At 36.0% G+C, this 144,179-nt stretch overlaps 2 protein-coding genes across 3 annotated transcripts; both read left to right on the top strand.

Moving 5' to 3' along the window:
• The first annotated feature begins 55,718 nt into the window (after positions 1 to 55,718).
• On the top strand, positions 55,719 to 122,453 carry LOC142345328 (uncharacterized). 2 transcript variants are annotated; one of them, XM_075397328.1, is made up of 9 exons: positions 55,719 to 55,849; positions 63,826 to 64,073; positions 79,364 to 79,594; positions 101,239 to 101,590; positions 104,870 to 105,159; positions 108,438 to 108,600; positions 115,056 to 115,224; positions 115,781 to 115,956; positions 122,250 to 122,453. In XM_075397328.1, exons 1-9 carry the CDS (start codon positions 55,836 to 55,838, stop codon positions 122,335 to 122,337), a joined length of 1,731 nt encoding a protein of 576 aa, XP_075253443.1. In that variant the 5' UTR covers positions 55,719 to 55,835; the 3' UTR covers positions 122,338 to 122,453. The 2 variants fall into 2 exon arrangements, with proteins under 2 accessions (XP_075253443.1, XP_075253444.1); XM_075397329.1 differs by having other exon boundaries at positions 55,748 to 55,854.
• Positions 122,454 to 134,691: 12,238 nt separating this feature from the next.
• LOC142345327 (glycoprotein-N-acetylgalactosamine 3-beta-galactosyltransferase 1-like) lies at positions 134,692 to 135,757 on the top strand. The gene has a single exon (XM_075397327.1). It carries the CDS (start codon positions 134,750 to 134,752, stop codon positions 135,674 to 135,676), a length of 927 nt encoding a protein of 308 aa, XP_075253442.1. The 5' UTR covers positions 134,692 to 134,749; the 3' UTR covers positions 135,677 to 135,757.
• Positions 135,758 to 144,179: the final 8,422 nt, after the last annotated feature.

Here is a 144,179-nt window from a genome sequence, read left to right as displayed (position 1 = left end):
TTTTTTCGCTTTGATAGGATAGGTTGTAAAACAGAAGGATGGAAATATAGATTACTACGGCAAGACATCAAACTGTCCTGTCCATTCGCGAATATTATAGCCTGTCCCCGTAACCTATCATAAACCAGCGGTTTATAACAAAAGGCGTTAAACTGTGTTACTAAAGCGGGCTCAAAATTGCCCGATCTAGTTGCTAATCAGGCGTGTAAGGAAAGTGTGTGAAATAAAAGGTAAAATAAAATAGTGAGATAGGAGATATAATCTTTAGCAGAATGAGGCGTGACTTAGTGAATTAATGCACAATAAGCGACAAATTGTTCAGATTTTCTTCAGACAAGATTGCTCTTTTCCCTGTGGAATCAAACCACAGTTTCAAGAGGAAACAACTAGAAATGTAAACTGAAAGCCCCTCACTGCCCCCCCCCCCCCACGCCCCCATATGCCCACAACACATCTACAACCTCGCCCGCGCCAACCTATATCACTTGAAGACGGAAATCCATTTCTCTTTTTAAACAAAATTCCACTTCACATTTCGAAGTAGTGGTGCTTAATTTGCGAGACAATTGAAAAGTTGCCCAGGACATCAAGGTTCCTTTTTATGCCCTTACTTATTGGCTCAGCATTGTTTGGGTAAAATACCCGAAAAACAAAAAAACTAGCTGTTTGTGAATTTTTCCCCTATAACCCCCTCCCCGCCCCCTCCGGCACAATCGCCCCACTAGCTTAGTGAACATAGAGAATATATCTCCCTCCCCCCATTACCGTACATATACCAATGGGGACACGCTAGTAAGTTTTTGGGGATACTAGAAAATGCCCCCAAAGCATTACCCATTTCTTGTTTTTTTTTGGTCGCCTTAACATAAATTCTCAAAAATGAACATTAAAAAACGAGATAATAGTTCAGTAGTATTTATCGATAGCTAAAATGGGCTGGCCGTACACAAACCATGAATGAACGCACACTAAATACATACGTGTAATTTTTCGAAGGAAGGAAGTATAAATTGAAATATCCGTTTGTGATTTCAAGTGTTCTGAATGGCTGAAAAGCGTTCTTTTAAAAACCCACAACGTCTTGATTTCTACCACTTACAGTTTGAAACACAGAGAACAGAATTCCGATTTAAGTTAAGAGCTCAAAGGCAGAACGGTGTAAAATGTGAAATCATTATTTTAGGAAGCAAATTGGGGTCCTTTCCATTAAAGACCAACCCCCCCCCCCCCCCCCATATCACATAAAGACAACCCCCTCCTCCAATTACCGTAAATATGCCATAATGGGGAGGGGGCTATAATTTTGTGGGGGAGGGGTGCGTGCATAATAGGAAAGACCCGAAAATTGTTTCTTCAATCAAATCAAATGAGTGCGACTTTTAACACATTTGTCAACTAATAAAAGCTAGTTCCGGTCCGTCTATAAAAGTTAATGTGTCGTAAAAATTTCTTGGCCTCGTAGATTTACGATTTCCGTCATGATTTCAACCTTTTTGATGAAATGCTGCCCAAGTTGACACATAGAGCATATAAAAATAGATAATATGTAAATGTCTGTTTTGTTTGGAAGCTATTTTACGCCAGGTCAAATTGAACTTTTTGTTGAAGTGTTTTGACATATGTGTTCAATCCTATTTAGTTGTTCAAAGTACATTACAAAATACTTGAAACAATTATTTTTTAATTCAAACTTAAAATGGCAAAAACATTGCTAAAAAGATACACAAACTTTCCAATTTTTAGGAAAATGGAAGAAATCTGCTATTTGCTGCAATAGCTGATATTACCCGCTCAAAAGGAAAAACAGAAAATCTTGCACTCTGTCCGCACTCATACTAGCATCAATTGTTGTCAATGTGCCACCATCCATCTCCAGCAGGTAAGTTCTCTTTAGAAAAACACCCACAAAAACCCAATTGACGGAGATAGTCCTTATGGCAAAATTTAAAACGATTTCTTTTGTTTTCAAATATAAAAGATCCTAAAGTTTAATATAATACCCCATACATAGATAAATGGAAAGCTTTTTGATACCAGTTTAGATAAACACTCTGTTGACTACTTTATACATAGAGAACTAATTTTGCATGTAAAAACTGTTTTGTGCACCGGGTAGGCTTGAAGCAAAATTGATTTTCCAATAGTTTTAGGTTGCCCATCAAAACAAACGAAAAAATTTACCTCTTAAGTCAATTTATTCGTGATGTCTAAGGAAAACGATTGAAAAGAAATGCTCTCATAAACTCAGATGTTTTCAAGAAAAAACAAGAAACTCCACGGAAAACTTTAAACACAGAATTGAATGAAAATCTTTTTTTGACAAAAAATCTCTATTTTATATATTTATATTAAAAATATGAAAATTTATTGACAAAATATTGGAAATGGTTTTTCAATTTGGCATTATAGGTCTACTCAACTCTTATCCTTTTGTGTTTTTCTGAGGAGGAAAAAAATTTGAAACACAATTTCTTCAAAAAATAAAATTAAACCACGTGATTTTTTGTAAAAAGTCTTAAACCGAATAGTTAAGGATTTAATCTCTTCAAAGGTGATCAACTTTTGATGTTCAAATTTTAAATTGTTTTACTTTTTTTCCTAGAGAACACCTCATAGAAAACAGTAAGTTAATTAGAGCGCCATAAGAACTACGTGCTTCTAATTTAGAGTACTATTAAATAATGATGGCCTAAAACATGGATAATCTTTTTTGCGATACAATAATTGGTATCGGCCCTAGTGAAAATGATTCCCTTGGAGGAAAAGCAGGATTTTCTTTAACGAGCATCCAGAGGGAAACAAACTGCAACACATGTGTTCTCCTGGCAAAATATAGATGTCTAATTTTTCCGAAAAAGTTAAGAATCTTGTGTTTTTGTTGATAAAAATTCAAACTTCGAATTTAGAATTTGTTAGGAAAATTTTGCTTAAATTCGTTTCTCATTAGGAAAGACCAGAAATTTGTCTAAGCAAATAGACTAATGTTTGGTTTGTGAAAAATAGACGACGACAGTGGCAGCATTAAATTCATTATTGCACTGTTCCAACATCAATAGAACTTGATTCAATTTCAACATCAATTTGTTTTAAAATGCAATGAAGATAGAAAATCTCAGCATGCGAGTCGTTTTCAGTCAAACGAAAAGACATGAAATGAAAAATAGAAGGCTTATTTTCAAACTTTTTTCAAAAGTTTTCTGAACGTCGTTTTTGCTTTGTATTCTGTACCTCCTGTGTATCGTAAAATTCGAAATGAATTTTATTATTCCGCAAAAAAATAGAGTTTTGTTTTTCTAGCTAGTTCGAATCTTAATATAAAGCAACAGTCTACAAATTTTACGTTAAAGAAACAGGGTTTCAATTGTTATGTTTTCTTTTTGCTTTTGTACACTTTTGTCCAGAAATTTATTCTAGATCTTACAGTCAGCAAACACGCACGATAAGTTGCAATGGAAACTGAATGAATATAAATTTTGAAATACCGCTTTCAAATCTGTCCCCTAAGTTCTCATAGAAATCAAAATTACCCCTTCTTCTGTTTTATCTTTTTCAATTTTTCTTTTAAAACATTTTGAAAAAATTAGAACGTTTTTGTTTACGGATCAATACTGGACACTAGCAGCAACAAAATGACGGTTTTTGGTCCTGTAAAGTGTATACAGAAAGTCAAAATTTAAGTAAAGTCTGTGAAGTCACTCAAGAAAAAGCCTGCCTCACATTCATACCCCCATTTGGCAGCAAAAAAATTTTCTCCCTATTAACAGAAATTCTTTACTACTCATAATATGACTCATATTCTTTTGTCACTTTTCAGAGACATGGAATGTCAAAATTATCTAATTAACTCCGATTAAAGTTTTAAAGTTTGTGTTAGGCTAAGTGGTCGTGTTTCTGGTCTATATAAAAGTGTTGCACACATTTAATTCAAATTAGTGCAACACTTTTATTCAAACCCGACTCACTAAAACGCGATACTACGAATTTCATATCTTTCCCAATAAACGCGTCCCTCAGTTGAGGGATTTTTTAAGCACACTAAAATAGTCAGTGGATTGTTTGTTTCTGCTTGAAGTGAAACTTCTGCTTTATATTCAAGCAAATTGCTCAGACGCTGCAATAACGGTTTTTTTACAAATCATAGCCAAGAACTCTCTAAACCCAATATAGCAATTTCCGTCCTGAACGTTGACAACAATTGGCCATCTCAGATGAGGATCAGATTCGAAATAGCGTTTTTTAAATAGAAAAATGCTCCTCGTCAGGTTTTTATAGTAAAATTTCAAGAACTACTGTAAAATTTTTTGTCAGTTACAATTTTTGTTTCAAATACAGATACAAAATCTCTCTCGAAATAATGACTCCTAATGAATTTTTGTAATACCTGCAATTATCGTGTTGGGTGTAGTGTGAATTTATATCAGACATTAATTTATTGCGTCTTAAAAGATAATTGACACAAAAATGTATATAGAGGCAACCGATCTTGATTTTTTTTTCAAAAAAAGTTTTGAACGAGTCACCTGATTAACGTACAAAAACTAGTTCCATTGATTCAAAAACCATAGAAAGTGAGATTTTTTTAGAAAAAAAACACTTCTTTTTTAATAATTGGTAAATTTTGGTTCACATTATGACTTTTCAATAGAAAAAAACTAATTTTCAATTAAGATCTTAATTGAAAATTAGTTTTTGCTTAGGGTATAATTGAAAATACAGAAAGTCTCTCTCTCGAAATAATGACTCCTAATGAATTTTTGTAATACCTGCAATTATCGTGTTGGGTGTAGTGTGAATTTATATCAGACATTAATTTATTGCGTCTTAAAAGATAATTGACACAAAAATGTATATAGAAGCAACCGATCTTGATTTTTTTTTCAAAAAAAGTTTTGAACGAGTCACCTGATTAACGTACAAAAACTAGTTCCATTGATTCAAAAACCATAGAAAGTGAGATTTTTTTAGAAAAAAAACACTTCTTTTTTAATAATTGGTAAATTTTGGTTCACATTATGACTTTTCAAAAGAAAAAAACTAATTTTCAATTAAGATCTTAATTGAAAATTAGTTTTTGCTTAGGGTATAATTGAAAATACAGAAAGTCTCTCTCTCGAAATAATGACTCCTAATGAATTTTTGTAATACCTGCAATTATCGTGTTGGGTGTAGTGTGAATTTATATCAGACATTAATTTATTGCGTCTTAAAAGATAATTGACACAAAAATGTATATAGAGGCAACCGATCTTGATTTTTTTTTCAAAAAAAGTTTTGAACGAGTCACCTGATTAACGTACAAAAACTAGTTCCATTGATTCAAAAACCATAGAAAGTGAGATTTTTTTAGAAAAAAAAACACTTCTTTTTTAATAATTGGTAAATTTTGGTTCACATTATGACTTTTCAAAAGAAAAAAACTAATTTTCAATTAAGATCTTAATTGAAAATTAGTTTTTGCTTAGGGTATAATTGAAAATGGCTTAGGGTATAATGTGATATTGGCTATTTTGGCAATGGGTATATTGTCATCTAACCTAGAACGAACTCGTATGCAGCTTAGCATTTCTTTTTGTATGCAGCTTAGCATGCCTAGCTTTCTAAATTCATGTTATTTTTAACTGCCTCATTACTAATAACAAAAATCACAAAATCTAAACTAAACCTAATTCAAGGTTTTGCTCGCTTGCGCATTCGTTCAATAAAAGATAAAACATTAGTGTCCATAATAGCATTGAATTGATTGCACCTTTAAAGTTTTTCATTGTTAGCCTGTTCGAAGATTATTACATGTTGAAATTGAAAATCTTCGTTACAAAGAATTTTTTTCAAATTAGAGCAGTACTTTTATTCAGATTTGAATCGCTCACATTTTCATGGCCATGAACTAGCCCACCCTCGCCGACGACTACATCTAATCAGCGACAAATCAGAAAGTTTAACTATCGTTAAATTCATTATCGCGTCGCAATTTTTTTTGAGTGAGAGCATCCTTTTGTCTAAATTCGTTTGTCAGAATTGAAAAGTCGAACTATCAAAAAATGATGTCTCGCTATACAGTTCATTTAATAAGTTAAAACTCGCAAAATCTAATGATGAATGTATGTTTCTTCCTGTTCTTAAAAAAATTAGAAGACAGAGATGAGAATATTTGTCATTTTTTATAGATAATGATGATTTTTACAAGTTCAAGGAGGCTTAGAGAACGTGCTTTTACCTTAAATTGTTTTTTTCTTCATTGACAGACCTGCTTTAAATTCATGTTTTGAAACTCCATAACCAGAACGGACTGATGATTGAAATAATCAAGACCTTTCATGAATTTTTGCAGGAAATTTATCCGAATTTAAACAAAAGCCACCAAACTGCTTCGGCTCATTTCACCAAAGAGTTCATTGCGTTTCATAACTAGAGGTTAAATATGAGATTTGATTGATAGTGAACTTTTGGATGATTGATTAGTAATGAAAACTCAATTTTGGGCAAATTTTATTGGAATTCACATTGGTGATTAAATATGATCCTCAATTCTCCCAAATGAAAAGTAGAGCAAGCCGATGCAGTGACTAAAAATATACAACAAACGATGCCGGAAAGAGTTAACTGATCTGCTGATGCAATCAATGACACCTGTTTATAAAATATATTTTGTTATGAATGAACAAAAATTGTGTTCACATAAAAATTACTTTGATTGCTTAAATTTTTGCTGTGATGAGTTATTTCTAACAGGTTGTATTAAATATTGGTCCCTAAATTACACTGAAAGGTTTGAAGGCGGACCTTTGTAATATTGGGAGGAGGGAGAGAGGGGGGGTTAAAAATATAGTTGGTAAATTAAGAAAAAATTTTTTGTGCCAAAAACATTTTACTATCAAACTTTTCATGTTCCGAGTCATCTTTCGTTTGGTTCTGATTGTGAAATTGCGGATATGGTTTACAGTATATAAAAGTTTGCTCGTCGCAGTTTATTTAATTATAATGAATATTTCAATTTCATCACAAGTTGTCTTTGGAGACAAGCTTGGCTAAAACTGCAGTTCTTACAAAACTTAACTGTCAGCGCACGTCTAAAGAGAACAAAATTGGAATATTTTGATGCACAGTTTTAATATATGCGTGCAACTGTAAGCTGTGAACAGCTACATTAATAATTTTTTTGTTTCGTTTTTTAAAGCATATTTTCAAAAATTTAACTCAGAAACCTGAAATCAGAAGCCTTTTTAATCTTTTCCACTGATTTTACATATACCATTTATATCTTTCATTAGTATTTTTTTGATCAGATACGAAATTGAGCAAAATTTTAAAAACTTAAGGCCTCCCCGTACCTAACTCAAAAGCAAATTCAGTACTGAATCAGAGTAAAATTCAGAAATTATCAGTACTGATTCAGACTCTGATTCAGGTCATATTTCGCTCTGAATTCCTCTGATTCAGAGTCTGATACAGACTCTGAATCAGACTCTGATTCAGACTCTGATTTTTGTCTGAATCAGACTCTGATTCAGACTCTGATTTTTCTCTGATTCAGACTATGATTCAGACTCTGATTTTTCTCTGATTCAGACTCTGATTCAGACTCTGAGCTTCTCTGAATTAGGGAAAATCCATAACTATGTTCATGAGCCAAGCTGGGTTTTACCATTGCTTTCGCTCTCAGGTCCTTAAAATATACAAATTCATACAATACCTGTAGAAATTGAAGAAATTTATAAAATAGGTTGTCGGAAATCTCCTCAAGTCAAGTTAAAGACTGACTTTTTGAGATTTTCCAGTATGTTCTGTGTGGTTTAAACCCTCCTCCTTTTTCATTCCGGGCTGGAGACCGGCAGTGGCGGAGTTACTCAAATAAACTCTAGGAAAACTGGTATAGCAAGGTAAAAAAAACCAAGCTTGAACAATTTTCCAAAACAAAATAAACAAAATAATGACAACGTTTTTTTCAAATAAACACATTCTGACCAAATCTTTTGCAGATTTACAGTTCGCATAGCCCATACAACTGGTTCTAAACCAAAAATACCGGAAAATAGCACTATATCACAATACCAACAAAACCTATTTTAAAAAATGAATATAGAGAAAATTGCAACTTGCGTACATAATGACAACTTTTTTTCAAATAAGCACATTCTGATCAAATCTTTTGCGGATTCACAGTTCAGATATCCCATACAACTGGTTCTAAACCAAAAATGCCTGAAAATAGCACTATATCACAATACCAATAAAACCTATTTTAAAACTGAATATAGAGAAAATTGCAACTTGCGTACATAATGACAACTTTTTTTCAAATAAGCACATTCTGATCAAATCTTTTGCAGATTCACAGTTCAGATATCCCATACAACTGGTTCTAAATCAAAAATACCGGAAAATAGCACTATATCACAATACCAATAAAACCTATTTTAAAACTGAATATAGAGAAAATTGTAACTTCTTTAAATAATGACAACTTTTTTTCAATTAAACGCATTCAGACCAAATCTTTTGCAGATTCACAGTTCAAATAGCCCACACAACTGGTTCTAAACCAAAAATACCGGAAAAAAGCAATATTTCACAATACCAATAAAACCTATTTTTAAAAATGATTATAGAGAAAATTGCAACTTCTTTAAACAATGACAACTTTTTTTCAAATAAACGTATTCTGTCCATTTCTTTTGCAGATTCACAGTTCAAATAGTCCATACAACTGATTGTAGATCAAAAATACCGGAAAATAGCACTATATCACAATACCAATAAAACCTATTTTAAAACTGATTATAGAGAAAATTGCATTTTCTTTAAATAATGACAACTTTTTTTCAAATAAACATATTCTGTCGTTTTCTTTTGCAGATTCGCAGTTCACATAGCCTATACAACTAGTTCTAAACCAAAAATGCCGGAAAAAGCTAAATTTCACAGTACCAATAAAACCTATTTTAAAACTGATTATAATTATGGAGAAAATTGCAACTTCTTTAAATAATGACAACTTTTTCTTCAAATAAGCGTATTCTGGCCATTTATTTTACAGATTCACAGTTCAAATAGCCCATACAAATAGTTCTAGATCAAAAATACCGGAAAATAGCACTATATCACAATACCAATAAAACCTATTTTAAAACTGATTATAGAGAAAATTGCAACTTCTTTAAATAATGACAGTTTTTTTTCAAATAAATATATTCTGTCGTTTTCTTTTGCAGATTCGCAGTTCACATAGCCTATACAACTAGTTCTAAACCAAAAATGCCGGAAAAAGCTAAATTTCACAGTACCAATAAAACCTATTTTAAAACTGATTATAATTATAGAGAAAATTGCAACTTCTTTAAATAATGACAACTTTTTTTCAAATAAACGTATTCTGGCCATTTCTTTTGCAGATTCACAGTTCAGATAGTCCATACAACTGGTTCTAGATCAAAATTACCGGAAAATAGAACTATATCACATTACCAATAAAACCTATTTTAAAACTGATAGAGAAAATTGCAACTTCTTTAAATAATGACAACTTTTTTTTCAAATAAACATATTCTGTCGTTTTCTTTTGCAGATTCGCAGTTCACATAGCCCATACAACTAGTTCTAAACCAAAAATGCCGCAAAAAGCTAAATTTCACAGCACCAATAAAACCTATTTTAAAACTGATTATAATTATAGAGAAAATTGCAACTTCTTTAAATAATGACAACTTTTTCTTCAAATAAGCGTATTCTGGCCATTTATTTTACAGATTCACAGTTCAAATAGCCCATACAAATAGTTCTAAATCAAAAATACCGGAAAATAGCACTATATCACAATACCAATAAAACCTATTTTAAAACTGATTATAGAGAAAATTGCAACTTCTATAAATAATGACAACTTTTTTTCAAATAAACATATTCTGTCGTTTTCTTTTGCAGATTCGCAGTTCACATAGCCTATACAACTAGTTCTAAACCAAAAATGCCGGAAAAAGCTAAATTTCACATTACCAATAAAACCTATTTTAAAACTGATTATAATTATAGAGAAAATTGCAACTTCTTTAAATAATGACAACTTTTTTTCAAATAAACGTATTCTGGCCATTTCTTTTGCAGATTCACAGTTCAGATAGTCCATACAACTGGTTCTAGATTAAAAATACCGGAAAATAGAACTATATCACAATACCAATAAAACCTATTTTAAAACTGATTATAGAGAAAATTGCAACTTCTTTAAATAATGACAACTTTTTTTCAAATAAACATATTCTGTCGTTTTCTTTTGCAGATTCGCAGTTCACATAGCCTGTACAACCAGTTCTATACCAAAAATCCCGAAAAATTGCATTATTTCACAATACCAATAAAACCTATTTTAAAACTGATTATAGAGAAAATTGCAACTTCTTTAAATAATGACAACTTTTTTCAAATTAACGTATTGTGCCATTTCTTTTGCAGATTCATAGTTCACATAGCCAATACAAATTGGTATCAGACAAAAAAATCCCAGAGAAAATTAATATTTCACTATACCACAACGACCTATTTTCAAAAAAGTTTATAGAGAAAAGTGCAACTCCTTCAAATAATGACAACTTTCTTCAAATGAACACATTTTGACCAATTTTTTTGCAGTATAATAGCTTAAATAGCCCATACTAGACCCGAAACCGGGTAATAGACCCGAAATCCCAGAAAAAATCAAGATTTCACTATACCACAACGACTAAAGGTGACGAAAAGTATTCACTCTTTCGAATGTTAATTCATCATAATATCGATAAGGCAACTGTATTCAACTACGCATTAAGGCCAACGGCCCATGTCAATGGCCCGGCAAATCTAGCTTGATCTTTTTTAGCAGGTATTTTGTCTGAGCTCAGATTGGTCACCAACACACTTTCGAAACATAAAAACGTTCAGCCTAAAAAGAGCGCAATCGATTTAGTATATTCGTAGGCTCAACGAAAATTATGTTAAACGAACTTTTTCCGAGCACTCTACGTATAAGAAGTTAAATGTTTAAGAAATTATGTAATCTTTTGTTCATTTCTCGCTTTATCCAAATAGCGCATTTCAATCATCGCTGCTCTTTTATTTACTCAGTACCATCGTCGCACGGTTTCAAATGAGATAAAGGTATTCAATCATTTGTCGCATGATTGCAGGTCAAACAAAAAGATATTGAACAATCGTCGTACGATTGCAATTCAAGAAAAGATATTTTCTCGCTGATAACGTTTATTTACTTAGTAACATCCTCCGGCCCAGAAGAAGATGTTGGGAGAATCGGTACCAGCTTAACGAGTGGGCGAACGAGCGATCCGGAAGACGTGCGTACGACGGCGGAGGGGGCGACGCTGTCGGATCCGTAACGGAGTTCTTCGATCCGAGCAGTTGGATAGTAACCCCTAGGGTTGCTTTCTTCAACGATCCACACTAAATCACCAGCCTTGAGGTGATGCTCCGCAGGCGTCTGCCACTTAGCTCTGCGGTTCAGTGCAGGTACATACTCCTTAAGCCAACGTGCCCAGATTGCATTGGCGTATGACTGTGCACGGGCGTACCGCTTACGATGATCGAACTCGTCGACTCCAACGATGGACGGAATTCTGGTTGCTTGGTTACCGGGTAGAAAATGATTAGGTGTTATTGCGCCTAGGTCGGACGGGTCGGCGCTTACGGGCGTTAAGGGACGTGAGTTTAGTGCGTATTCGACCAGACAAAAAGTAGTGTTCAACACCTCATCTGTGAGGCGACGCGTACCGAGGATAGTGTACAGTACTCTTTTAAAACTACGAACTAACCTCTCCCAGATGCCAACTTGGTGTGGCGCACTGGGTGGATTGAACCTCCACTTAATACCCTTATTGGCAAGTTTGGCAGCGATGTTAAGCGTATTCCATTTTTCCACACATTCACGGAGCTCTTTCTCCGCTCCAATGAAGTTCGTACCGTTATCCGACCAAATCATAGCAGGAGTACCCCGTCGGGAGACGAACCGCTCAACTCCCATTACACAGGAACTAGTGTCCATGGACGGGACAATTTCAACATGGACAGCACGAGTAGTGAGACAAGTGAAGAGAAATCCCCACCTCTTCTCGGTAGTCCGACGAACAGTGACGTAGAATGGGCCGAAGTAATCAACCCCGGTGTTGGTAAAGGGAGGAGACTTGTATGCGAGTCTCTCCTTTGGTAGGTCTGCCATGAGAGGTTGAATGGTTGCTGCACGGAATTTTCTACACAAGACGCAGTTTGATTTGATGGAACGCAGTGTGGAACGTAGTTTTAGGATGGCATAACGTTCTTGTACCTTTGACCTTAAGTAATCGATGCCCTGATGATGGTTCTTAAAATGAGCATGCCGCAGAAACAGTTGAACAAAAGTATGACGCGCATCCAGCACGATAGGATGCTTAGTGTCAAAGTCAATTCCCACTAGCCGTCGGAGTCGACCAGAGGAACGGATGAGACCATGAGGTCCAATAAACGGAGTAAACTGAGCCATGCGGCTGCTCTTCTTAACGGATTTGTTGTCAAGAAGATCCTTTCTTTCAGTATTAAAGGACTCTCCTTGAACCAAGTACTGGAGATGACGCTCGGCTTCGTCAAGCTCAACAGGGTCGGCTACGCTGCCGTCTACGGTACGGTAACTTTCATGAGATGGTAAAAGACGGAGCACATATGCGGTGACACGAAGTAATTTTTGATAAGAACTGAACTTATCAAACGGGATCAGATTAATGCTTTGTTCCTTTGGGGAATTGGTTACAGATGCGGCTAAAGATGAGATGGAGTCATCATCTTGTTCCTTGGTTACAACGCCGAGCTTGATGTTATCAACGACGTCACTATTTGGCACAAAAGGGAATTGCTTAGTTCTCAAGAAGTCAGGACCCCTCAGCCAGCTACTTGATTGCAAAGCTTCAGCGGACATACCACGCGTGCCAGCATCTGCCGGATTATCACAAGTGGCGACGTGGTTCCATTGGTCAACGCTGGTGTTCTCCAGGATTTCACTAACCCCATTTGCAATGATGATGGGGTGTTTGTTTGTTGAGTTTATCCACTGCAAGACGATTGTACTATCTGTCCACATAAAGACTTTGTCCACAGTAACCGTTAATGCTCGACAGATTTCCCTTTTTAAACGGGCAGCGAGGAGAGCGGCTTGTAATTCCAACTTAGGAACTGTCATTACCTTCATAGGTGCAACACGGGCCTTGCCCAAGACAAACGCCAGCTCTGTTATAATCTCCCCGGAAGTGCAAGTTACTTGAGCCCTAAGAAATCCTACTGCACTGAATACGTCTTGCGAGCTATCACCAAACATGTGGAGTTCAAGATTTTGGGATGGTCCTGAAAAGTAACTTCTCGGTATAGTGATCTCAGCTAACCGCGGCAGTTCAACACACCAGGCGAGGAATCTGTCAACTGTGTCTTTAGGTAACGCGTCATCCCAACTTTGTCCATTGACACGCCAAATGTCTTTCAAGATTAACCGAGCACCAACAGTGAACGGTGCGACAAGACCAATTGGGTCGTAGACCTTTGACACAAGACTTAGGACCAAGCGCTGTGTTAAACTTTTCGTGATGGTGCTGTTTGTACCCCTGCTCACAACCAGAGTATCGTTGTTGTGATCCCACTTAAGTCCAAGCACGTGCATTGATTCCTCCTTGGATGAAACGATGACCTTCGGTTCAGTGGATTGAGCAGACCCATCAATTCGGTCAGCCAGATCTGGTACATTGCTTACAAACTTAGTAAGCTTGAACCCACCTAGATGGAGAAGATGTACCAATTCCTTCGACCTAATGAGGGCCCTCTCGGGGGATTCCACTGAGTCTAAGTAATCGTCCATGTAGAAGTTCTCAAGGACGGCTTGAGCAGCATCTGGGTACTCCTTAGCATTATTACTTGCCGTGCGTTGAAGTGCGTAGTTGGCGCAGGTGGGCGAATCTTTTGCCCCAAAGGTGTGGCGCGTATACTGGTGTACCACAACATTTGATGTGGGGTCCTCCCGCCACAAAAAACGCAATGATGGTTGATCACATGGTAACACTCCAACTTGGAGGAACATTCCCTCGATGTCGGCGGATACGGCGAATGGATGTTGTCTGAACCGTAGGAGTACATAGATAAGGTTTTGCAGTAAGTCAGGTCCGGTGATTAATGACTTATTAAGAGATGCGACATGGAATTTAGCTGCTCCGTTTAGTACCCTACGAACCTTGCCCGGCTTGTTCGGGTTAACAACCGGATGGTGTGGTAGGTACCACTCTCGTTCCGAGCGACTTTCCACCTTGTGAGCATCTTTGACCCTTACTACGTAGCCTTTGTCTAAGTCATCTTTGATGTTATTCGAGTACTTTTCCCTTAAAGCATGGTCTTTCGTCAGCCGCTTTTCCAAAGATTTTAATTGAACAAGTGCTGAGAAATAATTGTTGGGGAGTTCGATGTTATCTTCAGCCCATAGCATTCCGACATTGTACCTTTTTCCATTATGCACGGTGGTGTTTTCAAGAATTTCATGCGCACGTGCATCCGAGGAGGATCGTGGGTCTACTTGCTTAAGTGCGCCGTACGACTCCATGTCGTACCAAGATTTTACCTGACTAGCGAGTTCAAAATCCTGCTCCATATTAGCTTTGAAACAAGTCGAGACTAAACCTGAAGATGACAGTAGAGGGCCGCTTAGAACCCAAACTATGGGCAAGCGAACAGCGAAGGGCGAGGACTTCTCGTCGGCAGCGAAGTACTCTAACGGGCGGATGGCATGATACACATCCTGTCCAAGTATCATCTCGATGTTTCCATAGCAATATGTAACTGGGTCTAGAACTGCTAGGTGCGGGTATGTTTCCTGAAGTGCTTTAATGTTAATGACATCGGCGCCTACATTCAAATTTTCCTTTACGTAAGGGCTGACTTTAAATGGTTCAAATGCTTGGTTGTCGCGTGGTGTTACAATTAGTTCAACTAACTTAGTGTCTACAACCTCCTCGGTATTTATACCCTTGACTGTTAATTTCAATGCTGTACCGTGCAAACCAAGTCTATTTGCAAGATCATTGGACACCCAAGAGTTACTGCAAGCGGTATCGCACAAAACTAAAGCCGTGGTATCTTTACCAGAAGCGCTCTTCAACTGTAATTCAGTCACCTGAAGGAGGCCTTTCACATTACTCACAGATGACAAAGTAGTGGTCTTACTCGATGATTGGACACTAGAAAGTTTACTTTGATTTGCGCCAGCATTAGAATTACTATTGTTGTTGTTTGAAGGGGATTTTGATGGATAAACCCTCTCAGCTCCATGAAGAAGTGTATTATGGGAGCTGTTGCAACCGTCCTTCCTGCATTTTCTAGGATTTGGGCATTGCCTGAACATATGCTTTTCTCTCAAACATGAGAAACACAGTTTTGCATCCGCCACTACCTTTGCTCGCTGAGTGGGAGACTTTTCTTTAAATACCCTACACTCCCAGATGTGATGATTGCCTTTACACACAATGCAGTGAGGGGTTGCAGGCGTTGCCGATGTTGAGGCTGGTCTTTGAGTGCCCTTAGTTTGTGTATTAGCAGCAAAAGTTCTTGAGGCAACTTTGGTCTTCACTACTGAGTTGGTGTTATCCTCAGTTCTTGCTTTCGATGAAGTTTGTTTCATTAAATCATGTGCCTCGGCCTTCTCCTTCAACCACTCGTTGAAGTCAAGGAGTGTTGGTTTAACCCAATGTTTCTTCACTGTGAAGAGTGACCAATACTCTTTTAGATTGGGCGGCAATTTTTGCACAGCCGTGTTAAGAAGTGAGGCGCTCTTAAGGTCTGCGTCATATGAAAGTGATTTAAAGACCCCAACAAGACTTGAAATTGTTGCAGAATAGTTTATGATGTTGTCACTATTGTGCATCTTAAGTGGAGGAAAAGAGCTGAGTTTGTCTAAGTGTGCACTGACTACTGCCTGTGGTTGGCCAAATTTACGTTCGAGTGTCTTAAGTGCGTCCTTATACATTAAACCACAGTATGCGAACTCAGCGATGGCGGTTTTAGCTTTTCCAGTTACAAGCGTTTTTAAATATGTTAACTTGACATCATCAGTCAAGGACTGTGCGTCTATGGCGCTTTTAAATTGTCCGAACCATTCGTGCCACTGCAAGGGATCACCATTGTACTGTGACAACTTCCACTCGGGCAGTGGATCGTTCTTCTTACAAGTAATTGCCTCCGCCAACTGCTTTATCAAATCCGCAGAGTCCAAAGAAGGAGCCGAAGGTGTGGGATGCGGCGGGCCACCCCAACACAACGGGTTCGGAACGGTAGCTCCATACGTTGGCGGAATGATCGGAGTGACAAAGGTGGGGGCGGTACCTGTGGAAGAACTAAATGGATTCGCTTGCATGAAGTCTGATGTTACGTAATTTTGAGCGCCTGCTGCTGCTTGTACATGAGAGGAGCGGTGCGATGTAGATATATGAGGGTTGATTGACGGGGCCGGTTGTACGGTGTATAAGTTTGCGGATGTTCGTACAAGTGGTACTGCATTAGATGGGACTGCTGCTGGAAAACGCCAGACATTTGGATCTGGAGGAGCAGGAGGTGCGTGGGTTATAGGGACAAAACTTTGGGGCTGAAAGTTGTTTTGTGGGGGTGGTGGATGAATTAATTGAGGTACAAAAACGTTTGCGGAGGAAACGAATGGTGCAGGCGGAGAATGGGGTAACAGATTGACATTATTAACCACGGGGTTAGTGGCTTGTAGTGGTAGTGCTTGTGGCGGCGAAGGAGGAAAGCGGAATGCTGGTGGGATTAACCGGAAATGCGGTGGTGCGAGGTTTAGAACGGGGGATGGTGGGGCTGGTACATTTATGTGTGCTTGTGGCGGATTAGGTGCTAGAGGAGCATTAACGATTGTATTAAAAGGTGGTGAATGCGGAGGGCTGACTAAATTCAACTGTCCCGGCATGCTCGATCTGCGAGGGAATTGATGATCTAACTGCAAACCATCGAAGTGCATTGTTGCTTGAGACAGTTGTCGGGCTGTGTTTGGGGCGTTTAGTTGAGTTGGCATACCAAAGTTTACTGGTGATGGAGACGTATATTCAGGCTGTTGCTGTTCTTGCATGATGTTGTTTGCATTATGTGCTTCATTGGTTACATTGGTTCAATTACTTGGATCATGGGCAGGGAGGTTGATGTTGGCCTCAACTTGACCATGTGTATTGAGATTGAAGTGTGAGTTTGGAAGGTGAGCTGAAGAAGGTCGTTGGACAATTGCTTGGTTGGATTGGGCGATGGAACCAGAAAAGTGCAAACTCGGTTCGCTGGCAACATCTGCCATGTTCCCGGCCGATGACGAATTAACCCAATCTTGAACAAGTTTCTTGCGCTTGACTGAACTTCTTTCCGTAAAGAGCCCACTCATTTTGCCTGTACCAGACCCGTCCGCTGATGATTTTGTCATCAGCTCAATTTCCTCAAGGGCTGCAGCAGCTACTTCCTTGCGATGATCCTCCTCAAGCTGCTCAATTTCTAATTCCCGCAATTTCGTTTGTTTTTCAATTTCAAGACGTTGTCTAGCAATGCGAAGCTTTGCCTCATGTTGTTTCTCAAGTTCCTCCCTTTTTAGTCTTGATAATTCTAAGTCTCGTTGACGCTGACTTGATCTTTTTGAGGAAGTCATATGCGAACCTGATCTTGAGTGGTGAGAGGTATACATCTCTGCTGTCTCTTTGTCTGGGACCGAATTGATATACCCTCGAGCAGCAGCAATGAACTCGTCAGTTTTCTTGGTTACACTCTCTAACCATTTCTCAAGATTCTTACAGGCAGCGTCTGGATCTTTAGTCTTTTGTGCCAGATCAAAGAGCTCTTCATTCTTATCAACTACTCTAGTAAAAGCATCTTTGCACTTCACAATCAGACGTTCGATCTTAACTTTCCTGTCTTGCTTATCAACAGCATTGTTAATTTCACCATAGATGTTATTTAGTTCAGCCTCTAATTTTGCCCTCGCACTATAAAGTTTGTTAAATTTGTCCTGCAAAGTTGTCATGATCTTAAGAAAAACAGGAACCACAAGTTTAATTTGGTACTAATATAGAGTACAGACACATGCAACAGCACAGCACAAATGGGTTATACCGAACCCTAGTGTGACGGTTTGACTTAGCAAACCGCCAAAGAGCAAAGATGTTCGTCGAGTACAATAGTACCCGGCGAAAGAAAGAAAGAACGGCGCGCAGGAAGCGCAAAAAGGGCAGAACGGCAGACGGGACGGATGGGAAGAAACGCCGAACGATTAACGCACGACGCAACGGGGAACCGGACTGACAAACGGGAGCGTCGGGCGAAAAGCGCGCGACGAAGCGGGAAAATGGCGCGGGCGTGCGGAAACGTCGGGCGGATGGCGCGCGACGAAACGGGAAAACGGCACGGGCGGGGCGGAAACGTCGGGCGGATGGCGCGCGACGAAACGGGAAAACGGCACGGGCGGGGCGGAAACGTCGGGTGGATGGCGCGCGACGAAACGGGAAAACGGCACGGGCGGGGCGGAAACGTCGGGCGGATGGCGCGCGACGAAACGAGAAACCGGGATAGCACGGGAGGGAGACGGTAAACCACAAGCGAGGAGGCGGGAGGCTCTACCAATTAAGCTAGCCGTAACTCCAGAATAAACTTAAGTCACACCCTAGAAAGCAGGAGAGGAGCTACTGCAAGGTAAACTAGCACAAAAATTATGGGGCTTTATCAACGGCATCAAAAACATCAAACATGAAACAATTTACGGCAACGATGTAGTATAACGAAAAGTCGAAAAGGTCAGGAAATTTAATAGCCGTAACTCCAGAACAAACTTAAGTCACACCCTAGCAAATCACCATACCCAGACAACAAACGTGCATACTACAAAAATTATTAAAGCTACAGCAAATTGCTAGCAAACAAGTGTGGCGAAAGTCACGAAACAAACCAGCCGTAACTCCAGAATGAACTTAAGTCACACCCTAGGAAGGAACGAGACTAAACAAAAAACCAGCATACTAGCAGAAAGAAATTTTACTACAGCAAAACTCAACATACTACATCATACAACAAATAAGTGGGGGGTGGAAAGAAACAAGGTGACACGGAAACAAAAAGGACGGAAACGGAAAAAGGAAACCAAATAACCAGCGGAAAACGGACGGTAGTGATAAACTCAATGAATGGGGAGAGCGAAACGTTTAGTAAGGCGCTATCGGAGAGAACCAACCACAAACTAACCCGTACCTCGTGAGTTAACTAAGTCACACCGCCAGTCAGCGGGTAGACTCCCACAACAGCGCAAGACTAAGTGACATTCAGGTTATCAAAGGCTTGTGTGAGTTCCGCCTCCTCGAACGCTTGACGGGTGCGAAGCGTTTTACGACGGCGCTTTGAAAGTTTCTTCGGTCGGGAGCGTGTTATCAAGGACCGGAGGCTGTTCTTGTGTGCTAACACTATAGTGAGTGTTTTCAGCTCAAGCGCAGGCTTTTGGTGTAATGCTCTGTACTCTTTAAGTAAACTAGGATCTTTCTGTTTACGTTTAGACACAATGTCTTTCACTATGTGGATGGTAACTAGAGTACTACGCTTGAGCTGATCGTAAATATCTGGAGTTCCCTCTCTGGGGCAAAACACTATAGCTTCTATGCGCTCCTGATACTTTTCAAGCACTTCAATAAGCTGCGAAGGTGTTAAAGGCTTATTGTTGTTACTGCGATGACGGGACAATGAATTGTTCACCACATCATGCCATATAACTAGCCTCTTTTTATCACGGAAGAAGTGACTCAATTGAAATTGCGCGGTTTTTCGGACTTTCAAAGCGTTAGGATTAAAACTCAGACCCCGTAATGCGTAAATTCCTTTTTTATAATGGTCTTGTAACGCTTGAGGCAAGGTTTTTATGGCGTGATGCAGTGAACTTGCAGCTAATATAAAAACCATATAATGTTTTTTACAACATAATTGATTTGAGCTTCGCTCAAACTCCGAACCTTGATGTTTAATGCACGATTTTCACGAGTTACCAAGAATAAGCGCTTATTTGCAAAAAATCAATTATCTGATTCTTTTTTTTTTTTAAATTTGAAAATCTTGACCAAACTCTTAATTCTAACCTTTTTTATACAAATGTTCGATCCGCCATCTATCAACGCTTTATATAAATTTTTTGCAACATTTAATCAAGTTTGGTCAATTTTTCTCAAACTTTTTTTTTGCTTCGCGAGATAAAAGGTGTATACAGCGTTTTTGCAATTCAGAGATACCAATACGTACTACTGCTTATTGTTCAAATATCGGCCATTTTTTTCAAATTTGATGTTTTATAAACTCAAAAAATATAAGGGATAGGATATTGGTGACCAGGGATAATGTCGAAAATACCAGATTATAGGAAATGAAACTGAGAAAAATATAAAGGGGGGGTTGCTAGATTTGCCGAATAAAAAACTCAATATACTGCAACAGATAATCAAAACATGACGATTTAGTTTTTCGGATAGTTCTTACAGTTTTTGTTGTTGTAATTGTTGGCTCTCACGCTTCCAGCTCATAAACGCGGCTACCATTAAGCCCTTACTTGTGAGTGCCTCCTTTGTGCTCGGTGTGTCCCATGTCATGTGTTGAAACTCTTCAAGTGAGAGGACTAGGTTGATACAACACGCACTCACTATGTTCTCCCGGTGATTTGGTTTGAAGAAGGCAGTGGCAGTTGTGTCCCTCTCAATTGCGTCTTTGACCAGCGGGTATTGGGTAGCTCTGTCGATTGAGGGTGGTCATTGGCTTCTGGGGTCGTCCTCACATTAACTAATCACATTCATATCTTGGGAAAATAAAGAAGCATGCCTTATTGATGCCGTAAGTTCAAGCGATGCTGGGTGGTAGTAAAGCAGCAGCTGTTCAAGCGAGTCCTGTTTAGAGAGTGTGTTTAGTCTTGTTTTAAATAATTTGATAAAAAGATTCCCATCAAAAAGGGTGATGCGAAAATCGGCTCCAAAGGGTCCCGGGTGGCGGCACCAAAATAAATGTGACGAAAAGTATTCACTCTTTCGAATGTTAATTCATCATAATATCGATAAGGCAACTGTATTCAACTACGCATTAAGGCCAACGGCCCATGTCAATGGCCCGGCAAATCTAGCTTGATCTTTTTTAGCAGGTATTTTGTCTGAGCTCAGATTGGTCACCAACACACTTTCGAAACATAAAAACGTTCAGCCTAAAAAGAGCGCAATCGATTTAGTATATTCGTAGGCTCAACGAAAATTATGTTAAACGAACTTTTTCCGAGCACTCTACGTATAAGAAGTTAAATGTTTAAGAAATTATGTAATCTTTTGTTCATTTCTCGCTTTATTCAAATAGCGCATTTCAATCATCGCTGCTCTTTTATTTACTCAGTACCATCGTCGCACGGTTTCAAATGAGATAAAGGTATTCAATCATTTGTCGCATGATTGCAAGTCAAACAAAAAGATATTGAACAATCGTCGTACGATTGCAATTCAAGAAAAGATATTTTCTCGCTGATAATGTTTATTTACTTAGTAACAACGACCAATTTTTAAACTGATTATCGAGAAAATAACAAACTTTTCTTCGTATAAACACATTAAGACCAAATCTTTTGCAGATTCACATTTTATTAAACTTAAAATCAGAGCAAGATCAGGCGAAAGTAAAGTTTAAATTTGAAGATTAAGATTGTAATCTACAACGGCTTTACATACTTATCAGCGAACACATTTTTTGTAAAATTTATGTCCTTTTTTGGTTTTTTCGTTTGTTTAATGTCCTCCAACGACGCCTCAAAAGCAGGCGCCACACAAGGTCCCAGCTCGCCCACAACAATTCCACACTGGGGGCGATGTTTCATTTCCTCAAAAGTATACTGGCAGTCCGCGGGAGTCAAAAAACTGACCCAACCTTCAAATTTTCCAAGTTTTTTGTTTTTGTTTTTTTTTGCATTTAAAAAACAAACGTTATGCACCCGAGGATATAACTTCTTTAACTCAAACTTGGCTGGTCCGAACGCTTTTTTTTCGTTTGGCTCAAAATTGCGGAACTTGAAAGAGATTGGATGGTGATATGGATTCTCTTTGCCACTCTTTTTTGTCCGTACAGGTTGACGATTTTTATGCTGAAAAAGATCCTATATTGACTAAACTCTCATTCAGATAAATCCTGTTTCTAAGATTCACAATTCACATAGCCCAAACAACTGATTCTACACCAAAAAAAGCGGAAAATAGCATTATTACACAATACCAATAAACCTATTTTAAAAATGACTATAGAGATAATTGCAACTTCCTTACATAATTACAACTTCTTTCAAATAAACGTATACACACCAAATTTTTTACTAACTCAGACTCCTCAAGGCCCATGCAGTTGCTACTTCACCAAAAATCTCAGAAAAAAGAAAAGCAATACTTCACAATAACAATAAAACCTGTTTTAAAACTGATTATAGAGAAAATTGCGACTTCTTTAAATAATGACAACTTTTTTTAAAATAAAAACATTCTGACCAAATCTTTTGCAGATTCACAGTTCAGATATCCCATACAACTGGTTCTAAATCAAAAATACCGGAAAATAGCACTATATCACAATACCAATAATACCTATTTTAAAACTGAATATAGAGAAAATTGCAACTTCTTTAAATAATGACAACTTTTTTTCAAATAAACGCATTCAGAACATTTCTTTTGCAGATTCGCAGTTCACATAGTCCATTCAGTTGCTTCTATGACAAAAATCCCGGAAAATTGCATTATTTCACAATACCAACAAAACCTATTTTAAAACTGATTATAGAGAAAATTGCAACTGATTCATATAATGACAACTTTTTTTCAAATAAGCGTAATCTGACCAAATCTTTTGCAGATTCACAGTTCAAATAGCCCACAAAACTGGTTCTAAACCAAAAATACCGGAAAAAAGTAATATTTCACAATACCAATAAAACCTATTTTTAAAAATGATTATAGAGAAAATGCAACTTCTTTAAATAATGACAACTTTTTTTCAAATTAACGTATTGTGCCATTTCTTGCAGATTCATAGTTCACATAGCCCATACAAATTGGTATCAGACAAAAAAAATCCCAGAGAAAATTAATGTTTCACTATACCACAACGACCAATTTTTAAAAAAGTTTATAGAGAAAAGTGCAACTCCTTCAAATAATGACAACTTTCTTCAAATGAACACATTTTGACCAATTTTTTTGCAGTATAATAGCTTAAATAGCCCATACTAGACCCGAAACCTGGTAATAGACCCGAAATCCCAGAAAAAATCAAGATTTCACTATACCACAACGACCAATTTTTAAACTGATTATCGAGAAAATAACAAACTTTTCTTCGTATAAACACATTAAGACCAAATCTTTTGCAGATTCACATTTTATTAAACTTAAAATCAGAGCAAAGATCAGGCGAATATAAAGTTTAAATTTGAAGATTAAGATTGTAATCTACAACGGCTTTACATACTTATCAGCGAACACATTTTTTGTAAAATTTATGTCCTTTTTTGGTTTTTTCGTTTGTTTAATGTCCTCCAACGACGTCTCAAAAGCAGGCGCCACACAAGGTCGCAGCTTGCCCACAACAATTCCACACTGGGGGCGATGTTTCATTTCCTCAAAAGTATACTGGCAGTCCGCGGGAGTCAAAAAATTGACCCAACCTTCAAATTTTCCAAGTTTTTTGTTTTTGTTTTTTGCATTTAAAAAACAAACGCTATGCACCCGAGGATATAACTTCTTTAACTCAAACTTGGCTGGTCCGAACGCTTTTTTTTCGTTTGGCTCAAAATTGCGGAACTTGAAAGAGATTGGATGGTGAAATGGATTCTCTTTGCCACTCTTTTTTGTCCGTACAGGTTGACAATTATTATGCTGAAACAGATCCTATATTGACTAAACTCTCATTCAGATAAATCCTGTTTCTAAGATTCACAATTCACATAGCCCAAACAACTGATTCTACACCAAAAAAAGCGGAAAATAGCATTATTACACAATACCAATAAACCTATTTTAAAAATGACTATAGAGATAATTGCAACTTCCTTACATAATTACAACTTCTTTCAAATAAACGTATACACACCAAATTTTTTTTTAACTCAGACTCCTCAAGGCCCATGCAGTTGCTACTTCACCAAAAATCTCAGAAAAAAGAAAAGCAATACTTCACAATAACAATAAAACCTGTTTTAAAACTGATTATAGAGAAAATTGCGACTTCTTTAAATAATGACAACTTTTTTTAAAATAAACACATTCTGACCAAATCTTTTGCAGATTCACAGTTCAGATATCCCATACAACTGGTTCTAAATCAAAAATACCGGAAAATAGCACTATATCACAATACCAATAATACCTATTTTAAAACTGAATATAGAGAAAATTGCAACTTCTTTAAATAATGACAACTTTTTTTCAAATAAACGCATTCAGAACATTTCTTTTGCAGATTCACAGTTCACATAGTCCATTCAGTTGCTTCTATGAAAAAAATCCCGGAAAATTGCATTATTTCACAATACCAACAAAACCTATTTTAAAACTGATTATAGAGAAAATTGCAACTGATTCATATAATGACAACTTTTTTTCAAATAAGCGTAATCTGACCAAATCTTTTGCAGATTCACAGTTCAAATAGCACACAAAACTGGTTCTAAACCAAAAATACCGGAAAAAAGTAATATTTCACAATACCAATAAAACCTATTTTTAAAAATGATTATAGAGAAAGTGCAACTTCTTTAAATAATGACAACTTTTTTTCAAATAAGCGTATTCTGGCAATTTATTTTACAGATTCACATTTCACATAAACCATACAACTAGTTCTTAACCAAAAAAGCCGGAAAAAAGCAAAATTTCACAGTACCAATAAAACCTATTTTAAAACTGAATATAGAGAAAATTGCAACTTCTTTATATAATGTTAACATTTTTTCAAAAAAACACATTCTGACCAAATCTTTTGCAGATTCACAGTTCAAATAGCCCACACAACTGGTTCTAAACCAAAAATACCGGAAAATAGCACTATATCACAATACCAATAAAACCTACTTTAAAACTGATTATAATTATAGAGAAAATCGCAACTTCCTTATATAATGTTAACTTTTTTTCAAATAAACACATTCTGAACAAATCTTTTGCAGATTCACAGTTCAAATAGCCCACACAACTGGTTCTAAACCAAAAATACCGGAAAAAAGCAATATTTCACAATACCAATAAAACCTATTTTTAAAAATGATTATAGAGAAAATTGCAACTTCTTTAAATAATGACAACTTTTTTTTCAAATAAACACATTCTGACCAAATCTTTTGCAGATTCACAGTTCAAATAGCCCACACAACTGGTTCTAAACCAAAAATGCCGGAAAAAAGTATTATTTCACAATACCAATAAAACCTATTTTAAAACTGAATATAGAGAAAAATGCAACTTCTTTAAATAATGACAACTTTTTTTTCAAATAAACTCATTCGGACCATTTCTTTTGCAGATTAACAGTTCACATAGCCCATACAACTGATTCTAAACCAAAAATGCCGGAAAATAGCACTATATCACTATACCAATAAAACCTATTTTAAAACTGATTATAGAGAAAATTGCAACTTCTTTAAATAATGACAACTTTTTTTCAAATAAACACATTCTGACCGAATTTTTTGCAGGTTCACAGTTCTCATACTCCATTCAGTTGCATCTGTACCAAAAATCCCGGAAAATAGCAATAATTCTCAATACCAATAAAACCTATTTTAAAACTGATTATAGAGAAAATTATAACTTGCTTACATAATGACAACTTTTTTTCAAATAAGCACATTCTGACCAAATCTTTTGCAGATTCACAGTGCACATAGTCCATACAACTAGTTCTAAATCAAAAACACCGGAAAATAGCACTATATCACAATACCAATAAAACCTATTTTAAAACTGATTATAATTATAGAGAAAATTGCAACTCTTTCAATAATGACAACTTTTCTTCAAATAGGCACATTCTGACCAAATCTTTTGCAGATTCTCAATTCACATGGCCTATACAACTAGTTCTAAACCAAAAATACCGGAAAATAGCACTATATCACAATACCAATAAAACCTATTTTAAAACTGAATATAGAGAAAATTGCAACTTCTTTAAAAAATGACAACTTTTTTTCAAATAAACGCATTCAGAACATTTCTTTTGCAGATTCACAGATCACATAGTCCATTCAGTTGCTTCTATGACAAAAATCCCGGAAAATTGCATTATTTCACAATACCAATAAAACCTATTTTAAAACTGATTATAATTATAGAGAAAATTGCAACTCTTTAAATAATGACCACTTTTCTTCAAATAGGCACATTCCGACCAAATCTTTTGCAGATTCGCAGTTCACATAGCCTATACAACTAGTTCTAAACCAAAAATGCCGGAAAAAGCTAAATTTCACAGTACCAATAAAACCTATTTTAAAACTGATTATATTTATAGAGAAAATTGCAACTTCTTTAAATAATGACAACTTTTTCTTCAAATAAGCGTATTCTGGCCATTTATTTTACAGATTCACAGTTCAAATAGCCCATACAAATAGTTCTAAACCAAAAAAGCCGGAAAATAGCACTATATCACAATACCGATAAAACCTATTTTAAAACGGATTATAGAGAAAATTGCAACTTCTCTAAATAATGACAACTTTTTTTTAAATAAACACATTCTGACGATTTCTTTTGAAGTATCAGAGTTCACATAGTCCATTCAGTTGCTTCTATAACAAAAATCCCGGAAAATTGCATTATTTCACAATACCAATCAAACCTATTTTTAAAAATGATTATAGAGAAAATGCACTTTCTTTAAATAATGACAACTTCTTTTCAAATAAACGCATTCTGGCCTTTTCTTTTGCAGATTCACAGTTCACAAAGGCCATACAACTAGTTCTAAACCAAAAAAGCCGGAAAATAGCACTATATCACAATACCGATAAAACCTATTTTAAAACGGACTATAGAGAAAATTGCAACTTCTTTAAATAATGACAACTTTTTTTCAAATAAACGCATTCAGAACATTTCTTTTGCAGATTCACAGATCACATAGTCCATTCAGTTGCTTCTATGACAAAAATCCCGGAAAATTGCATTATTTCACAATACCAATAAAACCTATTTTAAAACTGATTATAATTATAGAGAAAATTGCAACTCTTTAAATAATGACCACTTTTCTTCAAATAGGCACATTCCGACCAAATCTTTTGCAGATTCGCAGTTCACATAGCCTATACAACTAGTTCTAAACCAAAAATGCCGGAAAAAGCTAAATTTCACAGTACCAATAAAACCTATTTTAAAACTGATTATATTTATAGAGAAAATTGCAACTTCTTTAAATAATGACAACTTTTTCTTCAAATAAGCGTATTCTGGCCATTTATTTTACAGATTCACAGTTCAAATAGCCCATACAAATAGTTCTAAACCAAAAAAGCCGGAAAATAGCACTATATCACAATACCGATAAAACCTATTTTAAAACGGATTATAGAGAAAATTGCAACTTCTCTAAATAATGACAACTTTTTTTTAAATAAACACATTCTGACGATTTCTTTTGAAGTATCAGAGTTCACATAGTCCATTCAGTTGCTTCTATAACAAAAATCCCGGAAAATTGCATTATTTCACAATACCAATCAAACCTATTTTTAAAAATGATTATAGAGAAAATGCACTTTCTTTAAATAATGACAACTTTTTTTCAAATAAACGCATTCTGGCCTTTTCTTTTGCAGATTCACAGTTCACATAGGCCATACAACTAGTTCTAAACCAAAAAAGCCGGAAAATAGCACTATATCACAATACCGATAAAACCTATTTTAAAACGGACTATAGAGAAAATTGCAACTTCTCTAAATAATGACAACTTTTTTTTAAATAAACACATTCTGACGATTTCTTTTGAAGTATCAGAGTTCACATAGTCCATTCAGTTGCTTCTATAACAAAAATCCCGGAAAATTGCATTATTTCACAATACCAATCAAACCTATTTTTAAAAATGATTATAGAGAAAATGCACTTTCTTTAAATAATGACAACTTTTTTTCAAATAAACGCATTCTGGCCATTTCTTTTGCAGATTCACAGTTCACATAGGCCATACAACTAGTTCTAAACCAAAAAAGCCGGAAAAAAGCAAAATTTCACAGTACCAATAAAACCTATTTTAAAACTGATTATAATTATAGAGAAAATTGCAACTTCCTTATATTGTTAACTTTTTTTCAAATAAACACATTCTGACCAAATCTTTTCCAGATTCACAGTTCAAATAGCCCATACAACTAGTTCTAAACCAAAAAAGCCGGAAAAAAGCAAAATTTCACAGTACCAATAAAACCTATTTTAAAACTGATTATAATTATAGAGAAAATTGCAACTTCCTTATATAATGTTAACTTTTTTTTCAAATAAACACATTCTGACCAAATCTTTTGCAGATTCACAGTTCAAGTAGCCCACACAACTGGTTCTAAACCAAAAATACCGGAAAAAAGCAAAATTTCACAGTACCAATAAAACCTATTTTAAAACTGATTATAATTATAGAGAAAATTGCAACTTCCTTATATAATGTGAACTTTTTTTCAAATAAACACAGTCTGACCAAATCTTTTGCAGATTCACAGTTCAAATAGCCCACACAACTAGTTCTAAACCAACAATACCGGAAAATAGCTTTATATCACAATAAAACCTACTTTAAAACTGATTATATTTATAGAGAAAATTGCAACTTCTTTAAATAATGACAACTTTTTCTTCAAATAAGCGTATTCTGCCCATATATTTTACAGACTCACAGTTCACATAGCCTATACAACTAGTTCTAAACCAAAAATGCCGGAAAAAAGCATTATTTCACAATACCAATAAAACCTATTTTAAAACTGATTATAGAGAAAAATGCAACTTCTTTAAATAATGACAACTTTTTTACAAATAAACGCATTCGGACCAATTCTCTTGCAGATTCACAGTTCACATAGTCCATTTAGTTGATTCTATACCAAAATTCCCGGAAAATTGCATTATTTCACAATACCAATAAAACCTATTTTAAAACTGATTATAGAGAAAATTGCATCTTCTTTAAATAATGACAACTTTTTTCAAATAAACGTATTCTGGCCATTTCTTTTGCAGATTCACAGTTCACATAGGCCATACAACTAGTTCTAAACCAAAAAAGCCGGAAAATAGCACTATATCACAATACCGATAGAACCTATTTTAAAACTAATTATAGAGAAAATTGCAACTTCTTTAAATAATGACAACTTTTTTTCAAATAAACGTATTCTGGCCATTTCTTTTGCAGATTCACAGTTCACATAGGCCATACAACTAATTCTAAACCAAAAAACCGGAAAATAGCACTATATCACAATACCGATAGAACCTATTTTAAAACTAATTATAGAGAAAATTGCAACTTCTTTAAATAATGAGAACTTTTTTCAAATAAACGTATTCTGGCCAGTTCTTTTGCAGATTCACAGTTCACATAGGCCATACAACTAGTTCTAAACCAAAAAAGCCGGAAAATAGCACTATATCACAATAACGATAGAACCTATTTTGAAACTAATTATAGAGAAAATTGCAACTTCTTTAAATAATGAAAACTTTTTTTCAAATAAACGTATTCTGGCCATTTCTTTTGCAGATTCACAGTTCACATAGGCCATACAACTAATTCTAAACCAAAAAACCGGAAAATAGCACTATATCACAATACCGATAGAACCTATTTTAAAACTAATTATAGAGAAAATTGCAACTTCTTTAAATAATGAGAACTTTTTTTCAAATAAACGTATTCTGGCCATTTATTTTGCAGATTCACAGTTCACATAGGCCATACAACTAGTTCTAAACCAAAAAAGCCGGAAAAAAGCAAAACTTCACAGTACCAACAACAAAACTTATTTTAAAACTGATTATAATTATAGAGAAAATTGCAACTTCTCTAAATAATGACAACTTTTTTTTAAATAAACACATTCTGACGATTTCTTTTGAAGTATCAGAGTTCACATAGTCCATTCAGTTGCTTCTATAACAAAAATCCCGGAAAATTGCATTATTTCACAATACCAATCAAACCTATTTTAAAACTGATTATAGAGAAAATTGCAACTCTTTAAATAATGACAACTTTTTTTCCAAATAAACGCATTCTGACCAAATCTTTTGCAGATTCAAAGTTCACATAAACCATACAGCTGGTTCTAAATCAAAAATACCGGAAAGTAGCACTATATCACAAAACCAACAAAACCTATTTTAAAACTGATTATAGAGAAAATTGCAACTGATTCATATAATGACAACTTTTTTTCAAATAAGCGTAATCTGACAAAATCTTTTAGAGATTCACAGTCCACATAGCCCATACAACTAGTTCTAAACCAAAAATGTCGGAAAAAAGCAATATTTCACAATACCAATAAAACCTATTTTAAAACTGATTATAGAGAAAATTGCAACTTCTTAATTGCAACTTCTTCAAATAATGACAACTTTTTTTCAAATAAACGTATTCTGTCCATTTCTTTTACAGATTCACAGTTCAAATAGTCCATTCAGTTGCTTCTATAACAAAAATCTCGGAAAATTGCATTATTTCACAATACCAATAAAACCTATTTTAAAACTGATTATAGAGAAAATTGCATCTTCTTTAAATAATGACAACTTTTTTTCTAATAAACGTATTCTGGTCATTTAGTTTACAGATTCACAGTTCACATAGTCCATACAACTGGTTCTAAATCAAAAATACCGGAGAACAGCAAAATTTCACAATACCATTAAAACCTAGTTAAACTGATTATATAGAAAATGGCAACTTCTTTAAATAATGACAACTTTCTAACCATTTCCATCCTTTTAAACGCATTCTAACCTAACTTTTTGCAGATTCACAGTACATAGACTCAAAACCTGATCTTTGACCAAAAATACCGGAAAAAGCAATATAACACTAAACCACCACGACCTATTTTAAAACTGATTGATTACAGAGAAAATTGCAACTTCTTTACATAATGTCAAATTTTTCAAATGAACACATTCTGACCAAATGTTTTGAAGATTCACAGTACTCAAGGCCCATCTAAAAAATGCAATATTTCACTATACCTCTACGACCTATTATAAAACCCAATCTTTCACTAAAAAATTTAAATTACATTCAGCAACAAGATACAAAATGAAACGAAGAGTAGCAAAACAGAAAAATGTCAAGATTGTTAAGAATGTTCGAAAACAGAACAAAGTTTCATGACAAGAGACTCCGCGTTTCTCATGTTGGGCAGTCGTACTCGAAAAACTTTCCGCAACGTCTCTAAATTGGCAAAAACTTCTTCAGTTGTTGACCTGACACGAAATAGATAGCCTTTAACAGTGCCTAACTCTTCAATAATTTGGTACTTCTGAATAACCGCTTTAACTTTTCCATGATAGGCTCACCAGGTATCGACACAAGATACATTATTTGACCAAAGGCTTTCTCAGAGTTCAAAGAAAACGCAACAAAACTGTTGCAATCTCCTGACATTGGTGCGCGCGAAAAAATAGGAGAATCGAAATAAACGTTTCCGAAATATTGCCTATTGAAGAAGGAAGCATTAGGATAACAAGCTCTCCCCTCAAGCAATGAATCCGTTTCTCTCATTGCATGATCGAGATGTTCTCTTTCCAAAACTTCAGTGCCTAACAATTGATTCCATAAATCAGAAATTTGTTCGTTTTCAATACTTAAGTCATGGAAACGCTGTAACTGCAAAAACCTGCGACAAATGACTTCGAGTTCATGATGAGAGCCGGTGAATACTTGACTCAGAATTCTATTTGCAGACTCAAAGCTCATTGCAGAGCAAGTGAACAGCGGTCCGAATCGCCTCACTTGATCAGCTAAATGACGAAGTGAATGCATATTGATTGTTTCAATTCTTGCATTTCCGCCGAAAGTGTCAACAACGTTTTCGCAGAACTGTTTGAGAAAGCTTTCAGCCATTTTTACATTGCCTGAAGAACTGTTTTCCATTAGAAGTCGCAGACTATACACGAGAATGGACATCTGTTCGTATAAAGAATTCTCAATGGTTTTAGAAAAAAAAACAATTGGACCTACATAGAAAAGCCAATTGAAATTTTCGTTGGCTTTGAACTGAGGTAACTCATCCAGACACCGAATGTTTCTGGAGAAGGCAATCATTTCACGTAAGCATGCCAGGTTTTGAACTCGTTCGTCTATTTTTTGCTTAACACCAAAACTCATGCTCTTCGCAATCAATTTTAAAAAATCAGGAAAAACACCCAACAAAATGCAGTGCATGTAATCGATTGGAGCAGCTAATGGCAAACCATTTATAATTGACGAAAATGCACTACGCCCTTTTATACCAGCAACATTTCTAAAAAGACCGGAACGGCCATATTCAGCAATTTCAACGTACTTGTCGTTAGTTTCTGGTTCCCGAATTTCAGCCTGTTGATTATGTGGATAATAGGAGTGGGTTCGACCAATCGTAGTACCTTCAGCGAAACAGTAATGGCAACCAAAGTAACCGTTGAATTGAAACATATTAAGAATGTGGGGTTTTGCTACTAAGTCTGACACAAGCAGGACTGTTTTAAGTTTGGCAGTGATTTCCAAATTGTCCGAGTCAAGAACCTCAATATCTGACACCAATTCAGCACGAAGATGCGGCACAATATCAACCCAGTTCGGCGTTTCCGCTCCTACATAAAGCGCAGCTAAAATAATATTGTTTCTACTCGTCCGTAGTTTTGGAGGCAGGTCAGCTATTTGTAACCAGACGGGCCATAGCTCTTTCTTAAACGTAGACTTTTTAATGCTAACTCCATCCGTTGACAGTATGAGACTCAGACGTATTGACTTATTTTCATCAATTTCCGCAATGGGGGCTATTGATTCGTTCAGGTCATTTTCCTTATATTCTTTACGAAATGTCGAATAATTCAAAATGTGAGTCAAATTCCGGCCAACGATTTGAGAAATTTGGTTGCGAAAATTTAATACACAGAAAGCATAAGATTCCGCTTTTTTCTTTGTTCTTACGGCCGATTCAAAGTTCTCCTTTACTTTCCGCACAAACGCGTGACCAGAGGGGAGGCAGTTATCCTGAGGTAGCAAAGCTTTAATCGAAGAATGCAACAGAACAGACCCTTCATCAGTTAGATGCAGCTTGGAGCAAAGCAGCTGAATCAGAGAGCGGGCATCTGAGGACCTTATAAGGCTTCCAGTGTAAATTTTTGGGTCAAAGCAATCAATTTCGAAACTGCTCACATCTAAACAATCAGAACTCCTGCTTATCGTTGACACTGGGCATTCAAGAGGTAGTGCAAAAGCAACAGGAGATGATGCTCTAGGTGCCAAAATGTTGCCAACATTAGAAAGAGATTCATTGTTTGCGGAAAGATCTTCCGTTTCCGTGAGACTTATGTTACAATCGGAGACAAAAGTTTCATTGTGAACGCTTTCTCTGTTCCCATTTTCTTCGAAGAGATTATGCCCTGCTTCAAAACTTTGATCGGGGCAAGTTTCTATTGGATCATCGAAGAGAGCTTTAAACATTTCAGCACGGAGTCTTGGTCTCATTCCTCTTCTCTTAGGTGCATTAGAAACTGTACTGTGCGCGTCTTTGATTTCATATAAAATTTCTTCAACAGTTACAAAGATCAAGGATCTCGAAACTGAGGAAAAATAATGCTCAGCTTCGGAAATTATGCGCTCGCAAGTTTGACAGCGACAAGTGTTCTTCTCAAAAAACTCATCACCATATTTAACAAGCACTTCAGAGCCTGGGTAAATTGTCCTCTTAACTTTGAGTTGAACAACGCCATCACTACTTGAGAAATCATACTCGCAATTGGGATCGCAGTCTGAATTGACGAAACGCATAGGCCCAACAAGCAACAATTGATCACCCGTTCGCGAGGACCGCATTACTGACCATTCTGTCATTCCGTCAGGTACAGGTCTAACGAAGCCAAGCGGTTTTCCACGAAGAACAGTTTTAGTTTTCAACAACTCTTTTCCATAATAAACAAGGCAATACCCACCATAATTGTCATTTTCGATCACAAAATCTGGAGAAAGACTCTCGTATGCTTTGCACATCACTTCGTAAGTCTTTTTCCAGTCAAGGTTATCTGACACACGTTGATCGAAAATTCTTTTTGAAAGCGGCCGCACGAGTTCTTCTGCAATACGAAATCCTTTTTCCACGTAAACCTTTACAGCATAAAGATCACACTGCGCCAAAACAGGCCAATCAATTTTCTTAGGTAGCATACCAGTCTGGAAACGCAAAAAAATCCGAACACTAGACAGAAAGTCATCCCAAAGCAGTCGGATGTTCGCAAAGATTATAACTCCTTTAGCGCGTTAACAGTGTTTGCTGACATTTTGATAACCTGCAGAGCAAAGTCTTTGCTTTAAAAAACCCATCAACAAGTTAAGAATAAAAAAGAACTATGTTGAACAAACATGAACTTAAATACGGAAGCAATTTCAAGGTAGGATATACGTGAAATTGAAACAAAAAGGAACTGTATACAGTGAATAATTGAAACAAACAACGTATATACGTATATTAAAATCAACAGAAAAATCTTTATACAAAACAAAATAAATCATATCGGATGATGAAGTTTACACGAATAATAGAAAAGATGAGACAACCAAATATTATGATCCGGTTACAGCACAGAAGCGAAGTGACCAAATTACAGAAGCAGATGTGACGAAGTAACAGAAAGTAACAGATGTGACAAAGGTAACAGAAATTAGATGTGACAAAAGTAACAGAAAGGTGATTAGGTGCTGGCCACAAAAGTGAAGCAAAAGTAAAACGTTTGACTCCATCTTGAAATATTATGTCAAAAGTTCAAGCAATAGGTCAGCCACTGTGGATCTAGCAACTAAATTTGATCCTTTCAGTTATTGTATCAATCGCTGGCTTCCTCGGCCTCTCTATTGCCTTCATCAGTAGGTGTCTGCTCATCTCCTTCATCGGTCCCAGTGTTGCTTCTTCTTTCAGAAGAACGAAACTCATTGCCTACGTTGTTTACACTTGTCTTCGCCATGTTATAGACTCCTAGCCAATTGACTCCGTATCTTTTTTCGAACAGTTCTGAAATAATTATTAAAAATTCTTCATTGCAGCTCTTTGACCAAAAATGTACCAGTCGTTAAGAGGAGAAAGTCAACAAACAATTCAGCAAATGTTTCAGATATGTAACCTTTCAGTTGGGCTTTTCTTGTCGGAGAGAAGTCTGTTCTCGGTTGAGGAACTGCCCTTGAGTTCGACGTGCCCTTCCTCGGAGACAACATGTGCTGCTTCAACTCATCCTTAGTCCACAAAACTTTCGCAGCGTTTCGGGCAAGACTTTGCGGAGTTGAACCCTTAACTTTCATCAGGTCCTTGCCAACATTGGGACCCCTGAGGATCGATATTTGTGGAGCTTCTGATTGATGAATAACAGGTCCCGGCATAACAACTCCCAGTCTTGCTATTTGTGAACTCTAAAACAAAAAAAAGGTTTTGCGATAAGCGAGAAAGTATAATTTACAAATCCAATGCTATATCAACGCAAGCAGAAAATAAACGATGTTAAAAAGAAGCAAATTTACCATGAACTTCATTTGATTGGAGAGCTGCTGCAACTGATTTTAATTCCTGTTCTCCAATGCTCGAACAGAAGCATTCAGTTTCTTTACTGTATTATTGAGAAGGTTTATAGTGTCTATTTGCCGTTCAGTTGCTTGAAGTTGTTTTCTCGATATTTCGTCCTGCCGATTTCGCTCAACCATTTCCTTTAACTCCTCTGGTCTAATTGTTTTACCTCTTTTTGGCGTTTTTGGCTGCCATGGTGTTGAATTGGCTCGTTGTGATGAAGTAGGTGCGTTCTAGACAAACAAAAATCGGGAGCGAAAACTTGAGCTATTGTTAATACACAAAATGCAAAACTTACTTCAAGGATTAAATTGGTTTCAGCAGGAATCTTTAAGTTTATTTTTATGGAAGCTTATTTTCAAAAACACTACCTCATCAACAGGAATATCGCTGAGTTCCAGATTGAGATTTGCCGCTTCGACAACATCTTGATCTGTAGACGTTGTGAGCAGCCGTTCTACTTCATCGCCATCGAATTCTTGAAGGTCGTCCTCATCATCTTGCTCCACATTTGACAACGGAGCATCAGCCTCAGCAAAATTCAGCTTCTTCATTACTGGCCTTTGCGGCTCTTGAGTGAGAACCACTTCATTTTCGCCAAAAACTGTCATTTCTGGATCATCGGGAATATTGAGGGATCCGTTAAAGTTGGGATCATTCTTTTTCTTCTGCAGATTCAAGCACAGATCCCTCTCCGCGTCTTGAATATATTGCTGACATCCCATGCGTTTAATAACAGGCCTCCAGATATAAGTTCCCGTAAGTGGATTGATCCTACTATCTCGGTAATCGATAAAATCTCCCGCCTGCGAAAAAAATTGCAAACAATAACTTTTGAAATTGCCTAGAGATAAAGTGTTTCATCAGCACCCTGCAGACACCATTTTGATCTTGAAAAATCCATCTTGAAAACCAATTTTAAAAATAAAGCTTCTCAGCGCTATTTCACCTGGAGACTAAGGCGCTCACTCATGGGAACCTTTATATGGCTATGAGTTGCTCGAATCGCAGCGCAGGATTCGTTGTGGAAATGTATCAGCCACCACCGGTTTTTGAGTTTGTTCTTGGCATTTTCATTAACAAGCATAGTTGACCGACGATCGGCCTCACTTAGTCCTCTTGTTTCCCTCAGCATTCTCGGCGAAAGCTCCGCCTGCAGGAACAACAAAAACGTTAAGTCCCACTGTAAAAAGAAGCCTAGCAGAAAAACGAATGCAGATATTGTTGTTTAGTTCAAATGAGAATAAGGAAGCTGTACACGCATCAAACTTTAAACTTCTCCCAATAACTCTTGTCAGGGACTAAAGAAAGAATTTTTTACTTCTTTGCACTATACCTCAAATTGATATACCTCAGAAGTGAGCAACCAACAAATAAAAACTAAATTAACCTGGTCCCCAACGTCTTGGCTGCTTCCAACAAGAATTGAAGGTTGCCGGTTTTCTTTTTCGTTATCAAGCCGATTCGCTTTTTTGTCTTGGCGCGTTGATTCGCGGCTTGAGGTCGTAACATATCCAGCGTTTTCAAAACCTTCTAGGCCACGACAGTTGATCTTTGCGACAGACGTCCCAGAAGAGTGAGGAAAAGATGAGCTCTCTGCTGATCTTTTAGTTGCTTTCCCTGTTTTAGCATTCATATTCGGGTTGCAGTGCGAAATAACCAAGGAATCTGAAAAGCAAACAGATTTTTAGGTCAAATCAGCTGATCGCAATTTTGTTCTCAAAGAGCACGTTTTCTAAAACTCATATTCTGCAGAACCAGAATTTCAATATTCAAAAACTATGCCTTTGTTTCAAAAACCCAAGTAGAAAGCAGAAGTTCACGTAAGCAAAAAATTTGTTTCGAGTTTTTCTCCCGAGAAGGAGAGTTTATTCATGGAACTGCAATTTTTTCTTTCAAAACCCATAATCATGAGCAAAAATCTCAATTCGACCAAGTTTTCCGCTGATATAGCATAATCTTTTGCAGATTTACAGTTCACATGGCCCATACAGTTGGTCTTCAACCAAAAATCCGGTAAAACAGTAAATACTTCACAATACCCTTAAGACCTAGTATAAAACAAAGTGCATAGAGAAAATTGCAACTTCTTCAAGTAATGACAACTTTTTTTCAATTGAACAAATTCTGGCCCATTCATTTGCAGATTTATACTTTTAATAGCCCCAAAAGTTAGCATTCGACCGAAAAAAAACCCAGAAAAGAACGATATTTCACTATACCACTACGACCTATTTTTAAAAAAGTTTATTGAGAAAAGTGCAACTCCTTCTGATAGTGACAACTTTTTTCAAATGAACACATTCTGACCAATTCCTTAGCAGATTCATAGCATAAATAGCCCATACAGTTGGTATTAGACAAAAACCCCCAGAAAAAAAAAATATTTCACTATAATACTACGACCTATTTTTGAAAATTGCAACTTCTTTAAATAATGACAACTTTTTTCAAATAAACGCATTCGGACCATTTCTTTTGCAGATTCAAAGTTCACATAACCCATACAACTAGTTCTAAACCAAAAATGCCGGAAAAAAGCATTATTTCACAATACCAATAAAACCTATTTTAAAACTGATTATAGAGAAAATTGTAACTTCCTTAAATAATGACAACTTTTTTCAAATAAACGTATTCTGGCCATTCCTTTTGCAGATTCACAGTTCACATAACCCATACAACTAGTTCTAAACCAAAAATGCCGGAAAAAAAGCATTATTTCACAATACCAATAAAACCTATTTTAAAACTGATTATAGAGAAAATTGTAACTTCCTTAAATAATGACAACTTTTTTTCAAATAAACGTATTCTGGCCATTTCTTTTGCAGATTCACAGTTCACATAACCCATACAACTAGTTCTAAACCAAAAATGCCGGAAAATAGCATTATTTCACAATACCAATAAAACCTATTTTAAAACTGATTATAGAGAAAATTGCAACTTCTTTAAATAATGACAACTTTTTTCAAATAAACGTATTCTGGCCATTTCTTTTGCAGATTCACAGTTCACATAACCCATACAACTAGTTCTAAACCAAAAAAACCGGAAAAAAGCATTATTTCACAAAACCAATAAAATCTATTTTAAAACTGATTATAGAGAAAATTGTAACTTCCTTAAATAATGACAACTTTTTTTCAAATAAACTCATTCTGACCAAATCTTTTGCAGATTCACAGTTCAAATAGCCCACACAACTGGTTCTAAACCAAAAATACCGGAAAATAGCACTATATCAGAATACCAATAAAACCTATTTTAAAACTGATTATAGAGAAAATTGCAACTTCTTTAAATGACAACTTTTTTCAAATAAACGTATTCTGGCCATTTCTTTTGCAGATTCACAGTTCACATAGTCCATTCAGGTTATTCTATAACATAAATCCCGGAAAACTGAATTATTTCACAATACCAATAAGACCTATTTTAAAACTGATTATAATTATAGAAAATCGCAACTTCTTTAAATAATGACAATTTTTTTTACAAATAAACGCATTCTGCCCATTTATTTTACAGATTCACAGTTCACATAGCCCATAAAACTGGTTCTGGATCAAAAATTCCATAAAATAGCACTATATCACAATACCAATAAAACCTATTTTAAAACTGATTGTAGAGAAAATTGCAACTTGTTTATATAATGTTAACTTTTTTTCAAATAAACACATTCTGACCATATCTTTTGCAGATTCACAGTTCAAATAGCCCATAAAACTGGTTCTAGATCAAAAATACCGGGTAATAGAACCATATCACAAAACCAACAAAACCTATTTTAAAACTGATTATAGAGAAAATTGCAACTTATTCAAGTAATGACAACTTTTTTTCAAATAAGCGTATTCTGCCCATTTATTTTACAGACTCACAGTTCACATAGCCCATACAACTGGTTTTAAACCAAAAATGCCGGAAAAAAGCATTATTTCACAATACCAATAAAACCTATTTTAAAACTGATTATAATTATAGAGAAAATTGCAACTTCTTCAAATAATGACAACTTTTCTTCAAATAAGCGTATTCTGGCCATTTATTTTGCAGATTCACAGTTCACATAGCCCATACAACTGGTTTTAAACCAAAAATGCCGGAAAAAAGCATTATTTCACAATACCAATAAAACCTATTTTAAAACTGATTATAGAGAAAATTGCAACTTCTTTAAATAATAACAACTTTTTTCAAATAAACGCATTCGGACCATTTCCTTTGCAGATTCAAAGTTCACATAACCCATACAACTAGTTCTAAACCAAAAATGCCGGAAAAAAGCATTATTTCACAATACCAATAAAACCTATTTTAAAACTGATTATAGAGAAAATTGTAACTTCCTTAAATAATGACAACTTTTTTCAAATAAACGTATTCTGGCCATTCCTTTTGCAGATTCACAGTTCACATAACCCATACAACTAGTTCTAAACCAAAAATGCCGGAAAAAAAGCATTATTTCACAATACCAATAAAACCTATTTTAAAACTGATTATAGAGAAAATTGTAACTTCCTTAAATAATGACAACTTTTTTTCAAATAAACGTATTCTGGCCATTTCTTTTGCAGATTCACAGTTCACATAACCCATACAACTAGTTCTAAACCAAAAATGCCGGAAAAAAGCATTATTTCACAATACCAATAAAACCTATTTTAAAACTGATTATAGAGAAAATTGCAACTTCTTTAAATAATGACAACTTTTTTCAAATAAACGTATTCTGGCCATTTCTTTTGCAGATTCACAGTTCACATAACCCATACAACTAGTTCTAAACCAAAAAAACCGGAAAAAAGCATTATTTCACAAAACCAATAAAATCTATTTTAAAACTGATTATAGAGAAAATTGTAACTTCCTTAAATAATGACAACTTTTTTTCAAATAAACTCATTCTGACCAAAGCTTTTGCAGATTCACAGTTCAAATAGCCCACACAACTGGTTCTAAACCAAAAATACCGGAAAATAGCACTATATCAGAATACCAATAAAACCTATTTTAAAACTGATTATAGAGAAAATTGCAACTTCTTTAAATGACAACTTTTTTCAAATAAACGTATTCTGGCCATTTCTTTTGCAGATTCACAGTTCACATAGTCCATTCAGGTTATTCTATACCATAAATCCCGGAAAACTGAATTATTTCACAATACCAATAAGACCTATTTTAAAACTGATTATAATTATAGAAAATCGCAACTTCTTTAAATAATGACAATTTTTTTTACAAATAAACGCATTCTGCCCATTTATTTTACAGATTCACAGTTCACATAGCCCATAAAACTGGTTCTGGATCAAAAATTCCATAAAATAGCACTATATCACAATACCAATAAAACCTATTTTAAAACTGATTGTAGAGAAAATTGCAACTTGTTTATATAATGTTAACTTTTTTTCAAATAAACACATTCTGACCATATCTTTTGCAGATTCACAGTTCAAATAGCCCATAAAACTGGTTCTAGATCAAAAATACCGGGAAATAGAACCATATCACAAAACCAACAAAACCTATTTTAAAACTGATTATAGAGAAAATTGCAACTTATTCAAGTAATGACAACTTTTTTTCAAATAAGCGTATTCTGCCCATTTATTTTACAGACTCACAGTTCACATAGCCCATACAACTAGTTCTAAACCAAAAATGCCGGAAAAAGCTAAATTTCACAGTACCAATAAAACCTATTTTAAAACTGATTATAATTATAGCGAAAATTGCAACTCTTTAAATAATGTCAACTTTTTTCAAATAAACACATTCTGACCAAATCTTTTGCAGATTCACAGTTCAAATAGCCCATAAAACTGGTTCTAGATCAAAAATACCGGGAAATAGAACCATATCACAAAACCAACAAAACCTATTTTAAAACTGATTATAGAGAAAATTGCAACTTCTTTAAATAATGACAACTTTTCTTCAAATAAGCGTATTCTGCCCATTTATTTTACAGACTCACAGTTCACATAGCCTATACAACTAGTTCTAAACCAAAAATGCCGGAAAAAAGCATTATTTCACAATACCAATAAAACCTATTTTAAAACTGAATATAGAGAAAATTGCAACTTCTTTATATAATGTTAATTTTTTTTCAACTAAACACATTCTGACCGAATCTTTTGCAGATTCACAGTTCTCATACTCCATTCAGTTGCATCTGTACCAAAAATCCCGCAAAATAGCAATAATTCTCAATACCATTAAAACCTATTTTAAAACTGATTATAGAGAAAATTATAACTTGCTTACATAATGACAACTTTTTTTCAAATAGGCACATTCTGACCAAATCTTTTGCAGATTCACAGTTCAAATAGTCCACACAACTGGTTCTAAACCAAAAATACCGGAAAATAGCACTATATCAGAATACCAATAAAACCTATTTTAAAACTGATTATAGAGAAAATTGCAACTTCTTTAAATGACAACTTTTTTCAAATAAACGTATTCTGGCCATTTCTTTTGCAGATTCACAGTTCACATAGTCCATTCAGGTTATTCTATACCATAAATCCCGGAAAACTGAATTATTTCACAATACCAATAAGACCTATTTTAAAACTGATTATAATTATAGAAAATCGCAACTTCTTTAAATAATGACAACTTTTTTTCAAATAAACGCATTCAGACCAAATCTTTTGCAGATTCAAAGTTCAAATAGCCCATAAAACTGGTTCTAGATCAAAAATACCGGGAAATAGAACCATATCACAGAACCAACAAAACCTATTTTAAAACTGATTATAGAGAAAATTGCAACTTATTCAAATAATGACAACTTTTTTCAAATAAGCGTATTCTGGCCATTTATTTTGCAGATTCACAGTTCACATAGCCCATACAACTAGTTCTAAACCAAAAATGCTGGAAAAAAGCGTTATTTCACAATACCAATAAAACCTATTTTAAAACTGATTATAATTATAGAGAAAATTGCAACTTCTTTAAATAATGACAACTTTTCTTCAAATAAGCGTATTCTGGCCATTTTTTGCAGATTCACAGTTCACATAGCCCATACAAGTGGTTCTAAACCAAAAATGCCGGAAAAAAGCATTATTTCACAATACCAATAAAACCTATTTTAAAACTGATTATAGAGAAAATTGCAACTTCTTTAAATAATGACAACTTTTCTTCAAATAAGCGTATTCTGGCCATTTATTTTGCAGACTCACAGTTCACATAGCCCATACAACTGGTTTTAAACCAAAAATGCCGGAAAAAGCATTATTTCACAATACCAATAAAACCTATTTTAAAACTGATTATAGAGAAAATTGCAACTTCTTTAAATAATGACAACTTTTCTTCAAATAAGCGTATTCTGGCCATTTATTTTGCAGATTCACAGTTCACATAGCCCATACAACTGGTTCTAAACCAAAAAAGCCGGAAAAAAGCAAAATTTCACAGTACCAATAAAACCTATTTTAAAACTGATTATAATTATAGATAAAATGCACTTTCTTTAAATAATGACAACTTTTTTTCAAATAAACTCATTCTGACCAAATCTTTTGCAGATTCCCAGTCCACATAGCCCATACAACTACTTCTAAACCAAAAATGCTGGAAAAAAGCATTATTTCACAATACCAATAAAACCTATTTTAAAACTGATTATAGAGAAAATTGCAACTTCTTTAAATAATGACAACTTTTTTTTCAAATAAACGCATTCAGACCATTTCTTTTGCAGATTCACAGTTCACATAGGCCATACAACTAGTTCTAAACCAAAAAAGCCGGAAAAAGCAAAATTTCACAGTACCAATAAAACCTATTTTAATACTGATTATAATTATAGAGAAAATTGCAACTTCCTTATATAATGTTAACTTTTTTTCAAATAAACACATTCTGACCAAATCTTTTGCAGATTCACAGTTCAAATAGCCCACACAACTGGTTCTAAACCAAAAATACCTGAAAATAGCACTATATCACACTACCAATAAAACCTACTTTAAAACTGATTATAATTATAGAGAAAATTGCAACTTCTTTAAATAATGACAACTTTTTCTTCAAATAAGCGTATTCTGCCCATTTATTTTACAGACTCACAGTTCACATAGCCTTTACAACTAGTTCTAAACCAAAAATGCCGGAAAAAGCATCATTTCACAATACCAATAAAACCTATTTTAAAACTGAATATAGAGAAAATTGCAACTTCGTTATATAATGTTAACTTTTTTCAAAAAAACACATTCTGACCAAATCTTTTGCAGATTCACAGTTCAAATAGCCCACACAACTGGTTCTAAACCAAAAATACCTGAAAATAGCACTATATCACAATACCAATAAAACCTACTTTAAAACTGATTATAATTATAGAGAAAATTGCAACTTCTTTAAATAATGACAACTTTTTCTTCAAATAAGCGTATTCTGCCCATTTATTTTACAGACTCACAGTTCACATAGCCTATACAACTAGTTCTAAACCAAAAATGCCGGAAAAAAGCATTATTTCACAATACCAATAAAACCTATTTTAAAACTGAATATAGAGAAAATTGCAACTTCTTTATATAAAGTTAACTTTTTTTCAAATAAATACATTCTGACCAAATCTTTTGCAGATTCACAGTTCACATAGCCCATACAACTGGTTCTAAACCAAAAATGCCGGAAAAAAGCATTATTTCACAATATCAATTAAACCTATTTTAAAACTGATTATAGAGGAAATTGCATCTTCTTTAAATAATGACAACTTTTTTTCAAATAAACGTATTCAGACCATTTATTTTGCAGATTCACAGTTCACATAGGCCATACAACTAGTTTTAAACCAAAAAAGCCGGAAAAAAGCAAAATTTCACAGTACCAATAAAACCTATTTTAAAACTGATTATAATTACAGAGAAAATTGCAACTTCCTTATATAATGTTAACTTTTTTTCAAATAAACACATTCTGACCAAATCTTTTGCAGATTCACAGTTCAAATAGCCCACACAACTGGTTCTAAACCAAAAATACCGGAAAATAGCACTATATCACAATACCAATAAAACCTACTTTAAAACTGATTATATTTATAGAGAAAATTGCAACTTCTTTAAAAAATGACAACTTTTTCTTCAAATAAGCGTATTCTGCCCATTTATTTTACAGACTCACAGTTCACATAGCCTATACAACTAGTTCTAAACCAAAAATGCCTAAAAAAAGCATTATTCCACAATACCAATAAAACCTATTTTAAAACTGATTATAGAGAAAATTGCAACTTCTTTATAAAATGTTAACTTTTTTTCAAATAAATACATTCTGACCAAATCTTTTGCAGATTCACAGTTCACATAGTCCATTTAGTTGATTCTATACCAAAAATCCCGAAAAATTGCATTATTTCACAATACCAATAAAACCTATTTTAAAACTGATTATAGAGAAAATTGCAACTTCTTTATATAAAGTTAACTTTTTTTCAAATAAACACATTCTGACCAAATCTTTTGCAGATTCACAGTTCACATAGGCCATACAACTAGTTCTAAACCAAAAAAACCGGAAAATAGCACTATATCACAATACCGATAGAACCTATTTTAAAACTAATTATAGAGAAAATTGCAACTTCCTTAAATAATGACAACTTTTTTTCAAATAAACGCATTCAGGCCATTTCTTTTGCAGATTCACAGTTCACATAGCCCATACAACTGGTTCTAAACCAAAAATGCCGTAAAAAGCATTATTTCACAATACCAATAAAACCTATTTTAAGACTGATTATAGAGAAAATTGCAACTTCTTTAAATAATGACAACTTTTTTTCAAATAAACATTTTCTGTCGTTTTCTTTTGCAGATTCGCAGTTCACATAGCCTATACAACTAGTTCTAAACCAAAAATGCCGGAAAAAGCAAAACTTCACAGTACCAATAAAACCTATTTAAAACTGATTATAATTATAGAGAAAATTGCAACTTCTTTAAATAATGACAACTTTTTTTCAAATAAACGCATTCAGACCATTTCTTTTGCAGATTCACAGTTCACATAGCCCATACAACTGGTTCTAAACCAAAAATGCCTGAAAAAAGCATTATTTCACAATACCAATAAAACCTATTTTAAAACTGATTATAGAGAAAATTGCAATTTCTTTAAATAATGACAACTTTTTTTTTCAAATAAACGCATTCAGACCAAATTTTTTGCAGATTCACAGTTCAAATAGCCCACACAACTGGTTCTAAACCAAAAATACCGGAAAATAGCACTATATCACAATACCAATAAAACCTATTTTAAAACTGATGATAATTATAGAGAAAATTGCAACTTCTTTAATTAATGACAACTTTTTCTTCAAATAAGCGTATTCTGCCCATTTATTTTACAGACTCAAATTTCACATAGCCTATACAACTAGTTCTAAACCAAAAATGCCGGAAAAAGCAAAATTTCACAGTACCAATAAAACCTATTTTAAAACTGATTATAATTATAGAGAAAATTGCAACTTCTTTAAATAATGACAACTTTTCTTCAAATAAGCGTATTCTGGCCATTTATTTTGCAGGTTCACAGTTCACATAGCCCATACAACTAGTTGTAAACCAAAAATGCCGGAAAAAAGCATTATTTCACAATAACAAAAAAACATATTTTAAAACTGATTATAGAGAAAATTGCAACTTCTTTAAATAATGACAACTTTTTTCAAATAAACGCATTCAGACCATTTCTTTTGCAGATTCACAGTTCACATAGCCCATACAACTGGTTCTAAACCAAAAATTCCGAAAAAAGCATTATTTCACAATACCAATAAAACCTATTTTAAAACTGATTATAGAGAAAATTGCAACTTCTTTAAATAATGACAACTTTTTTTCAAATAAACGCATTCAGACCAAATCTTTTGCAGATTCACAGTTCAAATAGCCCACACAACTGGTTCTTAACCAAAATACCGGAAAATAGCACTATATCACAATACCAATAAAACCTATTTTAAAACTGATTATAATTATAGAGAAAATTGCAACTTCTTTAAATAATGACAACTTTTTCTTCAAATAAGCGTATTCTGCCCATTTATTTTACAGACTCACAGTTCACATAGCCTATACAACTAGTTCTAAACCAAAGATGCCGGAAAAAGCAAAACTTCACAGTACCAATAAAACCTATTTAAAACTGATTATAATTATAGAGAAAATTGCAACTTCTTTAAATAATGACAACTTTTCTTCAAATAAGCGTATTCTGGCCGTTTATTTTGCAGATTCACAGTTCACATAGCCCATACAACTGGTTCTAAACCAAAAATGCCGGAAAAAAGCATTATTTCACAATACCAATAAAACCTACTTTAAAACTGATTATAGAGAAAATTGCAATTTCTTTAAATAATGACAACTTTTTTTTTCAAATAAACTCATTCTGACCAAATCTTTTGCAGATTCACAGTCCACATAGCCCATACAACTAGTTCTAAACCAAAAATGCCGGAAAAAAGCAATATTTCACAATACCAATAAAATCTATTTTAAAACTGATTATAGAGAAAATTATAACTTCCTTAAATAATGACAACTTTATTTCCACTAAACTCATTCTGACCAAATCTTTTGCAGATTCACAGTCCACATAGCCCATACAACTAGTTCTAAACCAAAAATACCGGAAAATAGCAATATTTTACAATACCACAACAACCTATTTTAAAAAAAAAGTTCATAGAGAAAATTGCAACTTCTTTATATAATGGTAACTTTTTTTCAAATAAACACATTCTGACCAAATCTTTTGCAAATTCACAGTTCATACCTATACACAACCAAATAAATCACTTAGTCTTTTTACATGAATGATCACTTTAGATAAACTATAGTTAATGTCCATAATGCGTCAGGAAAATGAGTCAAACGATCAATAAATCGCAGACCACAGCGCTGATATAATTGTTACAAACTTCGTTTGAGAGCAATTAAACACGTTTAGGAATCCATAGAACCAAGACTACATGTTATTCGATGTTTGCATGATTAAGAAAAAGTCCATTAATGCTACCGAGAAAATGCAGGGGTCTCCCGCGCTATAACTCGGCAGCATTGCTGCGTACATGCATTTACATGACAAAACATAAAAACTGACCTTTTCCGGAAGCTCGTAGTCAAATATTTCAATCGACTCTGAACGGTAATATGAGAGTCTTTCATTAGTTCGGGGAATTTTGAATCCCTTTAACCAATCAGCCATAATTAAAGACCTATCTGACAAGGACATCAATTATCAACTTCAGTTTCAAAGTCATACCACGACTCGCACAAAAACGCCGGCAAAACTCGTCCGCACAGACACTACATCCCCGACATGAGATGCACAAAAAGCCCAGCGGGAGGAAACCGACTAACCGGTGTCTCAACGGGACAGGGGGGGGGAGTGCACCTCATGTGGGCGAAACGCCCGCACCTTAGAATAATAGTAATTCACCAACGCTCAAACTATAATTATAATCAGATACGTGACGTGGCATACAATAGTGGCATACAGAGGTTCTATGAGACTAGTCCTCGTGACAAAATTCGTCAATTTTACTCACTTTCACAAGTGAATTACCACATTATGAGCACCAAATCAGAGGGTTGGGGGGGTCATTTGCATAGTGAAAATAGACCCACTGAAACCCCGAAAACCCTATACAAAATATATATGGGGAGTTTCCCCATTATAAATGGAGTTCAAAGAACCAATATGTGTAAGTGAATTACATAATTTTCACATTTTCCCAAGTCAAAACACGAAACACACCGGACACTAAAATCTCAAAATTGCGGTATGTGTCCTGGCCAATTTCTCAAAAAACGCTGAAAGAAACAAAACGCTATTTACAGGGATTCAAGTACTGCTCAAGTTGAGTTCAAATCAATAAACAGATCAAAAATCGGTTCACTCTACGAGGAAATATTTCAAGGTAAAGGTACGGTACCAAATTATCCAATTTGATTACCGAGTTTCAAGTTTCGCTAAAATTGAACATCTCAACTCAATAAAACTACATATAAAATATATATTGAGATACTCCCCACTATCTGAGGAATCTAACGAACCTATATATGCAGGTTTACTCGGGTATTTTGGGGTTACGAATTTTGGGTGGCCCAACGTGACCCAAAATATGGACTTTTTTCAATTTTGACACAGAATAACTTTTCAACCCTTTTGGTCAGGGACGATGTCATGGAACAAGAAAGAAGATTTCAGTGCCAACAAAATGCGACTACTCCCGTTTAATTTGGCCCACTACTTTAGTAGATATTAAAAAAATACTGACTTGTAACCGATTTTTCGGGCTAAAAGCGAAGCCCAAAATCTCCGGAAATGACGTAAAACAACGTGAAACAGCGCTGCCGGCGTATTTCTGGGTGTGATCTTGGTCCACTTTGACATTCTGGGTCACGGATAATCCTCATGGGGTGATGGGAAAAATTTCCCACCTCACCATGAAGGTTATGATGTTTTGTGTGTTTTGACAAAAAACAACATCCACAGAAATTGGATGAAATCGTGAAAAAAGAAAAATTGTTGAGTTAACCCAATTAATTGACTCAATTAGCTTCCTTATCTTAAAAACTAACCAGAAAACACAAAAAGCCAGCCGGAAAACTTGTTCAATTGCAAAAAACACCACTCAGCCATTAAATTTCAGAAAAGATTTGTTTTTCCGTGGTTCGACCCTTACAGAGAAAAAGTAGCCCTTTAAACTCCACAAAACCATACAAAAGTATAAACTAAGATGCTTCTCACTATCAGAGGAGCCTAATAAATTTATATACGTAGGGTTATTTTGTTATTTTGAGTACCGAATTTTGTGTGATACCAACATGAACTACTGTTTCAAACTTTTTTTTTGAAAATTGACCTTAAATAATTACTTTACTGTTACGGTTATAAAAACCACTTATCAGGACGAGCAAGCAAATTTAAGTGCCAACAAAACAAGCTCATGATTGTTCAATTTGGTACAATAGTTTTGAAGAAATGACCAAATGTTAGAGCCATACCACATTTTTTGGGTTCCTGAGAAGCCCAGTTTATACGCAAAATCTTGCAAAAACAACTTAAAACAGTAATCAGACAAAAATTGATACAATAATACAAGTAAATTTAGAGACGAAGGCTCCAAAGAAGAACGCCAACAGTTGACGTGCATACTTCCAATGATATTTTTTTAAAAAGTTTGGTTCAAGTAATCTATACAGAATTGTTTCATTGTTCAGACTTTTTCTGCTTCAGATTGTTTTTCAAATCTCCTGATTTATCAAGAATAACGTTAAGCTCTTTATTAACTCCGGGCAGATGACATGGTACCTCTAAATAACACAGCCTGAAGTAGTGTCGTTTCTGAATTACAAAACTTTTCACAAAAAAAATTTCTGTTTCGAAAAGTTTTGCTAAACAGTGTAAATTATAATACCCTCCTACTTGTACCTATTTGCCCAGAAATTTCACTTCTCAGTGATCTATAAGCTCAGTTTGTTAATCGTTGGAAATTAATTTCCGTTTTAGCCTGTTGTAGTTCAGACTCCTTCGATATACTTTTCTCGGCATAGAACAAAAAAAAATTAGTTTGGTAGTTGTTGAACGAATTTGGATGGTCCTTCAATTACACCATCAAAACGTGTAAAGAAGTGGTACAATTTGTTTTTAGTGATACTCCTCATTATTTGGGCAATCTGAAACACTATAATTTATAGTGTTGACACCAAAAATTTTAACTTTTCTACGTCACCGCCGAAATAGCCGAAAATGGCCCAAAATCCAGGTTTGGCGCACACAGAGCAAAAATTGACCAATTCAACTCCAGAAAACCATTTTAAAAATATATCGGTATACTCCCCATACCTGAGGAATCTAAGGAACCTATATATGTAGGGTTCCTCGGCTATTTTGGGGTAACGGTTTTTGAGTCAGCCAAGATGACCCAAAATATCAACTTTTTGCAAATTTGACAAAAAATAACTTTTTTACCCTCCTGGTTACAGAGACCACCTAACAGCACAAACAAGAAAAGTTTATTGGCAACAAATTGCGACCTCACCCGTTTAATTTGGTCAAGTACTTTAGCAGATAAAAACAAAATACTGACTTGTACCCGATTTTTTTGGGCTAAAAGCGAAGCCCAAAATCTCCGGAACTGACGTAAAACAACGTGAAACAGCGCTGCCGCCGTATTTCTGGGTGTGATTTTGGTCCATTTTGACATTCTGGGTGACGGATAATCTTAATGGGGAGATGGGAAAAATTTCTCACCTCACCATGAAGGTTATGATGTTTTGTATGTTTTGGCAAAATATGAGAAACCGTCAAACTTTGATGAAATCTTGAAAACAAAAAAAAAATGTCGGCAATTTTCTAAACCTCATAACAATCCTGTTTGACCTAAGCAAACAAGAAATTTTAATAATGTTGTGCTTATTGCACTGAGTTTAATTGTTGACATGGACACGAATTATTACCTCTTATGAATGAATGTCAGGAACTAGACTTATTTTGTGAATTTTGCAATAGAGAACCAGGTGCTCAGATATGCAGCAGATGTTGTAAAATGATCAGAATCATAGTTAACTTTTATATTCTAAAAAGTGCAAAAAAACTCAAGATGCCTACTTTTATCACTGCTATTGTTGCAAAGACCTATTTCGGAGCCAGTTTTTTGACCAATTTTGTTTGTTTTGCTGCTTTAAAAAACTTCTGATTTTTGTTCTGAATCAGAGATGATTCAGAAATTGTTATTCTGATTTTGCTCTGATTCAGAGATTTTCAGAGAAAGTTGATTCTGAATTTTTCTCTGAATCAGTACTGAAAACCTAAATTTCGCTGAATTTGTTCTGATTCAGTACTGATGATCTCTGAAGGTTAGGTACGGGTGTTTTATTTCTGCATATTCTAAGTGGATGAAAGTATCTAATTCCTTTTTTTAAAAAAGCTATGTATGATGAAAAATACAGAAACATGCAATTGTTTTTCAATACTATTAGACCCGAGTTTTGTGGAAAGAATTTAAGTTATTGGTAGGATTTCAATCGCGAGCATTTATATGTGTTTGCGTTAATTTTGCTCAATATTAATGTAATTAGATAAATTTAGTAGAAAGTGTTCCGATCGCCGATTGATGGAGATCAAATCTCCAACAGAACCTTCGTCATTTGTTGCAAACTTAGCTGGCGGCTGTTGAGAATAACTCATAATCCAGTCCACTGAGACCATTTCCGATCCAGGCATATGGTAATTTATCAAATCCGAACCGAGTTATCTATCGATTCAAAGTGACAGACGACTTGTTTGAACGATGAGCTTTCATTTTTTGAGGGTTTCTGTTTGCAAATAAATTTGATCTTGCTCAATAGAGGCTCCGAGACCTTAGCAAGATGCATCGCAGTTGTTTTTGCGTTACCAAACGTGCTTTGAAAAAAAGTTCCCTAGTAGTTTTAAGTTTTTTATATTACGGTGTTTCTGGCTAAGTTTTTGACCTATTGCGAACAGACATCTCCCCAAGAACTTTATTTTTTTTCCAGAAAAATCTACCTTTCCTTTTTTTTCTGTTGATCCCTTATATTTCTTGCATGTTTTCTTCAAGATCGCACTTCGTTTGTTTTGTAGATTTTGATCGAGCGAAAAATGATTTGACTAGTTTCACCAAAACGAAACAACCAATCAACGAGTTTATGTTAACTTTTATTGGTTAGAACTATAGCAGCTGATAGCTAAAAGAAAGTCTTTTGAGAAGTTTGAGCTCAACAGTTAGAGCCTGTATGCATTTTCCCTTCTTCTCCTTTTTACGTCGAGTGACAATTACATGTGTAAGTCCAGACCACTCCAGACGGAAAGTATTCATGTCCAGAATTTCGTGCAGATTTTCTATAAGTCTAGGCGTGAAGTTGTCCAATGCAAAGCAAACTATTGGATGCTACTTTTCTTGAGGTAGACTTTTGTAGCTTTTGGTATTCAAGTGAATTGAGGTTTTTTTGTAAAAAAAACTCTTATTTGAGTGAGCACTCTCGTAAAAGTGCTTAGTCAAACATATGCACATCTGTTTTTGGCGTACTTGCTTCCATTCCAAAAATTTCATGCGCTCAAGGATCACTATTTTTAGATTTTCGTTCGTTCAAAGTTGCCTATGTCCACACTTTCGTGCGTTCACAATTGCCTATATCCACACTATCAGACGTCCAAAAACATCTATGTTCAGACTTTCGTGCTCTCGTTTTCGTTTCAGACCTTGTAATAAAGCACGAACCCCCCCCCCCCCTGTGTGTTCGGTCTGGACATATCAATTTTGGTCTGGACATTTTGATTTGTACATATCAATTTTCAATCTGACACTTCAACCTGAGTTGTTTCTGTTAACTTTCCTGCTTTGAGTATTAGTTTAACGGTACAGTTTTGTCGAACTCTTTTTCCTCAGATGATACCAATTAGAATTATTAGTTGTGAAGGCACTCCTTTGATACATATGGATAGATTGTCTGATATAATTAGAGAAAAGCGTATGCATTTAATTCACCATCGTCAGCTTTTATAAATGTTCCATTAGTGAAAATATATTTTTATCTATTACTTAGAAGGCATGCAATTGAAAAGCACCAAATGGTACTCCAAATTGGACTAATTTGGCTGTTTTCTGAGATTTCGGAATTTTCTTTGCAAAATGGGGATCTTTTCTGTTTCACACCATCCCGTGTTTTTTATGCTCTCACTAATTTTTTCTTGTTAGCACGTTAAAGATTGCACTTTAGCTTTGCGCCGTAAAATTGAAACCCCCAGTATGCGGAGGAATCATATTCAGTTGAATAGGTTTGGAAGTGATGTTTTGGTTTGAGCAAATTTACACCAGCGAAAAATGCTGCTTGCTTTTGATTTGAAACATCGGATTTTGAAGATTTTTTCATTTCGGACAAACGCATCAACTACTGGGTATAACAAAGCAGAAATTAGCAATTTTAATGAAATGATTTTGAAGAAAATATTTTAGCGAAATGAAGTAAGCAATATCAAAATGCCTGCAAAAAAGAGAGAAATCTTGAATTGCAACTTGCAATTGACAAGATCGGTTTTTTGCAATTATTTTGATATTGCTAACTTCAGCTCTTCACTGCCTCCAGAGTCATTTTTTTAAATGCTGTGAATCCAATTCCTACTTGACCGAGGACACACACAGTGCGCTAACCTTATGACTCTGCTTCTGTAATCAAGTTCCTATCTTAGTTTTTCACGGCTGAATAGGAACCCAGGTCGAGGTTGACCGACCGAAGCGACCTCTGACCAGACCATTTTTGAGCACTTGTTCCAGGTGTGGTCGATTTACATGTTGTGAAGAAGGCTTCGAGCGCACTTTTGTTATTTCGGAGCAATGCTTGATTTGAAATGAAGGTTTAAAGGTTAGTTAAATTTCTTAATCCAAGAAGCGCTTTCAGTTGTTTATTTTGGGAGACAGTTATTTATCTTCATTTTATTTGTTTGTCTTATAAAACTAATGGGTGCTGCCGAATAGAACATTGATGTTACCACTGATCCAAGCCTATTAGACTACAGTTAACTTTTTTGAAGCTTCTGCCGTTCGTGTGACCCACAATTTTTTTCTGTCATTTTAACATTAACTTGACATGCTAATTGGATAAGCTAACTCTTTCAAAAACTTAGATCCTCAAAAAGATTAAATACTTTAAGTTTTTTCAGAGCTCGGAAATTAATGTAAACTATGTTTGAATGCTTTTTTTAAGCAAGCGTTAACCTGAATGAGTTCTAGGAGCTGGTTTTCATCAATTCTGGCAGTATGGTCTGATTAGAGATCATCCATACTTATGAAGGTCTGCGAAAAAGCTTCGAGCACACTTTAGTCCGGACAATGGTCTGGAACTCGCCTGGACACCAGTCTGATACTTGTCTGATCAGAGATGCTTTTGGCGTGGAACTTGTCTCATCAGAGGTGACTGCTAGCGCATTTCGAGCGCACAATGAGATTTGAGCGTACATTAGTAGACTGATCATCAGAGGTCAGCTAGGTTTCTGACAGTCTGATCAGAGACAATTTCGGTCTGGACCTCAATTTGGGAAGTTTACGCTAAAGATGTTACACTATTTAAAACGGTGATTACAATAACGGCTCAAAGTTTTTGAAAAAGAAGAAGTTTTTGTGCAGTTATTATAATCAGAAATCTAAATAGTGTAACTAGGTGTACTTACGAAACTTCTAAGTTACTCCGAAGAAGTGTTCTACCTTTCCAGCACCTTTTTAGAGTACACTTTCTTATCCAGCCGTGAAAAACTAAAATATGAACTTGATTACAGTGCCAGAGTCATAAGGCTAGCGCACTATGTGTCCACGGGTCAGTCAGAATTGGATTCATTATACTTTAAAAAGGTTCCTTAAAAAATAGAACATAAGTCATACGCATCTATCTAAAAGATTTGTCCTGACACTGAGACATCAATGAACTTGTTTGTGAATCTAGTCGGCGAATACTGTGAACACGATGCATAATAATGAATATCACCACACGGTTGTTATCGCCACCGAGAAGTTATCAAACTCAAAGGCAAAGCCGAGGTGTTATGATAACTTCGAGGGCGATAACAACCGTGTGGTAATTTTTATAATCAACACCTGTTGCGATGATGTTTGTTTTTTAGACTACAGGTTTATCAGTCTGTTTCCATCATTAGACTACGAGTTTATCAGCACTCGCAGTCTAATGGTGAAGTGTTTTCCCAGTATCGAGCGAGCATTAAAATTTATTACACTGGCAGTTTATTTAACTGCTGTTATCGCAACAGGTGTTGAATAAATGACATTAAGAGTCAACGGCTATTGAATTAATTAGCACTTAATTGAATTGCTCTGGTATGTCAATGGAATACTAGGAGACATCATCAAAATTCTCCGATGGAACAGCCAAGGTGAGGTAGTTTTACCCAAAATCTCTTTGCCAATTTCATAAATAGCATTTTTGCCGAGTTTAGATTAATATATTAACCTGAACTGCTGCTTTTTGTTTCATTTTTCAAAATTTGAAATTTTTGTGAGGGTGACCCAGCAATTCATCTAATTACAAGAAATAATGCCGATTGATATCAATCTAATAAATGTAGTGAAAATAATCGAAATTATATATAGTAAAATTTTACGAAATAGAAACTCATTGTTTGACACGAAGTGTTCGGGCAAAACTTCACAATTGCTTCCCTCTGATAACGGTTTTAACGAAATGTAATCTTCACACCAAATACAGCGCTAATTTATTAGGTATGCCGACTCCAAAAACAGGAACCTCAACTAATCTCCACAGGAAAGAGAAAGTTGTATCAAATTCGCAAATACGCTAATTAAATTGAATAAACATAAAACCAATACACGGGTCGAGGTTTGGTTAAAAAATAATGTAAGATTAGCGGTGAATAGCGGTGAAAAAAAATTCACTGCAAAGCGCCCGCATCTTTTATCGTTGAATGCGGTGAATTTTTGAACGATTTGCAAATTTAAAGGTGAAAATTTTGTTTTTCCCGCATCCAGGGGATTTCTTACAAAAATAAACTGCCGTTCCAACACGAGTTCCAACCTCTCACCTGTATGTCAATAACTTCTTATTCCACTGCACCATCTGCAACTTATTTCACTGATATTTGCTGTGAATTTAAAATAAGCGTTGAAATTAGCGGTGAATATTTGTAAGAATTGCAATTTTAGCGGTGAAAAAAATTTTATCACGGCATTCTGCTGGTAGGGGCGAAAAATTTCTTTTCATCGCATTCTGCTGGTAGCGCTAAAAATTTTCCTCCACCGCTAAGCGGTGAATTTTTTTTTCACCGTTTAAGCGGTTAAAGAAAATTTTTATAGGTACCAGCAGAATGAAGTAGAAAAACATTTTTCAACGGTACCAGCAGAATGAAGTAGAAAGACATTTTTCACTGGTACCAGCAGAATGCGGTAAAAACAATTTTTTCAGCGCTACCATCAGAATGCGCATCCATCGCATTGAGCGCAGACCTTATACTTTTTACTCAAATTAACCGCAAATCTTACATCTTTTAGCAATTTTTAGCGGTGACACCTCGACCCGGGTAAGAGTTTGTGACAATTCACAATTTTCTATAAAAATTTGATAGAATTTAAGAACGCTGGCCTAAAATCTCAGAAAACTGGCGATGTCTCCCAAAGAACTTTCTGATCATTTTTTGCCCCAAAAAAATTAGGCTAATCCAAAGTTACAGCAGAATTAAAAAAACTGCTTGCTCAGATATAAATTGTATTAATACTTTGATCAATTTGGCGCCATAAAAATTTTGTCAAGAACTTAAAAAAACTTAAAAAGAAACTGAGAACAAGTAATGGATGATAATTTGGATCTATTTTGTGTTTCATCCCCCAGTTTAGTGGGCATATGACCCCACGCACACTTGCTGTTTTTTACATAGCAACGCGCTATATAACATCACAAATTTTCTAAGTTGGGCATCATAATTAAATGGAGGGGGAGGGTTGACGCAGAGCAGATCGATTTAAAATTTCTGCTTTTGGATCAATATGTATTAGTTTTGTCTGTACATTAGGCAGCCAGTAGTTGTTATACGTAACTTTTCAAAAAAAGTTATGTTTTGAGCTGTCAAAGACAAACATGAACTAGAAGCAAACGAAAGTTTGAATACAAAACGAAGTATGTCCGACTTGTCAACAAATTCTATGCCGCTAAAAACTTTCTCGTTTTTCCTATTTCCTGTCTCGGCTGTTTTTTTTTTCAAAAATAGCATGTTTTTGAGACAAAACAGCTAAACTAAGGATCTGATTGGCTCTAGATGAAGCCACTGAGTACGACTGCCGTTTTTCAAATACTGTAGAAGTATATGTTACGTGTCTATGCTTGATATCGCTGAGAATTTCTGGCTTTAATTGAGAACAGAGCAGAAGTCAAACCAGTGTTTCGAAGTGACTTCTGCAAAGTCTCGTTACTTTGCTTAAAACACGCAAATTGCAAGACTGAAAAGTTCGAGAGCTTATGAAAGTCAACTTCTGTATATGGATATAGAAAATTCTGGCATTTGAACTTTTGGCACCGGAGATTATCCACTTTTTGGAATTGGCTTGTCACTGTCTAAAGATGGCCACGTTATTTCATTTTCAAAAACCAAGCTGTCGAAACCCCTTACATATTGATTCAATACATAGAATATAATGTTTTCTAATTACTGTTTAATAATCAGCAGCAGTGTGTTTGGGATTACATTTTGCATTATCTTAATGCAATGATGAAGGAAACAGAAAATTTCTGTATTTCGCACCCTTACTTCGATTGCGCAGTTCTCGTTAGCTCACTGCTCGTTTTTAAATCGTCTCGCCAAATGAGTTTTTGGACCACTCTTGGGAAGAATTCTGTTCAGTTGCTTTAACTGGGCGTTGAACTCGCCTTTTATACATGCCAAGTGCGAGGTGCCAACGCTAGAAACTGCTAAAATTAAAAAATGCTGTGAGTGAGGCAAATGGTTGTAAGAAGTGCAAACTATAGCGCTCAATGTCCTAAAGGCGGTAATTATCACCGGTACAGACCACCGATCTTAAGTCAATTAACCGCTAAAAATCACCTCAATTTTCGCTATCTTTTGATTAGATTTTTAATTTTTAGTGGTGAAAAATTTGTTTTCACTCCATCCTGTTGGTTGCGGTGCACTAATGCTGTTTTCACAGCTTAAGTCATAAAATTATAAGTTCAAAGCTAAGAAACACAAATCATACAAAAGTTCTACGCATATAAATTCAATAAAATGAAGTGAAATTGGTATTATTTGAACAAAATGAAATTTATAAGTAAGTGAGGCATTGCGCACTGGAATAGATGCAATAGATGACATGAATAGATGCAATAGAAGCAATACATGACATGCAAGAGGTTTGAGATTCAAACCTTGGTATGGCAGGATTTGCAGTGAAAGCGGTGAAAACATTTCAATACAAAACCTCAAATCCAGCAAAAATTTGTTTTATTCACCTCTTTTATCGATATAAGTTTTGGGCGTCTTGCGTTGAATTTTGTTTCATTGCAGGTTTTATATTATCTTTTCGACAAAAACTTAATGTGCTGAGGGGCGGTGCAGGCTCCTCTTTTTTACTTTTTTCTTTTTTTTTTGCAGTTTAACGGAGGGGTTATGCAAATATTTGAGCTTTTATTATGAATCTTTTCTTGTGTTTTTATTACAAATTTATCAGCGAGTTTACGAAACTATAATACAAAATTTTGATTCAAAAATATTTTGATTTAAAATTTTAAAGTGAGTTTCATTGACTGGCGCTCTTGATGCGATCCAATTACATAAATAAATGGGCAAAGTTCAGAAGAAAATAATGATATCAAGTTCAATTAATGTTTATGATGATTAAACGAATATTTGTAGAGGAAATTTTGTCTCTTAGAGCCAAATCATTAGCTTTGTTGGAGTAATCGTTGTATTGCTAGATCTAGTGAGCTCATTTCATCTAGAAATTCAAATTTATTTGCCTGTTGAAATTTTTCCACAAAAATTTTTGAGAATTTGAGAATTTGAGTTAGCTGATCCGAAATTTTTTGAAACTTTTTGGCTGGAGCTAGGCAACCCTTTAACTGAAAAATGTCTCATTAACATCTCCTATTGTCCACATCAAAGCCTGGGTGACTTTTTTTAGACGAATTAAGTGCAGAGGTTTCTAATGCGTTCTCAGCTACAGATAAAATTCTCTTATTTGGTGATTACAACATTGATATGTTGAGCGTAAATGGGCAGAAAAGCCTTCAGAATTTTGCGGCGGGACTAGGATTACAGTTATCCAACATTGATATTCCTACACGCATAAGCAACAATAAAAAAGTTTGATAGATCACTGTTTCTCGACTAATGAGCAAATCACTAGTTGGAAAGTCCGCTTACCTCCTTTCGATATTGATCATAATGTAATTTTTTTTGAGAGCAAACTTTTTTTGTTAGAAGAAAAACAAATTTTTTTTGAACGAGATACAAAAAATTTTGTCGAGGAAAAATTTAATAGAGATCTGGCTCTTGCAGATTGGAGAACAGTTTTTCAACAAAGAAACTGCAATGAAATGTTTGCAGAGTTTAACAAATTTTTTCTGACAATACTCGAGAAAAATGCACCAACAGAGAAGAAATTAGTTTCTAATATAAAAAAGACTACTTCAGAAAGACTTTGGAAGACAAAAGAAATTAAACATTTAGTTGCTGAGAAACATAGTTACTTCAATGAGTACAAATTCACACAAAGTGCTGAATCTTTTGCGTCATTTAAAAAATATTGCAACCTTGTAAACTGAAAGTTAAAAGAAGCACAAAATCAATTTTAAGAGGATTTTTTAAAGAAAATTGAAACCACAAAGAGAAATGGAAATTCATTAAGAAAAAAATTGGACAGAAAAATAACAGTCCAAACATCACTGAAATTGATGAGAATGGTAAAAAAACGAAAGACAAAAAATCAATACGTAACGCTTTTAACAGAGTTTTCAGCAAAATGGTCATCTACAGAGGGCAGATTGTTCCATTGAACGTCGAAAAAATAGAGTAAACTTTTCAAGAGTTTAATTTTAGACCTTTTACTTTGAGGGAAATCTATAAAGTTATTGACAATCTAGACAACCACAAAGCACCAGGGCCGGGATACATCAATGCTTGGGCATTGAAATCCGGAAAATATGCTATTGGGACAAATCTTCAGTTTATATTTAACGATTGTATTCAAGAGAAAGTTTTTCCAACAATTCTTAAGGATGCACACATCACAACAATTTTCAAAACAGGAGATGTTTCTGTTTTAACTAAATATCGTCCAATTTCTGTAACACCAACTTTTGCAAAAGTTTTTGAAAGGCTTTTACTTAATCAGTTATTAGAATATCTTGAAAAATTTGGGCTCTTGAACAAAAATCAATTCGGTTTCCAATCTCGAAAGTCGTCTACTGATGCTGTCCTTTACTTTATTGAAAAAAAAAAATAAGAAATATGCAAAATAATGACACAGGTGCTGTGTTCTTAGATCTTGCAAAAACTTTCAATTCAATTTCACGTGAAATCTTTCTCACGAAAGCTAAAAATTTCAACCTCTCTCAATCAACAATTTTACTTCTCAAATCTTTTCTCGAAAATCAAACAAAATGCGTAAAACTGGGGATTGACTTATCAGATAAATTAACTTTTAATCATGGTGTTCCACAAGGAACTGTGTTAGGACCTATTATTTTTCTGTTATATGTCAACGATTTTTCTGAAAACCTGGAAGGTGAAAATGATGTTGTTCAATTTGCGGATGACACTAGTATTATATGAAAATTTGAACGTAATGAAAATATTCCACAAAAAATTGAAAAAATATTAGAACAAACAGACAAATACCTGACAGAGAATCAACTCACATTAAATGCCGATAAAACAGAGATAATATTCTTTACAGATCATACTGATTCGGATCCAGAAATTTCTTTTAAAGGCGAAGCTATCAAACCAGCTCATGCATGTCATTATCTGGGAGTACAAGTTGATTCAAACTTAACCTTTGAAAATCACCTGAATTCAGTTTCAGGCAAAATGGCTAATGCAATTCGTTCTTTGTAACTTGTAAGAAATCAAATACCTTTGACAGTAAGAATTGATGTTTTCAAGTCAGTTGTGCTCTCTCATCTTTCTTTCAGTGGAGTATTCTTCCAAACTCTTACAGTGAAAAACATAAACCGCATAAACAGGCAAATTAACTGGGGAATAAAAGTTTGTTATTTTTGTCAAAAATTTGACCACTCCATTGATCTTCTCATTAAGGATCGTATCCTGCCAGCCGAATTGTTTATCTCAAAAGTTAGCCTAATGAAGCTACAAACAGATATAAAACAATGGGAAACATCCGAAAATTTTAAAAAGTTTACTAGTTGCCATAAAGCCAGACAGAACAACAGAACAAATCAAATTATTATAAAAAAGAAAACGAAAACGAAGTGGAGTAAAAAATCTTTAATCTTGAAAAGCGTTCAAAAATGGAACAAATTGCCCTCTTCAATAAGAACTTTTAACAGTAAAACTTGCTTTAAAAATGTTTTAACCGAGTTTTTGCTCGATCAACACAGGAAAGTACCCGTTAATAGACAAATAGGAGCCTTCAAATCCTATTTTTACCTATAAAAACGAACAGCCACAATTTGATGATTACTATATTAATAACAATGCTGATTAATTTATTTAACATTTTAGAGCATGTAGATATCTAACCTTAGGGTTATAGTCTGAGTAATTTACATGTTTCAAAAAAAATTTTAGTTTCCAGTTTAAAAAAAAATAATTAAAAATCTAATGCTTAAAGGAAAGCTGATTCTTGGACATAAACGCCGCAGAACAAATAATTACTTCAAACCAAATAAACTTTTGGAAAGGTATTTAATGTATCTGTGTATGTTAGTTGAATGAATTAATTGATGAAATCCCTGAAAAAAATTTGCGAGGGGGAATTGGAATAAGATATGCGCAATAAAACGGAGCCTTCTTGTATTGATATAAAAAACAAAAATTTTTGGTAATGTGGGTTTGCACATACTGTTGCAACCACACGCATCCACATTTTTGGCTTGGAATCAAGGAGTTAGACATAAAAACATAATACAATAAAGAATATGACACAATTCATTAAAACGCTCTAGTTAAAAATTACTCAAAATTTAACTTCTATTAGTCCTGAAAAAAGTACAAAAAACAATACCCGAAAAGTTTGGCTGTTATTATTTTTGATTGACATTTTAAGTTCTTCTTCAAATAAAAGAATGCGTTCTAATTTCTTGATTTTTGAACTTTGAATTTGAACAAACTGGTTGAACTCAAAGGCTTACGCAATTTGCATAAAAGATATCAGTTTTAGTTATACAATAACTTTTTTAATGAATCCAAGGTCAGCAACTGATCATTAATTTAGATTTGCTGTGTCCTCTGTCGCTTCAATTCCTTTGGTGAATATAATTAAAATCTGTTTAACTAATAGTTATATTCCCTTTATATACATGTCGTAAAAAGAGAAATTTTTTATATATGAAATCATTGACTAAATTATAAAAATTTGAAAACACGTGGCTTAAGATCACAACTGGCAAATCGTTTGCAAAGCATAACTGAAAAATTTAAAAGAACTCCTGATGTCTGTTCCTTTTGTGATGATTTTGTTTAAATATGCAAAAGAGCATGGGATAAGCAGTTTTTGACAGCACTTATCAAAAACAACAAAACAAAATCTTTTAGATTTTTTTTCAACTTTCTCGCATCGTCAAAAATCAACTATTTTGCTTGAATATTTTCCAAAATAATTCAGAAAATCAAAGCGGTTCCAGAAATTCTTTAGATGGTTTGCAAACAAAAGAGATGATATGCCCATTGGTTAAATGTTTAGTCAATTGCAAAATAAGGCAGAAAAAAGTTCAATTTACTCACAAAACAAAAGTGAAAATTGATGCAATTTAAATAAGAATATGTACCAAAAATTTTGAAATTAGCAGCATTATGGACAGAGAGGAAAAATAGTAATAGTGTCATATTTTTGCAAAATTTTCTAAACTGAAGCGAGAATGGCACAAAAGCTAAGGAAAAAAGTTTGAAAAGTTTTGAATTTCACTAAACTTTAAGCCACAATAGATCCTCGGAAGAGACGAAATTTGAAAACCCTTCAATTGAAACATAATACCCTTGATGTGCTTTCGAATGATACCAGCACTCACAATTTTCCCTGATAAATTCATCAGTCAGCAAAAATTTACTGAAAAATACAAAACGTTTTAAAAGCCATTGACCGAAACCATCAATAAAACATATTTGATCCTTATTCTATTATTCCACTGAGAGCAAATTTTTGTTCTCTTTGTTGTAATTCGTAGGCACTATAATCAAGGCATGAATGAGTGTGTTGGGAACCCTCGGATCTTGTCCAACATCCTGGCGTACCTGGACGGACGCCACCTGGCAGACGTGGAAGTAGTCTCTCGTGGGTGGAGTGACGTCATCAGTGGGAGTAGTCTGTGGAGGGTGAGGTGCACTGTGGACATTGAGAGACACGAGCTGCTGGATTACATTGGATGGCACTCTGTCGAGAAGGAGCAGATGAGGTTCAAGGCACCACTTTCAGGTATTGCGTTCAATGATATTGATAAGGATATAAAAATATTTTTACACATTGCTGGTACAATTTCATGAGAGTCGCTTGACTCGTATGGTGTCGAATATGGTATAGCTTATATTCATTTATTCTCTTGAAACTTCCTGTGTGCCAACATAATGTGCCGTCTGAATTCAAATTTCGAATTCTTTTGAATTAAAGTTCAAATTCTAACTCTAACGGCTTCAATTTATTGATTTTGAAGCTAATTCTCTATCAACGCGAAAAAAAAATTGTTTCAATAACCATGAGTGAGCAAGCTAACGCGTTTTTTTTTGAATTTTAAAGTTTTATAGGGGGTGGGAACATTATGGAGATGGTAATTTTGAGGTGTTTGTGGATAACAGTGACAATGTTTTGCAATTTTTCACATTGAGTAACTGTTATCCACGATCAAAAATTGAAAAGATACCCGAGGACACCAATGAAAATAAGGCATGAATTTCTTCATTCGATCTCACAGATAACGTAGTAATTTTATGAGCATTTAAGTCTTCGCAAAACTCTTCCATTAGAATAAAATGGATAACAGCCAACCCAACACTTAGGTCGCTGTTGTCCATGGTTGAGGAATAAAGCCACGTATAATTGGAGATTGCGGGAAGCCAACAGTTTCTGGTAACAAATCTTTTAACAAAAACGATTAAAATCTGCTATTAATAGCCTTGCAACGTAGTGAATGTTATATAAAAACCATCCATCGTCAAGGAGTAGAAAAATCAAATACAGATAAATATATTTTAACAAAAAACATTTGATTTTGATTTTCATTTTGATTTTGATTTTGATTACAATTTCATGAGAGTCGCTTGACTCGTATGGTGTCGAATATGGTATAGCTTATATTCATTTATTCTCTTGAAACTTCCTGTGTGCCAACATAATGTGCCGTCTGAATTCAAATTTCAAATTCTTTTGAATTAAAGTTCAAATTCTAACTCTATTGGCTTCAATTTATTGATTTTGAAGCTAATTCTCTATCAACGCGAAAAAAAAAATTGTTTCAATAACCATGAGTGAGCAAGCTAACGCGTTTTTTTTGAATTTTAAAGTTTTATAGGGGGTGGGAACATTATGGAGGTGGTAATTTTGAGGTTTTTGTGGATAACAGTGACAATGTTTTGCAATTTTTCACATTGAGTAACTGTTATCCACGATCAAAAATTGAAAAGATACCCGAGGACACCAATGAAAATAAGGCATGAATTTCTTCATTCGATCTCACAGATAACGTAGTAATTTTATGAGCATTTAAGTCTTCGCAAAACTCTTCCATTAGAATAAAATGGATAACAGCCAACCCAACACTTAGGTCGCTGTTGTCCATGGTTGAGGAATAAAGCCACGTATAATTGGAAATTGCGGGAAGCCAACAATTTCTGGTAACAAATCTTTTAATAAAAACGATTAAAATCTGCTATTAATAGCCTTGCAACGTAGTGAATGTTATATAAAAACCATCCATCGTCAAGGAGTAGAAAAATCAAATACAGATAAATATATTTTAACAAAAAACATTTGATTTTGATTTTATTCATTTAGCGTTTTATTCCCAGTTGCATGCAATGTCGAGTAACTTTTTAAGTTCTACATGTCTTCACTTATGCAGAATGTCAGACACAAAAAACATTCGAAAAAAAAACATCAGAAATTATTTGCTTATCTGAGGTCCGATCAAAGTCTATGCCGAACAAAATTCGCCATGATCAATCCCATCAACATAATCCCAACAACAGCGATGATCAGATGTTTGTGTGTTTTAGATAATGTGCTTAATATTAGCTCGCTAATTGCGGCAAAGCAACTACAGCGAAGCTTTTATTCAAATTTCAGCAGTTTTTCTTAACTCCTTGTCTCCACCGATGTTTCGTGTGACTATTTGAATTCTTCGCTTTCAGCGAATTGTACTTCAGTTGAATTTCTGTAACTTTTTCACCTGAATTGGTGTACCTCTTGCTTCATTTGCTATTTTGCGCAAAGTTTCGGTAAATATGTTGTTGTTTTCATCTTACCTAAATCATAAAATTGATCGCGGCACTCACTGAACGATGTTTGAATTTTAATTACCTACACTAGCTGTAAATCAATTGAGTGGATCTAAAGAGTGACACAACTCTAAATCTTTTGTTTCTCCGGGATGAAAAATTTCAAAATTTTTTTGTCAAAATCAAATTTCAGCGCAATAACAAGCATACTAGACAAACGTATTCCTAAATTTACAATAAATCTGAGCTACACTCGCCTGCTGTTACTGTTTTCCACGCGCTCTTACAATTCTATTCTCAAATCACGAGTGAAAACTTAAAAACACGATCCATCGTCAGGGTGTAGAAAAATCAACTAGAGATAATTTTATTTTAACGAAAAAACTTTTGATTTTGATTCTAATCATTCAGCGTATTATTCCCAGTTGAATACAATGTCGAGTAACTTTTATCATATTTATAAGTTTTTACTTGTCGTAAAGTCAGATATATTTGATTCCTTGCAAAATGTCAGACACAAAACGTTTAAAAGAAAAATATCAGAAAAGATTTTCTCATTACAGATCCGATCAAAATTTCCGCAGAACAAAGTTTGCCATGATCAAACCCATCAAGATTATAATAAGCGATGATCAGATGTTTGCGTGTTTTAGATATTTTGCTAAATAATATCTCGCTAATTGCGGCGTAGCAACTACAGTTTTTCTTAACACTTCGTCTACATCGATGTACCTTGTGACAATTTGAATGCCTCTTTTGAGTAAAATCTACTTCAGTTGATAATATTTTGTAACTTTTTTTTAGCTGAAATGGTGTACCTCTCACGTCATTTGCTGCCTTTTGCTTCAAATTTAGGTAAATTATATGATGTGTGTGAAGTAATGTGTTTGAATAGGCCAATTGGCGTAGTGTTTGTGATGACAATGTTTGTCGCGTAGTAGTATCCGAAAATAATTTTGTGATATTTTGTGATATTTTGCGATTTATGTGTATGTCTGTATCAGCTTTAGAACTTGGAGTATCAGTGTCTCTAGTATTTGAGAATTCTCTATCAAAGCTACTGTGCGCAATAATATCTATTGAGCTACGAAGCAACTGTATCATTTTGCTATTGGTCTCGTTTGCGCTTATCTACAGTGATATATTAAGTTAAAGATCAAACTAACAGCTTGCATTAAATGATCAGTTAGCGCCAGTTGGTCAAGCTATGTACAGAGATAGTAAATATATAACATAATGAGATACGAGCTTAATTGTAACAATTAAATTCTTGGTTACTGTTGCAGGGTTACTGTTTTAATCCCGTATCACAATGTGTGTTCATATTATTTCACTCATAAACTTAATTGATGCACTCACTTGAAAAATATTGAACTTTAACAATCTATATTAGCTGTAAATCGATTGAGTGCATCTAAATAGTGACACAACTCTAAATCTTCTGTTTCTTCGTGATGAAAAATTTCAAAATTTTTTGTCGAAATCAAACTTCAACGCAAAAACACGCATGTAAGACAAACGTATTCCTATTTTTAAAACAAATTTGAACTAGACTCGTCTGTCGTTATTGTTCTCAACGCGCTCCTATAATTCTATTTTTAAATCATTTTCATTAAAATCTGAAATGATTGATTCAAATGAGGATTGTAGCCAATTGTAATCGGAAGTTGTGGGAAGCCAACGGTTTCTGGTAACATATCTTTTAACAAGGGCGATAAAAATCTGCTATGAAAAATTTTGCAACCTAGTGAACGTATTTAAACTCCATCTTTATTCGAAGAGTAGAGAAATCAAAAACAGATAAAAATACTTTAACAAAAGAATTTTTGATTATGATTCAACTCATTCAGCCTATTATTCCCAGTTGCAGACAATGTCGAGTGTTGTTTTTCAATTCTATATGTCCTCAGTTGTCGTTAAGTTACATATATTTTGATTCCTTGCAAGAAATCAGACACAAAACCTTTTTCAAAAGAAAAAAAAACAAAAAAATTTGCTGATTAGAGGTCCAAACAAAGTCTACGCAGAACAGAATTTATCATGATCAAAACCAACAAGACAATAATCATTCTTCATCGGATGTTTTTGTGTTTTAGGTATTTTGCTCAATAAAAGCTTGCTTTATTGCTGCTATGCAATAACAGCGAAGCTTTTAATCGAATTTCCGCAGTTTTCTTGAATCCTTTGTCTCCACCGATGATTTTTGTGAACCTTTGAATTCCTTCTTTAGAATGAATTCTACTTCAGATGAGTTTTTGTAATTTTTCAGCTGATTTTGTGTACCTCTCGCATTATTTGCTACTTTTTGCGTCAAATTTAGGTAAAATTTTTGATTTGCTTTCATGTTACTTCACCCATAAACTTGTTGCTGCAGTCACTTAATGAATTTTGAATTTTAGCAACCTTCACAAGCTGTAGATCAGTTGAGTAGATCTAAAGAGTGACCAAATTCTAACTCTTTTGGTTCTCCGGGATTGAATATTTTGAGATTTTTTCTTTAAAATCTAATATTAGAGCAAAAACAGTCGTTCTAGACCATTATTTTTCTAATTTTATAAGAAACCCGATGTAACCTCACCTGTTGTCACTGTTTTCCACTCACTACTACAACCCTATTATTAATTCCTTGTCATTGAAACTAAAATAATCAATTAGATTCAAATGGGGAATGTAGCCACGTATAATTGGAGATTGCGGCAAGGCAGCAGTTTCTGGTAACAAATCCTTTCAATACAACGATTAAAATCTGCTATTAAAACCGTTGCAACGTAGTGAAAGTTTATAAACACCGTTCACTGTCAGGGAGTAGAAAAATAAAATAAAGATAACTGTATTTTAACAAAAAAAACATTTGATTTTGATGTTTTTTTCATTCAGCATGCTAATCTCAGTTGCATGCAATGTCGAGTACTTTTTTTTCAAATCCTCACTTTTCGTTAGAGTATATCTATTTTGATTCCTTGCAGAAAGTCAGACACAAAACGTTTCAACATAGAAGCATCCAGAAAATTTAGCTGATGAGAGGTCTTATCAAAGTCTATGCAGAAAAAATTCGACATAATTAAACTAATTATAATTATAATAATTAAAATTTTTCATTTTTGACCATTTTTGAGTTTTGACAAATTCTAAGTTTTTCAGTTTCAAAAGTAATTTCTTGCTGTCTAATGGCTTTTGTAGCTGATTTGAAGTGACGCCAACATCTCCGGCCCTGTTTTCGATCTCGGAAACACCATCGTAGAGTACTGGCGCTAACTTCACGACTGGCCGGTTTAGCTCTCCATGTGCCATTTTGACTCTCGCTGATCTCACAACACCATCGTTCCCAGTTAAGATCTCAAAGATTTATCCCAGTTTGTACTCACAACCTTTCACAGAGCCATCTGCTGGCCACAATAACTCGCCTGCTTTCAGGTTTCGCACGTTCTTTTGACCACTTCGATCTTTGGTTCCACTGTGGAAGGTATTCACGAGTCCATCTTTTCCATATCATGTCGGCATATGCTTGAGCCGTTTTGAATGATCTTTTCAAGCCATTGTAGAGCTCAGTAGATGGCATGAATGGCGCACTCGCGTACTCTTGTCCTAGCAAGAAATGATTAGGTGTGAGTGCTGTCAAATCTTTAGGGTAGTCACTTACTGCTGTCAGGGGTCTTGCGTTGAGTGTTTGTTCCACAAGATACATTGTGGTGCTGATTACTTTGTCGGTGAGGCTTCGGTTGTCCGAGATTGCAATCATGACCTTCTTGCAACTTTGAATCAGTCTTTCCCAGATTCCACCAAAGTGAGGAGCTCCGGGAGGAGTGAATTTCCAAACAATCTTTTCTGTGCTAAGTCACATTCAATATTAGCTTTGTCCCACTCGTTCACGAATGCTTTCAGCTCGCTGGCTGCTCCAATGAAAATTGTTCCATTGTAGCTGATGATGGCACTTGTGTAGCCACGTCTGGCAATGAATCTTGTCACAGCAGCTAGACATGACTCGGTGTCCAATGACTGGGCGACTTCGATGTGTACTGCTCTCGATGTCAGGCATTTAAAGAGGCAGTACCATCTTTTCAAGGTACGTCGTAAGAACTTGACTTCAAGGGGTCCGAAGTAGTCGACTCGGGTATGGGTGAATGGGAACACATGTTCATCATGTCGTTCTCGGGGTAGATTAGCCACCGTAAGATGAATTGGGTTGGCGTTTCTGTGTCTGCAGTTGATACATCTCGACTTGATTTTCCTTATTGCATTTGTTAATCCGATGATCCAGTACTTTTGTTGAAGCATGTTTCTCACATATTCTGTGTCTTCATGTAGGTTATCACAATGTGTTTTCTCCAACAGAATTTGTACGATTGGATGTTTTGCTGTCAATAATATTGGGTGTTTTGCATTGTAATCAAAGTTTGAATGCTTCAGTCGGCCTCTCATTCTACTTGTTCCATCTTCCTCTATGAAGGGTGACAGTTTGGCGATGTTCAATGTTTTGGAGATTTCTTTACTATTTGCTATCGACTTTGAAACATTCGGGAAGGTTTCGGTTTGAACAAATCGAAACAGTATTTGTTCTGGTTGATAGATTTTATCTGCTTTGAGGGGTCCCTTCTGCTTCGTCTTGAACCTCGTGCAGTAGGCAATGAAGTTTCTAATTTGGTTGAAGCTACTGTATCGTCGCTAGTCAAATAGTTGGTCTAGTTCAGTTTCTGTGGCTGCACTACTAGTAACTTGCTCAACTTCAGCTTCGTTCACTTGGCACCACGGCTTTGGATACTTTTCTTCATCTGTCTGGACACATGCTGGCCCGTTTAATCACCCGGACTCCTTGAGACCTTCGATGGACATCCCTCTTTTGCCAATATCTGCTGGGTTTTCGTTGCCTTTAACATGTTTCCATTGATCCATGGAAGAGTTTTCCAGTATTTCTGCTGCCCTGTTGGCAACAAACATTTGCTGTTTCTTGTGAGCTGACTGTAAACACATTAGGACGGTTGATGAATCGGTCCAATGAAAAATTTTGTCAATTCTGGCATCATGTTCCCTCAAAATCGGCCTCCTGAGACGTACTCCGTAGACTGCGGCTTGAAGTTCTAACTGCGGAATCGTCTTGTGTCTGATAGAAGCCACAAAGAATTTTCCTATGACATAGGTGAGTTTCAAGGTTGCTTTGTCTCGCAGATTTGCCACGATGCACATCGCGTCTTCTGACGCGTCTGTGAAATTGTCTAGTAAATTTGTACAACCGTTTTCAAAATAAAGTCGATTCATCGACATCGTCCTTATTTCTCTCAACTTAGAGCACCAATCACTGCATAATTTTGAGTGTTCTGCCGACAGCTTTTGTCCCATTGCCGCCCAAATGCTTTTGAGTAGGAGCCGCACTTTTATTGTGAAAAGTGAGCATATTCCACGTGGGTCGAACACTGCTGAGACAAACGATAGGACAATTCTCTGAGTTATTTTTGCTGGAACTTCTTGCTCAGTTCCACGACAGACTATGAGACTGTCTGTGCCAACATTCCAGTTCATTTGAAGGATCGATGATGATTGTGGTTCGGTCTCAAAAATTTTCACAACTCTCGTTGATCTGTCTGCCTCTGTGATTTGTGACTTGACTTCTTCGTCACTCGTTATCCATTTCGTCAAATTGAATCCACCTTTGCTAATGATCTCTCCGACTTTCTGGCAGAATTCAATTGCTTTTTGGAGAGTTCTGACTGACTTGAGGAAGTCATTCATGTAGAAGTTTCGCTGGACAGAATTTCCTTATCTTTGGCGTTATCTCTCGCCACTTGATGCAAAGCGTAATTTGCACAAGTCGGCGAGCTCTTCGACCCAAAAGCGTGTATACTCGTAGAATTTTATCCACTGCTCTTGGTCTTCTCGCCAGAGAAAATGTAAGCACCGGCTGTCATCGCTTGGGACAGCAAATTGAAGAAACTTCGTTTCTATGTCGGCTGAAAGTGTTATTTGATGTTCTCGGAAGCGAAAAATAATTCCTATCGGACTCTGCAACAAATCTGGTCCAGATGAAAGTTTGTCGTTAAGGGTTACACCATGGTGTTTTTGTGCCGCGTTGAACACTCTTCTGAATTTCTTGGATTTGTGAGGGCTGACGACACGATTATGTGGCAATTACCATTGAAGCTTGTCTCTGAGTTCGTTCAGTTCAACCTGGTGGACTTTACGGACATAACCAGCTTTGACGTGAGTGCCAATGGCGTCCTGATAACGCTTTTGCAACATATTATCTTTCTGTAGGCGTCGTTACAGGGTCTTGAGTTGCCCCATAGCAGAGTAGAAGTTAACTTCACTTCCTCTTCTCGCAATAGAAGTCCAACTTCGTATCTTTCACCGGTGAATCGAGTTGTTTGCTCCAATGTTTTGATTGCTCTTAGTTTGTCTTTCGAATTACCGGTGACATCACAATTTGAGGTGTAGGATTCGATGTCCCAACATTTACTCAACTGGTTTGCTAACTTGTCCTCTGATACTGAGGTTGCTGTTGTAGGAAGAGTTGCTGCCTGTTTCGCTGGTAGCGGACCACTTAAGGCCAATCCTATTTTCGATTTCAGTGCCCATGGTGCAGTTTTGTCGTCTGATTTCTTGATTGCTAGTGGGTGATGGATGTCGTAGCAGGATGTCCAAGACTTACTTGAACTTCGTTAAGATTGTAGCTCTGATTTGGCAAGTTCTTCAGATGTGGGTAGCAATCTTTCAACACTTGCAGATCTACAATCTGGTCGCCCAACTTCAGTTTCTCGTGAATATAGAATTGCACTGTTGTCAATGGTCGAGACTTCTCGTGCGCTGAAGCCGCTATCCGCACTATTTCTGTCTTGACATCTTGTGATCCGTGGATACCTGCTACTGACAAAGACGCATTTTGGTCTTGCAGCTGCAGTGTAGATACAATTGACTTGTCCACGGATGAGATTGAGGATCCCGTATCACACTTTTCCAGCACGCTCAAGCTGTGGTTTCCATTCTCCAGTTTTCCACGCACTACAGGGAGTCCTTCTTGTGTGATGTTTGTTGCTACTGCTGTCGTAGCGTCTGAGGCGCCTGGTGTAGCCTCCTTCTGTAAGTCACTGTGCAAAAGCTTGTTGTGTCGTCGTCCACAGTTGTTTACAATGCACGTTCTGCATTTGCAATCTTTGAACGATGAGCAGGTCTCAGGCAATTGAAACACAGTCTGAATTTCTGCACATGTTCTCGTCGTTCATTCAGCTTCATTGATTTGAATTTCTCGCAACTCCAGATTGCGTGCTGTCCATCTTCGAACGGACATTCTGATTTCTTTGGGTTGGTAAAATCATCAGCATTGGATGCAAAAAAAGTAGTTTTCAGTTTCTCGCGGTTTTGAAACTTAGGGTTTGTTTTGGCTAACAAGTCTTCATGTATGAAAGCTGTTGCTTCTAACCAGTCTTTAAAAACAATCAAGTTTGCTGCTAATAGTCGATGATCCTGTAGATGTCACCGCTCCTTAATCTGAGGGGAAAGTTTTCTGGTCGCTGAACTCAGAACTCCCTCCGACTCCAGGTCATGCTCAAATCCGAGTCCAGTCTAAACGTTGACTGTCTTTGAGACTACGTTTGAAAATCGAACGTTGCTACTGGAATCATCGTGTCTAAGTGGAGGATGTGTGTATATCTTCTTAAGTTGAGATTCAACAATGACTCTTGGTCTGCCAAACTTTTTGCAGAGAATGTCCCTGGCTTGATAGTATGCCTGTGAGCTGAAACCCAGTCCAGAAATTGCAACTTTCGCCTGACCAGTGAGGCTAATTTTCAGACACTGCATCTTCTCCGTATCGCTCAGGCGATTTTGATGCACAATGACAACCAAAAGTTCTGCTCATTCGGGCCGCTTCAAGGGCTCTCCTGAGACTTCCGTTCGTTTGATTTTTGGGTAATCCTCTGGGTTCAACACTCGGTTGGTAAATTACTTGTGGGGTAGCTTGGCTCACTGTTGTTTGATTTGGCTTTCGGTCGATCTGTTGCAAGAGTTGTGCTTGGGACTCTGGCTTCTCTGCCTGTTTTGGAACGTTGTCGGTCCTTGTTGCTGAAACGTCGTCTTGAGCAAAACCGTCTGTGGTTTCGTTACCCTATTTGATTTAGGGTTTTCTGGTTTCTTGAGATTACTCGAATCTTGCAGTTGCGCTGAGAAAAGTCCTGCACCTGGTTGGAACAACGGTGTAGTTTTCCGATAGGCGCTGATACGTTTGTCACTTCTGTCCTGTTTGACACTCTTAGGAGGGTTGATCTCAACATTGGGAGATAGTGGTCAACTAGGGCCAGAATGTTGGGCCACTGAATTTGGCCAGCCTGCAGTTCTTTCTAGATTGCCTCTTGGTCCAACACTTTCTAAGTCGTCTACCTGTGATCCAGGTGCTCTTGAACTTTCTTTTGTGAGTTCAGTTTCCATTCGCGTTTGCTCTTCCTCGGCTGCAGCTTTCTTTTTTTCGTTTTCTAGCTCTCGTTCATGTTGTCAAATTTAGCTCATCTTATTGTTGTTGTAAATTTAGACGTAGTTCCGGTTCTTTTTGTTCTTTTCGTCGACATAGTTTCATTTTCTCACGCTTCTGCTCTAACTCCAATTGCAGCTCTCGCAGTCATTGCTCTGTTTCTTTCTTAGCTCTTAGATTTTCGAGCTCCATTTCGTCAATCTGTCGTCTTCTCAATGATCGCAAGTTGGAAATACTGGGTTGTTTTCTGCTTCCTTGTGTAGCAAAACGCCTTGAAGAGACCTCGAAGTTCTCTTCAGCGTTCTCTAATGCTCCATTTTCTGTATCAATTACGGTCTCGTTTGGGTCTTTATCACCAGCCGATGTGGATGACACTAACAAAGTTTGGGTTCCACAATTCTTGCTCTGCTCGTACTGCTTGATCACGTCTCGACAGTGAATCTAATATTGCTGAAATCCACAAGCTATGGGGAGCAATATTCTTTGTTTATCGTTTGAATTGATTCCGCGTAGATTTTACCTCGATTTTCGACTAATCGTTCCACCTGATTACACAATGTCTGTTTTTCGGAGTCCCTTAAGTTTTCAGTTTTTATTTTCTCGTCCAAACTTCATAATTCACTCTTAATTGAGTGACCAACTTTCACTGTTTTATATGCTCGAAATATGTTTTCACAATAACCAACAATTTCTGTGCAAAACTTTTCAATGTCTCGGAGAAATGGTAGTTCGTCATCTACCCATCTCAAACCCTTGTTCTTTTCTTCTAACATAAACTTGGTGTCATTGTCGAAAACATCTAAATACTTTGGTTTTAATAGTAACCGTTGCTGCTTGCTGTTGGCTTCTAAATAGTCGTACGTCTCGAAGAAGACTCGATATGCACTTTCGGCAGTCATTGTTTTTGTTTTGAGTCAAGTAGTCTTCTTGCTCGGTGAGGCGTCTGGAGAACAATTTGAGTAGGTCAGCTTCCTCCTTCTCTAACGTCTTCAGTTGACCACTTGTCTTCCAATCAAATGTTTTACAGTGTTTACTGGGACTTTTGCTGGCCATCGTAGAGACTTCGTGCCGGTCCACCAATTTGAATCGAAGATTCGTTGCTGATCGTGTCGTTGTTGATGTCCAGGTTGGCGGACCAAATGTTGCGGCTGCTCAAGAATTTGAGCGGAACCGACATATCACGGCCTGGTTCTTCACAGGGCTCGATTGACTAACGATCTCGTGGAAATTTTTAGTCGCTCGTACGTATTTAAAGGACTGTAACTTTAATTCTGTTGATTGAAGTTAAGAATAACCTTATTGATAGTCTATGTTCAATCTCCTGCTGATGTTTGTAAGGCCTCAAGCAGTGTTGGTGATGTTGCTAATTTCTCGTCAAAAAAACTCAACTACGTTTAACTCGCAAGATCTTAAGATCTTGCAAAACTTAGCCAAAAAGACTAAAGTTGTTGAAGAATCAAATTTTAGTCAATCTGAGAGCCAACTGCTCTGTATAACAGTTTCTAAGGGTTCTGAATACAATTCCGTTTCACTAATCAAACAATTCGGTTAAAGTAAAAAAGCAAAAATTTAACAATTATAACATCATTGCTACTTGTTTCTGATTGATTAATCAAGAAAATGATTTAGGCCATTGTTTAGATAGTATATGTCAAATTAATGCCATATTTACTTTTATTGACATAAGCACGGATGGTTTTCACGTAGCTCTAAATGCCTCGAATATACGGTATTTGACCTTTAATAATCACCTAAAATATCATAAAATAACAATTTGGGAAAATTAACAATAAACGACAAAGTATCGAAAATGCCATTTTTGCACCATATAAGTGCTAATAGCCACACTTTTGGGTCTGATGCAAAAACGTTCGTTGGGTCCATGAGTAGCTTAGAGGTAAACCTAACCGTGTGCCGTAACCTCGGGTTGCTCGGTTTTCCCTTCCAAAAATCGGTGGAGGTGTACAAAATTTCGGTCCCATCTTGTAAAATTTTTCAGTTTTGACCATTTTTGAATTTTGACGATTTCTAAATTCTCTCAGTTATTTCTTGCTGTCTGATGGCTTTTGTAGCTGATTTGAAGTGGCGCCAACATGCGGTTTTCCTGAACTCTTCGTCTCCACCGATGTTTTTGTGACACTTTTTTTTGTGATACTTCTTGTGAATTTCTTCTTTTGATTGAATTCTACTTCAGTTGATATTTTGTAAATTTTTAGTTGAATTGGTGTACCTCTCACATCATTTTGCTAATTTTTGCTTCAAGCTCAGATAAAGTATGTGATTTTTTATCATCTTAATTTACTCATAAACTTGGTTGCTGCACTCACTTAATAAATTTTGAATTTTAACAACCTACACGAGCTGTAGATCAATTGAGTGGATCGAAATAGTGACACAATTCTAAATCTTCTATTCGGGTTGAAAAAATTTGAACTTTTTTGGTCAAAACCTAGTTTTAGCGCAACTCCTTTCTCAGCTTTCTCAGAGCTTTTCTCATGTGTCATATAGCAATTAGGTTCCCAACTTAACGCTTAGAATTCTTAAAAAAACTTGTGGATAAGAAATCTACCCTCTTTGCATTTCCAATTCCAATACAGGTTGAGATGGTCTAATGAGGTTGTTCTGTGGCCATCTACTGGTTCTGTTTTTGAGGTAGACTCAAATATTACATTGATACATTAATTATAGGTTCTATAATGCATGGTTGATTTGATTAGATTGGTTGCAGCACCATTTCTCTTGGAGTCATAATAGTCTATCAAACACAATATAACTAGAGTTTATTGAAAAACAAAACTTATTCAGGAGGAAATTTCAGTTTAGTATCATGACCACTTAAAAGTCACTTTTATAAATAGTAGAAATACGTATTTTTTGGAGTGATTTTTACTAAATCATTGACACTAAGACAGAAAATTTTCTCTTTTCATACTTGAAATAAACAGGTATGAATAATCTGCGGTTTAGTTACATCTAAAAACAAAGCCCCCTATAATCAAAACCTTATCAAAAATGAAAAAAAAATGGCTACCTCATATGGGAGAGACATGAAAATTTCGGAAAACTTCAGTAAAGATTCAAGAAAACTGTCGTCCACAATAACAATAAACTTTCTTTAACATGATTGAAAAACTCTCATCAGAATGCAAAATAGCAACGTATAAACCAATACTGCTAATGTGCGTTGCAAACGCTCTTTTCCCGCAAGTTTTCATTCGGTTTTTTTCAACAAAGTCAGTAAAAGTTTCAGAAAAAAGAACTCACCGAAGATTCTTTCTTATATGTTGCGTAATCAACGTTTTATCGGGAGAAAAATTTATCGTTAAACATTTTTACACTATTGTGAGAGCCATTTTTTCCAAAAAACTGCACAAACATTTCAAGAATATATGCGTATTTTAACAAGAACGTTTTTGTTCAATTCGTTATTTAACCCAACAAAAACATGTGTGATCTAAAACCATTAAAGCGGTTGTAGTTTACCATAGAACGTCACAAGTATTCTTTTGTATAACTTTTTAGCTTTCTAATACAACTGCGAGCGTTAAATTTTGTTTTTGAAGTGCTTTGAATTGTATTTCTACGCGGTTCTCAAAAACTCTTGAACGCTAAATTATTGTATCATCCGTTTTTTCATAGCAATTGAAGTTTCCTCAAAGATCTTTGAGAATATAATCAAAATCTGTTGCATTTGTTTCCTGCGTACGGAAGTCAACGAAATTTAAGAAAAAACCAGTTCTAAGACTTGGCAAAGAAACCTATTACTTGGACTTTCTCTGCCCAGAGAGCGCACAAGTCATGGAAGTAAAATCCAAGAGTTGCGATGGCAATTGATTTTCGGCCTGAAACTAGCTAAAGATTTGTCCTCTTAAAAAGGTCCTATTTTGCATGATATCAAACTTAACTCTACTCAGAGAAATTCAAGACTCAAATTCTGCTCTTTCCAGAAAAAGCACAAGTGCTCTGCACTAATCTTGGCATTTCTCTACCAGTCTTGGCCTCTAAAAAATCTCCGAATTCAGTCAGTGCGGGTTTCACATTATATACGTTATATTCACATTAGAACTACATGGTTATCTGAATCTGTTTGAAATATTAAAAACATGTTCGCAGCGAGAGTATATCTGAATTGGGTATCAAGTTTAATATAAATACACCTCTATAATTACTACAGTGAAATTGAAATTAATTAGGAAGTCAGTTGCACGTTTTATTTCAACATATTAGAACTGTAATCAACGAGATGATTGAGTGGAGCTTAAAATTTGGAGCTGAACAAAATATTCATGTTAGAGTTAAACTGAAAAAATTTTGATTCCAAAACTGAAAAGTCTTAAAATCGTCACCACACAGCATGTAGAGTCGAATGAGTATTTTAAAATCTGCAAAAAAATCAAAACTTATGCATTGCAGCACACAAAAAACAACATTACTATCAAAACATTTTCGCAATCATCTATCATTTCATATTTTATTTTTTATAGCTGTTAATGTTACAAATGCTGCTGTTGATAGCTCGGTAGAAAAAATTTATTCACCCATTAAGTGGAAAAACTTTAAAAAGTACGACTGATGCTCGCTCCATACAGACAATTGCTCGACCTGACTAGTTATGGGCTTGACCCAAATTGGCTGTGAAACGATCATAGCTCGACCGCTATTTCGATCCTTTAATAAGACGATAATATACTTAATACAAATCGTCGCATTGTTTTATTAAAAAGGACCTCTCAACTATTGTTTGCATGTCCTTGTAGCGATACCGTTTTCATATTGATTTGGCACTTTGTTCAGTAAAATGTGATTCCTTATTTTTGATGTAGAATGTAGCGGCGAGTATTGGAAGCGAGTGTATGCAGAATGGTGGAACGGATTTAGTTGTATACAACAGCAGAAGAAGGAAAACAAAATAAACAATAAGGGCAGAGCGGGAATGGAAACAGTGTCACCACAACTGCAGGGAAGCACTGGGAGTAAAGAAGAAGCAGGGGGAAACTCTGTGGGTGGATGTATTACGACAGAACACAAAATTGACCTCAATATGGGCAAACCAGGTCATAATATGCATTTTTGGTTCATTGCGCCGCAAATAGTACTTATCAATTATTGGTAGATCTACCTACTCCATTCCCATAATACTGATTCAGTGTGACTAAAACTTGAATCCTCAATTTAAAAAAAAATTTGCTGAAGAGCCCATTCTGAAACCAACCTTTCTTAAGAGCCATCATATCAGTAACTGCTAATCCATAATTTCGTCAATTATTTCACATCTGGAAATGTCAGGTAATTGCGGGTATTTATCAACTGGGCTTTCTTTCTATCTCATATAACGTTCTTGCTAAATATCTTGTAAAACCTTGACTAAATCATGTATCTACATTATGCATTCAGTACATAATAAATGAAACAATACACTGAAACAAAAGAATTATTGCGCACAAAAATGCTTTTTTCACTCCATTGAGTCTCTCAACCTCCGTGGAACTTATAATCTTGATATGGTTATATTGCTGGAATTATGTTCTTTCCCAGTGGTACGACAAAAGTTGCAATTTTGTGCAATCTAGCTGCAAATGGATATGATCCTGCAAAACCCGGGAAAGATTATCCTGTAAAACTTTCTCTGCAGATGTTTCATTTTCTGGTACTTTATTTTTTTTTCGAAAAAAACTATCACTTGCATTATTCAATTATGCGAGCAATAATTTAAAAAAAATAAAGTCCTCTTTTTTGTTAGTTAAATGTTGAAGTTCAGGAAGAATCGGCGAATTGATATAAATAATTGAGAGTACTTGAATTTTTTGCAGACCTCTGTTTTCAATAGTTACAGCAGTAGTATACATAGCTGTGTAGTGACTACTACGGGGGGGGGACATTTTGAATTTTTGACCGAGAAATCAATTTTCCGAATTTAAATATATAATTTCCCCATGTAATTGTAAAAGCTTACTTTACATCTTAATGACTTTTATATTTTTCGGTTTTATAATCATTCTACCACCTGAGATATTTAGTTCATTTTCTTGGTCTAATTTACCCGCGTGAACTAGATTTACTTTTGTTTACTTTTCAGTTCCCTCATTTCTGTGAAGCGTGTGTGTGTCTGTCTGCAAAAAGATTGCATACTGTCTAGCTTTTCAAAGACTCCAGCATCCCGACTCTCATTTATTACACGTTCAATGCTTCATTGTTTCTTTTGCTCAACGACATTAAAGGGAACACAGATGTTCTGAGTTTATCGCTGGAGAACACTAACTCTCGTGGTTGTATATTTACTTGCGATACCAAACCAGCCGTTTTATTTATTCATTCTCCCAACCCAAGCACTCTCAGTAAAGTTGTGTCTGACCCTCCATCTGACAAAATACTCAATATATTTCATCTCTAGTTTAAGTTTATCGGGAAGATATCGCATTGAACACAATGAGTTCGGACGAAAAGGAATTGGAACTCCATCAGCCTGAGAAAGTTTTGGGTATGTTACCAATACTATTTCAATCGATTTTAGCAGATAGTAATCCTATCCACAAGTCATTGTTTCGAGAACGTTTATACAATCAAGTGGTGGAACTATTTGGCATACAGTTTTCCTGGTAGTATTTTGGGTCACGATGTGAAGTTAAATTTAGTGTCAAACTTGGTTGAATGATCAATGTACAAAGCATGTAGGGCAAAGGACTTGTTCTTCTCCAAGCTGTCGGTGATATAAACGGGTTTTTCAGACAAACACAGCCTTAGCTACCAATCAAATGTTCTCGTTGACTGCACCCCGAGACACTTGCAAGTGGTTGACAAACCGAAGAAACAGAAAAGAGGAAGCAACTTGGACTACACCGTCGTTGATCTGACAACAGTTGACGAGCCGGGAAGCGACGTTGAAGTTCGCCAGCCTCTGAAAATGCGCTTTAAGCGTTTGTGGAAGGTAACTCTGAAATAAAACTGAGTCAGCAGCCTTATTGTTTTTATACTTCAATAAATCTATTAAAGTAAGAGCCTTTGTGTTAATATTTAGCATTGTTTCGGACTTTTTAATTGATTGATTTTTTACTGTGGTTCACTATAGCTGTTATGCATGCAAATACTTGGTGTTATTTTACGATTTGAAAATTGAGAACTTGAGCGACATGTAGCTCTGACTGAACGGCTGTGTTTGCTTTTTCAGGAACACAGCCCCGCAAAAGAAACGAACCCCGAGGTCCGAGTTATGAGAGCCACACACTCACAACCAGTTACCCCAGTGAATGGGAACTCTATGTGCGCTAAGTGTTTGTATTCGACAACGATGAACAAGCAGTCACGAATGTATTATAATGCAGGTGCCCTCAAACTAGATCAAGCCAGAGTTTTGAATAAAAAACTGTGCAAGAAGCTAAAAGAATTCGCTACATCGGCTAGAAACCGTGAAAGAGTGACAGCAGGGAAAGAAAACGTACAACCAAGTGGTACGCAGAATTTCACACCTGACAGGAAAGCCGCCATCAGGGCACGACAGGCTTTACAGAAGCAGCTGAATTGCAAGAAAATATAGACAAAAATATATTGCTGATTTCGATGAAGCCTTGTTAATGAGAGTTGTAGACTTATGGACTCTTTTTTCTGTCATATCGGACATACCCTTGACTGTGACTAAACAATGACTTAAGTTAAAAAAACATATTGAAGCTCAAATTGATTTTTAGACCTAAGCTACCCAAGTGGTACGAGTTTTGACTTTTATCAGTAACTGGCATTGGTTAAAAAACTTCTGTACTGATACCTAGGCTAACAGTGTGGCATCTAACCGAGTTTTGATTTTAAAATATAAAGGAATTTGGTAAAAAAATAACTTGTGTATTGGATCCTAAGCTACCTTCTGGTTACCTAAGCGATTTGTAACTTGTACATATAAAGAGTATTGCTCAAAAATAACTTGTGCATTGGATCCTAAGCTACCTGCTGGTTGCCTAAGCGATTAGTAACTTGTACATATAAAGAGTATTAGTAAAAAATAACTTGTGTATTGGATCCTAAGCTACCTGCTGATTGAGTAAGCGAGTTTTAACTTCACATATAAAGAGTATTGGTCAAAAATAACTTGCGTATTGGATTCTAAGCTACCTGCTGGCTACCTAAGCGAGTTTTAACTTGTACATATAAAGAGTATTGGTAAAAAAAACTTGTGTATTGGATCCTAAGCTACCTGCTGGCTACCTAAGCGATTTGTAACTTGTACATTTAAAGAGTATTGGTATAAAATAACTTGTGTATTGGATCCTAAGCTACCTGCTGGTTGACTAAGCGAGTTTTAACTTGTACATATAAAGAGTATTGGTCAAAAATAAATTGCGTATTGGATCCTAAGCTGCCTAGGGGTTACCTAAGCGAGTTTTATCTTGTACATATAAAGACTATTGGTGAAAAATAACATGTGTATTGGATCCTAAGCTACCTGCTGTTTGCCTAAGCGAGTTTTTACTTGTACATATAAGGAGTATTGGTGAAAAATTTTTTGTGTATTGCATCCTATGCTGCCTGCTGGTTGCCTAAGCGAGTTTTAACTTGTACATATAAGCAGTATTGGTCAAAAAGAACTTGTGTTTCGGATTCTAAGCTACCTACTGTTTGCCTAAGCGAGTTTTCACTCGTACATATAAAGAGTATTAGTAAAATATATCTGGTGTATTGGATCCTAAGCTACCTAGGGGTTACCTAAGCGAGTTTTATCTTGTACATATAAAGACTATTGGTGAAAAATAACAGCCTATCTAATTGATACTTAGCGTTTCTCAAAAGGGGTATAGGGGGTAAAGAAACTTATTAATTCATACCTGGTCCCCCTGCAGCCTATCCAATTGATACTTAGCATTTCTCAAAAGGTCTATAGGGGTAAAAAAAACTTATCCATTCATACCTGGTCCCCCCTGCAGCCTACCTGATCGATACTTAGCATTTCTGAAAAGGGGTATAGAGTGTAAAAAAACTTATTCTTTCATACCTGGTCCCCCTGCAGCCTACCTAATCGATACTTAGCATTTCTCAAAAGGGGTATAGGGGGTGAAAAAACTTATTCATTCATACCTGGTCCCCCCTGCAGCCTACCTAATCGATACTTAGCATTTCTCAAAATGGGTATAGGGGGTAAAAAAACTTATTCAATCATACCTGGTTCCCCATGCAGCCTACCTAATTGATACTTAGCATTTCTCAAAAGGGTATAGAGGGTAAAAAAACTTATTCAATCATACCTGGTGCCCCCTGCAACCTACCTAATCGATACTTAGCATTTCTCAAAATGGGTATAGGGGGTAAAAATACTTATTCATTCATACCTGGTCCCCCCTGCAGCCTACTTAATCGATACTTAGCATTTCTCAAAAGGGGTATAGAGGGTAAAAAAAACTTATTCAATCATACCTGGTTCCCCATGCAGCCTACCTAATTGATACTTAGCATTTCTCAAAAGGGTATAGAGGGTAAAAAAACTTATTCAATCATACCTGGTGCCCCCTGCAACCTACCTAATCGATACTTAGCATTTCTCAAAATGGGTATAGGGGTAAAAAAACTTATTCATTCATACTTGGTCCCCCCTGCAGCCTACCTAATCGATACTTAGCAGTTCTCAAAAGGGGTATAGAGGGTAAAAAAACTTATTCAATCATACCTGGTTCCCCATGCAGCCTACCTAATTGATACTTAGCATTTCTCAAAAGGGGTATAGGGGGTAAAAAAACTTATTCATTCATACCTGGTCCCCCCTGCAGCCTACCTAATCGATACTTAGCATTTCTCAAAAGGGGTATAGAGGGTAAAAAAATTTATTCAATCATACCTGGTTCCCCATGCAGCCTACCTAATTGATACTTAGCATTTCTCAAAAGGGTATAGAGGGTAAAAAAACTTATTCAATCATACCTGGTGCCCCCTGCAACCTACCTAATCGATACTTAGCATTTCTCAAAAGGGGCATAGAGGGTAAAAAACTTACTCAATCATACCTGGTTCCCCCTGCAACCTACCTAATCGATACTTAGCATTTCTCAAAATGGGTATAGGGGGTAAAAAAACTTATTCATTAAAACCTGGTCCTCCCTGCAGCCTACCTAATCGATACTTAGCATTTCTCAAAAGGGGTATAGAGGGTAAAAAAACTTATTCAATCATACCTGGTTCCCCATACAGCCTACCTAATTGATACATAGCATTTCTCAAAAGGGTATAGAGGGTAAAAAAACTTACTCAATCATACCTGGTTCCCCCTGCAACCTACCTAATCGATACTTAGCATTTCTCAAAATGGGTATAGGGGTAAAAAAACTTATTCATTAAAACCTGGTCCTCCCTGCAGCCTACCTAATCGATACTTAGCATTTCTCAAAGGGGTATAGAGGGTAAAAAAACTTATTCAATCATACCTGGTTCCCCATGCAGCCTACCTAATTGATACTTAGCATTTCTCAAAAGGGTATAGGGGGTAAAAAAACTTATTCATTCATACCTGGTCCCCCCTGCAGCCTACCTAATCGATACTTAGCATTTCTCAAAAGGGGTATAGAGGGTAAAAAAATTTATTCAATCATACCTGGTTCCCCATGCAGCCTACCTAATTGATACTTAGCATTTCTCAAAAGGGTATAGAGGGTAAAAAAACTTATTCAATCATACCTGGTGCCCCCTGCAACCTACCTAATCGATACTTAGCATTTCTCAAAAGGGGCATAGAGGGTAAAAAACTTACTCAATCATACCTGGTTCCCCCTGCAACCTACCTAATCGATACTTAGCATTTCTCAAAATGGGTATAGGGGGTAAAAAAACTTATTCATTAAAACCTGGTCCTCCCTGCAGCCTACCTAATCGATACTTAGCATTTCTCAAAAGGGGTATAGAGGGTAAAAAAACTTATTCAATCATACCTGGTTCCCCATACAGCCTACCTAATTGATACATAGCATTTCTCAAAAGGGTATAGAGGGTAAAAAAACTTACTCAATCATACCTGGTTCCCCCTGCAACCTACCTAATCGATACTTAGCATTTCTCAAAATGGGTATAGGGGTAAAAAAACTTATTCATTAAAACCTGGTCCTCCCTGCAGCCTACCTAATCGATACTTAGCATTTCTCAAAAGGGGTATAGAGGGTAAAAAAACTTATTCAATCATACCTGGTTCCCCATGCAGCCTACCTAATTGATACTTAGCATTTCTCAAAAGGGTATAGGGGGTAAAAAAACTTATTCATTCATACCTGGTCCCCCCTGCAGCCTACCTAATCGATACTTAGCATTTCTCAAAAGGGGTATAGAGGGTAAAAAAACTTATTCAATCATACCTGGTTCCCCATGCAGCCTACCTAATTGATTTTTAGCGTTTCTCAAAAGGGTATAGAGTGTAAAAAAACTTATTCAATTATACCTGGTTCCCCCTGCAACCTACCTAATCGATACTTAGCATTTCTCAAAATGAGTATAGGGGGTAAAAAAACTTACTCATTCATACCTGGTCCCCCGTGCAGCCTACCTAATCGATACTTAGCATTTCTCAAAAGGGGTATAGAGGGTAAAAAAACTTATTCAATCATACCTGGTTCCCCATGCAGCCTACCTAATTGATACTTAGCTTTTCTCAAAAGGGGTATAGGGGGTAAATAAAACATTCATTCATATTCTACTGTGTAATGATTTGGATAGTGTGTTTTGTTGCAGAAAAATTTTTGTCTTCACTTGGAGGTGAAGTGAAAAGTTATTTTATTTACGGTACGTAGGCTCAACCCGAAGGGAGACAACCACATTACCACATTTATGATTTTCATAAACGATAGATAGAATCATAAGTTTATAGTGGTGTAGCACTATCAGAGTTCAAGTCAATTACTGAATGCTTCTTGAGTTTCTGAGGGATATCACCGTCATCACTGGAGACAAATTCAAACTTTTTCTTGGTTGTCAAAAATACTTTTGGGGTATTATTGTGGACGCTGTTCTCATCTAGATTTGATTCTGACCTACACTTTTGTTTTTTTCTTGGCGCATCAGGAGGGTTTTCGAGGGAAAATACTTCTGAAGTAGAGCAATTGTCGCGAAAACTTTCACTTCGATCTGATTCCTCAGCTTCATCGTCGATAAATAAGCACCTGTCGTGGTCGAAATCATCTTGCTCGCTCAACAGTTCAAAGTCGATCAGGTCTTCTTGAAGTTCATCATCGCTGTATGATCGTTGGTTGAGATCTGGGTCAGGCGGAGACCAGAACTCCTGTAGCTCTGTTTGTGGAGTGTACTGAGTCGGCGGTGGGCTCTGTTCCATGGAAGACTCTGCCAGGACTTCGTTTTCACTCTCATCGCTTGAACCCCACTCTGGATTGCAAGTAATCTGTCGGGCAAACATTTCATCTAGCAATTCCTTATGTCCGAATGGTGGCGTTGTTAATTTGTCTTGGCAAATATAACGCTTGTCGTCGTATCCAGACAACGATTTTTTATTGGTGACAACTGTCATCAACTGGTGTTTGCTTGATGCAATTCTTGTATTTAGCAGGCGTACTGTTTCTCCACCTAAGAGAACCTGCTTGTACAATTCATGAGTCATTCTCTGCCGCGCGTCTCTGGTGACCCCTTTAGCTGACTGCTTCGTATCACCTGTGAAAGTTTTTAACATAGATTGAACACCTGATTTCACCTGTAGCCACTAGACAACAGAAACTGACTTTGGAAAAAGTTTGAACCATCGATTACGTCTTCTCACGTCTTCTCGTCGTAATATATGCAAAAGAAAAACTGGTGAGTATATAAAGAAATATTTACCTTCGGAAAGTTTGATCAAGTAGAGCTTGGGCTTGAGACCTACAAATTCAGAAACTGTGCGACCAGCCATTTCATCCTTGAACTTGAGCGTCACTTTTGCATTGCTTCCATCGTATTGTGGATGGTTCCTTGGGAAGTTGGAGAAGTCAAAGAGCTGTGTCAATTGTTTTGATTCTATATCTGCAAAAAAGTCCTCTGTTTGCACCTCATAAACAAAGCTGTCAGTGTCAGAATAAAGCAGTTTGCAGTCAAAGTTCTGTTTCATGGTTTTGTAGTGGAACTCGTACATAATTTTTTTTTGAGTGGTCTAGGATACACGCTCCAACAATTGTAGGTTTGTCCCATAAAATTTCGGTCTGGTTGAGACTTACTGTAGCCAAATCATCAGCAAGGATTTGAAAAGTTTTCAGCTCAGGTCTACTAGTCCATTTTAAGGATTTTTGTTCATCACGTACCATCTTGACTTTAATCCGGTTGCGTTTGCCTTCACATGTTTTCCCAAAAGCGCTGTTTACCATGAGCTTATAGAAATTCTCTTCAAATTTGTTCTGGGCTTCCTTGCGCTTTTGAGTGTTCAGCTGAACGTATGGCGCCAGCCATTTGGACTGTTTGAATGCAAGTGATCGATGAACTTTGGTTACTTTCAACGTACAACTTGAGTGTCCCTAGCTCAACGTACAAATTGAGTGTCTGATAATGCAGAGTATATTTCGTTTTTGGGAATAGAGTTTGAATAAGTTTTTTATTCGAAGGAGGCGCGTTCACTTGCATCTGCTCAAGGAGTTCCCGTTGGTAGTCACTCAGCCAGTATGCATCAATTTTGTCATTTGTTGGTGCTAATGGGAAGTCAGAGTGTAGATTGTGAAGATCGTCGGGATAGTCCAGATCTACTTCTACGATGTAGCCAACATCACTGTCATCTGCAGTCTCTAGAATTTTGTTGATTAGTTCAGGTTCAATTTCTGAATCCCATACCTGATCGAAATAATCAAAATCGTCAAGTGGTAAGCAAAACTTTTCCATCACTCCACCATAAAGATTGTTTGCGTCGATCATTATAATGAAGGTTGACGGATTCGTTGCATCAAAATTATCAAGATATTTATTGTTGGCTACTGCCAATCTTTTACTGTAAACGGAACTGATCCCTCCGCGGATCAGATTTTCTACCATTTCTAGGTGCTCGCGCTGGGTTAGCAACTCTATGGGGGCTTTGCAGGTTTTCAGCATTGCGTCGCCTGATAGATTCGATGCAGTATAATATTGGCAGCAGTCCAAACCATATGTTTCGTAACAAACCTTTCGGAAGCAGACAACAATTGCCGCTAACAGAAAAACGTCTGTTTGCAGATAAATGTCGTAGTATTCACCGACAGTACTACATTCAAAAATTTTAAATACTTCTACTGCGTGCTCGTATTCTTCTTGTGTTACGTTAACTTCAAACTGATGTAAACTGTTGGTCCACAGAGAACGCGGAGGCAGCTTGGAATCCTCCAGTTTGTTGAAGTTGTCAATATAGCTGTAAGGGAAGAAGCCTTTTTGCTTCAACTTGTCGACAGCACTTTCTGGCCATTCACTGAAGTGCTGCACCAGCAACTTGAAAGCTTCAGCTGGCAGATTTTTAGCCAATGAGTCAAGAGATGAAGGCATGAACCGAAAAGAGTCCAGCAGTCTTATGTTTTTGTATACTGGTCGTTCCTTTTTGTTTTTGTCTAACCACATTTTTATGAAAACTCCAATTTCGAGTGCTATATATTTTTCATCTGTGGTTGGGACTATTGTAACTCTGTTTCGCATGTTGCTTCCTTGAAGTGCTAGTATTACGTGGTGGAGATCATAGTTTGAAAGATTATGCGCAAATACTGGCGTGAAGTTCAAAAGTTTCCGGTTGATGTTACATTCATTATGAGCGCAGCCAAGAAACTCACCCGTGAAGTGACAATGGTCTAGCACTATTGGGTTTTCGATCGATTGATCTAATGGAGATTCACAAATCCGACAGTTCTCAACGTTAGTTCTTGCTATTGTCGGTATGCCGTCAAAGTATCTGTTTTGTTGTTTCTTGACATATATTGTCTTGGCCATATTCTCGAGCGACTCCACAATTTACTGCATTACTCCAGGACCTCGTTCACCTTCAAAATGAAATGGTTCTTCTTGACCTTGTGCAATGAACAGCAAGGCATAGCTGTATGGTTTGTGTATTTCAATAACTCTTGAATCGGAGAACTGTGGGTCGTTTCTACAAGTTGTGACCGGCTCAATGATTGACTCGAGATCGAAAAAGCCAACCACTGGAGCAAACCAGCGCGCTTGTAGTTTTCTAAAGGTGAAGGAGTTTTTGTTCTCAGCTGGCATTCGCACAATAGCTGGCTTCTTCTCTTGACAACAAGATATGTGTTTTTCGTATCTTGCTTTTGAACTACAGATATGAAAACAGTTCCTGCACAGATGATTATCAATGCGTAGAACTCTTTTCCTCACTTTGTGAACTAAGCCCTTCAAGTTTCTTATCAGGACGTAGTGATGCATGGTTCCATCGCTTAGAAGAAGTAAATCGAGATTGAATTCACAATCGAGTTTTTTTGAGACACGGAAGGGGATCAGTTTTTCGTCTGAGTACCTAAAGTTGAACGCTTGTTTTAGTTTCCAATCAAAAGAGGAGTGTGAGAGGGGGGATATATAACCAATGAAAAGAATTATACGATGCTTTTATTTCAAATATGATAAAGCATAACTTACCGAAACACGTTTACACGCACATTGTTCAGCTCCTCAAATCGACTCATCTGGTGAAATCCCATGGGCATGTTATACTGTCCAATTGGCTGCTTGGCAATTTTGTTTTCGGGCCCATATGTATGAGGGCTAGTAATTTGTCGACTTGAGGTTCCTTTTGGCACAAGTCGTGGCCCATACTTCAAATGATATGCCGCTGTGAAGCAATATAAAAAGCAGTTTTCATCTCCCCTGTTTCTGATGTTCAGAAGAGCTGACGTTTGCGAAAGCTTAGGTGGTAACGCTAAGTACGATGAGCCCTCGATTGGCTTCGATTTTGCTGTGCGAATTTCAATTTTAATTATCTGATCCAAAGTCCAACCGCTACCATGAGATGCAAAGCTGTTAAGTGACAAGAGCATCTGTTCAACCATTTGGTGAAAACTTTCGTCTGCAATGCCTCCGAAGTCAACTCGTTCCATTTTTGACTGCACATGAATTGTTATCTTGTGTGATTCCTCAGACAAGTCTTCTGAGTCTTCAACTGGTTTTCTGAGCTGTATCACAGCTCCAAATTGAATTTTCTGAGGACTCTGCTGCACACTTATTCTGACAATGTTCTTGATCTCTTCACTTTTAACCTGCATGGCGTGTAACAGGTCAATCTCGCGGACACCCGCTTTCACTTCGTACTCCCTCATGCTGTTTCCGAAAGCTTTTTCAACTGGTAGTAGTCCGTTTTCAGAGATCGTGTCTGCGTCAACGTTCCATGTTGACAAACCATGGACGTTATTCATATGTTCCATGTAGTCAAGGTCTCTGCTGAAGATTTTGTTACAGCAAAGACAGTATCGAGGATTGGTCTGTCCATGTTGAACTGTCACATGGCCTCTCATTTCATATAAGCTTTGAGTCTCATAGCCACAGTCATGACATTCGAACGAGTTGCGGGGGGCGTAAAATTTATGAATTGTTTTTCTGTGTCGTCGGAGGCTTCTTTTATCAGAAAGCTTTTTTGACAAATGTCAGAAACTATTGGGTTCATTTTTGAACAAAACTTCAGCTTATAGCGCTAAAAACCCTCAGCTGTGAAGAGAACAGGATTGAAAGCAGTAAAATTAGAGTTTAAAAATAAGAGCAGAAAGATTTTAGTCAACTGATCAGTAGAAAGAAAGGCAAAAAGCAATGAGTGAAAGACTGCTTCCTGTAATCAAAGTAATCCGCATATCTTTAGCCAATCAGCTGAAAGCAAACTTTATCTATTTGTTTTAAGCAAGCTTTAATCACAAAACGCGTCAACAAAATTTTATGTCCTCGGGGGGACTTATTGACATTGTGTAAGATCTCGCTTGGCGGCTGTTCTCTGAAAAAATTCAACTGTCTAGAGCTGCTTAGGCTTATATTTATCTGAAGACTATAAAATCAACGTATCATGGGGCTTTCTGTCTGTAAAATTTAAAGATTTCAGACGTAGTTTATTTGCCTTTCTCAGAGATTAAAGAATGTTTATTAGAAATTAACATTGAGCCGCTATATCAACTTTTTGGCTTTGTATTTTTTTGGATTCTCAGAATTATATATCTAATGAATTTTCAGAATTTTTTTGGAGAAATTTTAATTCATATGTTTAACAAATGACAGCAGCTGCATCTCATTTACATCAGGAATATAGGGAAAGTAATCAGTCATAAGATAGTGAGCAATATATATGCAAAAAGTATCTTCCATAAGATCCACATATATAGTGTCCGCACAGATACCCTTTAGGTGATCGCAAATATGCTTATACGAATAAATTGGTAAAGCCAAGGGGTCTGCAAAGTAGATAATTGGAGACGCATATCTTTTGGCTAACACAAGCCAATGTGTACCAATTGATGCAGCAGTCGAAGCGTTGACAATAGTAAAAGAATTTGGCGACATTTTCAGGGGGAAGTTGTCTGCGGCACAGACACCGTTGAATTTATGTTTCAAGTGTTTGCATTGCTGTATCAACTTGAATATCTGATTTTCATCCATTAGCTCATAGGCAGAGAGTTTTTGGAAACGTTTCTTGCAGAATCGATGTATACTGTTGAACATTTTTCTCCCAAGAATAATATTTCAATGTTGTTTGCTATTGCTGCACCGAACTTAAGTTCGACTGATAATGATAAGTTTTTTAATTCGGGGTGAATGAAATCATGCGTGGCTTCTTGTGTACTCGTAAGATCAAACACCATTATATAATGGCGCGGGAAATCAGCCAATGATATACCGTGACCATTTTCAATGAAAGCCAAGGCTCCCATTGAATTGAAGTATAGCCTTTGTCGTCTCTGGTCGACATTGGCGTACCAGCAGTTGCAAATCCATTGCGGTAAACAGTTATCTCATTTAGACCAAACTTTTGATATGAAAATGGATTTTCAGTGTTGGTTCCAATGAAAGCGGCACTTGCAGACATTGCAATAATAAGTCTTCGAATGGTTTCCTTTGTGAAAATATCTTCTTGTTTCCAGATTTGTTGTCCAGCCGTTGCGAGAAACGCTTTCGAAATAACTTCGTTGTATCGATACATGGCTGGGGTTTTCAGAAGGGTTTTTTCAATTGCTCCCACCACATTATCCGATACTGTCATTTTGCGAACGAACAAATTAGCTTCATCGATTTTCACTTTATAATGCTTTGCACCGTCTTCACTCATTATAACAAAGTCATCTTGTGATCTTCGGAAAGAAATTCGCATTGTGACACCACTTATTAGGTGCTTCTCACATGAGAAAAAGTCTACAGCAACTTTACCGTATAGTGTTCTTCGAACAAGTAGTTCCCGTTGGGCAATAGAAGCGTTTGGAATTGTGTTGGGATCAGATTCGTATTCGTATCCTTGGCATTTCAACCATGTACTTTTTGCGTCTGAGCCATGAGAAAATTCAGTTTCAATGAAACATTTGTGCGCGTAGTGTCCATTAGCTGATGAAATTTTGTTACCGTTAGTTGACACTGTACAATCAGCGAATAAAGAGTGTAAGATATTATTTACGAAGAAAGGTGTGTCGCTTGCATTGGCATCTCCAGTAGTATAACGTAAATTGTTTCCAATGCTTTGCACAATACAGCACTTTACCTCAAGATAAATTTTCTGTAAGTCGATGAAATTGTTTCGGTCTCCAACAATTTCAAATTCCAGTGAAGATCCGGTAGGAGAATAAACGGGGCCAGTTTTCTGCTCGAAAGCTTGGTCAAACGTAACGAGCAGAGGGGGTTTCTCAAACAAGTCCAATGAACTATGCGTTGCCTCAGATGGGATAACAATGTTAGCGCGCATATTTGACTTTTGAGAAGAAATCTGATTAAATTCTTTGCAGCTTGGTTTTTGATTAAATGGCGCGTTTAATTGGAGAAGGTTTGTTTTTGTAAGCTTTGCTTCCACGGGACTTCTTTCGTCTAATGACGCGCCGACCGATGTGAAGTGATCCTCCTAATTGTTTTTTTACTGTTTTTGCTACTGTACTTTTTAATGCCTGCTTTGCTGTCTTCTTCTTTGTTGCAAATTCAGCTATCTCGGGCGCTCCTTGCACAAGGAGCTCTCTGCCAATTCGCTTTGCTGCAGGCCAAATAAATCGTCTTGCCAAAGGTAAGGCCACGCGTCTAATGCCAGCAGCCAATGCTCCAAAACCGCTTCCTCTTTGTCTGTAATGTCCTGAGAAGTGAGGTATTGAATTGGATGCTTGATCATTATAGTAGGCTTCCATCAGTTAGCTCGTTCTCTGAAATTTAAGACTGACGACAACTTTACCGATTCCAGTGAAAGGTATTAGTTTCCCGATCTCACTTCTCAGCTCAACTTTGATGCTCTGGATATTGTTTGAAAGTAAACGCTTGTAATCCAAGTTTGTGAAAGTTTTATGGTGAACAGGTGCTACTGTGTTGAGGCTGCTGTTTCTCAAACGTCTCTCCGATTCAATGATTTTGAGAATGGGTACCCGCGAGTCACCCACATGTTGATATTCAATAATGTCGATGTAGACAAAAACAAGCTGTGAGCCACATGTTATATCAACGGGGAAAATACCAAAATGTCTGTTAGGAGAGTTCGGAGCCCCATTTTCCAATCTTGTCTTGTAACCAATGTGAACAAAACCAATGTATGCAGGGTCCGGGGTCCTCTTGAAACCAAGAATGCTGGGAATTTCATTGTCTTGAAATGACAATCCTCCATTTTCCCCAAATGTTAACACAAGCTTTTGCGTTATCTTGTCGAACTTACGATCGAACTGTTTTAGTCTTGCAATGCGAACAATCTCCGAGACTGGATCTTCCCAGCTGTTGTAAATACCAGTCCGAATTTTTCTGAGTTGTCCTGATCGATTACTCGACTCATTTGGATCGGTCATTGAATTCTTGTAAACAACTATTTCTCCAGAGTTGACGTTATTGATGTTTGATGGAAAAGATAGAGAAGTCAATGCTACTTGCCATTCTCCCTGTAAGTGTATTGGTTGTGATAGTTGGTTCCGAAATGCTGCCATAGTATTTTCATTGAAAACGTCCATTGATGCATTTGATAACAAGTCAATTGTAAACTCATTGCTGTTAGAAATCATTGCTCCTCTTCAGTGTTTAACACATTAACTTGTACTAATTCCGGTTCGTAAAACTTCCCCAGGATTTTAACGTTGTTTGCGTCAATCAGATTGTAGGTAGGCGGACTTGTTGTAGCCAATCGTAGTACTGTGAAAACTTCGTCTGTATAATTCTGAGTATAACCTTTTCTGAAGGAATCGTCTGGTTTCGCTATTCGTACCAGGTCCCCCTCTTCGAATCGTGGTTTATATTTATTGTTGTCCAAAGCAATCGAAATTAAAAATGGTTCATGTTTTTTGAAAACTTTATTTGGGGTTAACTTTGTGACGCGGTTAACACGACTGTTAATGATATTTACGAAATTGGGAAGCTCCTTTATATAGTTCCAAGTCCATTTTTCTTCCAAGTATCTGTATATAATGTTTTTAAGTGATCGAATATTTCTTTCCGCAAACGCCGATTTGGTTTCGTTTTCGGTTGTATACAAATGAATCTTTTTGTTTTCACAGAAAGTTTTGAACTCGCCTTTGAATTCAGTGCCTTTGTCCGTCCACACTTTCTCTGGTTGTTTCGTCTTGATCATTTTTTGAAGGCTTCAACGCAGTCTTTTGCAAACATCGTTTTCAGAGGTTGAACACGTAAATAACGTGATAAAACGTCAACTGCAACCAATAGATATTTAAACCCATTATTGTGCTTTGCTATTTTGTCCATATAGGCTACATCCATGGACCAGATCTCGTTTATTCTGTAGCAACTACCTTCAACCGTGGAAAATTTTTCCGGAGTTGACGATATTTGGTGTACGAGATTTTCGATTGAAGGAATTTCTCAATTTTTTTCTGTGATAGACCGCTTTCCTTTTTGATGTTGGTAGCACTTCCAAAGGCTGCTTTTCCTTTTATGTAGACGTTCTTTAGTTTTTTTATTTCCACTGAATGGAGTTTTCTAGCTTGTTGGCGTTTTGATTTCTTCCTCTGCGTCTGCTAGCAGTCTCTGTTTTTTCTGCTCTCTCGACAGAAGGTTTCTTTTCACTGGCTCCTCCATCTGGAAACTGACGTAATTTTTGCTCTTTCTGAACTTTTATGAACTTCTTTGCATAAGTATTACAAGTGAGGTGTGGTGCAAGGTTCAAATAATTCAGCACTTCATAATGGTTATGCGAAAGTTTCGATGATGTTTGTTGTAATGCGTAGAGGAAAGTTGAAGCTGGAATGCTAGTGCTCCTCTCATTGATGAGAATTTCGCCTTCATCGTCCAGAGAAATGTTACGCGATTGGTTTATCTTCTTCAAAATTATTTTTGATTTTTCAAGTTTGTCCTTTTCGAGAAAATTTATGTCATTAATCACATTCTGACTGATTTCATCAAACTCTTTCTGTTTAAACCTATCTGTAATATTTTGCCGTTTTTCTTCCTCATCGGAAACCATGACGTCATCAGTCTGTTGCTCTGTGTTCTGATGAATAACTGCTTCTGGCTGCTCGTGTTTCAATGTTCTCTGCAGAAGCGATAGTTGTTTTGATTTGTTTCGTGAACTGGGTCCTTCAATATTTGCGAAACCTGAGGTTGTTCAGTTGTAAACATGTTGCGGGAAATAAGCACAAAATCTTCAGTTGGCATTTTTCTTCAGATACTCTAGACAAGGTCTGGCAATTAGTCGAAAGAGAGAATGCCCTCTCGTTGTTTGGAAGAACTTACTTCTTTGTAGTGCGTTAAAATGTTTTTCTGAAAGTTGTCGCAGTTGGGATTCGAATTTTTGCAGTTCTTTTTTGTTGATTGAGACAACACCAGAGAGGACGTTCATAACACAATCGCTTAGAAACCAAATGAAATCAATATCTTGGGCTAGGAAAATTCACTTGCCGCTCGATTTCGGGTTACTGCTGACGCACCAGCGCTTCAGCATAAGCAAGTGTCTCTTTTTCATTCGTAATTGGTGTAATAATGGCTTCCTCCGAAGGAATATAGAAAACTGACGGTTCGGGACCAAAAAGTTGAGAAGAAAATCGTAAGCCTTGACTTGTTTTCGGATCAAGGTCAACAATTAAATGTCCATATGGCTGAGTTGTCGCTAATTTGTATGCATCCTTGAGTAATTGGAGGCAGTTCAACTGTTTTCCGAGATATTCTATTTGTTGAATGTCACGCAATGATTTAAACAGAATGATATGAGTGGTGTTGAGATCAATCGTTCGTGACCACTTGCTCTGTTGGAATAAGTTATGATTGACATAAATCACGTGGAGTTTTCTCTGTCTTCCCGATGTTGCAATTTTTACGAACTCTTTGTCGTTAAATATTTCCTCGCATGAATCATCATAAACGAGAAGACAATTCGAAAGTTTCTTTGTTATATCCAATCCAGAATATTTGATGAACTCGATTTGTGTTATTTTACATTGCATAGCTGTAAAAATGTCCTGGAACTCTTTGTAGAAGTAATAAATTTTGGGAAATCTTGGGTAAAAAGATGAACTTTGCAACATATTGAAAATGAGGTCGGTTTTCCCTGAACCACTCGGGCCTACAACTGCCATGAAAATTCTATCGTTTGTAAGAATAACTTTATTCATAGTTTGGGGTTTGGCAAAATATAACCAACTAGACTCGAAAGCAGTGCAATCCATATTGACTTCCCCTCACAACTTTCTGATATCAAGAATAGCATGGCGAAACAAAGACTGATCATGAGCACTATAATACTCACTTGAACAAAGAATATGATCTCTGATCGAGGGACTATGGTGTTGGAACAGCACCGCCATGGTGGTCTCTCTCGGTTTCCATCATCGAAAACCAAGTTTGTAATACCCCCATCAATTTCATCTCTTACAACTCGGTTTGTCATTTTTCAAATCAATACTAGGCTAGTGTTTTGAAATGTGTAAAACGGTAAAATGACTAATTTTTTTGAATTGGCTTCCTATTTCAGCTCGAATGTGATTTTTCGGTTTAGTTTACTTTACATGTACACATCGCGCGCAAAGTACTTTGACGCTAATAAAATATTAGGGGACATTTTATTCATAGTTTGAAATTCCAAAATGCCCCCATCTGTAGTTCGAAGCCAGAATATATACATGTTTACTGGAAAGTACATATTTACTACATATGTACCCACCTCTCTCGCAAATTTACTACATATGTACCTGCAACCAATTTAATATGTAAAGTAAGCGTAGATAACGGGTCCAGAAAATATACAAATATAACCTCATAGATTTTATACACCTTTGGCCCAGTGGTACAAGATCGGCTTCCCATGCACTAGATCCGGGTTCGAATCCCACCGGGGCGAAGATCCTTTTCTCAAATGTCCCATCTATCCTTGCATACATGATTATTCCCTATCTTAAAACATGTAATGTCCCCCCCCCCGTAGTGGTCACTACACAGCTATGTATACTACTTACAACAGTATATGACGTTTTCCTAACGTTTTATGTCCGAATTTATGGTTTTTCCAAAAACTTTTTTGCTAACTTATCCACACAACATTGAAACGCTCTCGAGGCTTGGGCATCCATAAACCAATTCTGATGTTTTTTCCCGTTATCAAAGCTTCATCTATCTAGCCAAGTATAAGTTGAACAAATAGAACTTCATATCAAGCTTTGTCAGAAATTTGGTATGCTCAATTTATATTTTGTTGTTTTAGTGTGCACGCTTTTTTGGTTGAAAATAAGCAAATATAACTACTTGAAAAAAACATTTCACAATAATTACCGGAGCACAAAATCGGCAAAAATTTGTCTAACCGTTTTCAAGCAGTTACTAATTGGCTATAAATACGAGATAACTTGACCATGCCTCAGCGGCCCTTTGGATCTGAAACAAATTTATCAAAACCGACCAAATTGTGACCACGAATAGTGACCACGAATTAAGTCAAATTTTGAAATAACACTTCATATTATGCGATTGTGGTTTCTAAGGGAACGTAATGTCAACATTTAGTTTTTATCTGCCCTTTTGTGGTTGTTTTAGCTTTTTGTTTTTGCCTTAATATTACTGTAGCATGAGATTAGCTCACCTGCATTATGGCAAGTCTATTCTCCTTTTATTGTGAAGGATTTAAATACGGCCACTTTCGAAAAGAGGTTTCTGGGTTTACATGTTTTTGTGGGTCGCTGTGCAAAATTGTAATAATTATTTCTCATCTGAAGTTGCAGACATTACTGGGCGAATAACTGTTTTCATCAAGTATATGCACCCGCAATTGTCATTCTTTTCGGCACGGTGTCAAATTGATAGAATTGAAGGAAAACCTATATGGTACATAATTCAAAAAATCTTCTTGGATTACTAATGACAGTTTAAAGCCACAATACGCCAATCAACATCTATTATAATCATGGCTAAAAAAATTTTAAAAACGATAACACAAGTCTGGAATTAAGGTTTTGGCTTTTTGAAATACTTTTCAGCGGACGATACCTCCCAAAAATGGTTAGCTAAAACGGCTATTTGCCAAATAATGTGCTGTCATACCAATTTGGGAACAGAATCATACAACATTGTGCAATATGTTGGGCGTGGACAAACATATAAAAATTAGCCTGCATACTTATACGACAAGTAAGCAAACAGCACTATTTTGAGGGGTTTATTTCACAGTAAATACCCGCCCAGTAAGTGGGTAAATTTGCCCCTTCGTTTTAAAACAAAAATTAATTGGCAATAAATACAAGTCATCTTGGCCGTGCCTCGGAGGACTTTGGGACTTGAAACGTTTCTATCCAAACAGAGCAAAATTTGACGATCAAATATAATTAAATCACATCCTCTAATAACTCTATCAAAATAATACAATTGTGGTTTCTATCAATTTCATTTCTTCCTGATAAAATCTGTGGGCCAATAGACTTGTTTTCCAGTTTGAGTGTCAACCAATACCCCTAGTCCCAACTTGGGAAACAAGAAAAACAATTAAAATTTTGAATCAGACCAACAGAGTCAAGAGGTTCTTTTTCAGCGCAGGATAAATTTTATATAACAGAAAAAGAAATTCAACTTGAGATCGTTACAAAAAATGAACAATTAAGTTTTTCGTCTGACGCATTTGCATTTTCGTACTCAAAAATGGGATAAACAGGTAGCGCCCAGCGGGCATTAAGTGCTCTTAGAGCCTTTCAGCTCACTAGTCGTCATGTATGCGATTCACAGAATCTGTTTTTGAGACTAATGCTTATTCTGCGAAGGGCTGTTCTTAAAGATTGACCCCCCCCCCCCACAGTTGCCCCCCACTATTGCCACCCCATCAGACCCCCCCCCCGCTGGGCTCACTTACGCCCCTTCAATTAAGCTAAAGCTAGCCTCACTAAACCGTGCCTAGCTACTGTCGAAACTAACCGCTGGCCGGTCGTTTGAGAGCAATTCGCCCGACGTTAGTCGGTTATGTTATATTTTCAGGCGCTTCTTAGCGTTTATCTTACGTTTCTAAGCGAATATCTTATTTCAAATTAACGTTTTTAGCATTGATCTTGCATGAGTTAGCGTTTTGTCTAACTCTTAACTGTTGTAGTTGAAGTATCATAGTTTCAACACTGAATACTTGATGTATTTTTGGTTGCACATAGCCATTTACTGGATGGCAAAGCCAATTGTTGAGTCTCGAGCTTCATTAGTGAAAAATCTTTGACGTATTAAGCTTGTGTGAATTGAATCAAGAGCCGTATAACCGGAAGTGAGCTTCAAAAGTGAGGTATTATTAAAGATCATTACAAAAATGTCTTTCAAAAAATTGAAATAATGATAAATTAAGAACTACATTTTCCACCGAGATGCCAGTCTGAAATATGAGTGTATGTTGACACAGGTTCAAGATCTGGCAGTAATTCAAGATGTACGCTTAAAAACACAAAATTATGTAAGATCTACGCTTAGAAAGACAAAAATTATGTTAAAAAGTGCAAACTAGCGTTGATAATTTTTGATAGTTTAGAAAATTCTCTGCAATGAATTTTAAATTCGACGATTTCTCGAAAAAATTTGATGCGTAGGATATTAGGTGAAAACTCGAATAGGCAAAAGGAATTTTTGTCGCCATTAGACAATAATTGTAAACTAAATTTTTGTGGAAATTTGGTGAATAACAATTAGATCATTAAAGGAGGCTCTGCAATATCCGCTTGGTCTTATAATATAAATAAATGACTATAACAACTGATTTCCCAGAAAAATAGTTTAAAAACCAATCAAATTCACTCAGTTTAAAACCATTTTACTCAAATTTTTAAGCTTTGAGCATTTACACGATGTAGTTTAACCCCAATTCCTCAATTTTTTTTTGCGTTTTTTCAAACGAAGTTCCAAATTAATTAAATTAAAGCTATTAATAAGTAGTTTAAGCATTCACTATTCCCTGCCTGTTACTTTTTAACAACAAAATCATTTTCCTTGATGCCACTGAGTAGAGTAAAAGAGATGCAGCACATCGGAAACAGTGATAAATTTTAACTTTAGAGCAAATTTTCATCTCTCAAATGAACTTTTACAGGTTTTTTGTGTTTAAGTATCACATTTGTTGGCAGCAATTACGTTTTATATGAGTTTCCTAATACACAATTATGGTAGTGAACACAGTAAGCTTAACTTAATTCACTTTTGCACCTGGTTGCAGGAGTTAAAGTGGTCACATGCGCATGCGTAAAGGGCGAGTGGGTGTTAATTGGTACAAATGACGGGGAAGTGTTTGTCTACTGTCGGAGCAGGGGAACAAGAGTGAAAACAGTCCAGCAACACCCAAACCAACAGAGAATCATAAGTGTGGCCATGTTTAACGAGAGACACGTGAATAAATACCACTGCCTGTTACCACCGCCCTTGACAGCTGATGCTAACAATGATGATGTTGATCAGGCTCAAACGATACCCGGAGAACCCAAATTAGTCCGAAATCAATCGCAGAACTCAGGGAATCTTGATAAGGCTTCGAACTCGCAGCTTTTGCAGGATACCAGCAAGGTGCCAAGGTACTCAAAAGCGTGAATCTTTTAGGAGATGAAAAAAGGTACCCTGAAAAATAGAATCGTTTCATTTTATACAAGAATGTCTGCGCGGAGTTTTAAATGAATTGCGCATCCTCAGGCCGTAAAAAATGTGCAGCTTATTCCCAACTCAGAATTGATTATTTTTAATGGCCGGGAGCCGGGAAGCGATAGCCAGGCTATTATATATTGATCTCATAGTAATTTTTTTTCAACCGAGTGAATCTGAGGATTGATTGGCTTTATGTTAGTGTTTTTTACTAGTACAAGAGGAATATTGATATTCTACAGGTTTTTAGCTGAAGCAAATTTGCTTATGATATCAACTTCGATTTCTTTCTTTTCGATCTTAGACTTCTTTTCAAAACGTTGACGTCTGTTGTAGAACAATGGACATTAACAGTAGCTTAGTTCCTAAAGTATAGCTATTAAGAGCTGCTGCTAAAATTCAAGGTCAAATGAGAAAAATGAGAAGTTAAAAACATAGAAATTTGAGAACTACTCCCACCCCCGCACCTTCTCTTCCATTTGGAAGAGTAGGGTACGTAGCGCATGTAGCTGAGTCATTAATATACATGACTGTGATCCGGGATGTCGTGCGTTCGATCCTCTCCCTAGTAAGAATTTGTCAGCATCATATATGTTTTCTTTGCCCCCTTCTTAATTGATTGCCTCGACAGTAGCCCTAGAGCATTTCATCCGACGTTCCTTGGTTTATTAGCCACCGTCAGCTTCTCAAAAGGCTATTATTTAGGCTTCTCAAACGGTTATTTAGCTGTAAGCTGAGCGGAACTCTATTGCGGTGCTCTTGGTTTTTTACAATTCAAATTGAACGATGGGAATTATTTATTAAAAGCCGCGCAGCGACAGCTAGGGCTATTATTGGCCTTTTCTTGTTTTTTTTTACAATTCAAAGAACTTGAATTATATTGGCGCGCTGTCTTTTTTACGAATCGAAGAGCAGTATTGGAGAAATTCTTTTTTAAAATCAATTTTAATGGAGTGAATTTTGAAGCGGCAAATGAAACACGTGAAAAATATTGGAGTGATTTTGTTGCCGAACAAAATGAAGAGTGTAGCGAAAAGAGAGTTGTTTTTGTTCATATCGCTGTTTTCTAGAGAGCAAGAAATTGAGGTGTGAAAAAAATTCTCTAAGCGAGCAATATTTTTTGTTCACGTGCGGCATTTTAAAGCAGTGAACAAAAATTTTTTTCGTTAAGAGGTTTGGTTATAATTTTGTTTTAATTTTAAGCTGATTTTGGTAGTGGTTTGTAGGTTTCTGAAAATTCATAATAATTTTATGCTAATTCTGTGGTTTTTCTTGTATTTTGCTGATTTTTGGGCTAATTTTTGCGATTTTCTGCCGATCGTTTTGTTTTACTTCCTCAAATGGGTATTGAAAGGACACCTATTACTTGAACCAATTTTGGATGCGAATGAGTTAAAGTTTTTTTGGATATAAAGCATGCAAAAATGGCGAAAATTGAAGCTATATTTCTTAAGTTTTTGCAATTTTTCGTTCTTCAGACTTTTTTTCTTAATTTTTTTTTCGGTTTTTTAGAGAAGCGTTTTAGCCTATTATGACATTTTCCCGCGCGCATCTGGATACCCTATTGGCTGAAAGGAATTTTTCTTTGGATTTATATGCTTTTGTAATATTAAAAAATTTTTCCATATTTTTAAGTCAAGTTAAATGTAAGAGCTTTTTTTCATGATTTGGCTTCAAGTATTTTTGAAAAATTATATTAAGTGGTTTTAGTAGGTACTAGTTGTTTTGATGACGTAATTTTGCAGATATCTTTATTTCGGAATCTCAATTTGTGACATGACAAAATTTGATCAGACTTTTTTAATCATATTTAATTTTCTTATTTTTAATTTGGTTTTAATGGTTTTGCTTTTAAGATAATCATAATTAAGTGGAGGCACGTCTTGTCTGACGAGTAGTTATATGGTGTTTAACTGAATTTGAACTTCGAATGGTTTCTGGAATTCTTCCGGCTATTTTTTTTAAGATCTGTTCACACATTCTCATGATTTTTGAAGTTAAATGGGAGTAGTGATTTTGGTCAAGCCGAAACAGGAAGTGGAGCAAAAAAGCGAGTGGTCTTGCTGCGTGAAATTTTTTGCTCTATTTTAAAAGTGGAGCGCGAAAAGGGTGTTTTAACAAAATTTTGCTTTCTCGCTAATGGTTTTTTGTTCTCATGCGGCAATATCACATTGATTTTTACTGTTTTTTCGGTTCCTTGGATCCAATTTTTTTTCTAAATGGTTTTCCCAACCCATTTATAGTTCAGTCCAGGCACAGTTTTTGTTTGAACCAAGTCTTCATTTCTTGCTAGTGTTTTTTTGTACATATGCGGCATTTTTATATTGATTTTGTTTTTTGTCCTTTTTATGTTTTTTTTATGAAACAATTTTCCCAATTCACACATAGTCTGTTCTAAATCCAGTTTTTTGTTTAGTTAATGAAAGTTTTTGAATTGTATGTACGTCAGGAGTTGTCCTGCTATGTTTTTAAATTCGATTTACCTTTTGATCACGTTTTTCGTTTTACATAAGTCACGGCTTTCACGTTTGACTTCTGACTTACCTCACTCACTGTTTCAACTGAATGGTTTTTAAATCCATTCAGTCAATAAATTACGCAAGATAGTGAATACAGTCAACGTCAGAAGAGCAAAATCAAAAGAGACGGGATCAACCGATAAAGCCCTGTCATTAAGTCATTAAGAATTAGGTTTTCAAAGGTCATTAGAATGTTTTCTAGCTGACATTTGCATTAAGCTCATTAGTTTTCAGTTTAGAAGTTGAATTAAGTATCGTTTTAAAATCCAATCGAAACTGCACGCCAAATTAATAAAGGTGTTTCTGCGTAATCGCAGCGGAGCAGCATTAGGCTTTCAGTCTGCAGTGTATTAACTGTAGCCTGTTCTCAGCTGCCCTTTTTCAATTATTCCCCACATCTCAGACTGTTCATTCGCTCCTTTAAAATCCTGAATTCTTACCTTTTTTGAATTTTGCAATTCAAAATTGATAATTGCCAAGTAAAACTTAAAAATGCCATGAGATGTTCAGAGTAAACGTACCAAATTTACTTGATATAGTTTCATGCTGATGTACAGTGTTATAATGATCCGGGCCTCTTAGGTCTTTCAAAGATTATCAAAGGTTTTATGCACATTACACAAACGTTTTTTAAGTATTTCATGAACGGTGGCATGAGTTGTCAAAATATTATCATCAGAATGACTTTTGTTGAAGCGTTGAATGGGCCAACACATTCATTGGGATGACAGAGCAATGTGTGCTAATCAACACCCACACACTTCAGCACCAAATTGAGAATGACAGTGGCCATATTGGCAGAAGTGTTCACGTGTGGCGAGACTACCTCCTGCTCTACATGAACTACGCTGAACTTCACGTGTACAGAGTCCACACTAGGAGTATATGGGACGGGGAACACGAGACGAGGCAGCTGGCGGTCAAAAGTGCATACCCTGCATTTAAAGTGCACGAGGGGACTATGTTCTTATCGCATATTACAATCAGTAAGATATAATTAATTAATACTATATAAGAATTGCATTAAATCTTAGTGAAAAAAATAGCGAAATTTAATTTAAGTGAAAAGTAATTCGAAAGTCAATCAATTTCTCGAGACCATCATTAACAATCGGGTACCGCAATTTTTAATCATCTACTGGAAAACTGGCCTTTTTGGAACTATCGCAGAAAAAGGAGCTCTCTATTGCTGCGTATTTGCGTGGACTCATTTGAACGTTCACTGCGACCCTGTTTCGCTATGACTCTAGACTGAAGAAGGATGAGTGATGTGAGTGTGCTCACAATGTTTGAGACCCAGATTATTCATAACGTGTATTCGAATGTAAAAGCTCCAAAAAAAACAATTTTCACTCATTAAAACAGCTGCTTAAAAGTTTAAAAATTATTGACAAATTGGGACAAATAAACAATTTTTGAATTCATCAAATTAGATCTCATTAATTTATTATCAAATATGGCGACAAAATACCCCAAAGCGATTTAAAACTGACCATAATGTTTTTGTATGTGGAAACAGAGCGTATGTACAAAAAAATAAGTCAGAGAAGCAAGAAAATGAGACAAAAATTTTGAACTAAATTTGTGTTATAAGCTGACTAGAAATTGTTTACTATAATTATGGTTACAGACGACCATTGAAATGTAGCATCTATTGTGAAATTAGACTAAATTTTCGTTTTTCCTAAAAGTATTCGTATCTTCTAAATTTATTGTTTTAATTGCTCTAGAACGAAGTTTAAATCAATAATTGCAAACATGTTGGTCTTTTATCCTAACATTTTTTACTTTTCGAGCGAATTTTACGCCTTTGACGTTCCCGTTTTGCGTGATAAAAATTTCTCTCTCATTCGAAAGTGTCAGCAAGTGAACACAGTTCACTGCTAAAAAGCCAAATGAAATGTGCACCAAAATTGATGCAATTTCCTCACTTTAAAAAGTATTAGTGGTTAAAGTCATTCATAATAACATCTAATGATGTCATCTCAAGCCTCCCTGCTGAAATTAGTTACACCCTCCCCTCCGCCCCGGACAGGAACAGTCTGCAATAGAATCGGGCTCCCACTAGTCGTTCGAGAATAATCCTTCCGACGTTGGTTGGTTATGTTTTAATATTGAAAGGAATGATGTTTTAATATCTATAGTCTAAACAAAACAAGCAGCAAACAAACAATTACGGGCAAAACTTAGTTCTTAACGCAAAGGAAAAAAGCCCTCTTCAAAGCTGTTTTTGTAAAAGGGATAAGGAGTCGTTGATAATATTTTTTATGGCAAGATTTTTACCTCCTTCAGCTAGCAATGTAATTTTTAGAGATATTCTATCAACTGTTTTGGTTGAAAAACCAAACAATTAAAAACTACCCGGATTTGAGTCGCAGAACATTTAAGCGCTGAACCAATACATTTCAAGAGTTAAAACTTAGTTCAGTTCTGAAGCATTGCATCTACAAGATATTTTAGGTTTTTAATGCGCAGGTTTTTTTCATTATGATTGCATTGAGGTTATAGAATTCCCCCAAGCTCAATTTATTTTTTAATAGCCGCCCTCATCTTCTCAGCCGGCTATTATAGCGCTCCTTGTTTTCACTTCATCGACTTTTTTTTGTTTCGCTTTACCTCATTTTGCCGCTTTTTCGACATTTTGCGTGAAACCTTTTTGACTTCTCTAGGCTAGTTTCACTATGCCCTCATTCTGCTCAAGGTGCTTTTAAACTGCACCTGCTTAGCAAAGCAGTTTTAAAATGAAGAGCGTTGGTATAGAAAAAATCAAAGTCAGAAATAGAAACGGGATTAACCCATAAAGCCCATTTTTAGATGCCCGGTACTTGAACTTGGTTCTCATAAGTTTTAGTTACTATTTATAATGCTTATTGGTATTGATTCTAGATCTTGTAATATCTCGCTGAGAGACAGGAGTCTGTTCAACTACAAAATCACATCAAAATAAATCGCACTTAAAAATAATTTTGGTACGGAAATCAATTTTTTTCATTATTTTCTTTTCTTTTAATCTCAATAGAGTTTTGGGAATCAACGGCGGCTATTTTCCGGAAACCTGCAGGGTATGTTTAGAGATTGAAAACTACTCATGAGCCGAAGTTAAGTCTGAGCAGCATCAAGTCATACTTTCATTGATTGCAACTGGTAGCTACTGTAGTATTTCACACGTTCTCTCTTCTTAAGATTGGTTATAGGTAATTAGCACAACGCCCGCTTAGCTCTGTAGTTATGACTTGCTAAGCAAATTAATTGTTACAATTATCCATGTGGAAGTTTCGAAGCGCATATGAGGCAACCTTGTTGGCGGGTGTTAAGCTGAACATATTATTTTTCTTGCAGTAAATTTCACTCCAAAATATACACTAGCCAATGTATATTGTGAATAGATGAACAGATTACTGGCCATCCAGAAAAACAGAATGTCTTTAGATTGATTTATTGCTGGTTTGCTCGGTCACCAACCTCCGGGTAGTCGACTTCTTTTTCTTACATTTTTTGAAAGTTTTTTGTTTTCTTTTCAATTGAAACAAGATACGCATTGGAACCATTCGTTGCAGATTGTTTTTACTACCATTTGGCGTAATGATAGAATCATTTTACACAAATTTTTGAATATTATGAAGATTGCTAAATACTAATTTTCCATTTTTCATATCGGATATACTGATTTCTTCAATCCGCTGTTTTTATGTTTTTTGTATGATACACTACTACTGACTCATGGGAAACGTTCTCTAATTTCATCTGAACCGGAAGAAAAATAAACCGTACATAAATCTTTCAATTTTAGTCGTCAGTTATAAATTGAGGTTTTTCTGTTCTACAAAAATAGTTGCGGTTTAACAACCGACGTGTATAGAGATAGCATCACAATGCAGCCTTTGTTTTTATATTCAGCTTCACATTTGCTTCACGTTTTTATATTCAGCAACACTAATAACACAAATATGCTGCTACTTTATACCTTGACAAAACAAAGTATAAATGCTTTATGACCAATCGTTTCAGTTTTTCAAGCTCTTTTTATTGATGCCACGTTTATATCTGTACTCAAAGTTATCAATCAGTCAAAATTGGCTGAAAAAAAGAAGTAGGACTGGTGAAAATGTTATGTCCCCCAATTGTATTGAGGTTTGGAACAATTTTGTTTTGATCATGTATGTGGCATTTTTGAGTTAGTTATTTTAATGAGGTTTTCTCCTTGTCCATGAACATTTAGTAGTTGTAGAGTTTTAGTTGAGCCTCAATGTGATTGTGTTTGCAGATGATGGTCATATTTTGACGTGTTACACTGACGAGTCATTCCATGGTCACTTGAAAGTGTTGAGAGTGAGTGATGGGAGTGAAGTATCACACCATCTCTTCACATTCTCTCTAAATAACTTCATCCACACTGACAGCTACAACTATGTTCTCTTCTCATACAGGTTAATTGTCTGTTCCAATTTAATATGAAAATAGTGTGTGACCGAATTAACTGAATATTTGAGGAAAAAAGAGGATTCAGCGATTTTTCTACTGTAAATGAACGGATACAAATGAGTATTTTAGGGTGAAATATTTTTCGTGATGAAAAAAATGAATGTCTGCAAGATTATAACCATATTCGTACAATTTTGGGTACAGTCTAGACTAAAATTTAACAAAAAATTGAGAAAACAATTATTGATAGAACGTGAACTTTAATTGATCAAGAATTGCAAGTTTTGCAATAATTGATTGTTACGTTTTGCCAATTAAACTAATTGATTGTGTTAGCAGGATTACGAACACTGTAGCGCAACAACCCCGATGAGGCGGGATGAGTTTTGGCACGTTAGAGATTGAAGCTGTTAAAGCTCAAAAGATATTTGAGAGAATAAGAATTAATTTTAGGAGATTCAAAAGAGAAGAAAATTGTGAAGATTTTAGCAAAAATCAGTCGTATATATAGTCTAAAAGATAAATATAATATTTACAGTGTACATTTGTTAAAAGAATAATGTATCAAAAATCAGGCGATTTTGGGGCGTATGAGTGGGCGTCATTTCGTTATTACATGCAAAATTTACTTCACTTGGGATGGTTCTCAAAGTTGCATTTCCTATTCAATATTAGTAGATAAATATCAATATTTGACAAACATACAGAACTAAACTGATTTACGTTCATTTTCTAAATTGTGAGCTGCAGTTATAAATCTGGTAAGTTTGTTTTCTTTCTGAGTTTATCAACGTAAGTTAAGTATCTAAGCTCTAAGATATTTTCTAAATTCTTTTCTGTGCTCCAATACCCCCACTCAGATTGTTGCCGCTAGGTAAGAATCTGGACTCGCCCAATAGTTGTTCTCAATGTTGTTCTACTTTCTGCTGTGGCAAAGATTTTGTCAGAAGATCTGCTGCCATTTCATCTGTTGGCGTGTAGATTAATTTGATTGAGTTGTCACTAACTCTTTCTCGGATGAAATGATGTTTTGTGTCGATGTGCTTTGATCGTTTGTGAAGCACCGGATTAGTTGCAATCTTTATGCGACTCTGGTTGTCCTCTCCAATGGTTGTGGGCTCAAAATGTTCGTACCCAAGTTCTCTGAGAAGACCACGCAAGAAGATGGCTTCTTGCACCGCGGCAGCTAAACCCTGGTATTCTGCCTCACAAGATGAGAGTGACACCGTCGGTTGCTTCTTGACTTGCCAACTGACAGATCCCCCACTGTCTCCCAGCTTGAAATAGTATCCTGTGGTCGATCGTCTATCATTCACGTCTCCACTCCAGTCTGCATCTGTTTCGCCAACTAGAGTGCTGTCGCTGGTTGATGGGAAAAAGCGTGATAAGACATTTGTGATCCACATGATATCTGATCTAGTTTGCTTAGCTAGGTAAAGTAATGAACCTACTAGACATCCAAACTCATGTGAATCGGCTCATACTGAATCTTCCTGAGCTACTTCAAGTTTTAGGTTTTTTTCTGCTGGCGTTTTGCTTGGTTTGCAGTCTTGCATATTGAACTGTTCTAAAATGTTTTGAGTGTACTTTTCTTGATCTAAAGATATTCTTTTTTCTGTTTTCAGAATTCTCATTCCGAGAAACCATTCAAGACCTCCTCTGTCGTCCATTTTAAACTTTGATTCTAGTGAACTTTTCAATTTGTCGATCTAGGTTTGACTATTTCCTGCAATGACTAAGTCATCAACCCAGGTTAGAACATAGAGTTTGCCATCTTCGTTGTTTTTTCGAAAAGGACAGTAATTGTGTTTTACCTCTCTCAAAACCTTGCTGAATTAGAAAATTTGAAAGCTCCTGATACCAATTTTTGGCTGCTTGCTTCAGTCCATATATTGATTTTTTAAGCTTACAAACCAACTTGTTGCCATTGCTGTCTAACTTTTCAAAACCTTTTGGTTGCTCTAGATAGACTTCTTTGTCTATTTTAAGGATGCAAATCAGCTGCTTTTACATCCATTTGTTTTAAAAAGAAGTTTTCGATAGCTGATAAAGCTAGTAGAATTTTAAAGGTTTCAAGTTTGCTTGTGGGAGCAAAAGTATCCGAATATTCAATTCCCTCAATGTGTTTAAACTCTTTTGCTACATAACGAGCTTTAAATTTATCGATATTTCCGTTTGAATCATGTTTAGTTTTGTACACCCATCGGCCAGAAATAATATTTTGTCCTTTTTCTTTTGGAACTAAGTCCCAAGTTTGAGTTTCATTTAAACTTTCTATCTCTGTTTTCATTGCTTCAAGCCATTTGTCTTTTTGTTCAGAATTAATAGCGTTTTCAAAGCTTTCAGGCTCGATGAAATCTTTTCTTAATGTGCTTTGAACAGCATGAGAATAACTTTTACCAAAACGTTCCGGAGGCGCTCTAGACCTATCACTTCGCTTAAGTTTTCTATGTTGAGCTGCTTCCTTTCTCATTCCTTTCATTTCATCGTGCCAAAGTTGGAAGGTCTTTTGATCTCCTGAAGGAATTGCTATTTGACATAGTTTACCTATCATTTGCAGTCTTGAGGGTGTTTTTACTTTCTTCTGTTGTGAGTTTTTGACAGGTACTGGACTTTTTGAAGGCTTTCTTTCTATGTTTTTCACTGCAACATTTGGATTAAACTTTACATTAATTTTGGATTTTGGTTTGACGCTAGGACTGGGTTTTTCTTTTTTTAATTTCTTGATCAACTTCAGTTTCCGTATTGTTTTCACTTTCTTGAACGCTCTCTGTTTTAGTTAATTCAACCTCTAAACTTAACTCACTTGAGGTGCTTGTATCCTGAAGTTCTTCTCTTACTTCGTCTAAATCTAGATATAGAAAGCTATTGTCTATATCTTCGGTTTCATTATGAAAACCTGGTAGATTGTTTTCATTGAACCTAACGCTTCTAGAAGTGAAAATTGACCTAGTTTTTATGTTTTGCAACAAATAAGCTGTTGTGTTATCAGAGTAACCAATGAACAGGCACTTTGTTGCTTTTGGATCAAACTTTGATTTCTTACTGGCATCACAATTTTTTGAATAGGCTACACAACCAAACACTTTTAGATGGTCTCTTCTTGGTTTTCTACCGATAAAGTTTTTCGAAGGCTGATTCTGTATTTTTGTCTTTGACAACTAAATTTCTAGCATAACATGCAGTATCTACAGCTCGAACCCAATAGCTTTTTGGCAATTTTGAATCTATTAGGAGGCATCTTGCAGCCTCTACTACTGTTATATTAAAACGTTCTGCAAGACCATTTTGCTCTGGTGTTTCAGGAACTGTGAACTCACGAGCTATTTATTTGCTTATGCAAAATTTTTTAAAGGCTTTGTTTTTGTATTATGTTCCATTATCAGTTCTCACAATTTTTGGTCGGCCATATTGTGCAACATAGTATTTGAAAGTTTGCAATGCCTGCGTTTTGTATTTCATAAATTTTACTGCTGCGTAGCCACTGAATTCGTCTATGAAACTAATTGCATATCTGTTGTCACCTATACTTGATGGACTAACTGGTCCAATAACGTCAGAGTAAACTCCTTCTAGTTTTTGAGTTGCTTTGTTATCGCTCATTTTTGGAACAGGCTTTTTCGAAATTTTTCCCAAAGCACAAGTTTCACAAAAATCTGAAGCTTGGGAAGCTTCGTCTGTTGTATTTGCTACATCTCTAAAGTTCAAATGTCCAAGTCTTTTGTGCCAAAGTTTTGCTTGACACGTGCCCCCACTTAAGTTTGAAAAGTGGTGCTTATTTTCTTTTCTTTATGGTAAGAAGAACAGTTTGCCTCTTCTTATCAGTCTGAAGCTTTCTTTGCTTCTGAGTTTTAGAACTGACTTAGTTTTTGTGTGAAATAATTCGTGTTGCTTTTGAACTATACTTGAAACTGAAATTAAAATTGCTTTGTACTCTGGTATATGCAGAATTTTTTCAAAAGTCAACTTATGTAGCACACCTTTAGTGTCTCGTGCTTCCACATCTGCATCTCCTATTCCTTCAACTTTTGTTTTCCCTCCGTCAGGATTGTTAACTGTGGTTTCTAGTTTTTGATAATTTTTAAACCAAGTTTTATCTATCATCATGTGATCAGTACTGCCTGAGTCTACTACTAAATCAGTTTTTGAAACTTCAAATGAGCTCTCAGCGCTTAAACTAGATGCTAAGCCTTTATGAGGACTTTTTTGTTGATGTTTACATGCACTTGCTAGTTGGCCCTTAGCCTTGCATATACTGCATACAGCGTTGTCTTTTTTGTAACAACTAGCTGCTAAATGTTCAGGTTTGTTACATACAAAACACAATCTAGGGCCTTTGGATTTACTAGGCTTAGAAAAATTCTTCCTAGGATGTGATATGAATGAAGAGTGTATACCAATTTGATGAGAAGCATTCTTTGCTGACATGGCAACGTGCTGATCCTCCTCTACATCATCTTTCTGTCTGCGGCTCTCCTCAAAGTTGGTGAGACGCTTCCTCAGTTCCAGAAAGTTCTCTGCAGGATTGAAGCTCTCCTGCACCACAAAATGCTCGTATCGTTGTGGAAGTCCGTTCAATACCATTGCATTAAACAGCGTCTCAGAAAGCTCCTCACCAACATGATGCAATCGAGTGACCAGTTCTTGCGCTCTGATGAAGTACTGGTGGATGGCTTAGTCCTCTCAAAGTTGTAGTCTGGCGAACTGCCTCATCAGACTGATGACTGTGGTTGTCTCGTCGCTTCTGAAGCGTTGCTGGAGAAGTTGCCACGCTTTCTGGCCATCTCCGAGACCCTTACTGTTCAAACAGTCGTTTCGGATGAGCATGAGGCTGCTGGCATATAGCGTCATTGCCAGGTAGGACCAAATCTAATTTTTTGCGGCTCTCATCTTCCTGTACAGCTGTAGCTCTTGCTTGAGTCTCTGCCTCGTGTTCTCGCCTTTGCGCATCATTGGCATCTTCCCTCAGTGATGCCGGCCTGTCAGGTAGCTCAACTGTGTCTGTGAGCGTTTCGAAGAGGCCCTTGGTTTGTGCAAAGGCAGAGAAACGAGTTCTCCATGTTGGGTAGTCCTCAGCCAACCCGCTAAACGTCATCCACTTCAAATTATTGTTTGATGGTTCCATTATGAAGTTTAAACTTCAACTTTTCTTTCACAATTTCTGATTTAGCTTTTATTTACGAGGGAAATCTCAAAATTTTTATCTTAAAACTCTCGTCAATCTAGAAGAGCTAAAACTGCCAACACTGACAGTACAATCTCAACCAAAACTCTATTAGCTTGTCAACGGTCTGATGGCTGGGCCCATAACCTGTTAGCAGGATTACGAACACTGTAGCGCAACAACCCCGATGAGGCGGGACGAGTTTTGGCACGTTAGAGATTGAAGCTGTTAAAGCTCTAAAGATATTTGAGAGAATAAGAATTAATTTTAGGAGATTCAAAAGAGAAGAAAATTGTGAAAATTTTAGCAAAAATCAGTCGTATATATAGTCTAAAAGATAAAAATAACATTTAAAGTGTACATTTGTTAAAAGGTTAATGTATCAAAAATCAGGTTAGTTTGGGGCGTATGAGTGGGCGTCATTTCATTATTACATGCAAAATTTACTTCACCTGGGATGGTTCACAAAGTTGCATTTCCTATTCAATATTATTACATAAATATCAATATTTGAAAAACATACAGAACTTAACCGATTTGCATTCATTTTCTAAATTGTGAGCTGCAGTTGTCGTTATAAATATGATAAGTTTGTTTTCTTGCTGAGTTTATCATCATAAGTTAAGTTTCTAAGCTCTAAGATATTTTCTAAGTTCTTTTCTGTGCTCCAATAGATTGTAACCTTTTTTCTCTAGCCAATTAATTGCAATCAATTTTTCCAAATCCCTGATACAAAGTGAGTGTGAAGTTTGACCTTTTTCGGGTTAAAATGTTTGGTCCTCGGAAGAAAAAATGTTTCTTTCCCATTATAAACCCCCTTGAAATTATAGCCCCCATTGTGGTATTTTTTACAGCAATCGGGTTGCTTCAACTATCAATACTTTTATTAATCATAGTTATTATTAATGGTGATAATAGTTATAGAACCCGATTACTGTAAAAAAGAAATGCCACAATACGGGCTATATTTTTGTGGGGTCTTAAGTGAAAGAATCTTTTTTCTTCCAAGGACCAAACATTTCAACCCAAAAACGTCAAATTTCACACTCACTTCTTGTATCCGTTCCTTTGCAGTAAGAAATTTGCTGAATCCTCTCTTTTTCCCACGGGTTGCCATGACCACCACAAGAAAATCACGAATTGTTATAGTTGTAAAGAAAAAAAACAACAAAGCTTTTCATGGTGATATCAGCAGAAACCTCAAAAAGTATTCTAAATTTGGGCATATTTTCACACCAGATTTCAGCGGCCTATTCTGGATTCAATCACAAAACTATGTTTTGGATATTTGTACAGGAAGGTGTACTACTTTTGGATGAACAAAAAAGTGCCCCAATCACCTCATGTTCTGACAAAAGAGGCCAAGTTCATAGCAGTGACTCCTTTCTGCAGTTACAAGTTAGCATCCAAAGCTAAGTTTGCAGTTGTTGCGCAGCTGGACAAAACACTACAAATTCACTTCAATGTAAGTCATCCGGGGAACTCATCATACAAATTCCCCGAAATTATGCTGGTCATATATGATTCTTAGCAAAGTAATAACACTATGTCATATATGATTTATGTGATTTTTTTAGTAATTTGTCAATCTGTCTCTTACCGCAGTCTGTTAAATTGATCTTTGCCAAATCTTTAAGGTTGTTCATCTGTATCTCCTAGAATCAGCACCCAATTTTAACGATATTTACTCGTTTTTCAGTTTTTGCATAATATTTCCTAGAACCTGTCATGTACTAAAAAGTATACAAGTTGGAATAACCTGTCTCCCTTGGTATTTTCCAGCCCCATTGTTGTATATTTTTACGGGTTTCTTTTTTGGCTGAGGGGGGTTACACCTAACATGACAACTAAGATGTACTTTACATGACCACCCCTTTCTCCTCCTTCCTCGGTTTGTCTTTTTGGCTATATTTGCGCCGCACACGTGAATTTCACTCTAGCAACCCTATCAAGCTGATCGCGTGCAAATTTACGTCTGGTTGTATTTTCGACCTTCTAACAAGTTTGAAACAATTTTGAAGGTGATGGACAAGGCAAGGCAGTGCAGTGAGACATTAGTGCCGTTCAAAGCCGACGCAGTGCTGGAGACAGAGGGTGGAATTAGTGTGTTCAGATACATGCTCACTGATTTCTCACTTGATCCTCAGGGACCGACACTCGTACTACTCGACAGTCAGGGAATATTGACTCAACACAGGTTAGCCAAACCCAAAAGATCCATTCCTGACGATGATTGTGTTTTTTTGGCGCTACTTGCTTCTCGTGTCCTAAAGGAGATTTCTTTCAGTAACCAAGTGTTCTCCTCTCACCTTTTTAATAGCCGCCCTCATCTCCTCAGCCAGCTATTATAGCGCTACTAATTTTTTTTTACTTCGTCGAACTTTTTTTCGCTTTACCATTTTGCCGCTTTTTCGACATTTTGCGTGAAACCTTTTTGACTTCTCTGGGTTAGTTTCTCTCTTCTCTCATTCTCCTATAAATTATTTTCAACATCAGTTGCTCAGCAAAGCAATTCAAAATGAACAGAGTCAGTATAAAAAATTGAAGTCAGAAATAGAAACGGGATAAACTCATAAAGCCCAATTTTAGATGCCCACTATTTGAACGTCGTTCCTATAAGTATTAGTTACCTCTCTCTAATGCTTATTGGTATTGATAGCAGCCCCTGTAGCCTCTCTCTAAGAAACAGAAGTATGTAAAACTAAGAAATGGCATCAAAATAAATCGGACTTAAAAAATGTTTTTGTACAAAAATCTTTTTTTTTCAATATTTTCTATTCTTTCAATCCCAATCAAGCTTATTGGAATCAACGGCGGCTATTTTCCGGCAATCTGCCGGGTATGTTTCTATTTTTTTAATACTACAAGTATATTTTTTTCATAACTTTAACACCTGAAGTATCTACGATTTAGACGCTAGTTTTTATCACTATCTAATTTTTTAACTACTTTTTAATTGCCTTCAAACAAAGTTTGGAGCAATTATATTAGTCCTCTGTTGTTTTTATGCAATTTTTCACTTGATCGATTTTTCATTTGACCCATTTGACTTTTCGTCCTTGAAAACGGGAAAAACAGGTAGCGCCAAGAGGGCATTAATTTCTCTCGGAGCCTTTCAGCTTAACAGTCTCCAAGTATGCGATTCACAGAAACTGTTTTGGAGACGTATACTCATGGTGTGAAGGGCGGTTCTCAGGAATTTGACCCCCCTACACCTTTTGTTTTAATAGCCGCAAAGCCATAGCTTTGACTATTACTGCCCTTCTTTTTGTTTTTACAATTCAAAGAATACTCCCAATTCCAAGAATTTTCATCACAATTCAAATATTGGGAATTGGATTGGGGCGCTTTTTTAAGAACTGTTTAAACATTTTCGTGATTTCTGAAGTCAAATTGAAGAAGTGATTTCGATCACGCTGAAACAGGAAGTGGAGCAAACCAACGAGTGGAAGAACGTAAACATTTTTACTCTCATTTTGAAAATACAGTGAGAAAACGGTGTATAAAAAATTACGCTCTCTCTAGTGGTTTTTTTTGTTCACATCCGGAAATATTACTTAGATTTTTACTGTTTACTGATTTTTTAATTGGATTATCTCTAAATGTTTTTCCAATCCATTCGTAGTCTATTCTAGGTCTTCGTATTTGTTTAATTAATAACTTTTTTCTTAATTGTAGGTCAAGACTTATCCTGTAATTTTTTAAATTTTGTTTTCAAGTGTGTTTTTACCTTCATATGACGCCAGTCATATCAGTTCATTTTCGCAATTTTGACTGAATCGCGAAATATATCATATCAGCATTCTAATTTTTTCTATGTTTTTGTGTTAATGGGGTTAAAAATGATGCCGGTTACACCTAATAAAGAATTTTTACAATGTAGATTTTTTTTCATGTTTGCTCTTTTTGGGGTTTACGTATTGGTATTACGAAATTCAACGGAATAATGTCAGATAAATTTTGCAATTTGATGACGTTTTCAACGTATTCTTTCATTTGCCTTTTGTTGTTGACCTTCAATGGGTCATGAAGGTTTCTAAAGCTTGCGCTTGGATTAATTGAGTTATTTTACAAGCTTAATTTTTCTTTTAAGGTCTTCAGATGCACGAAAACTTGCAACTAAAACTTGCTAAAGCTCTCCTTCCTAAACTGTAGCTAGTCAATGGCAAAACCCCCTTACATCAGTCATTCGAGAGCATTTCGTCAGGCAGTAATTAATTTTTCAATAATTTTGAATATTTTTCGCAATTTTACAAGATTTTATTTTCGTTTTTGAGTTTTTGTATCTTGTTTGCTCGTCAAATCAGGTTTTTCAGCCGGACTGCTAAAATTTTGTATAGACATAAAAAAGACGAAATTAGAAAAGTTTGCATTAATTTAGGAGTTCATATAACTAATAACAAATGAGTTCAACCAGGAGAAAATTAAATGTTTTTTGATTTTGAGGGCAATTTTTTGAGATAATTTTAGCTTCAGAATTTCAATTCATTTTTCTATCATAAAACATAGGATAACACAGCAAATTATCAGCGAAAACGTATGAGCTCCAAAACGTACAAATTAACATTAATAATCTTATCCACATATAAGCGTTAACGTCCAAATTAAACAAGCGAGACAGACGGCAAGGTTTTTTTGATGCTCCGTTACTGGTTTTTGTCTGATGTTATTGACGTTAAAATCGAATCGTTTTTGGCCAACAGTCGTTTAGAAAAGGTAAAAATGCAAAGCCAAAAGCAGCGTCATTTGATATCTATGGAAGAAATACTTATTTAAAATTAGATTAAACGAACTTTTTGACCTTTCCACGTAAATTGGAACGAATGTTACTAATTGCTCTTGAACGATATTCATAGCAATTATTGTAAACGTGTTTCTTTTTTATGCAAAATTTTTGCTTGAAATTTCTGACTTTTCGGGTGAATTTTACGCCCTTGAACTTTTGCGTTTCGCTTGATCAAAAATTCTCTCTCAATCACAATTTCAAGCAGCTGAACTCAATTGGCGTCAATTTAATGCTAAAAGTCAAATGAAAAGTGCGCCGTAACTGGTACCATTTTTTTTACTTTAAATCTTAAGAGTGGTATATTTTAACCTCTAATGTTGTTATTTGAAGACCATTATTGAATTTCTTAGTCCCATTTAGGCTCCCCCGACTGAAGCAGACTGCAATTCATTGCAATTCATGCCCACTAGTCGTTCGAGAGCAATTCTTCCGACGTTTAGTCGGTTATGTTTCTTATTAATAGCCGCCCTCATCTTCTCAGCCGGCTATTAAAGCGCTCCTATTTTTTGTACAATTCAAAGATTTTGAATTGTATTGGGGCGCTGTGTTTTTTTTAAGATGTGTTCACACATTTTTCAATGACTTTGATCTTTCAAAACGGGATAAACAGGTAAAGCCCAGCGGGCATTAAGTTTCATTAGAGGCCCAAAGTGGACGTTAGTATTCCTTCAGGTGCTTAGAGTGTTGCAGCTGCTGGGATGGCCTCAATTCAAGGTTAAAAGGTCATTTTTAGGAGTTTTGTGCTCAAAATGGTGCATTTTTTCATGTTTTTTGTAATTTTTTTAAGTTTTTTACTTGATTAGTCTCAGGTTGAAGTTTTTAAAAGCTGATGGAGGCCTTTTGAGAGACAAAAGTACCTGTTATGACCATTTTATGAGCTATATTTTGGTATTTTTGGTACTACAAACACAAACACACAAAATGATAGTAGTTTTTGCAATTTTTTTTCAGGTTTTTTTTAATTCTTTTTCATTTTTTGCGTTTTTCCAGCTTCAGTGGCCAGGGAATCTCCTTTAAGGTTGGATAATAGGGTACGATATAGTTTCTAGCAAAAATTGAGTGGTTTTAAAATTTTTAATGTCTCGAATTTTGCATTTTTTTTATTATATCTGCATTTTTTTTGAAGTTTCTTACTAATGTTTGTCAATTTTTGATATTTGTCCTTTCTCAGGTGCCAGGAAACCTATTTAGTTTAAAGTTTGCAATTGATTTTATTATTTTTTTATTTTTTGGTCATTTTCGAGTTAATCGATCTTCAAGGGCCAATGAATTTTTTCTGGCCTTGCAGATATAATACTGCACCAATATCAGAAACAAAATTCGCTTTTTAACATATTTTTGAAATAGATTTATTTAAAGGGATCAAATTTTGCCTTAGGGGTAAAAGCTTAAAAGTTTTATCAATGATTATATATTTGTTTAGTTTGTTAGATTGTTTGTTTCTCAAATTTTTGTGATGATTTTCATTGTGTTTTGGCTGGCATCGTTGAATTGATCTGCTGGTCAAATAGAGTAATTCGAAGTTTTCATTCCAATCTTTGAATTGTATTTCAGGACGTGTCCTGCTATGTTTTTTACTTCGTCGAACAAAAAAATGTTTCGCTTTACATCATTTTGCCGCTTTTTCGACATTTTGCGTGAAATCTTTTTGACTTCTCTGGGTTAGTTTCTCTCTTCTCTCATTCTGCTAAAAATGATTTTCAACATCAGTTGCTCAGCAAAGCAATTCAAAAAGAACAAAGTCAGTATAAGGAATTGAAGTCAGAATTAGAAACGAGATAAACTCATAAAGCCCAATTTTAGATGCCCACTATTTGAACGTCGTTCCTATAAGTATTAGTTACCTCTCTCTAATGCTTATTGGTATTGATAGTAGCCCCTCTAGCCTCTCTCTAAGAAATAGAAGTGTGTTGAACTACGAAATGCCATCAAAATAAATCGGACTTAAAAAATTTTTTTGTACAAAATCTTTTTTTAATATCTATTCTTTCAATCCCAATCATGCTTATTGGAATCAACGGCCTCTATTTTCCGGCAATCTGCCGGGTATATTTTTAAACAAGGCTGAGAAATACTCATTTCTGAATTTTTAATTTTTTTTGCTTATTTATTCGGTAAAAGTGCTATGTTTTTTTATTTTTTTTACCTTTCGATAGCGCTTCTGATTTTGCAAAAGTCAGATTGAATTTTGTCCTCACTTTGTTCAACTGAAGGAGGTTCTGAATACCTTCAAATAATTTTACCTATTCTAGTGAACAATGTCTAGGTAAAAAGAGCGAATTCAAATTAAGTGTAGTTGTGTGACATAATTAAAACTAGCACCAAATGAGTGATTTGTTGTCATTACAAAAACATTGTTAAGTTTTAACTTTTCTTGGATCTGTTCCGTTTGTGCCCCCAGCTTAGTGGGTGCATATTATTTGCACCTCCAGACGCTAGTGCAATATTTTTACATAATGTTTTACTATGTAATGACACGTGCTCTGTAACTGAGAGGTGCATAACGTACTGGGGCACAAACAGAAAAGGTACCTTTTCTCTTATAAAAAAGTTCTTTTTTTGTTTCAACCCAAAATGCAAGGTGCCAATGCTCCTTTCCGGCTATCTGATAGCTTTGTTTTATTGATTGAATTTGCAATTAAGCGTATTTAAATAAAATGCCTCGTTGGTTTCAGTCTGGGACCAATATTTCCTACTGACTCTGACGTCTTCCAGTTGTTGGTTTGTCATCATTCGTTATGCATTTTGTTACATTATTGAAAGTTTCAATTGTGACAGGTGCCATGTAGTATCTATATTCTATATGGTTTCTTTTTGCAAAAGTCTATTTGCATCCCTACTCCTTTTAATTCCTCTCAAACGAAGTTTGAAGCAATTATATTAGTCCTTTGGTCTTTTGTATGCAACTTGTTTTAATGATTTCACGCGAATTTTTTTTGTGCGATCGTTTTTGTCCGCAAAACGGGATAACAGTTAACGTCCGGAGTATATTAAGGGCTTTTAGAGCCATTCGCCTTTCTATACTCTAAGTAGGCAATTCACCAAAATACTATTCTGTAGGCATGACTTTATGGTTTAAAGAGTGGTTATTAGAGTTCAACCTCCCCCCCCACTTCACGCCCCTCACCCCATCCCCCTCAACCCAACCCCCCCCCCCACCTTCCACATTCCCCCAACCCCTCCCCGAATATCAACAGCCACACTTCATCCCTCTCTCACCTGGTCCCCCCAATCCTCACTCCATAAAAATTTTCTTTATTTACCTTAGTATGTTTCGTTATGTTATTTTAAATTTTTTTTAACACAAAAGTGCATAAATTTTTCAATCGCCTGCAATTTTTGCCTTGAGAATACAATTGCAGATAATTTTTTAACCGGCAGGGTACATAAATTTATATCCATTTTTTAAGAATAGAATACAATTTATCTTTTATGCTGACTGACTGCTTATTGGCAAAAATCAAGTAACTGTGACGTAACTTATTGTTGTCGGATTCCTGTTTTGTGTCGTTTCTTACTTCCAATTCTGTCGGCATTCATTTTTTGTAATTTGTGTCCGCACATTGTTCATTTCTCAAGTTCATTAAAATTTAAATTTGATATTTCAGTCAGAAGGAATCTTTGATTACAAAAGCAGTAAAATCTTGGCGTGAAAAATTTTAGAGTGGGTTGAAAATTGTTTCATATTTTACCCTATGTTGTAGGTGGCCCTACAATTTCTCACACGCGGGACATGGCCTAAGAGATGCACTTAACACAGCAGATCTACAATATGACGGGATATTAGATTGAGCGAAATACAAATAACAGTTTATACAAACGATCTTTTGTCAATAATGAAAAACTTTGCGTTAATCATTTACTTTATTAATTCAGCGATCAATTGATCACCAAAGTGAAATTTTACAGGACCAAATTTGTTTTAACCTCCTTAAGCACTGAAGAGTTGTGTGATTGACAGAAATAACACCTACCCTAGTGATGAGTGGATTCAAAAATTGCGCTATTCTTGCGAGAATCTTAGAAGATACCAATCTAGGCAAAAAAAATAAATCAGGGTACAATTGTTTTTAACTTTTTATGATATCCTGGTTGTCGTAGAAGGATCATATATGATGTCCTGGTAATCATACAGAACCATTGATTAATTCCTAGCAATCATACAAGGATCGTATTAAGAAAAAGCGTATGATTTGTAAGACATCATATATAATCCTTGTGTGAGTACTAAGAAGTAGTAACCCGGGATGTTCTAGAAAACAACTTTGAAGCAACCTATTATTTGTTAAACAAGCTACAAAACAGAAATCCATGGAATGATTTTTAGCCCGGTGTCAATATCTTGCAAGAATCCTGCATGAATCTTGCAGAAATCGAGCAAGCTGTTCAATTCTGCATTTTTTAAGTTTTTCGGTAGCTAAAACTAATTGAAAACCAAATGAAAACCTAAGATTTAATATCCGCGAGACGATAGCAGAGACTAATAGTGAATTACCCTTGCTTTCACTGACCATAAAAGTTGCAAATCAAAGAACATGGAATATATGCGAATAGAAGAAATGGAATACATACAACTTTCTGAGAAAAAGAGAGACAAAGCAAAAAGATGTATGTAAAAACGTCACAAAAATAATTTGTAAAACATGAAACCATAGAAGTGCGAAATTAAATTCTTAGAGAATTTGTAGTTATAAAGTAAATATATTCAATGCATTGCTATATAGTGGTCAAGGAGCCGTCAAAACTACATCTGAGAGATTCAGTTATATACAGTTGTAAAAATTTCCTATAAAAACGCTGGAATTCTGTACAGTGACATAGACTCCATTTTCTGAAAATCTGAAACACAACTGACTGTTCAAGTAGAACCCGCTGACGTTCAGAGCATACCAGAGCATTTTTGTAGGTATCCAAGTAATGGTTTACTTTAAAAGCAAAACAGTGAAAACTTCCAACTAAAAGTACCTAAAAAACCCAGCTGAATTTTCTATTGAGGGCCTTAGTTGTGAACTTGGGCTTCAAGAACAAAAGAAAAAACGTGCCCCTGATTTTATCTGGTACACTGATAAGTTGTATTGATTTTGCAATTATCCTTTTTTCAAACTAAACGAATATTTTCACGTTCACCAACACCAAAAATGTAGGGAACAAACGAAATTTTTATTCATTCTTAACATCCCTCATCAGCCTCACAAACTCTATCAGTTGGGCACTCTCTTTTTCTTACAACGCAAAGAGTTTGGATTGTTTTGGTGCTCTGTATCTTTGTAAAATGCAATTACTTATTTTTTTGGTGACATTTCCTTCAATACAACATAAACAGACAAAATCCAGCGGGAATTAAGTTATAAAATTTCCTTAGAGTTCACAATATGGCTTTACTAGTTATTAAATTTTCAACTGTACCTAATCTCTTGATAAACGCAGCTTACAGCTAAAAGCTCACTACTTCAATCAAGAAGAGCAACCATGCTGCTGCATAAACGATAAAATTTCTCAAATTGCTATAGAACGGTGATTACCTCTTAAATTATAGACTTTCAGACCAACACATTCAACATATATTTAGCTGCATTTTAAATATCGAATGAAGCTCAAAGCCCCGAAGGATGCCGGAGAGGAAAGTACAGAATGTGTTTTCTCTAATATTCTCCAATAAACAGAGATTGAGAAGACTCAATTGTCTTTTAAATAAAGCATGCAATTTTTATTTCAGTCCGTCTATAAGTCATATACATTATGTGCATACCATTGACTCCAGTGCTGTATATTATTACTAGCGTTATAATTGGAGTTTATCTTCAGTGTTTTCCAGAGTCGGATAGTCGAACAGAAATAGGTAAGTCAACTTCGCGCGCGGAAATAAGTAGCCCTAGCTCTATACCCCTTAAGGCTGTAAAAGGAGCCCAAAAAGTGCCTGCATTAGAAGCAACAACTATCGTCCTTTTTTAAAACTCCTAGAGTAGTATTTTGATAGAGTGTCTTTTACGACAATTTTTTGGAGCGTAATTAAAATAGTAAAGGCTGCACGTGAAATATAAGCATTTCAGCTAAATTTTGAAAAGCAAAGGATGAAATTGTTGAGCTGCAAAAACAAACAAAATTGCATAAGCAGTAACAAAAATAATTTGTCCTCCCGGACCTAACCTCAAGACAATATCAGTTCTGGACAAGTCTGATTCCAAATTCAATATCAGCGCTGATTCAGAGCTATGATCAGGCCACTTTTCACCCCGGTCAGTCTTGCACATGACTTTCACCCCGGTCAGTCTTGAATATCCATATCCAAGTCCTGATCAGTTGCTTTATCATCACAAAGCGTAAAACCATAGAAGTTAGAATTTCCATATATTTTCTTATCTTATAGACAGGTTGTTGTTAAAAAGTAGTTACATTTAATAGTTGATATGTAATTGTCAAGAAAATGTCAAAACTATATACATTGAATTCAGCAAAAAATCTACAATTTATTTCCTTCAAAAACGCTTGCATTATGTACAGATATACAGACTCCATTAAAAAACATACAAACAAAACACGCCATAAAAGTACAACCGACTGGTATCGAGCATAACAGAGTTTTGGTAGGTATCCAACAGTTGATTTGCTTTTTAACCAAAACAGTGAGAACTCCCCACTAAATGTATCTGAGAACTTCCAGGAGAGTTTGCAATTGAGACCTTTAGTTGCGACTTTGGGCTTCACGAACTATAGGAAAAACTTGCACAGGATACGCATTTCAGCGAAGTTTTGAAAAACAGAGGACGGATTTGTTGATCTGATAGAACGAAAACGAAAAAATTGCATAATTAGTCACAAAAATAATTTATCCTCCCGGACCTAACATCGAGTCAATATCAGTGCTGGACAAGTCTGATTGCATGTTCAACATCAGTACAATTTCAGAGCTATGATAAGGTCACTTTTCACCCCTGTCAGTCTTTTGCATGACCCACATGTCCATATACAAGTCTTGACCAGTTGCTATATCATCACAAAACCTGAAACAGTAGAAGGGAGAATTTGAATTTTTTTAAATCTTATGGACATTTTGTTGTTACAAAGTAGATGTTTTCATTAGTTTGCTATATCATTGTCAAAGAAATGTCAAAGTTACTTATGATGATTTCAGCCATTAAAGGTACTTTACATTTCCTACAAAAACACTTGCATTATTTACAGTGATACATACTACATTAAAAAAAACAAACAAAATAGAAACGGCTGGTGTTGAGTGTATCAGAGTTTTAAGTAGGTATCCAACAGTTGATCTGCTTTCTAATCAAAACAGTGAGAACTCCCCACTAAATGTATCTGAGAATTTCTAGGAGAGTTTGCAATTGAGACCTTTAGTTGCGACTTTGGGCTTCACGAACTATAGGAAAAACCTGCACAGGATTTGCACGCATTTCAGCAAAGTTTTGAAAAACAGAGGATGGATTTGTTGATCTGTTAGAACGAAAACGAAAAAATTGCATAATTAGTCACAAAAAAAATTTGTCCTCCCGGACCTAACATCGAGTCAATATCAGTGCTGGACAAGTCTGATTGCATGTTCAATATCAGTACTAATTCAGAGCTACTATCAGGTCAATTTTCACCCCTGTCAGTCTTGTGCATGGCCCACATGTCCATATACAAGTCTTAACCAGTTGCTATATCATCACAAAACCTGAAACAGTAGAAGGAAGAAATTGAATTTTTTTTAAAAATCTTATGGACATTTTGTTGTTACAAAGTAGATGTTTTCATTAGTTTGCTATATCATCGTCAAAGAAATGTCAAAGTTACATATGATGATTTCAGCTATTAAAGGTACTATACATTTCCTACAAAAACACTTGCATTATGTACAGTGATACATACTCCATTTAAAAAAACAAACAAAGTAGAAACGGCTGGTGTTGAGTGTATCAGAGTTTTAAGTAGGTATCCAACAATTGATGTGCTTTCTAAGCAAAACAGTTAAAACTTCCAATTAAAAACACCTGAAAAATTCGAGGTGAGTTTGCTATTGAGGGCCTTAGTTGTGAACTTGGGCATCATGAACAAAAGAAAAAACGTTTACCTGATTTTATCGAGTAAACTGATAAGTGATTTTGATTTTGCAAATATCCCTTTTTTTCAAACTAAACGAATATTTTCACGTTCACCAACACCAAAAAGGTGGTGAACAAACGAAAATATTATTCATTCTTAACATCCCTCGTCAGCCTCTCAAATTTTATCAGTTAGGCACTCTCCTTGTCTTACGATGCAATGAGTTCGATTGTTTTGGTGCCGTGTATCTCTTTGTAAAAAGCAATTGCTTTTTTTGATGACTTCTCTTTCGAAACCTCGGGTGCATTGAGTTTTTAAGCTCCATTAGAATCTAAAATATGGCTGTAGTAATTTTTTCAAGTACATAGTGTCTTGAGGTTGTATTGAGAGCCTAAATGCAAGGTGAAAAGATCGTTTTTTGAAGCTTATGTACCCCAAATTTTGAAGTTTGGGGTTCATAAAGTCAGGCGTTGGAGTTCATTTGTGGCCAACTCTGAGAAACTCGCTTCACTAAACAGTGTTTGAATTTTTCTTTAGAGACACTTCGATGTGATTGACAAGAAATGAAAAAAAACATAGCAGGACAAGTCCTGACGTACAATTCAAAGAATTTTCATTGACTAAACAGAAAAACCAGACCTAGAATGGACTGAGAGTGAATTGAAAAAACCATTTTTAAAAAATTCTGATAAAAAAATAAGAAAAAAAAACAGAAAATTGATGTGAAAATGCCGCATGTGAACAAAAAAACCATTAACGAGAAATGAAAATTTAATTCACACAAAAAACTAGGCCTAGAATGAGCTTTGAATGGATTGGGAAAACCATTTAAAAAAATCCGATCCAAAAAATCGAAAAAACAGTAAAAATCAGAGTGAAACTGCCGCATGTGAACAAAAAACCACTACCGAGAAACCGAATTTTTGTTCAAACACCATTTTCTCACTCTACTTTAAAACTAGAGCGAAAAAAATTCACGCCGCAAAACCACTCGCTTTTTCGCTCCATTTCCTGTTTCGGCGTGACCAAAATCACTACTCCAATTTGACTTCAAAAATCATGAAAATGTGTGAACAGATCTTAAAAAAAAAGACAGCGCCCCAATACAATTCAAATTCTTTGAATTGTAATAACGAATCTAATTACACTGTTAACCACCGTGTTGAACTCCAAGTACGATTTACCTCTGAGCACGTCTAGATGCAGATATTCATCAGTTCTGATTCATGCGCTAATTAATGTCAGTCTTTTAAATTCCGTGACGTGTTTTCATACTGATTTTACAATTGCAAGACTTGTGGCCATTTGGATTTTTTACTCGTCAGACTGGGCCAATTCCGTTTTTTATACTTGCCAGATTGTCACCAATTCTGAATTTTTACTCAAAAAAGGGTTCGGAGTGCGTCATAAACTGTCAAAAAAGTCCGTCAGCTGATTCTATATTTCCATAATCTCGTTCAAAATCAGGCTCGGTTGTCACTCAATTGGCCGCAAGTGACCAAAAAATACAAGACACCAAAAAAAGAAAACTTTGTTTTGAGTTGGTGAATCAATCAATTGCGATTCAAGTCTGATTTGACTGATACAGTTGATTTTGTAAGGATTCAGTACTGATTTTATTAGAAATCAGTACTGATTTTATTAGACTTTTATTCGTGCTCAGTACTGAATCGTACTTGGAGTTCGTCAGGGCCGACAAAGCTTGAGTTTTGGGTGTGTAAAATCAGCTCGAATATCACGCGACGCTTTCACACCCTGACACTTCAACTTTTTGATGCAAGAGAACTACCCGTACCTTAGTCGCAGTGGGTTTCAGCGCTGTACAATTGACTTTCAATTGTAACCAGTAATGTACCAGACAAATAGCAGTATAAATATTTTTGCAAGTCTGCGCAGACTGGATTAGGAAACATCCCAGTCTGTCCTTCTTCTTCGCAGCCTCATTTACATTATTGGTCAACACTGCATAGAATGTTTCACATCAGACTGTACATACAAACAACTGACAGACTGTACATAGCAAATTTTGAAAGTTTCGAATAAATCGATGTCAAGCACGATTTTTTTAACATGGCGATACCCTCACAAGCTATTCTAGCTCTATCCTTCTACTACTACACCACAACTAATTCCAACTCGCACATCGACCTCCACCGACCTCCGCCACCGACCTCCGCCACCAACTTCCGCCACCGACCTCCGCCAAGGACCTCCGCCAAGGACCTCCACCGAACTCCGCCATCGACCTTCGCCACCGACCTCCACCGACCTCCGCCACTGACTTCCGCCACCGACCTTCGCCACCGACCTTCACCGACCTCAGCCACCGACCTCCACCGACCTCTACCGACCACCTCCACCGACCTCCACCGACCTCCGCCACCGACCTCCACCGACCTCCGCCACCGACCTCCGCCAACCTCCGCCGACCTCGACCGTTTTCATCTTAAAGATGTGAATGCACCAATGTATATATAAGTAGTACAAGCTTCGGGCTTTCGCCCGTGGTGTGTCAATTCGAGTTTTTATCAGTCTATTTATGTTTATCTTTTTCCAGTTTTTGAATTTTAGACTCAATGGTCTTCATATGTTGTGTATTTCAGATCTGATTGAAACTTGTTTTCCTGACTCTGTTGCCACTGTTAACGGTTGATTGAATTTTGTTAATTGGAAGAATAGAACATATCCAGGTGATCTTTGAATTACATAAATCGGTCATTGAGTGCGAGGAGAGAGAATTGATATTCATAATTGCTGATGCGGAGTCTAAAACATGCTACGGCATTTTAACAATAAAGAAGATAGACATCGATAATGAAAGGGGAGCGCTTATGAAATTGCGTAAAAGACGGGCGCCGAGTAGTGAGAAGGTTGTTGTCAGTGAACGGAAGGAGAAACGGTACGAGTGCGCGCCTTGTGACTACGTGTCACGGGCGCAGTGCATAACTGCGAGACATGCAGCCCAAATCCTCCAACATGGCATTGAACCCACTAAATGCGAACTGTGCGAATATAAGACCATTTATAAATCAATTCTAAAGAGACATCATGAACGTATGCATTACATCAAGTCGAGGTCGGAGTCGGAGTCGGAGTTGGAGTTGGATTTGGAGTCGGAGTTGGAGTTGGAGTCGTCTATTGTTCCTTTAAATTAATTCAGTCTTCATTGTTTAAAGTTTGAATGATACTTTGTTTTGCTTTTTACTTTGTTTATAGTTTGTTTACTGGTTCTTATATTAGTCCTCGAGTTACCGTATCAGGAGACTAAATAGCCTCAGAGTTGTTGTTTACTTTAATGATTTACACCTTACGCATTTGCTAGCCGAGGTAAAACGATGTTGATTACCGCAAATTGATGATAAATAGCGACTCAAATAAATGATTGAAAACTTTCTTCGTTGAACAAAGTTTCAGAAGAGGCCATTACTTTGTGCAATATATTGCTTCCATTTTGGCCACATTGGCTGGTTTCTCGATTTCGGAAGAACGAAGCAATGCCCAGGACGAAGACAAAAAGTAACATCATTTTAAATTTGTTCTGGTTCATTTTGTGAACCCATCTATACTGGAGTTTCCCAGATCAATAGGATCGATAGCTAATAACTAAAATCTGTACGTGAACGTACGTTTTCCACGAATTGAAGCCTTACGGAGTTTTCAAAGCTGTCTTTGGAGCGTACCTTATGTCTTCCTTACTTCATGGTGCGAAGTTCCAAGTGTCGGCTGTTTTGCTCACAACCAGATTCGTAAGTTATGCCGAGTAAATGCTGCGCAATAGGCTCGCCAGGACCTTCTCAGCTTGCATACAAAGCTCTCCTTGCTCTAAAACTTGCCAACATCAACACAAACCTGGAAATATTCTAGTGATCTTTGCTAATTTCTGCTTCACTATGTTCAATGTATTCCACCTTGGTGCTCCCTTTGACAACAGTGACGTGTCAAATTTAGGATATAGATATAATTTTGAGCACTTTTTCTGTGAGGGCTAATTTGGACTTTGCCTCTCACTACGCTTTTGTAGTTACTTTCATATTAGCAAAAATTGTTTAGTTTTAAGCGTTCGGAATGTACTCTGGCTTTTAAAAGCGAGCCATCTCTTATCAGTCATTACGCAAGTGCTCATTCAACTCAATTTAATTCAGAATTTGTCAGAGAACTGCAACAACTGTATTATTGTGCGAAGAATTGACTATTGGGAATCGGCTATTAAAGAGCATGTCAGTGCAAATCACGTAAATCTTTCCCGGGTCAGACGATTTTTCCACTTCGGATGTCCCTCCTGCTCTGAAGTGTACGAATCCAAAGCAGAGCTGGTAACTCATCTGGCGAGCGCAAACAACGCTGGTCACAGTGCATGGAAAATTAATGAAGCAATATGTAGACTACAGTTGTTCTGGATCCGGCAACCAATTTCTATACTCATTCCAGCTTCGGGATTGTGTTCATTAGAAAACTTGTTCTATCAAAACAACTCGGATTCCTCGGCCTTTTCAATAATATTTTTTGATTATAAAATATTGATGTCAAAGTTTTTATCTTCAGTTGAGGTATCGTTGTTCTTCTTCGGCCAGTTTTTGTTTGCAATTATTCTCTTTCTACACCAGCAGTTCTTTTTGCCACCATTATAAAAATTGTGTTGTGAAGAAATAGTGCGTGCGCCTTCCGGGGTTGGCGTTGGGGTTATATATGCCCTTGTAATCTGTGGAGTGGGGAGGGGAGTGGTGGGGGCAGAGTATACTATTTTGTTTGGCTGTCATGTTCTAGCTATGCAAGAAGTGAAATCGACTCAAGTAAAACAATCGAACTGAGTCATATACTTTAAAATGCATGTGAACTTACAGCTGCGCGTAGCTGTTTATTTTTATTTGTTTATGTTCTAATTTCTAATTAATGTTCAGAAGTAAAGTTATAATGTCTAAAAAATATCATCTGTTTTTTAATCAAGAGAAAAACCCTAAAATATTTGGTCTCCTTATTATGAAAATGATCATTTGCCTCTAAAAAGATCATTCTGTTAATATAATTACTCAAAGCTTTTAGACCGAAAATAAAGAAATAAGACGAGAAAAATCATTTGCTACTAAATTGTACAGACAAAAACCATTCAGAAACAATTTTTTAAAATTAACATTCATTTCCGCATTAAAGAATGAATAATGGTCGTTTTTCTTAAAAAGGAATCTAAAAATCTCACAAGCAGGCTCGGTATTGTTCGCACATATGTTCCTTTCGCACAAAATGTCGCCGTTTATCCACATTTTTCACTTAATTAACTACGAAATGAGAGATAGAATTTTTTTCCAAAACCCACATATCGTTCAACAAACAAATATTTGAAAAAAGGCAAATTAAAGGGCCAATGCGACATGTCAATAAAGCAACCACTATAAATATAAACAGAGAACTCAAATAATAACAAATATTTATTATGATCAAAACTCGATATCTATTTTGGAAAACAATTTAACACAAAATCAAAAAGATATGAGATAAGACTTAAACCAAAGCAAATTAACTTGTAATTTATCATAAAACATATGAAACTTGTCCTCAAAATAACTTGTAACAGGTCGACAAAAAAGGAAATGAGGGCAAAGTATAAAATACACTTCTAATTATGAAAACATTTATCGTCCAATTGATTCAAAACATTAAGTATAAACTGAAATCATTGGAAGGTTCATTTATACTTCCATAGGAAGCAATTGAGGTCTGTCCTATTTCTGATTCGACTGCAAATGAACAAAAAATCAATGGCAAAAAACTCAAAAATTTCTATAAAACTCTGTACGGGGACGGTGTCCAAGCCTTAAAAACATTAAATTGTTCGCTGAGAATAGAAATTTTCAATTGGGCAGATTTTAAAATGCCGACTGGATCTTCTATTATTGTGATATAGTGAAAAGAAAACACAAGAGACTCAAAAATGGGCAAATATCCAAAAACCACAAATTTTTTTTGAAAATTTTAAGTATCAAAGCCATTAGAGGAAAGTGAAGCCGTTATAAAGACCACATTGTAACTTATCGGGAAAAATATCTGACTAGTCTTCACAGAGCCTAAGCCAAGAATTGATAAAATAAAATTAAAAAATTGGCAAAACTCAAATATCAATTGATTATTTTGCAATCAGTTAATTTCAAAAGTCATAACAAATATAAGCCTTCAACTAAAAGGTTAGACAGATTATTCTGCATGGCCTAGGAAAATCAATTGTACCTCGTAGAATTATAAACTTTCAAGAAAACGCTCTAGTATCAAAGCCAAGAACCCACAGTTAAAACGAAAAAAAAAGTTTAAAAACGGAAAGTTTAATCTTCAATATGCGTAAAAGAACGATTGACCTGTCTTTACCTGGATTAAAACACAAGTTGAGAGAAATATGAATAAATTAGCCGGAGTTCGAAAAGTCACTGACGTTTTCTCAAATCAAAAACTTTCAAAGTCAAAAGAAACAAAACATAACAATTGAAAGCATTGCATGGGTTCTCTTATAAATCATAAAGAAGCCAATTGGATCTTTGGACTAAGTCATCAGACTGCAAAGTAAGTCCCAAATGATGACCAGACAAAAAAATTCACTAAAATTTTACTAAAACATTTCGTCAAAGCTATAAAGACAATTAATTTTTCTCTGAAAACAAAAAAAATTTTTTGGGCCTTATTTTTATATAAATGGGATCTGCCATTGGTTGAGCCCTAATAATTTTTGATTTTAAGAATCCGTGATGAAAATTAAACGAAATCTGATACTGCCTCATTTCAATTAAACACGGCAAATTGTTCGAAATGTTTCCGAATGAGATCGAGTTATACACAAAATGTTTCATTATATCAAAAAAATACGCAATTTATATAGTTTTCGAGTTTAAATTTGCAAAATACAGGCAAAATAATAATTCCAGAAAACTCCTAATACAAGCGCGAGTACAAACAACTCTTTTTGAGCTTAAGAAGATTATGTCAATTTGATAATGTCAGTTTGATAATTTCAATTTGTCAGGAAAATTGTGCCGACAGGGCGTTTAGGCGGCAAGAGAAAAATGAGTGTTTGAGCCCAAAAAATTATTATTATGGGTAAAAAAACATCATTGGTCCATAAATCAGTAGTTCGGTGGACAATTATTTTTGGTGTGCGGTCGGGTGGCGCTCCAATTGTCCTCGCCATAGATCTAAGTCTCTAATCGTGCAGCAGGGGGTTTGATAAACAGGTTTTTATTTTACCTATTGACAACACATTTTAGACCTATGTTATTTCTGCTCTTCTCTTCTACCCTCCCCCCCCCTGCGCAAGTCCTACATTTTAGCCGTCCCGCAAGCCAAATTTTAGCCTTCCCGTGTTGCTCGCCATAATTGTTTCCTAGCAATCATATATGATTCTTAGTAACCATACCAAGGCATATATGATTTGTATGAAATGTTGACAATCATACTAAGATCATAAAAAATTTGACTGATGCTTCGAAATGAAGCACAATAAATCAAACCAACAAGTCCTATCATACTTTCTGCCGAACGGCCTTTTTGTGGTTTCTTTGTTTTAATACAAAGATAATTTATGTCTTTTTATAAAAAAAAAATCGTTCAAATCATATATGAAAAAATGGAAATCTTATTATAGAATCATACTGAAATGTAGTTTATAATTTGTATGGTATCATATATGATCTTGGTAAGGTTTCTACGAAGTGTCGGCTCGGGTCTATAACTACGCAAGTAGTAATTTAAAACTTTCACTCTGTTAATATTTTCTTAATGTCTATTCACGCATATTCACAAGTAATAATTCAAATGCATACATAGTGTTTATACATATACCAATGGGGTGCATATGGCCTAATTTATGGCGAGGGGGTTCCTAATTTATTGGGGGGACACTATTTTCAGTTTTTATGTGAACAATGAAACGAGTAGAGACTTAATATGTAATTAAGAATAATTTTTGACAATTTTGAAGTCAAGGTAGTTCACATTATTTAATTAATGTTATCGCTTTGTGGAAAATGAATAAATAATGCTGCATAAGAGAAGATTGAGTTGAGTGTACGAACTCAAACGGCTCTCTAGTACTTGCTAATACAGATTACCATTTTTCAATTCATCACTTTAAACCAGTTTAATAGTTGACCATTACACAAAAAGTTAGCTTATCACGACTTTACAAATGAAGACCAGAGAATTAAAACAAAAAGCAAAAACATTGATCGTATTAGTCGTTTTGATAACTTTTCTTACGACGTTTTCCGGAATAAATTTGGTTGGAAATACTTATAAGACTGGAAATGAACCTAACCAACTAATCTCATTAACGAGCAAATGGCGAGAGCTGAATATTTTATGTGTTGTGATTACATATCCCGAGAACTTGGAAAAAAGAACTAAGTTTGTTAACGAAACTTGGACACGACAATGTAACAAAACGATATTCGTCAGCGACGAACACAACGGAGAATTTCCAACGATTAAAGTTACAGATCAAAAAGGAAAAAGCGAACTTTGGGCAAAATCAAGGAATGCAATCGAATTGCTTTATTACAAATACTTGAACAAATTTGATTGGTTCTTCAAAGCTGAGGACGATACTTACGTTGTCATGGACAATTTAAGGAAGTTTTTATACTTTAAGGATTCGTCGAAGTTAGAATGGTACGGAAAAGCTATGATCAATGGGTCAGATAACAGTATTTACCCGCATGGCGGCGCCGGATATGCGTTTGGAAGCAAAGCTTTGAAGCAACTGGTTGAAGTTGGATTCAAAAATGGACCAAATTGTCCGAAAGATTCTGTGTCGTCTCCAAATTATGACGTATATCTTGGTTCTTGTCTTACAAATTCGGGCATTGAATTGATAAAAGACTGTTTTGACTCACATGGTCGAGAACTGTTTCATCCGTTGAGTTTTCAGGACGAATTTGCCCTCGCTTGGGATAAGAGTAACTACTTTTATAAAAACTCGCTTAATAAAGTTGCAACTGAAAAATGCTGTTCAAGTGAAAGTGTTTCATTTCATAAAGTGATTGGTCGGGAGCAGCTATTTATGGATTACTTTATCAGAGAATTCAAACCGCCTGACAAGAAATCTCAGCGCTGAAAACTTAAAGAAATTAGACCTGATTAAACTCTGGTTCAACTTAGATTATTATAACAAAATAAGAAAAGTTCACCAACTCTTCGTTCGTCACTTGACATACAAATTTCAGTCGTGCATACAATACATGTGTTCTAAGATCATATTAATTTTACTCTTAAAAAGAATAAAACCATTCCTGTCTAGAATAAGCTCCCGTACTTAACGGCAAGTCAGTATCAATACTGGGCACGTCTAATTGCAAGTCGTATATCAGTACTGCATCAGAGCTATGCTCATGTCACTTTTTACACTGGTCAGTCTAAATGCAAGCCGTGGCATGATGTGCAAGTCTAAATGCAAGTCTTGGCAACGAAGTGCACGTCTAAACGCAAGTCTTGGCCAAGACCTCGCAAGTCTAAAGAACGTAAAAAATAACAAAAAACGTCAAAAATAACCGACAAAACGTCAAAAATAGCCGAAAAAGACGTCTTGTCAAAAGTTGATCGAGGGATTCAGGTTTCCCCATAACTCTCCTACCCTATAATTCCCCTATCACACATAGCTACCAATGTGGTACCCTTAGAAAAAACGAAAGTCTCGCAGCTTAACCAGCATTTTCAACATCTTTTTCAACCGTTCAGCAATTTCCTGTCAAAACGTTTATTGATCGGGTTTCCCGAGAAGTCCCAAAGAAGCAGTGATCAGGGGCGACATATATCCTCATTAAAACGTCTTTCCAAAATGAGATCTTAGGGATAACAGAAAATAGGGATAGCCGTTTTGGTATTTAATATAAAAGCAAAGTACATTCTTTTTAGAAACTTATCTCCCAATGTTTTTTTTTTTCGTCAAGTATCACACCAAATGACTGCTCAAGGCTACCACATATTACCAAAAAACATAAAAAAGATTTAAAAAAGTTTTTTAAACAAAACTATATACCTTCTTCGAAAAATTGAATTGAAGTAGCAGCAATTTCCCAAGTTTTCATTGTAAATATAATTATCAAAAATTGATCTGTAATGTTTTTGAAACAGAGAAAAAAAAAATTTTTAATTTTTTAAAGTTCAATAAATTTTGTTTTCCTCATTCGCTTCAATTGTGATTTGACAAAAATTGCTTTTTCTGAGTCGCGATTTCTGAGTTAAAGAAATAAAAAAAGGGGATGTCCCATATTTTTGATAAATTTTATTTTCAAGAAAGTGAATAAAAACAGTTCCTTCTGTTGGATATCTTCGCTTGATATTTATCAAAACAATTGGTTTGTAGGTTTTATGATAAGATTGAAACATGGTCCTAACTGAACTAAAATTAGAACCATAAAATAAATTTTAATACGGAAACTCCCAAAGTGCAAAGTCACTGTCAAACAATTAACTTTCTTAATTTTGTACCAATATAAAACTTTGATTGAAAATCTCAGTTCTTGTTAATTTTCCAGAAGAAGCTTTAACCTATCTTTTTAGTTTATATCATGGAACTTGAAACAAAAAAGCATGTTTCGCTTCAACTGGTTTTTAACGTCGAAAATAGTTTGAAAAACAACAATTGTACCGCGAACAAAATTTTCAGCGGCCTTGTTCATTATTAACTATTTATCAATGAGCAAGATCAAGTTTTGCGTTCGATTTCATGATATCAAGATCAGATTTTGTGGTTAGATTTTTGTTCGAAAATGGTTCTGAGATTTTCTTCGAATCCTTGTTTCAAGACTTTGATTTTGATTAGAGGCGCCGTAAAAGTTGATTAGAGGCGCAATCTGTGCCAGACTTTCATAGAGAAGTCTAAGTTGTTCCGCAATTTATTACAATTCGAAATTCAACGTTGTTCGTGGGGTCTGGATCTAAACTCGTCCAACATACGCACAAAGAGTATGCGTGTGGTGGACGATTCAATATTGTTTATTATTCTTTAAAACCGTATTTCTTGCTCGAAAAACTTTGAACGGCAATATTTCTGGGAACTTTTGTCATTAAAAACGCAAATTAATTGGTGTTGGGGGCTGATTTAAATTTGAATTTTTTTATTGTTTCATTAGCAGTTTTTTCTAGAAGATCAGAATTGTTTCTAGAAGATCAGAAAACACTTTTTTCGTTTTTTCACTATGGTGAGACACATTTTGCAAAATGTTGTACTCTGCACTTTGTCAATCGTAGGCCTTAATCTAGTTAGATGCTGCGCAGATCTATACGTGCTGGAATGTAACATTTGCGTATAAAGTTTCGGTGACAGAATTTTGCGAGGATTAGTCTCTTAGAAAACTGAAACTGGTCCATAGCGTCTTGAAGTCATATTTTGCTCCCTTTCTCGTTATTTTTGCAACAATTGAAACTTACTTCGATCTCGCGGCATGGTCCTATAAAGTTTCATTGTATGACACTAAATTTTTTAAATAGAATTTTTGTTGACATAGAAGTTGTAATTTTATCGGGATCTCTTATTTCGGGTTCTGTCCAGTTTTGACAAGAACATATGCTTTAACGTATATCTTCTTGTCAAAACTGGACAGAACCCGAAATTAGAGATCCCGATAAAATTACAACTTCTATGTCAACAAAAATTCTATTTAAAGGATGTAGTGTCATACAATGATACTTTAGATACCATGCCGCGAGACCCAAGTAAGTTTCAATTGTTGACGAATGTCTGTACATGAACGCACGAAAGACTGGTAATTTTCGTCTGGGACGGTCTGGACATGCTTGCTTCCATCTGGGACCTCAATCTGGGTCAGCCTTAAATGGCTTCAACACCCAAGCTTATGCCAGACTGGAGGTTTGTATGTCCAGGTCCTCTCAAATGAATCGTGCCTATTTTCAGACTTTCTTGAGCGCAAAATTTTCGTGCGATCTTAGTTACCTGTGTCAAATATAATACATCGTAAGGATTACATCGTACTTACATTCGTAAAACTTCTTAAGAAGTTTTTGTTTCCATCAATGTGTTGCGTGGAGCAAGCAATTGTTTTGTGTAATCTGGGAAGAGCAAAAGTTTTCAAGTTTCTGCTCTCTATCGTCCTGGACTTGATTGTCGTTGCACAATATCAAAACTTTCGTGCTTTGAGAAATGCCTGTGTCAAAAATCCATGGTTTAATCCATATTTCCAGACTGTGTGATTTTCAACGTAAGACGCAGTCCTGGGGCTTTTCAATTCGGTCTGGACATGGTCACTTCATATCTGGACGTCACCCTGGTTAGAAGTCACGTCTGTCTGAGTTATGTCCTGTATTAAGAATGCAGCTGTCCAAGAGGAGCCTGATTCTGAGCGGAAGTTGAGAAGCGATTATCAATTTTAAAAAAAACTATTGCGAAAACAGAGACCTTTTCAGAAGCACTAAAACATTTGAGGACCTTACTTTTCCACTTTGTACATTATCCAAGTTACTTCCATCGAAATTATTATCTTTTTGCGACCCATCCATTGCGGGATTTGTGGCCAATAAAACTTTGTTGACGATGGAAATGTTTGAGAAGCAATTCCCGATGTCTTTACCTGTTTTGGGGGCCTCTGTCTTGTCAATTTGTCCAATGACCCTGCTAACTCTCACTATATGCAATTCGAGATCTGCTCTAAAAGTGGTTAGCAGCCCCAGTCGAGGGTTCGACCATATGAAAAGACCAACAATGTCGAGGTGGGGTTAATTTCGCTGCCTTAATTACATTTTCGAGAACACTACTTAAGTCAACTCAGTCTTTTATACCCTAATTACAGTCAACTAACGTTATTTTCATACTCTAATTACCAACCCAATTGAACAACTCCTTGGTCGAATAAAGTCCACTATTTTGAAAAATGTTTTTTGTTTCTCTTCTGGTAATAATAACAAACTAAAAGTTAACTTTTGTCCCAGGGAAGCTAGACAAAAAAAATTATTGGTGGTTTAGGCCACCCATACACAAGTTGTTATTGATCTAAAGTTTGATCTCACTTGAACAAGTCCATACTTCAATTAAAATCCACTAATTTTGAAAAATGTTATTCGCCTATAGGTTATTTGGAAATAAGACAGAGTAAAAGTTGGTTTTTTGCGAGACAGACAATAACTTCTGGGTGTTTTAGAGTACCCATACGATGGGTGTTATTAACCCAAAGTTTGGTATCATCTGGGCTATTTATTGAATTTGAATTTGAATTTGAATCTCTCCTGTTAGTTTATAAAGCACGCAGAAGTTGTGGACACAGCAGAATCCACTATGAAAAATCCATAAATCCAAAATTTCATCAGGAGTGGACGCTTGCAAATACTAACGTATCTTAATTAAGCGCCCAGATTTTATTTAAAAACAAGTTTTTTTAACGTATCGTTTTGAATGATCAAGCTATATTGAAGTGCATTGACTAGTTTTTTAACTTTTATACAGGACATGGTCTCTTGTTCAAGCTGAGGTAGTATTTTTTGTTTCAGTAGAAAATTTATCAAAATTCTACCGCGATAACCCAGAGATGTCCGAGTTGAAACTCTTTTTGACGTTTTTGTTTGTATAATGCGAGTGGTTTTCGAGCGAGTATTGTACGAAAAATTTTGATTTGCGGTCAAAATCTCATTCATCAGTTTGTTTGAATGTAACCCAAAGTATGATTTAAGGCTGAATGAAAGCAGATGTTTTATGTACAATTCACAAATTGTCAAAATTTTGAACTCGAATAAAGTATCAAAGATGGAGTCACTTGGTTTCTTTCTAAAGGCAATTCTCAAAATTTTCTTTTGTAACCGTTCAATTTTTTGAAGCTTATTCAACGTTGTTCCACCATAAATAAGAAGTCCATACTCAAAATTTGTACCACTGTAGTTTTGTAGAACATTGGTTAGTGGAAAAAGTAGTGCATTTATTGGTCCATAAAATGCACTACTTTTTTCCTGTAATTGGATTGAAGCTCCGTCAACCATAACAAATGACCCAAAGTCGTTTGGTAACCAATATCGGTCGACTGCGGTCTTTGTATACCAAATACTGGTTGATCACGGTCTTTTCGTAAATCGCCACTTAAAAAGGTGTTATCATAAGATTGCTCGTTTTTGCAATGTAAATAAAGTGTAACATTTGCGACGGAATGTAGGTTCTGAATTGGCGAAAAAGCAGTTGTACTATTGTTTTGAGGGATCTTTCCCATTATAATCCCCTAAGGCTTAGTGGTCATACAAAGTATAGCATCCCCTCACTACCTTAGATATCTGAAAATAGTGGATATACTGTAAAAGACCCATATTGCGGTTGTGATGCTTGTAATTGCGATTTTGCACAATCTTGCCTGTTCTAATAAAAAATGTTTTTTAAGTTTGCGTTAGCTGCTAATTCTTCATACGTGTTTTGCTTATCGCGATACCAAGTTCATAGTTTTTCGTTGTCTTTCAATTTGCTTTACTGAATCAAACACCAGTTTCTCAGAATGTGATCATGCAAAGACGGCTGATGGTGAAAGATGCGACAAAAATGTCAGTACAAAAATTTAAAAGGTAAAAAATCTGTCCAGGAAACTTCTGAGTGAGATTTCAAATAAGATGAGTGAGGTTTCAAAAAGGCCTCTGGTCAGACTAACCATTTTTGGCATGAACCTAAGCATACAATTTCTGTATAATATATGTGCCCAAACTCTTTTCTCTTTATGAGCCATGTTAGAATTTCGATCAAACCATAGACTTGAATTTAGTTAGAATTATTGGAAAGAAAGTTTGACTTACCAGGTTACTGAGATAAGAGTAAAATGATTTCAGTCACAAAAATTATAATAATGAAATTTCAAGAACTGTTGAATAAAATCAATATTCGGTTCAAACTGGTGAATCTAGATAACTATTAATAAAGAGATATTATTTACTGTACATCTTCACAGCATGTACTGAATGATTATGATGGCAGAGGAAAGGTGAAAGAAATCATAGAAGAGTGTAAATGCATACTACTTATGGTATCTCCTGCGAATGATTTCTAGGAAACTTGCAGAAGCAAATCATATTGGGAAACCTTGCGCTCCCAAAGTAAATCATTGTAATAAGATTAGTTTTTTTTAACTTTCTCGCCTTGATAATGAGTATGTATACATCTGATTTTTGAGCCCTTTTCATCCCCAAATACAAATCACCATCCTCAGATCTCTCCTTTATATCTCTAAAGTCTAACGTAAAACATCATTTTTGTTATTCTTTAATTCTGAGAAGTTAATTTTTCTACGTAGTAAAAAATGCTTTTTAATCCACTTGCGAAAATCTGTAACCCAACAGGTTATCGACCCAGCAATTTTTTAAGTCGTAAATTTAATTTCTAAAAAAAGGACGATCATAATACGATGGATGAACGACACAGGAAAAACACAGAACTTTCCAAATTGGAGCACGATATTTTTGGAGACTATGCAGGCGATGGGATTCAAAAAACCAATACATGGGACAGAGGAGCAACCCAATGGGCCTGAACCACAAGCAAAGATGAGAAGAAGAACCACAAGGTGCCCAAGGATGCTTATGCAAAGAGGTTTCCGACATCAAAGAGAAACGAAACAATGTGTGGTAACCATCTGGCAATGGCTCTAGATGCAATAAATCTCATCATGATGGGACATGACTGTGTGGGAGGTGACGGCATCGGAGATGAAGCAAAGGCTGGGAAGCTTTTGTAAGAGAGATTTCAGAGTCTGGAGACGCCGACAGTGGTGAATTTGTAGTACAGCTTGCTCGACTGCATCCCGAGGATACTGTGCATTTGGACAACTTCTTCATCTGAGGACAAGAGTTGCCTACAAGGCTACAAGAAGCAAGGGAAGCAATTTCAGAGACCCTCTTCAACGCTTTGGTCCTCAAGGGTCTGCCAATGAGGTTGAATATTTTTGTTATACAGGAAAACTTCAACCTGGAAACGAACTTCAGAGAGCTGAAGAAAAAGCTCAGAGCTTCCATGAGAGTAGAACACAGAGACACATGGGACAAAGTGGTTCAGTGGCACTGGAAGTGAAGCGTGACTTCAAGAAGGGCCACGTGAAGAAAAACTGCTTTGTGTGTGGGACCACTGCAGGAGAGAGGACACAACACAATGCTGCGAGTGCGGTGAGAAGTGTCACCTAGACAAGGCATGCAAGAAATAAAGAGATAAAAGAAAAGCATGAGTCAGAGGCAATAGGTTCAAAAATGGCTGCACCATACGAGGAATAATGGTAACCTCTTACCCAGTGGAAGTCAGCAGGCATGCTGGTGGACAGTGGTTGTACAGATCACATAAGGACAAATATCGACGCGTTTCTTGACTTTGTGTCCATTCAATCAGTGGTCGGCAATCCCAACGGAGAAGATTCCAGAGTGGTGGCCAGAGGCTGTATGAGGATCAGCAAACTATCAAGAAAGGGGACTTCCAACACAAACTTGAGAACGTTATGGGGACCTGACTATTCCTCAAACCTCCTCTCATTCTCAAGGGGCACGGAGTGGGGAGATAGCTTCAATTTTGAGAAATGAATTAGCTGCACGAAACCCCGGAAGGCAACTCGATGATGTATGCAATGTGTGCGCATTGGCCAAGATCACGAAAAACTAAGAGTAGCAGGGAAGACCTTAGCAGAAGAGATTCTTCAGAGGTTGTTCACAGATGTGATGAGACTTTTCAGAGTAGAGTCACTGTCAGGGTTCCGGTTTTGCATGGTGTTTGCAGATCAGTAAACCACATTTCCTATTGTGGATTTGTTTAAGGCAAAGAGTGAAACAATGACAAGCCTGGAGAATTATTTTTTCAGTGCGGGGACGCCCAAGAAACTGAGACAAGACATTGCGAAGGAGTTTCTCTCAAAGCAGTTCAAGGTGTACTGCTGAGATGCAGGCAATCTACAGGAGAAGACCATAGCAGAGACGCCACAACAGAATGAGTTAATGTGATAGGTGCAACAGGACAGTACTGGAGATGTCAAGATGCTTGCGATGTAACTCAGAACTTCCCAAGATGATCTGGGGAGCAGCGATTTCTCACGCAACCAGCATCAGAAACTTGTTTGTGAGACGAGAAGAAGAGAAGTGCACCGCAGAGCTGATGCGAGGTGTAAAACCTAAATTTTCATTAAGTAAATTATCTATTTTTAGTTGCACAGTAGTCTTGAGGAAGAGGAAAGGACATTGAGCAGAAATGAATCCAAAGCACTAGAGGGAAAATTTGTAAGTACACTGAAGGAGATAACTGAAAACTGGTGTATGTACCCAACACACGCAAGGGGTTGGCAGTTCGAGATGTGATCAGCTATCTGAAACGGGCTCAACCACTGACATTACAGAGTCGCCCGATATACTAGCTGAGGCATCACAGCAATTAGGCTTCTGCGGCCCAGATGATGGTCACCAAGACGGTAGCAACAAAGAGAAGCAAGACACTTCTACTGCATTAAAGAAGGAGTGGAATGACACAGAGAGCGTGAACACTCACAAAACGACACTGAGACGAGGTGCCTTGGATGTTGAGGATTCGGCACTAGTTGAAGAAACTTCAGCAGCAATAGAGAGTTTCAGAGACTCGAAGTCATTGAAAGACGGTGACACACGAAGACGTCTCA

This window comes from Convolutriloba macropyga, chromosome 9 (assembly GCF_964194025.1).
Source record: "Convolutriloba macropyga chromosome 9, txConMacr16.3, whole genome shotgun sequence".
Taxonomy (NCBI): domain Eukaryota; kingdom Metazoa; phylum Xenacoelomorpha; order Acoela; family Convolutidae; genus Convolutriloba; species Convolutriloba macropyga.
Note: the sequence above shows the minus strand (reverse complement) of the source record. Positions and strands in the feature narration are given on the sequence as shown.

Excerpts from the sequence above, each read along its gene's own strand:
- LOC142345328 (XM_075397328.1), top strand. Across the intron at positions 79,595-101,238 it reads CCTCAATATGGGCAAACCAG|GAGTTAAAGTGGTCACATGC; the intron begins GTCATAATATGC and ends ACCTGGTTGCAG. Across the intron at positions 108,601-115,055 it reads TATGTTCTCTTCTCATACAG|GAAGGTGTACTACTTTTGGA; the intron begins GTTAATTGTCTG and ends ATATTTGTACAG.
- LOC142345327 (XM_075397327.1), top strand. The coding sequence starts at position 134,750 with ATGAAGACCAGAGAATTAAAACAAAAAGCAAAAACATTGATCGTATTA.